We start from the raw sequence: 143243 nt of genomic DNA, 5'->3' as shown, positions 1-143243 counted from the left end.
TTGATGAAGGTGGGAAATTTCCAAGGGGCTCGCCAAATTCAAACAAGAAGTAACAAAAACATCAGGAATGGAAAAATACAGAACTCAATTCAGTGTCCTCTCCAGCCCTAACACACCAGCCTGTTTATGAAAACATCAACATGTACTGTGCAATCCGTGTTCGGCTCTCCAGATTATTTACAGTGAAAGGGCAGAAAGCACGGTGGTAGGTAGAGAGACATCTGTGATTTGTTGTGCTATAACGTTGGAAAGATACTTTTTAGAGATCAAGGGCAGGCAAAATTCAATATTTCTTGTTTTCAACATTCCCCCTTCAGGTTTGCAGATCCCAAACTTGAGGGTTTCATTGTATTAAGATGATAATTCTAGCTATGGGTCTAGGGAGTGTAGCTCTCTTGGTAGTGTGTTCACATAAGACACATGAAGCCCAGAGCTACATAAAGAGGTCATGGTGGTACACACCTTTCATCCCAACACTCTAGAAGTAGAAGGATCAGATGTTCAGGGCCATCCTCATCTAGATGGTTAGTTTAAGGCTAGCCTGAGACATATGAGGTTCTCTCAAAAGAGTAAAATAAAAAGAATGGTGATTCCATTATTGAACTAATAGCTGACTAGGTGGTCTGGCTGCCTGAAGATTCTTCATAGATGTGGCCTCAGCTTCCCAAATATGATGAGAGCATGGGGATGTAGACTAGTAGCCTGTGGCACATCACAGTAAAGAGAATTCTGTAGAACCAGGGAGGCTGGGGCTGGGGGTGTGATCTTGACTTTGGCTGTCTGCAGGCAGAGTTTGCCCTCTCTGATGCAACTCAAGTCTTGCTTCACTTCAGCCACGCAAAACATTGCCCTTCTCTGACCCCTTTTTCCAACCTCTTAGCTTGCAGCATCTGCCAACCGTCCATCCCCAAGATTGCCCTTTGTGAACTTGTCCATGGAAGATCTGATATGGCAGAGACTTAACGCCCTGAGTTCTCCCAGGCCCACCTTGTAGGAGAGGGAAGACAAGGATCAAATCACTTGTCCTGCCTCACACAGCTAGAGGGTGACAGAGCCTGGGTTAGAACTTAGGGCTGTGATGAATAGATGTCCCCACCACACACATATCCCATATTAAAGCAGAGGCACTAACTTCTGCTCTTCCAGAACTGTGATAGGAGTAGTGGCAAGATGGCAGATGGGCTGCCAGAGATGAGGCCAGGCCAGCCTTGGCTTGTGATTACAGAGCGGAGCAGAGACAGTCCCTCTTTTAGAGAAAGCCACTAGGGACTGAGGTTCCTTGTGAGGGCTGAGTGTGGACAGTGCCTGCATTCATCCTCCTCCTCCTCCTCTTTTTCCTCCTACTCCTCCTCTATGCATTTATTTTTATCTTAGGTGTATGAGTGTTCTGCCTCGTGTAGTGCCTAAGGAGGCCAGAGGAAGGCTACAGATGGCCTGAAACTAGTTCCAGATGGTTGTAACCTGTCATTGGAGGTCCTGGGAATCAACCGCAAGCCATTCTCTTCTAGAGCACCAAGTGTTCCTACCTACTATGCCATCTCTCCAGCTCATCTGGCTAGTTTTTCCCAACCTTAGACTTCTCTGTGTGCCCAAGTCACCAACATTTATCTCCTCTCCTGTAAGGATCACCACTATATCAACCTGCTCTCCCTGGGGACCAGAGGTAGCAGTAGCACCCTCCCATGGATTCTTCCAACTTAGAGTGATTGTTAATCCAGACAACAGCGTTCCTCTTATAATTACTGACAAGACCACTTCTCACCCGGTGCCTTGGTTTCTTCCCTACAAAATGGGTTGGGGACCTGTGCTTCAAGACCATTTCAGGTGGAACCTGAACGGTTGAGAGAATTGGTGAGGAACTGAATTACCCATCAGTGTAATGTCGGTCCGCTGTGCTGTCACTTGTTAACTTGGAGTGCATAGTTTATCATCTCCCTTCCCAGCAAACTGAAGGGCAATAACAGCTTCCCTGCAGGACCCTGGGAGTTCACACATGTGAGGGTTCAGGACAACACTGGACAGATGGAGAGCATCCTATCTGATCTTACTTTGTTTTCACACGTGCATTTGTGTGATGTGTGAACAAGTATGTGCAAACACACACCAGTGCATGTGTGTACAAAGGCTTCAAGTTGATGTTGGATGTTTTCCTCAGCCACTTTCCACCTCATTCATCAAAGTAGTGTCTCTCATTGAACTTCTCTCAGAGCTTCTTTGAGATTCTGGCTAGCAAAGCCAACCCACTTGTCTCATGGGTGTCCTGTCCCTTACTCCCCCCTTCCCTATGCTGGGATTGTAGGTGGCTACTATGTCCCTATCTTATGTGGGTTCTCAACAGCTAAACCCCAATGCTCACACATGCCTAACAAGTGCTTTAGCTACAAAACTGTCTCCATTTTTAAAACATTTTTTTCTTCAAAGATAGAAGTTCAGAACAATGCTTAATCTAGGCTGGGCACAGTGCCTGTTACTAGACCACCACAGTTACTTTGATATTGTGTCAAGTGATAGCTGATAGGGTCACCACAGCCCTGACCTTGCATCTCTTTCTGTGTCTTGCAGGAAAATGACTCCCTCCATCTCATGGGGTCTACTGCTTCTGGCAGGCCTGTGTTGCCTGGTCCCCAGCTTTCTGGCTGAGGATGTTCAGGAGACAGACACCTCCCAGAAGGATCAGTCCCCAGCCTCCCATGAGATCGCTACAAACCTGGGAGACTTTGCAATCAGCCTATACCGGGAGCTGGTCCATCAGTCCAACACTTCCAACATCTTCTTCTCCCCAGTGAGCATTGCCACAGCCTTTGCTATGCTCTCCCTAGGGAGCAAGGGTGACACTCACACGCAGATCCTAGAGGGCCTGCAGTTCAACCTCACACAAACATCGGAGGCTGACATCCACAAGTCCTTCCAACACCTCCTCCAAACCCTCAACAGACCAGACAGTGAGCTGCAGCTGAGCACAGGCAATGGCCTCTTTGTCAACAATGACCTGAAGCTGGTGGAGAAGTTTCTGGAAGAGGCCAAGAACCATTATCAGGCAGAAGTCTTCTCTGTCAACTTTGCAGAGTCAGAGGAGGCCAAGAAAGTGATTAATGATTTTGTGGAGAAGGGAACCCAAGGAAAGATAGCTGAGGCGGTGAAAAAACTGGACCAAGACACAGTTTTCGCCCTGGCAAATTACATTCTCTTTAAAGGTAAGTGGCAGAACCAGCTTGAGTTGGCGACCATGGAGACACCCATACATATTCTCAAGGACCAGTTTATGAGCTCTCATGCCAGGATGTGGTATTGCCCCATCACGTTCCCTACTCTATGATGTGTACTCTGACATCTTTCAAATTATCAATTAAGCTTAGGAATTGGCTTCAAACATCAAGTCCACTGACTTCTTTGAAGGACTGATTGGGGCCTTGGTTGTCCTAATGTTCATCTCCCCTACAAAGGAGAGTTGTAGAATGTGCAGTCCTTCCCCAGCTTCAAAACCAACTGTCCTGGTTGTGATGGTCTGAAGAGAGTACCATTCCATGGAGTGTACTTGATCAGCCCCTCTGTTGCATACCACCATTATGACCTCTGGAAACATTGGCTTGAATCTGGCCACTCTAATCTATTAGCCTTGATATTGGACCAGCCATTTTACCTGTTTGGGGTGTGACTGCCCATATTACAAGGGACAAAGCTAGCTGACTGCTGTGTGGGGAATGAAAGAATTAGGGAGGTTACCCAGTGCACTGACATAAGCACCTGATCAACTAACATCCCAAGCAGGGCCTACAGCCTGGAAGTCATTTGTTCAAGACTCTCCAGAAATTGGAGTCAAAAGCAGAAGCTGCTCTGGCCTTCATGACACCCTTGCCACCAACAGAGTCCTGTGGAGGACACTATCAGACCAGCACAGCTCAAGGCCCATCATTTCTGTGACAAGTGTAGGTGTCAACTCCACCCCAACCCATTCACCAATTCCTATCCAAAAGGAAGGTGAAGTTAGGATTCCTGCTGTCCTTCTCTTGCTGACAGCCTTGATCTTGGGTCCCTGAGAACTCAGCCCACACTGACAGCTTCAGAGATGGGTCCCTGAGACCTGTGTCCACTCCAATATCCTTGGTGACAGGTTCCCTGGAGCCTCTCCCACTCTAATGGCCTTGTTGATATGTCTCTGAGACTCTAAGGCATTCTGATGGGTTCTAGTTGGTGGTTCCCCAAAGTCCCAACCTACTCCAGTATTCTTGACTGTGGTGGTCTTATACAGCAGATAGACTTCTGCACTGAACCCTTGAATATAGAAAGGGGCTTGAGGTGCCAAAAAATATTTGTCCTGAGTTATGACTGAATTTCCAATGAGTGTGCCACTCCTGATAAGAAGCTAACAAATAGAATTGTCAGGAATTCCATTTATAACCCCAAGTCACCTTTCTATAAGTATATAACAATTATGTAAGATATTTTCTAGGCACCATGGGGATGGTAGCTCTCAGCTTCTGTGGTCTGGAAAGTCTAAGTACTCCTTGAGTCCTGAGTTACCCTCACCAAAGTGCCTGGGCAGCCTAGAAGGCTAGTAGTGTCCCCCCCCCCTGTACATGAAAAGTCAATGGGCTGTGTCACCACCTCATTGTATAAGGTCTGCTCTCACTCTCCCCTCTTCAGGCAAATGGAAGAAGCCATTCGATCCTGAGAACACTGAGGAAGCTGAGTTCCACGTGGACGAGTCCACCACGGTGAAGGTGCCCATGATGACCCTCTCGGGCATGCTTCATGTGCACCATTGCAGCACGCTGTCCAGCTGGGTGCTGCTGATGGATTATGCAGGCAATGCCACTGCTGTCTTCCTTCTGCCCGATGATGGGAAGATGCAGCATCTGGAGCAAACTCTCAGCAAGGAGCTCATCTCTAAGTTCCTGCTAAACAGGCGCAGAAGGTGACACCCAGACAGAGACCTTCCCTGAGTGTCCCAAAGGACAGAAAGTGCTTGCAGAGGGTGGACTCTAATTTAAGGCCACAGCTAAGTGTATAGGCCAGAAATAGAGCTCTCTGGGCAAGTTTGCAGGGCAAGGCTCTGTTCCTGTCAGTCCTCCATATTGCTGCTAGGTCTCCAGGACCCAGCTGTCCTAGAGTGTGCTCCACAGATCAGAGGACCTGTGCACTCTGAGTTCTGGGCTCTGCTGCCTGTGAGAAACCATGAGCTACATGGAACTTCTGGCAGTCCTGAGTCTAAGTGTGTTAAGTCCAGAGGTTGTATCCTTCCTTCCTGGCCAGGCCTCTGATTAGGTCTAAAACCAATAAAAGTGTAGAGAAGCAGATAAGGCTAAGACCAGAGTGGGTACCAGATCCTGAGGGCTGGTCAGACCCTATTGGGCCCTTCTCTTTCTCTGTAGTTTAGCTTTCAGCCCTATGAGGGTGAGGGGAATGTCACTCAGCTGCACTTACCCTAGCTCCCCTGAGAGAATCAGATCCAAGGGGGATCCCTTGCTCTAGAGGAGGGATTGACCAAACACAACAGGTCACAGTGAGGCTTGGCTCCCTGTAAAAAACCTGAATCTGCCTGGAGGTCTTCTTGAAGAAGGTGGAATATCAGGGGCTTCCAGGAGCTTGAGCTTTGAATACCCACTGATTTTTACCTTCTCTTCTGCTGGAAGGTGACCATGGAAAAGGGAAGCACGGGAAGGTGGTTTCATGTCCTGCTGGGTTAGTGGCACATTCAGTGTGAGAACCAGCCAGAAATAATTCCACAACTGGGTGGGTCTTGACAGAAACCAGAAATCCCATGAAACTCCTATAATTTTAACTCTTACCTGACCACCAGGTTAGCCCAGATCCACTTCCCCAGACTGTCCATCTCTGGAGAATATAACTTGAAGACACTCATGAGTCCACTGGGCATCACCCGGATCTTCAACAATGGGGCTGACCTCTCCGGAATCACAGAGGAAAATGCTCCCCTGAAGCTCAGCCAGGTGACCATGGCAATGTCGTGATGTCCTGTGTGACTGACTGTAGGGCAGCACAGGATGTGGAGATAGTTCAGAGCAAGGCTGGGGAAGACGAAAAGGATGAATACAGATTCCGGGCTAAGGTCTTTCTGAGGACTGTCAGGATTCACTTGGCTAGGGCGTGGTCAGATGTCAGCTGGGAGGGTCTTCTTATGCAGATGGAATTGTGGGCCCTTCCCTGAGCTGCTGTCCCAATCCTTGGTTTCATCATTATCTGGAGAATTTGACTTTTGGACTCAGATTACATATGTTCACATAGAGGTTTAGGCCTGGTGACCTCAAGAGGGTGCTCTGGAATCATCCATTCCTGATACTTAGAGCTATTAGTGAAACATCCATTTGAAAGTATGATTTCTGAGAATTTAAAGGCAGTTCAGAAAGGGCAGAATATTCTTAAGAGTTTGGACATCAAAGGTCATCCTCAAAACCGTGTCACAATGTGCTCACAGCCACACACTGAACAGGGACACTTGCATAGAGGACATGAAGTTCCTCTCTCTGAAGCTCTGAGCTGCATCCCAGGCCATGAGAGATGGAATCAGGAAGGGAGAACAGAGGGGAATGGATCAAGGCAGGCGAAGAGTGGGAGAGGAGGAGAGTTCTTAAGTGGTCACCGTGAAAGGGGTCTGGGGGAAGAGCAGAAAGAGATGGAGGGAGACACTCCCTAGTGAAGTCTTCCCTGGGTGAGTCCCATGTGAGACATAGCTCCAGCCAGGAATGGTAATCACCCTACCTGCAACTGGGCCTCTGCTTCTCTCTCCACAGGCTGTGCATAAGGCTGTGCTGACCATCGATGAGACAGGAACAGAAGCTGCAGCAGTTACAGTCTTACAAATGGTTCCTATGTCTATGCCCCCTATCCTGCGCTTCGACCACCCTTTCCTTTTCATAATATTTGAAGAACACACTCAGAGCCCCATCTTTTTGGGAAAAGTGGTAGATCCCACACATAAATGACCACCCTAAAATGTCATCCTTCCTTCTGAATTGGGTTCCTTCCATTAAACACAGGCTGGCCTGGCTCGTGCCTGATGCTACAGCAAGTCCTTGACTCTGTGGGTTGTGTGTGTGTGTGTGTGTGTGTGTGTGTGTGTGTGTGTGTGTGTGTGTGTGTGTGTGTGTGTGTCTGTGTGTGTGTGTGTCTTTATGCCCTGAGTTTGTTGTGGACTTGAGATCATAGTATGTCTTGATATCTCCTCCAGCCATGCAAATAGGTTGTGGGTAGAGGACTGTGGCTGAGACCACAGACTCTGGTCCAAGAACCATCTGCTCTAAAAAAAATAAATCTGTCATCTCTGGAAAATAAAGAGGACATGCTCAATGACTCAGGGTCCAGCAAAAGCCCATGTCCTCTAGTGATTCCTTTTCCTCTGCCTTCTGCCCCAGGCGGGTGTCCCTCCCACTGCCAGTGGGGCCTCAGTCCATGGTGATCACCACGGGCTTTCAGAGTTGCCAGTTCAGGGGCCAGCTGTCAGCTTTGCCATCTTCCTATTCCATCAAGGCTATGTCACTTCCCCTCTCATTCCAACATGTCACCTCACCATGGCTGGCCCCTCCATCTTACCTGCAATTTCCTGAGAATGGCTAGGGGAGATTGTTGGCCAAGGCTGCTGTATGACTTTTCCCAGAGAGATATGAACAAATGTCTGCTCGCCCCAGACATGGTGCCAATGGTATCACTGCATTCAAGTCTAGCATGGTGAACCAATGTGTTTATTGCATGTAATTTATATGGCTCAAGTGCAGCTGCATCACTGAAAATCCCACCCCTCGCATGAGTGACAGCTCATGATAGGTGCATCCTGGGAGCACCCTTGAACAACTTGGCAGAGAATCTGCAGAAGACGTTTCTTTCCTCAGCTATTGCTTATTGCTTTCCTGTAGTCAGGGAGGGTCTTGTACGTCAGGGAGGACCTATCACATACTTTTTATAGGCTTCCTGAACCTTTTTCTCTGCTATCGTATAGGGTCCTCCCATCTCCCTTCAGAGGAGAATGTTTCAGAACTAAGCAAGTCGCTACACAACCGAGCCCGTCTTCCATGGAGCAGGAGCGGGACCTCAATCTGCTCCTTGTTGTTTCTGTCTGCCAACGTGTTTAGGAGAGGGGTTCACACATTTCCTAGAAGCAACCCCTCTCCCAGTGATCAGGGTGGGCATCTCTGGGTCTCAAGTGCACAGGCATAGCAGGCCTGGTTCTATTTATTCCATGTCCCCCATCTTCATCTTCAGTTACAGGACCATGGTCTGTGGGTGGCTTCAAACGGCCATCACAAGGAGAACCCAGGGTTTCTCCATGATCACTTCTGTCTCTCAAATAACATCCATGCCCCAGCTCCTCCCTTCTCTGTCCTCCTCACTGCCTTTCAGAGATAGTCACATCTCTATAGCTGCAGCAGGAGTCTAACTTGAAATCCATCCTGGTCACCAGGCCAGACAACCCCAATGATTCCATCATCTGTAAGACCATTGGATGGAGCAGAGTGGACCTGCTGTCTGACTCAACTAGAATGCTCCTATTTTGGAAATATCCTTCCCATCCTAGGCTGATTTAGGAATCCTACTAGCTTCTCTCAGAACAAGAATAGACAAATAAGCAAAGCCTAAGTCTCAGAGCTCCCTGTTAGTGTAAGAGGTCGCATCTGTGCAGGTTCATATTGTTTAGCCTATGGCTGGGTCCTGACTTGTGTCTAAACAAAGGGCATATTCATATCAGGGGCTCCAACCTCCTCAGTTGCTTCTGATGACACAAACTCTAGCAATCACCTGCAGGAAGGATTTTAACCATGAAGGCCCTGTGATCTGTATTCTGAGGTCCCTGCTGTGTGTGTCCTAACTGAAGCTGGGAAATGTCTCAGAACATTTCCGAACATCACTGAGGATCAGAATTTGAACTGACAGGAGGTTCTGGTTCAGGAACTTCCCCCCCTAAGACCATGACAGCAGGCTGGGGGCAGGGGCAGCTTTGTTGTTCACCTTTCTGACTGGCTGCAAGTCAGGCTGACATCCCAGGTTTTTACTCAGGTGGTGTCCTGGGATGGCCACACCATGATGCTGGCTGCAGATGAGATGTGCTCCCATTCACCCCATCTGAAGATGAGGACAATGAGGTTCTAGGAGGTTGTTTCCCTCCTGCTAAGTCATGTGACTAGTAAGGAACAAAACCAGTTTCCTGGGAGGCACTGGCTCCTAGAAACCTCAAAAGCTCCGTTCACTGCTGACTACACAGGGATCTAATCCCTCCACACCCTGGGAGGCACGCCAGGGCATCTTCCTGCAATACCCACCCCAACTTCGAGGGAAACAGCACAGCTCCTATTCCTATCCATCTATGTTGCCAGGTATTTTCTGACCCCCCAGTGTTGCAGGTTAACTGAGTTGCTCTGTGTAGCCAGCCCAGGATGCAGGTCTTCTAGTTCCAGGTCTACCTGGCTGCTGTCCTCACACCCCATTCACCTAGAATCCAACCTACCAGCTACCTCAATTTCTCTGGCCCAATTGAAGCTACCAGCAGAGTGGCTGCAGGGACTAGGTATTCTAGTCTTGTTCCTCCACAGAAAGGGACATCCTCGGCTCTGTGACAGTTGAGATGGAAGCATAAAAGCAGAAGCAGTGTGTGTCGAAACAATAATGGCCTTACATGTTCTATCTCTGTGTGGTGTGGCCCAGTCTAACAGGCTGCTTCAGGACACTTTGAGGAGGAAGGAAGGGAGGCACCATTAGCTAAGTCAGAGGGGGATGCTTTTCCATGACAAGCCAGATGAACTGGAATTTCCAGTTTTCAGGAGAAGTGACCCTGACCCTCTGGACCCCTTATCTGCATGAAAAGAGTCTCTTGAGCAGATGGACAAAGAGTCAGATATAGTGACAAACAGATACACACACACAAGAGAGGTGTTGGATCTGAATGTAATGTTCCAGTTGAGCATCAGACTTTTTATAATACAGAGTAAATTGCATATCATAACAGAATAAGGTACATTGAAGTTTTCCAGGTGCAAGAGGAGTGACTTCAAAAGGAACCAGATAAATGTTTACCCTAGAGATTAACACCTCTGTCTTGGGTGGCCCTGTGTCAGGCAAGAGTTTTACACTTTAGTGTTAATAGCACCAGGGGGTTATTAACTCTTGACAGGCTTTAGTGTCACTGACCGGAAATTCTCTAGGCCTCCTTAAATATTATCTAGTCTGAAGAATCCTCATAATTAGGATAGTATAATAACTCACTCTTGGTATGGAATGTAGTCAGTAATAAAATTATTATCTCAGTGAGAATTTTAGTCTCTTGCTGTAGACAACTGAGTACATGTCTTTGATTTATTTAGTGCTTAATTAGTTGCTGAATAGGTTAAGATCCTTGCTGTTATCTGGGATCTAGGAACACTGGGAAAGGCTTTAGCTAACTCAGGATACAATCTTAAAAGGCATTTACAATAAAGTAATACTAAGTAGAGAGCACGTGGATCCATACACTAGACTAATGAGGATTTGGAAAATTAATTTTATGGGTTAGGGGGATGGCCAAAGCTCCAGGAGTAAGTTTCCTTGAAACTCTTTCCTCATGAGAAAGCTTTCAGACTTTCATCTGTCAAGCTGACTCCACCGGAGTGCTGTGGCAAAGAAGCCAGTGAGCTCTGAAATCCTTCCCTTCTGTTCAGTTTTCTTTTATTTATGGTAACCAATACCATGGATCTGCTCCAATGTGCCAGAGCTTATTGTAGGAGCTCAGGCCAAACCCATAATTTTTTCATTAGTTGTGTACAAAACTAGCGACGGACATTTGTCCAAAACTAAGCACAGACATATGTCCCATCTTGGGGTCAGTAGCCTGAGGATTGGCTCACTCTGAAGGAGTGATGCAACTATGGCCATGGGTCAGTACAGAACCTGGCATGGGGTCTGCATACAACTCACACTTTGAGAGCTCTGAGAAATAAGCTACAGCAGACATCTGCAGGATTTGGTAGCATAATTGAATTTGTTTCTTTTTTTCTTTTTTAATATTTTTATTAGGTATTTTATTCATTTACATTTCCAATGCTATCCCAAAAGTCCCCATACCCCCCCACTCCCTTACCCATCCACTCCCACTTTTTGGCCCTGGCATTCCCCTGTACTGAGGCATATAAAGGTTGCATGAACAATGGGCCTCTCTTTCCACTAAAGGCTGACTAGGCCATCTTCTGCTACATATGCAGCTAGAGACAAGAGCTCCGGGGTACTGGTTAGTTCATAATGTTGTTACACCTACAGGGTTGCAGATCTCTTTAGCTCCTTGGATACTTTCTCTAGCTCCTCCATTGGGGTCCCTGTGATCTATTCAATAGCTGACTGTGAGCATCCACTTCTGTGTTTGCTAGGCCCCGGCATAGTCTCATAAGAGACAGCTATAGAAGGGTCCTTTCAGCAAAATCTTGCTAGTGTATGCAGTGGTGTCAGCGTTTGGAAGCTGATTATGGGGTGGATCCCTGGATAAGGCAGTCTCTAGATGGTCCATTCTTTAGTTGCAGCTCCAAACTTTGTCTCTGTAATTCCTTCCATGGGTGTTTTGTTCCCAATTCTAAGAAGGGGCACAGTGTCCACACTTTGGTCTTCATTCTTCTAGAGTTTCATGCATTTGGCAAATTGTATCTTATATCTTGGGTATCCTAAGTTTTGGGCTATATCCACTTATCAGTGAGTACATATTGTGTGAGTTCCTTTGTGATTGGGTTACCTCGCTCAGGATGATGGCCTCCAGGTCCATCCATTTGCCTAGGAATTGCATAAATTCATTCTTTTTAATAGCTGAGTAGTACTCCATTGTGTAAATGTACCACATTTTCTGTATCCATTCCTCTGTTGAGGGGCATCTGGGTTCTTTCCAGCTTCTGGCTATTATAAATAAGGCTGCTATGAACATAGTGGAGCATGTGTCCTTCATACTGGTTGGGACATCTTCTGGATATATGCCCAGAAAATGTATTGCTGGATCCTCCGGTAGTACTATGTCCAATTTTCTAAGGAACCGCCAGACTGATTTCCAGAGTGGTTGTACAAGCTTGCAATCCCACCATCAATGGAGGAGTGTTCCTCTTTCTCCACATCCTCACCAGCATCTGTTGTCACCTGAATTTTTGATCTTAGCCATTCTGACTGGTGTGAGGTGGAATCTCAGGGTTTTTTTGATTTGCATTTCCCTGATAATCAAGGATGTTGAACATTTTTTCAGGTGCTTCTCTGCCATTCGGTATTCGTCGGGTGAGAATTCTTTTTTCAATTCTGAGCCCCATTTTTAATGGGGTTATTTGATTTTCTGGAGTCCACCCTCTTCAGTTCTTTATAATTATTGGGTATTAGTCCCCTACCTGATTTAGGATTGGTAAAGATCCTTTCCCAATCTGTTGGTGGTCTTTTTGTCTTATTGACAGTATCTTTTGCCTTGCAGAAGCTTTGTAGTTTCATGAGGTCCCATTTGTCGATTCTTGATCTTACAACACAAGCCATTGCTGTTCTATTCAGGAATTTTTCCCCTATGCCCATATCTTCGATGCTTTTCCCCACTTTCTCCTCTATACGTTTCAGTGTCTCGGGGTTATGTGAAGTTCCTTGATCCACTTAGATTTGACCTTAGTACAAGGAGATAGAAATGGATCGATTTGCATTCTTCTACATGATAACAACCAGTTGTGCCAGCACCATTTGTTGAAAATGCTGTCTTTCTTCCACTGGATGGTTTTAGCTCCCTTGTCGAAGATCAAGTGGCCATAGGTGTGTGGGTTCATTTCTGGGTCTTCAATTCTATTCCATTGGTCTACTTGTCTGTCACTATACCAGTACCATGCAGTTTTTATCACAATTGCTCTGTAGTAAAGCTTTAGGTCAGGGATGGTGATTCCACCAGAGGTTCTTTTATCCTTGAGAAGAATTTTTGCTATCCTAGGTTTTTTGTTATTCCAGATTAATTTGCAGATTGTTCTTTCTAATTCATTGAAGAATTGAGTTGGTATTTCATGGGGATTGCATTGAATCTGTAGATTGCTTTTGGCAAGATAGCCATTTTTACAATGTTGATCCTGCCAATCCATGAGCATGGTAGATCATTCCATCTTCTGAGATCTTCTTAAATTTCTTTCTTCAGACACTTGAAGTTCTTATCATACCACATATTTTTGTATCCAATCCTCTGTTGAGGGGCATCTGGGTTTTTTCCAGCTTCTGGCTATTATAAATAAGGCTGCTATGAACATAGTGGAGCATGTGTCTTTATTACCAGTTGAAACATCTTCTGGATATATGCCCAGCAGAGGTATTGCGGGATCGTCCGGTAGTACTATGTCCAATTTTTTGAGGAACCGCAAATAACACCATTTAAAAATGGGGCTCAGAGCTAAACAAAGAATTCTCACCTGAGGAATACCGAATGGCTGAGAAGCACCTGAAAAAATGTTCAGCATCCTTAATCATCAGGGAAATGCAAATCACAGCAACCCTGAGATTCCATCTCACACCAGTCAGAATGGGTAAGATCAGAAATTCAGATGACAGCAGATCCTGGCGAGGATGTAGAGAAAGAGGAACACTCCTCCATTGTTGGTGGGATTCCAAGCTTGTGTTTGTTTCTGATGCGTGACAGGTTTACTTTGTCAACTTAACAGGATCTAGAGTCACAGTTTCAGGGGGTGAGTGGATGGCCATTATTATTGTGGGAAGCATGGCAGCAAGCAGGAAGACATGTATGCATGTCACTGGACCAGGAACTAAGAGCTTATATCCCATGCACAAATGGAAGACAGAAACAGAGATGGAGATAGGGGAGTGGGGTGAACTGCAGTAGCTTGGACTTCTGACACCTCAGAGCCCACCTCCATTGACAAGTCTCCTCCAGTGAGGCCACACATCGTAATCCTTTCCAACCAGCTTTACCACCTGGGAACCAGAGCACTCAAATATTTCATTCAGGGTGAAAGTAAGGGAAAGTCGGCTCCTTTGAAAAGGGAGATCCAGAATGAGAATCCACCTTTTGTCCCATCCAAGGAATCAGTTAGTTATGGATCAGTTATAGTTGTTATAAAGAGCCCTTAGAGCCTTGCCTTAAATACACTAGGTTTCAAACTGACAAAGGGAAATGGACTTACTATAGTTTAATCAAACCAAGGAGAAAAAGAGTCCCAGTTGCTCATGGTCTTTTCCATAACAATGTTAAGAACTCAACAGGAGATATTTAGCTGTGCGGTGGTTTGAATGGGAATGGCTGTCATAGTCTCACAGATTGAAATGTCTGGTTATTAGGCAGTGGCACTACCTGAGGAGGATTAACACATGTGGTCTTCTCAGAGGAAACATGCTATTTGTGATGGACTTTGAGGTTTCAAGAGCCCAAGCAAGGCCCAGTGTTACCTGCAGATCCAGATGTAGAACTCCCAGTTCTTTCTCCGGCACCATGTCTGCCTGCGTGTCACAATACACCTTGCCATGATGACAATGGACTAAACTTCTGAAGTTGCAAGCCAGCATCAATTAAACGGTTTACTTTATAGGAGTGGCTGTGGCCATGGTGTTTCTTCACAGCAAAACTAAGTAAGACACTACACAACACAAGCCAGGAAATACACTATGTCAGCCCAAGTTATCAGAATTGTGTGAGATCTCTTCTGGGAAGGTAAGTCCCTGCCACTGAGGCTAGCCTCAAGGCTTCCAGCTTTCCCTTAACCCAACATGGAATTCCTGGGAAACTAATTATTTAGAGTCCATTGTTTCAATAATTTAATAACACAAGTCTTTTTCTTCTAAATTTCTTGTCTCCTGTCAGTTTGGGTACAATGTGTACCTACTGCCTTCTCTGAGCCACAGTTTCCATGACGATACCTTCCACTTTACTTTCAGGTCTTGTGGCGCTAATTGGTTGGTTGCAACGACAGCCAGGCCCTCAAGTTATAGCATTGCATGGCATAGTTCCATGGCCAGCCCCAAAATCAGCCCCAGGCTCTCCCCAAAAGTCCCTACCACATCCCCTCCCCTGAAATCCGCTTGTAAGTGTCCGGGGAAAGACCTCAAGGGACAGCCAGGGTTACACACCCAGCCTGTAACATTCCTGCTGGCCTCAGATAACTCTACGCAGTAGGTCCTTCACCTTCCTCCTCTCGAGTCCTCAGGGTGGGCATTGCCAGCCTCCATCTCCTGGGCTCAATATCCCATTCATACCAAGGCAGCCAGCTCAGCTACTATGGACAACAGTCAGGAGAACAAAGGTCTTGCTTTATGTATCAGCACACAGTAGGCCCACAGTGTGTGCTGGGAAGGTAACTGGCTTCTGGTCTTTGATCTCTTGCCTTTTCCTGTTCTCTGCTTAGAGAGACAAGAAGCTATCTTGGGCAAGCTTACCTCCTGCCAGGCACATGACCTGTTTCAGTGATTCTCCTTAGGGTTACCATTCTGAGCCAGAAAATCAGCCATGGGCTTGGTGACTCATTCTATGAACATGTACTCCTCCAACTACCTTACAGGAGATAGGAGACTTTCAGCTCTGGATTTTCAGAGGTAAATTACAGAGTAGAGTCTGCGTCCTTGTTCCTCTTCCTTTAAGCTCACTTTCCTCAACAGGGACACACACCTTGATCTCCTAGTGAGAACTCCTAAACCTCAAAGGAGCACTAACACTTAGAATAGCTGCCCCACTCTGCCCCCTCTTTTTCTTTTGGGTTCATCAGTCCTGGTTAGTCCTAATTGTTAACAGTTTGTTAAACTCACAACCCCACTTCCCCCATGAACTTCCCTGAGGTTGTATTTGAGTGTTCTTCATGACACGTTTGCAGTTATTACATTTAAACTACCAGGAAAAGTGGCCTGCTGTCCTCTGTGCCCAGCTTTGAGTAGCAGTCCAGGTCCTGGGCTCAAAAGAGGGAATTGGAGAGACTGGGGACAGAGGGAGCTGACTGTGGCCTAGAGTTTCCAGATTCTGGTCTCTACCAAAGGAAGGATTCAGAGATAAGATCAAATAGGGAGGAAAGATGGGAGGAAGTTTATTAGATTCCAATCACACATTCAGGAGCAGCATGGGCTTCTGAGGGAGGTAGCATCTCCTCACCAGGCCTTTAGAGAGCTCATTTGATGGATACCTCAGTGGAGTGTAGGATTGTTCAAGGGGGAGGTGCAGAATATGTGAGTTCTATAAATAGCTCTGAATTTTCCTGGAAAAAAAAGTTTGCTCTCCATTCTGTCCTTATATGGAAGCTACAGATGTGGCATGGCATCAGATGCATGATGGGAGAGGCAATCTTGCAAAGCTAGTGACACAGAGGTATTGTTAAAATAAAGCAAAAGATCAGTCTTGTGGGTCCACTTGGGTTGGGGTGGTGTCCTGTTATAATATGGCTTCACACTCTCCTCAGCTCTCAGCCGCTGTGGGATTTGCCCCCTTGGTTTATTATTCATGTCAATCCTACCTTGTCAGGTCCTGTAGTACACATCAGTACCCCGGGAGACTTCTCTTGCAGCACACAGAGCACATGATCAGAAGCTACAGGCCTGTCTGGCCCCAGTTCATCCTAATCTGCTTTGTGCCCTTAAGCAAGTTACTTACTTTTTCTGAACCATATTAAAGCCATTTTAAAAATGAAGAGAGCAAGATGGCCCAGAGGTAATGATTGTAAATGGCTAAATCCTCAGGGCTATGTTATAGAATCATGATCAGCAGTAATCCCCAAATAGCATTAAAGGAAGAAAGGAAGGAAAGGAAAGAGGGAGGGAAAGAAGGACGGAAGAAAGGAAGGTGAGAAGGAAGGAAAGAAGGAAGATAGATCTATGTGGTCTACCATATGATAGTTGGGAGAAAAGGAAGATGTCAGAAGTACATGCCATCTGAGAAGCCTGGCAGAGACTTTGACTAGATTTTTATCACAGCTGCTCTGAGCTCTGGCTGTGCATTGTGGGAACGATCTATCCTCTTTGACCAGTAAATTCTCTGCAAATTACATAATCGGGACAAAGTAAAGCCACTCTTGACTGCTATGAAGCACAGCGAGTGACTCTGATGATTTCTGCTAATTGTCAACTTGTGAAAACAACCTAAAATCACTTGGCAAATGAGTTTCAGTGAGGAATTGTCTAGACTGGGTTGACCCATGAACTTGCCTGTGGAGATTATTTTGATTACATTAATTGAGGCAGTCCATTGTGGATAGCACTATTCCATGGTGAGCTGCTCTTTGGGTATTATCTTGAGTGTGTTAATTGAGGTCATCCACTGTGGGTGGCAGCATTCCATAGGCTGGGAATTCTGGACTGGGCAAGGATGGAAAAACATGAGCTCTAACATGCATTCATTCATTGGTCCTTCCTTCTGATGGTTCATACAATATGACCAGCTCCTTCAAGTTCCTATAGCCTTGACTTTCCCACCATGTTTGACTGTACATTGAACTGTGATCTACAATAAACGGTTACAACATTAAGTGGCTTTTTTTTCAGAGTATTTTATCACAGTAACAGAAAAGTAACTAAGACATTGACCTTGAACATGAACCTTAATCTCTCTGGGCCTTGGATTCCTCATCAGTAATTGGTGGATAGTAGTCATCACCACACAGAACAGTGACAAGAAGGCCTGTGACAGTTCTAGACATTGCAAGTCAGGAGGTACATTTTCTTTCTTTTCTTTCTTTTTTTTAAGTATAGAATAGAGTTTATTCAGAGCATGTGGAGGGGAGTTAAGAGAGTAGTAGAGGCAGAGAGAGGGAGAAAGTAAAGAAGTAGAGAATAGCTATGGCCATGAGCACAAGGAGAGAGAGGGAAGGTAAGGGGAAGGGAGTGGGAGCAAGAGAGCAAGAGGCAACAGCGGGAGGTACATTTTTAGTTAACAATTAGATAAACTAGGTAAGGTTTATCTCTCATCATAGAGATAATATTGGCCTACAATTCTGCTTCATGATTAAGTGTCCTTGCAGGCATTCTTGTGGTGCAGGTCATCAAACAGCAAGAGATAAGGAATGTACCGGTATCTGCCTTGCTTGTTTCACTATACAGTCACTAATATTCAATAATGGTTTTGCTCTGATGACCTTATTTAATTCCAATATCCCTTCTGGCCCCCACTCCAAACACAATAATTAGATTAAGCCTGCCCCCCCTCCTAAGAACTCATACTACAGATTAGACTTTAAGGAGTGTTTGAAGGAGAAAACACATTCATTAAAGCAAATGGTGTTATATAGAATATTGGAACAGCTGTGCACATGGATGTCGCTGCTTTTATGTGTAGAAATCATCATGGACCCTGACTTAGGACTTGTGTCCCCATCTCTGTCATGCAGGGCAATGCCATCCTCTGTTTCACAGGGAGTCCTTTTATGGCAGGCCTGTGTTGCCTTTTCTCTGGCTCCCAGCCTCAAGATGCCCTGGAGATGGATGAGGAAGAACATGTCCATGAGCATAAGGACCATCTGCCCTACCACCGCGTCTCCTGCGTCATCATCCAGATAACCTTCAGCTTGTATCCAAAGTCTGATAGCTGGACGAAACATACCAACATCTTATTCTCCCCACTGAGTATTTTTGCTTCCTCCTTAATGCTCTCCCTGGGGGCAAAGAACAACAGCCATGACCAGACCCTGGAGGGACTGAACTTCAACCTGACAGAAACACCTGAGAATTTCATCCATGAATGCTTTCAGCAACTTACATTTATCCTCCAACAGCCAGACCACAGAGAGCAGATGACAATGGACAGCAGCCTATTCACTCCCCAGAACCTGAAGCTTATGGACAAGTTTGTGCAGGGTGTCAAGAGGCTGTACAATTCAAAGGTCATTGCTCTCAACTTCAGTGATACCCAAAGAGCCCAAAACCAGATCAATGAGTATATAGAGGGTGAAACCCATGGGAAAATAGCAGGATTAGTCAAGGAGATGGAGGAAGATACAGCTTTTGCCTTGATTAATTACATTGTCTTCCAAGGTAAGGTGGGACCACCAGGCTTAGAGAGTCTCAAGGAAGCCACCTGAATGTGTGTTCATGCCCCAGTACTAAATCCTTCTTTGACATACCAGAATTTAACAGGGTAGGGCATCTCAGTGTGGTTTTCAATTCCTCACTAAGAAACAATTCAGTAGCATCTATAAACCTAAGGGATGATGGGTTAAAGCCAGCCAGACCATTATCTTCTCTGAGTTAGAATCATCATTATCCTAATAATAATAATATCCACTCACAACTTTACTGGAACACTAAGAGATGGAAATTGATAAAAACAATTTTTTTAACAGTTTGGATCAGAACTAGGGGGAGAAAAACTTCTCTTTCTGCTTTGCCTGTAACAGGCTTAGGATTCATAGACTTGATGATACCAAGCCCCAAACAACAAATGTATAGCGTTAGCTGTGAGGTCACTGTGAACTGTGACATTGACCCTTTCCTAGAACATGGCTCCTTTCTTAGCCACCAGGGCTATGAGTTCATCTTCCTCCCAGAAATGGGTGTCCTAGAGATAATAAATTGCTTAGGGTCCCAGTTTCACAACAACAACTCTTCCTTCCCTCGGTCTTAAGGGTCTTGGGATGTTATCCTATCTGAGTGGAAACTCTCTAGATATACCTGTATTTTAAAAACAGTCTTTAGCAGACTACGACTAGGAACCAAAGTCCTAACATCTTTCAGAGGATTCTTTTCCTTAGACTCACTTGTTACACAAGTGATTCCATTTTATATGTTGGATTTGTTTGATTGTTTGTTTGTTTCCTTGTTTGGTTTGGTTTATGTTTAAACGGAGCCTTGCTGTATCATCCAGGCTGGCTTGAAAGCCATGATCATCTGGGTTGGTGTGCCATCAGGTCTGTCATGACTCCTTTTTTTCTCTAACAGTTTCTTTCCCTTTGTCTCCATACCATTTTCTTTGAGCACATGGCCTGTGGCTCATACTACGGTTTGGCCTCTGTTGTCTTACTTGTCACTGCCAAGGTGAGACCTGTCCTGATTGGTCTGATTTGACCCTGCAGTAGGAAGGACACAGAAGGAAATTAAGGAGTCGATTCCAGGTGATTTTTTTCTAGAAGGAGGATTGCTTAGGCTGAAATTTCCAGGAGTCCATTTTTAATTCAATTTGGTTTTATTCATCATTGAGCTGCTGTGACAGTCTCTCGGAGCACCTCCTGTTTAGGGCATTTTTACTACAAACTATTCTCCCACAGAATATCCACAGATTTATAAGGAATTACAAACTAACTCTAAAGAAACTTTAGCAGTTTCCAAAACAATCTATTCTTCATTGCATACAGTATCACATTAGGACTTTGAAAGCAACCATTGTCCAGTGGTTTTAATTACTAGTGTGGCTGCTGGGAATACAGTTCCCAGGTACAGCTGCTTGTCTGTGGTCCAAACAATATCAGGATAAGTCTGAAAAAGCAATCATTTGCAGAAGTTTTAGTTCAGATGATAGTAGATTAGGCAAGTGTTTTCCTAAGCTTTGAGTCTTTGGAGCCTTCTATGTTGGTAGAACAGAAATGCACAGAGACCAGTAGTAAATAGTGATTTTTAACACTAATTTATATTTAATAACTTTAAAGTTTCAGACTTTGGACAGGATTATGATGATGGACAGGATTAACAGTATGAGTGGTCTTGAGTAGATTTTCTATTTGAAATAGGAGAGCGTGTCTCATGTAAACAACATAAAAATTGCTGGCTGAGTTGAAGCAAATGGATCAGTAAAGGGTTTAAACAACAAATCTCGCAAACTATGGACCCTTCTATAAGAATGGTATTGAGTTCAGATGAAAGAAATAACCAAGAACTTTATTGACCATCTAGTGAGATTAAGATATAGGGGCAACACAATGTATAAAAGACAGTAGTGATTTATTATCTTGAATGTATCAACTTATGAACCTTTATGAATTTTCCACAGCATTTAGACAAAGCTTATATACATAATATATTAAGCCCTTAGACACAGATAGATAGATGGATGGATAGATAGGTGATAGATAGATAGGTAGATAGATAGATGGATGGATAGATAGGTGATAGATAGATAGATAGATAGATGATAGATAGATAGATAGATAGATAGATGATAGATAGATAGATAGATAGATAGATAGATAGATAGATAGATAGATAGATAGATAGATAGATAGATAAATATCTGATTACAGATATCTCTAAACCAAACATAATACAGTAACCTAAACAATAGGTGTTAATTTAACCATAATTATAAGGTAAGCATTTAAAAGACACTAAAACAGACACATTCTTTCTTAGGTCCTTGTTTTCCTCAATAATGAAAATCCAACATATGGTAGGAGCTGTGGCTCAGTGGGTGACGTGCCACAGTGAGGATTGAGTTTGGATCCTTAGCACTCACGTAAAAGCTGGGCATCACTGCACCCAACTGAACAGCAATAACCCCAGCAATGGAGAAAAGAGATAAAAGAATCTGGGGGGACTTGCAGGCCAGTTTGGATGAACCTGCAAACTCCAGGTTCAATTTCAGTTCTTGGAGAGAGGCAAAGATGGGGTCCCAGCTTTCACATTGGGCAGTTCACGGTCACTTGCTACTATCTCCCTCCCCCAGCAGATCTGACACCTTCTTGGTCCTCCATTTGCACATGCACCCCTATGCACAGAGATATTCATACATATGCCATCATAGACACATACACATAAGTGCAAAAATGAATATATACAGTGTTACAATTTAAATTAGGGTAGAGGGCATTAGAGGACATCCTGAACCTGTGTACCAGTGAGCTAGTGCATCTGAACACAGACATGCACATGCACAGAGTCATGCATGCCCTTGGGAGGCAAGGCCAGTGGGTCATTATGAGTTGGAGGCCAGCCTAGTTACATAGTAACCTTAAGGCTAGCCTGGGCCACATAATGAATTTCCGTCTAGCGTGGGCTACATAGTGAGACTCTGTCTCCACAAACACATGCCTATACATGAAATTCCTGATATATTTTTTATGTGACTCATTTTTCCTTTTTCTTGCTTTTTAATATATAATTTGAGACAGTTCTCATACATTTTCAAGTTCTTTCTTTTATAGCAAAATAAAAACATTTTCCAATTATCTACAATGAGTTTATTTAACTGATTTGTCAAAGGCTTAATGAAGTCATGTGCAGTAGAAGGCTTCTGGGAGACCTTAACGGCTTTACTTAATGTGAGAATTCACCTACCCACAAGCTTCTCTCATTGTCTGTGAACAACACACAAACATGTACATGTACGTAATTGCTTTCAGATCTAGTCACACACACATGAAAATAGATCCCCAGATCCAAAGACCATTCTGTTCATTATTTGTTGGGTTTTTTACAAATTAGACTGTTGGGCAGGCCTGTCTGAGGAGGTCCTTTTGATGTGACTTGATTCCCATGCAGACTAACTCCTTCACCAGATAAGGCAAGAACTGTTTTCTGTGGCTGTTCAGACTGAGAAAGCCCCCCAACCTCCACCATCAGAGAAGATAATCTACAGACTGTGAGAGAGAGTCCCAAAGGTCAAGTGAGACTTTACAAATCAAGGATCCCCCAAGCAAGACATGTACTGATGCCAGTGCTGAAGAAACTTCTCCTGGCTGACTTGCCAAAAGTATTATCAGAATCTGAAGGGGACTAAATGTCACTTTGCCAGGAAAATAGGAATCTGAGCTCGATTAAAGGAAACAGTTCCTACCCAGACTTGACTGGATCTGGAGGGAGGATAAATCTCTATAGCTTTCCTTTGCCTTATCTGTGCGGTGTCACAGCTTGTAGGGAAAAAAAACTGAAACAAAGCCCAAGAAATATGCATATTATGTGTTTAGCTTCAAAGTACATCATCAAAACTGAGGTCAATTCTCTAGAAGAGAGCCTTCTCCTCTGACACCAGGACTTGCAACTAGTAGTCTTGTTCCCTCCATGAGGTTTCCTAGGGAAATGTTAATTCCTTAAGGACTCTGGAAATCCCTAGGGGGGTTGAATACCGGATACATGGCATTTCTTCAGTTGCCAGCCATACAAGCAAACTGCTGCAGATGGCATGAATGCATAGTGATTTGAATAAAGTCTTAGTTTGGTAAAGTCTGGAGTAACAGAACAGAGCCAGCAAAGAAGTGTATGTCGGAGACTTGAGTTCAAATCTGGTCTTCACCACTCATTAGACATGATATAATGACAGCCAATTCACATGCTTGCAATGTGAATGGACTAGCTTATCACCAGGAAAGCAATACCACTGTTGTCAAATAGCACAAATGCTTGCCTTGACACCTACCTAATGAGGCTATTATTGTTTATTAAGATGACTCACTAGTCCAAGGAACCAGGTACTTCTAGCCAGCCTCTGAGCCATGACATGATAGGGACCCTTCAGGACGGGCTCCCATCCCTTAGCCAGAGCTATAGTGGATAGTCTTAAACTTGTAGACAGATACAGTGCCCATTAGCAGAGTATAGGCCAGGCTCAGGGCAGATAAAATGCTCAGAATAGAGAGGAATCTTCTCTTTGGTGAAGACACATTACACCCATCCACACATCCAGAACCCAGCACAGGATTTTCAACAGCAGCATGTGTAATTGCTGAAGCAAAAACAAGCTCATCTCATAACCTTGATTTTCAGTCTGGCTTGTTTGCTTTGAGCACTTGGCTGGTCAGGCCCTCATGAATCCATGTCTGAATCATTACTTCCAACTCCTCCAGGAAGTGTCCCATAGGAAGGTTGGTCAGGGGAGAGTCCATCCATGGCTACAGCATTCTATCATATTCCCTCACACTCCTCAGCAGAGCCATGCAGCCCAGAGCACCAAGGAAACGTCAGCACAAGGAGACCCAGCTCTGATCCGTGTAAGGGAGGCCTAGTGTCTTTCGAATGCTGCCAGGGAGGCTCGGGGTTCCCTGAGGACCCTGCTCACTCTGATAGCCTTGACAGGGGGGGTACTCTTGTACAGCAGAGGGGATCTTCCCAGCCACACACACTATCTGTGGGCTAGAGACAAAGATTTAAAGGTTCCTACTGGATTTTCCTAGTATGCTTACTTAAGTACCATTTTCAAGGTACAGAAGGGCACCAAAAAAGAGATACCCAGATTTGAGGGAGGAGACGTGATTATGCCCACTTGTCTCCATTTAGCATCCATGGGGCACTGCTAAACACACACACACACACACACACACACACACACACACACACACACACAAAATAAAACTGCTTCTTCATTGGAGTCAGGTTCTCAGAAAATAACCTACATATATCTTTCAGTCTCTTCCTACCACTGCAGACTATTTTTTAAGAACCACTGAACATCCCAATGGGTTTATCCTCATTCATTACAACTGATAAAGCTGAGGCCCAGAGGGAGTGTCTCACAAGGCTAAGCTTGTGTCTTGACCCCACTGCCGGCTGATATGCCCTTCTCTTCTCTTCAGGCAAATGGTATGATGATTTTGAGATGGAACACATTGTGGAACAGGACTTCCATGTGAACCCGGACATGACCGTGGTTCCATGGTCTGTGGGCACCATGATCCATCTGCGGGGTAGATTTTTCTTGTATCGAAAGTTAGATCTGTCCAGCTGGGTGATGGTACAGCATTATATGGGCGATGCTACTGCCTTCTTCATGCTGACCAAGGGAAGATGCAGGAGCTAGAGGAAACCTTGAATCAAAGACCCTTTGAAAATATCGTGAAGCAAGAGGAGGGAAGACTGTGACAGGCCCAGGCTGGTCTGTTCCCTTAGCATAGACCCTCCATGGACCTTGCCTTGTCTATGGAAACTGGAAACTCAGCCTCAGCCTGTGGAGTCACACAGAACAAGTCTCAGAACTCATTGAATCTCCCTGGAGGATTTCCTGGGTGAGGTGGGGGTGGGGTAGGGGGAAGCTGGCAAGACAGGATGATGCTGTTGATGATATCATGACATTAAATAACTTGCTCATATTTTTCTATTTATCAGAACTGCAGATTTGTACTTCCCCAGATTTTCTATAACCACATTCTATGATCTGAAGACCATCCTGAGCACACTGGGCATCACCAAGATCTTCAGCCATGATGCTGACCTCTCAGGGGTCACACAGGATGCTCCCCTGAAGCTTGTCAAGGTGAGATCGTGTTACCATGACAGTATCCTAGCTGTCAGGAGTCCCAAAGGGAGTGTGGGGACAAATGAGGAAGGAAGGGAGTGTGGGGACAAAGGATACCATGACAGAATCCTAGCTGTCAGGAGGCCCAAAGGGAGTGTGGGGACAAATGAGGCTGAGGAAGGGCAGAGGGACAGAGACACGGGTGTTCTCACAGACTCATCTCACAGATGCATCTTGGCGAATGCAGGATCAGGAATAGTATAAGGAATTATAGACACAGGATAAGGAATCGTATGCTCCCACAATGATCTCCCTGAGTGGGACCCAGTGACTTTTAATTTTATATTTGCCCAGAACTATTAATTCCCTGGAATCCAACTTACCTATAGTCATATAGAATCACTTCCAGAAACCTTTGTCCCCGAACACACGGGAAAGGGAACATGTTTACAGGAGATATGAAGTACAGCGGGCCCCTCTGAAGGGGCCATCTAATGCTACTGAGAGGTGCCATTCAGGAAAGGAGCTGAGCCAAGAGGCGAGCCACCTGTCTGTGTTGGGGAGGAACACAGAGGGAAAGGCTTCTATTGACCACTGGGGTTAAGGTTGAGGGGGGCATGGGAAGGACACGACCACAGTAAGGCTTTCCGGGGATGAGGCTCACACATGGGGCTTGGCTTCTGCCTGGGTTGGGTACAACCTCCCTCCAACCTACCTTGGCTTCTCCCCCTATAGGCTGTGCATAAGACTGTACTGACCTTCGAAGAGGAAGTGACAAAACCCACAAGGAACACCAGTTGGAGTAAGAGGGACTCGCCTCAAAACCTATCTATCCACTTCAACAGGCCCTTCCTATTTGTCATTAAAGATGAATACACCAATTGCCCCCTCTTTGTGGGGAAAGTGATCAATCCCACAACAAATGATTGATTTCAAGGTCCAGTCACCCTCAGCTTCCAGTTCCAGCTGTGTCTCCGTCTCGCTGACATTAAACATGGGGTAGTTTCGTCCATGCCTGAGTGCACCTCTCCTTGTGGTGTCTGTGTCCCCTGAGGTATGTGGGGTCTCCAGGCCACAGTGCATTGAGAGGTCTTCTGCATCTGTGTTTAGGAGACCCCCCCATGATGTCCCATCTCCAGCAATGAAGGGAGAGGGCCGTGTCCTCTTCTGGTTGAATTGTATCATCTCACTGGGCCTGGACTCTCCATCTCACCAGGACTTTCTTGAGAAAAGTGGGAGGAGTTAGTTGATAGAACTCTTCCTCCTCTGTGCTGGAGCAGGACTCCAGCCTCTGTCCCTGTCATTTCTTCTTTGCCAGAGGGGACTCATACACCCTCCAATTAACAGAAAAGTCTTGGGTCTTAGCCTTTGTGGGGAGCCGACCTCACATTTGCCATTATAAGATGGCGCTGACAGCTGTGTTCTAAGTGGTAAACATAATCTGCACACGTGTAGGGGCAGTTTTCCCGCCATGTGTTCTGCCTTTCTCGTGATGACAACTGGGCCGATGGGCTGCAGTCAATCAGGGAGCGACACGTCCTAGGCGGAGGATAATTCTCCTTAAAAGGGACGGGGCTTTGCCATTCTTTCTCTTGCTCTTGCTCTCTTGCTCCTGAAGATATAAGCAATAAAGCTTTTGCCCCAGAAGATTCCGGTTTCTTGCATCTTTCCTGGCCGGTCGCGAACGCGTGTAAGAAGCCTTTTTTTCCTTCTCAAGCCAATCAGGTCAGTGGGCCCAAAGTCATTTCCTCTGTCTTCTCTAATCACGTGTCTTTTGTATATGAATAAATCTAGAAGGTCCTTAGAAGGGGTAGGAAAAGCAGGTCCTCTCATGTTTTAGAATCACCTTGCCCACCCCTTACCTGGGCAGTGCAGAAGAGCTGGCCCTGCTGGCTTGGGTGCTAGAGAGCTGGCCCTGCACCTCTCTAGCTGTGCAGTGGTAAGTGCTGTCCCTGCGCTGACTGGCTGCGACAAGAGAAGGCTCCACACCTCACCTAGGCAGCACAGTAAAGCTGGCTCTATTGGCTTTGGCATAGGAAAGCAGGCCCTGAGGGTGTGAGAATAGGAGAGTGGGCCTATGTCTTAACTGGGTAGTGCAGTAGAGCTGGTCCTGGTAGAGTGGGCATGGAAGAGCTGACCTGGGGGGGGGATAAGAACAGGATATCTGTCCCTGCCCCTTGCTGGCTCTGTCACTCTGGTAAGCTGGACTCACCTGCACCTGGGCATAATAGGAGAGTTGGCCCTGGTGGTGCAGGTATAGGAGAGCTGGTGGACTGACCGATGCAGCAGCCACCCAGGCCCATATCCAGGTCTTGAGTTGACCCACCCCAACATCCACCTCATCTATGAACTGCTGGAGCATGTGAAGGGGCTGATCTTGCAGAACCAAAATTGCAGGATCTCTATGACACACCACCACAACAGGATGTCCTAGAGGAGTCCTGATGAGGATTCAGTATTGACTCACTGCAATTAGCATCTGTAAGTAAAGCTGTTTGGGCAAAAGGGTGCGCTATGGCACACACTGCAACCTGCTACTGCTTGGTTTTGTTTCTGTTTCTTTTCAGGAGGAGGATGTAAGGGTGGAGGACAGATATGGAGGGATTGAGGTGCATGATATGAAATCCACAAAAAAATGAATAAAAAGCTAAAAATAAATTAAATAAAATCCTCACAAATCATAGAAAAATTATGAAAGAATTGGAAAATAAAACTACAACAACTCTGAATAACCTATCTCCTTCTTTCTCTTCCTCCTCCCTCCCTTTCTCTTCCTCCTGCTCTTCCTCCTCCTCCTTGTTCATCTTATTGGGGAAGAAACTCAGGGTATCACAAATGTAGGGCAATTAATCTACCATTGTGTTGTACTCAGGACCTTTAATAGTGCATACAAATAAAGTTACCTTCGACCAAAACAAAAGAAAAAAAAACCAAAAAGTACTTTAAAAAACCAAACCAAACCAAACAACCAAACTACCTGACTAACTAAAAAAATACTTACTTGACAGATAGCTGTCTACTTGGGGCCATAGATGCCTCTTGACAGACCTAATTTTTATAGCAATTCTAACTTTAATCCTTGGTCCCTGCCCTTTCCAACAAAGTTTTTCTCCAACAAAGACGATAAGCTTTCACCTCCCAGAGTGTGAATTTTTCATGACTGAAGACTGCCAGCCCCTATCCAACCTAGAAGGGGCTGTAACATGCTCCTTCCAAGCAGAGACCATCACTGCCCCTCCCTCCCCTTGGAAGAAACCTCCTCCCAAACTATCTCCTCTCCCTTCCAAAGTTGGGAAGTGTTGGATGGTAGCCTCAGGTCATGAAGAGGTAAGTCAGGGTGTACAGGACAATAGTCCCTAGTCATACAAAAGTGGTTTAGCACCAGAGCGACCCGTGCCAGGCCTAGTATCTCTCTCTGCATGCAGATCAGGATATAGCTCCCAGCTACTTTCTCTAGCTCCATGCCTGCTGCCCACCATGCTCTGGCCATGATGACAACAAGCTAACCTCTGAAATTGTAAGCAAGCTTCAAAGTAAATGTTCCCTCTTTTAAAAGTTACCTTGGCTATAGTCTCTTCACAGCAATAGAACAGTAGCTAAGACAGTCATGACTGGATGTAGCACTTACCAAATGCTTTTTCTGCATATACCAAGATGGCTATATAACTTTTATCTTTATGTTGGTTAATGGATCATGTTCAGCGATATGTGTGTATTGAACCATCCTTGAAAAGCTCGTTAAAGTCCATTGTGGTCATGTTACCCAGCATCCCTTACCCATCATTCCTTTCCAAGTTCTCTTGCATCTGATTTGCTAATATTTTGTTGAGAATCTTTTTTTTTTCTTTTACTGTATTTGTTTGGGTACAGGGCTTAACTCTCATACGTGAGGCTTTCTAGGGAGTAGTCAGGATTCCAAGTTGTCCTTTAAGCATCATGAGAATGATGGAAAAGAAGAGAAGCAGTAGCTTTTGATGGTCATTGGTAGGGGTTGGGAGAGGGTTTCCAAACACAGTTTGTTCTGACACAATAGCACAGATCTCACCTCAGAGGGAACAGTTTACTCGGGAGTCAAGTATGAGTGTCTGTGACCTGGGAACACAAGTTAGCTTACCCCAAAGACATTTCACCATGGAAACAGTTTAATGTAGTGTGTGTGTGTGTGTGTGTGTGAGAGAGAGAGAGAGAGAGAGAGAGAGAGAGAGAGACAGAGACAGAGACAGAGACAGAGACAGAGACAGAGACAGAGACAAAGACAGAACAAATAATGCTATAAATCAGGAAATTTTTTAAAAGTTTGATTTCTGGACTTCAATACTTTGATAGCTGGACCTTGGAAGTCAGCTTCAGCAGGAGGAAGTGGCCAAATAAGGGAATAGACCTTGGTGGCTAGCTTTAGGAATGCATTTTTGTAAATTCAAACAAAAATATATCTATTAACCTATTTGTCACAAGAATGCTAGGTCAAATAAAGAGATTCGGGCAGGGGGAGGGCTACAGAAGAGGCTATAGAAAACCCTGGATTATGTTCCTCCTGACCTGTAAATGCAGCCACAAAAGCTCTAACCACATGATCAGCCTTGAGGAATCTCTAACACAGGACTCCCCATGCCCCTGAGAATTTTAGTTCACAGTGCTGTTGTTGAACAAGTTTTACCATGCTGCCTTGGGTGACCTGTGTTTTAAATCAGATTGAAGCACTCATTATGGGTAGAGCACAAACAATAAGACTCTAAGATCAGGTCCTCTCACTGGGTCTCAGGCAGGGACATTTGTGAGAATTTGAGGAGCCTCAAGGCACAGAGCTATCAAACCATTATGTGTTTGTACCCAACCCAACTGAGCCAATAAAGTTCTTTCCGACCCAGGAATTGGGTATGCTTTGTCAGCCATTCTTATGCTGTGGCTTTTACACCATGGGCTGTTCCCCCTGACACTTCTATGGAACAAGTGTCTTTCTGACCAGGCACCCCTGGAATCCCTAAACTAAGGGTGTGAGTTTGTAATAAAGAAGAGAGACCACGGAAAATCACAGCATTGGATAGGTTTGCTTGTCTTAGGACTTCATTTCTGTCCGCCATCTTTGAAGAGGCTGTAATATTCTCAGCTGTCTAGGACTTTTTGTTTAGCAGTGTGATAATGGCTTTTCATCCTCTAGGGAAGCGCAAGGTTCCCACTGAGCCTTCTGTTTTTAGTCTAAGGAAGACTCCCTTACAGGAAACATCCCCACTTGCTCTCTTGCTGCCTTTGTGACCCTTCACCTTTGACTTTTAACTTGTTTGGAATGCGCTTGTGGGTGCAGCTGGGAGTCCATGAGTTTCATAGATCAGGAGTCCATGTTTCTCTCCCAGGCCTGTACAGTGGGTGGCATCCATTATTTCTTAGGACAGGAAGGGTTAGTCTTAATGTGCTCCTAGCACAGTGCAAGGCCCCTTCCTGCCCTAGCTCTGCCCCTTCCAGATCTATGGCTGCCACCTAAAACTGATCTCCTCCCTGGAGACAGACACTGGAGACTCTTAGCAGACTGGCTCCCTGACACCCTTGGGAGTCAAGAATCTGATCCTGAGGAAGAGTGGGATTCAGCACCCACCAGAGGTGCAGGAGGCATGGCTACCCGGGATCTGGCCAGGATACTCAGGTACAGTGCTGGGATGTCCCACTGGCCTGCAGGCTGCTGCCTTCCTGAGGAGACAGTGTTTTAAGGGGCACAATAGAGACTACCTGGTGTGGTCCATCTAGTGCAAAGCTATGAGGGGAAGCAGGGTCACAGGAATGGCCACTGTATGGATGGGGAAACAGAGGCTCAGAGATGGGAGAACGTGCTCTGGGTGTGCAGATAGCATTGCACCACAACCGCAGTCTGGTTCCCCAAACTCGGAGTAGTTGTAAAATAGATACCCCACCCACAAGGGACCAGAAGGAAGGCAGGTGCTGGGGGAAAGGAACAAGACTTGTGGGAGGGAGAGCTGAGCTCTTTCCTGTGAGGGAGGCATACCTCCACTGGCTCCCCAGATATACAGAGGGTTCTGAGTGACATAATGTGGGTGGGGAGCACAGAATGCAACCAACCCTATAACTCCACCCCCACCCAGTGGGACAAGTGAGCCCCAGTATTGATAAGAGCATCACCCCAAATAGCTGTCTGGATACCTTGAGCCCTAGGCTCCGAGTTTCCCTTGCTGTATGTAGTTCTTGCAGCAGCTTTGTGCCATCATAATCTGCATCTTAGAGGTGGAGACAGGGCGTCACCAGGAGGTGAAAATATTTGTCTGATGGGTTGAGGTCTAATCTCAGGCGCTGTAGGACCCTGTGGAACATCTATTAGGCTGAGTCCTAAGGTGGATCACAGGGGAGCCAGTGACTGGCAGAAGGTGGAAATGTGACCATCACTCATCCACCTCATTCTTGCTGTGCTCGGCCAAGGGCCAGGAGAGCAGGAGAGCTGGAACCATGGAGGAGTGGGGATTGTGGGGGTGGGAATGTGAACTCACCACCTGTGCCCATCACAGGGCTGATGGGATATGATCGAGATTTTGAAGAGGATCAGAGTACAGAGCCCATTTGCCTCAACCCTGACCTCCTCCAACCAAACCAGACAGACCTTCAAGAGCTGTGACCACCCTCTCCGTGTCCCGGAGCAGAGAGACTGCCCCTTCCTAGTCTCCCCATCCCTAAGGAAAGTCCCCATCTAGAAAGAAAGTCCCCATACCAGCTTCCTGGAATCAATGTGGAACTTGCCCAGGTCAAAGGAGGGGAGGGTGGGAGATGGGAAGGCTGGAAAGAACTTCTTAGACTGAGACAAACGACTTACAATGCACATGTTTTACTCAAGCTTCCTGTACCCTTAGCAACCATGATGGCTACCAATCTGCCATTCTGGAAATGTCTCTGGTTCAGAGAGGTCAATTAACCTGTCTAAGGGCAGCCCAGCTCTTCCTTACAGAGCTATTCTTTGCCCCCTAGCCTGTCCCCTGGCCACTGTGCACCAGCCTGTCAGGAATTTCCTGTCAGTCAGAGTCCATTCTCCTGCACAGGAAACAAAGAATTCATATCTACACTCGCAGGGAGCAATCTCTTTGTTTTGGTCCTGTGTCTCCATTCGTCAGGTGGGCACATAACCTACTCTGAGCCCCTGGTGGAGGCAGTGAATCTTCAGCCCCAGGCATCTGGAAGCAGATGGCTCAGTAAATATTGACTTTGCTTACATGCAAGCAACCCAAGCATTCCCCAGGATAGTGCAGGACCAGCCAGCCATGTTGTGTCTTCCTAGAGGCCCTGTGACTCAGGACACCAGACGCACTTTGGACACAGGATGTTGTGTTTGTTGTGTTTATGAGGGATGGGTGTTCTGACTGCTTTGCTTAAGACTCCTTTGGTTTAGGCGCAGAGAGAGCTGAGCTCTGTCCTGAACAGTGTGGGTGGTACCTCAGTGCCCACTCGATGGACTTAGCCCCTCTCTGTTTGCTCTACCAATAACTGTGGTGACATTGGTTAATATTCACTAGCAAACTCCCCCATATCCCCCTTGCCTCCCACTGCTTAAATACAGACTACGACAGGGCTCTGTCTCCTCAGCCTCGGTCACCACCCAGCTCTGGGACAGCAAGCTGTGAGTATATTTTTCCCTGGGGAAATATTGGAGGGGCCCCTGAGTCTCTGCACTTCCCAAGCAGGCAGCCTGTCTGGGAGCAGGATAAAGTTAATTGTGCCTGTGGCACCTAGGCCTCTTGTTGCCATGGGAACATCAATCCCTAAGCTTTCTTCTTGAACCTCACTGCCCAGTAGATAGCTAGTATCTTCAGGTGAGAGGAGACAAAGACGTGGAGGGGCCAAGGTGCAGCCACAGCCATTTCCATGTAGACAGTGCCCACCCTTTGCTGGCCTTTCTTGTATGCCCTTTTCCAGCCCTGCTCTTACCCCCTGCATCGTGGATAATCAAGGTAAGACTAGAAGGACAGTGGGAGCTGTGGCACTCCAACTATACCCGAGATGCACATACTAGGACCTCAGCCTGTAGTTCACGGTGGCTGTTCCAAGCATAGTGGCCTGTGAGATCTGTGTGTGTGCATGTGTGTATGTGTGTGTGTGAGAGAGAGAGAGAGAGAAGAGAAGAGAGAGGAGAGAGGAGAGAGAGAAAGAGAGACTTGGCTTGAGACAACTTCCTGAGTGAGCGTGCTAAGGTGTGTGCATGTGTGTATGTGTGTGTGTGTGAGAGAGAGAGAGAAGAGAGAGGAGGGAGGAGAGAGAGAAAGAGAGACTTGGCTTGAGACAACATCCTGAGTGAGCGTGCTAAGGCCTGGGAGATCTGTTTGTGTGCGGGTGTGTGTGTGTGTGTGTTTGTGTGTGTGTGTGTGTGTGTGTGTGTGTGTGAGAGAGAGAGAGAGAGAGAGAGAGAGAGAGAGAGAGAGGAGAGAGAGAGAGAGAAAGAGTGACTTGGCTTGAGACAACATCCTGAGTGAGTGTGCTAAGGTGTCCCATCTCTAAACAAAGCACTCATGTAATATTTTAGCTCCATAGCCCCTCAAGGAGGAGACTACTGGCTTATTCCCATTTTACAGATGAGGAGATGAGGATAATAGTTTGTCCCTATCATACATAGCCTACCATTCAAACTGAGGCAGCTTCTCCAGACTTCAGGCTCCTGATTTTGCTGACTGAGACATCTTCCCCTCTGGGCTGTAGCCTTGGATAGCTTCTAACCTCGCTGCTCTATTAGGCAGAAGAGCTTCACCCCCTCTGGCCAGCCTTGCTCTATGGAGAATGGTTTGGTTTATCATCCTGCTGTTTTGTAATGTAAGCAAGAGCGAGGCGGCCAGATTCACAGGATACAAATATCCTGAAAAAGCCAGAAGCTAATGAGGGGTGCTTCTGGGAGCTCTGCACACTGGCTCTCTGAACCACTCACTTGATCTTCCTCAGGTAACTGATGTTCCAAAAGTAAGGGGTGTAGGGTCACACAGAGGAGCAGCAATCCAGCCTTAGACCTGTCATTTTAGCACTAGTATAGAGTGGAGCCTCAGTAGCCGCTCTCTGCTATCTATTTCAAGTGTTCTGGCTTCAATTTTGTACATAGAAAAGGGCTAGAACCTAGAACTATACTGTGTGAGATTGAACACCAGCTCTTTTTCCAGCTGGTTCTTTGGGGTTGAGAATGTGGCTTAGCCTGTCTGGACCTCAGTTTTTCTCCCTATAAAATAGAACTAATGTGAAGAGAAAGTTAGATGAACTGGGTATAAAACACATTTTGTGAGCATGTCCAAGAGGACTGCAGTTATTGCTTGTGTTTGCACAGTACATGACTGCTATCGATTGGGGGTACACATGGGGGTGATGGGACATGCAACTGACCCAGGGCTGGCATTGACTAGCAGGAGATCATATGTCTATGCTAGTTAATTGTGACTTTGTTCCTGCCACGCCCCGTTCTTTAGAAGACTCCTCTGTGCAAACAGGGGGCTTAAAGAGATGAGGTCATTTGTCCCGGGGCCACTGGCAATAAATGGCAGAGCTGGGCTTCCACAGATTGTGGCCTGCTACAGTTGATTCTCTGGGTCTGCTTGGGTTACCCTTAGTGGATTGTTCATTTTCTCTCTTAGCTACAATGGTACAGAATGAAAAAGGGGAGGTATTGCCTCTCTCTTGCCTCCCAGAGGCCACACCCACCAACCTCTGAATTCAGAATGTCACTATGTGTGATCTCCAGCTTTTTGGCTTCTGTCCCTACACCACAGGATTTTAAGCTTCATCCTCCTTTCCAGTTGTCTGTCTGTCTTCCCTATCTCAAGGACCTCAAGGTCTCAGAGAGTTAGCATGGAGAAAGCAGGGCTCAGGACCCTGGGATTTGAAGGAACAGGACGGGATGCAAAATGTACCTACCTGGATGCTTGAGACCAGAGTCAGGGCCTGTGACACTTCACATCCACTGGCATTGTGATCTGATTAAGAAATGCCTAGGACAGTAGCTGAACACTAAAGGCCTTTCACAAAGTGGATTATCTGAGACTGTAAACCTGCTCCAAATGTGGGTGCTCCATCCCATGGGTGGGAGTCCCAAAAAAAGGAGGCAGTGAGCTGAGCTCTGTCCCTCCCTATCCTGTTTCCTCACCCTCTGAGGGGAGAGCCAGCAGCTGCTTTGGGCTGGGGCCTCCAGCATGCCTTTCCACCAGGAAGCACCATATCCCCTCAAACTGTGGCCGAAATAAACCTCTCCCCACTTAAGTTAATTCTTCTCAACTATTTGACCCAGCCCTGGTTTTCTCAAGTCTGAGACCCAAGCATATTGCTGTGTCAGTCAGTGATGGGGGAAAGGAGGGTGTCTCTCCAGGCCTCAGCCCCTTCATCATCGAAGGAGGAAAAGGGAAAAATGGAAGAGAGTGTGACCACCCTAGCAGGGCCCCCTCTACTTCCCCATGCTGGCCTTCCCTCCTTGAGGCTCAGCAGCCCCCAAACAGAGCATGTCATCTCATCCCCCGTTCCCCCAACCCTGCTAAACAGAGATCCTTGGCACTAAGTCCAATGTCTGGGATGAGGAAATAGTTCAGTCAGTCCAATGCTTAACACCCAAGTCTGAGGACCAGAGTTTGCTCCTTAGAAGCCAAGGCACAAGCCGAGTAAGGAGGCGAGCTTTTGTAATCAACCCCAGCCCCCGGGGAGATGGACACAAGATCATCTCTGCCTTGCTGTCAGCCTCTGACCTGAGGTCACTTGGTATGTTTTCTTGTCACCCTGGAAGGCCCAGCCTCTTGATGAAGTTGAGAAATTTACAAGGGTCTCGCCAAATTAAAACAAGACGTAACAAAAACATCAGGAATGGAAAAATACAGAACTCAATTCAGTGTCTTCTCCAGCCCTAACACACCAGCCTATTTATGAAAATATCAACATGTACTGTACAATCCGTGTTCGGTCTCCAGATTATTTACAGTGAAAGGGCAGAAAGACGTCTGTGTTCTGTTGTGCTATAATGTTGGATAGATACTTTTTACAGGTCAAGGGCAGGCAAAATTCAATATTTCTTGTCTTCAACTTTCCCCCTTCAGGTTTGCAGATCCCAAACTTGAGGGTTTCATTGTATTAAGATGATAATTCTAGCTATATGTCTAGGGAGTGTAGCTCTCTGGGTAGAGTGTTCACATAAGACACATGAAGCCCAGAGCTACATAAACAGGTCATGGTGGTACACACCTTTCATCCCAACACTCTAGAAGTAGAAGGATCAGATGTTCAGGGCCATCCTCATCTAGATGGTTAGTTTAAGGCTAGCCTGAGACATATGAGGTTCTCTCAAAAGAGTAAAATAAAAAGGATGGTGATTTCATTATTGAACTAATAGCTGACTATGTGGTCTGGCTGCCCGAAGATTCTTCATAGACGTGGCCTCAACTTCCCCAATATGATGAGAGCATTGGGCTGTAGACTAGTAGCCTGTGGCATGTCAGAGTAAAGAGAATTCTGTAGACCAGGGAGGCTGGGGCTGGGGTGTGATCTTGACTTTGGCTGTCTGCAGGCAGAGTTTGCCCTCTCTGGTGCAACTCAAGTCTTGCTTCACTCAGCCACGCAACACATTGCCCTTCTCTGACCCCTTTTTCCAACCTCTGAGCTTGCAGCATCTGCCACCCGTCCATCCCCAAGATTGCCCTTTGTGAACTTGTCCATGGAAGATCTGATATGGCAGAGACTTAACGCCCTGAGTTCTCCCAGGCCCACCTTGTAGGACAGGGAAGACAAGGATGAAATCACTTGTCCTGGCTCACACAGCTAGAGGGTGACAGAGCCTGGGTTAGAACTTAGGGCTGTGATGAATAGATGTCCCCACCACACACAAATCCCATATTTAAGCTGAGGCACTAATTTCTGCTCTTCCAGAACTGTGATAGGAATAGTGGCAAGATGGCAGATGGGCTGCAAGAGATGAGGCCAGCACAGCCTTGGGTTGGGATTACAGAGCAGGTCAGAGACAGTCCCTCTTTTAGAGAAAGCCACTAGGGACTGAGGTTCCTTGTGAGGTCTGAGTGTGGACAGTGCCTGCATTCCTCCTCCTCCTCCTCCTCCTCCTCCTCCTCCTCCTCCTCCTCCTCCTCCTCCCCCTCCTCCTCCTCTTCCTCCTCCTCATCCTCCCCCTCCTCTATGCATTTATTTTTAATTTATGTGTATGAGTGTTCTGCTGTGTGTAGTGCCTAAGGAGGCCAGAGGAAGGCTACAGATGCCCTGAAACTATTTCCAGATGGTTGTAACCTGTCATTGGAGGTCCTGGGAATCAACCACAAGCCCTCTTCTAGAGGACCAAGTGTTCCTACCTACTAAGCCATCTCTCCAGCTCATCTGGCTAGTTCTTCCCAACCTTAGACTTCTCTGTGTGCCCAGGTCACCAACATTTATCTCCTCTCCTGTAAGGATCACCACTATATCAACATGCTCTCCCTGGGGACCAGAGGTAGCAGTAGCACCCCCCCATGGATTCTTCCACCTTTGAGTGATTGTTAATCCAGACCACAGCGTTCTTCTTATAATTACTGACAAGTCCACTTCTCACCCGGTGACTTGGTTTCTTCCCTACAAAATGGGTTGGGGACCTGTGCTTCAAGACCATTTCAGGTGGAAACTGAACTGTTGAAAGAAATGGTGAGGAACAGGATCACCCATCAGTACAATGTCTGTCTGTTGTGCTGTCACTTTTTAACTTTGAGTGCATAGTTTAACATCTCCCTTCCCAACAAACTGAAGGGCAATAACAGCTTCCCTGCAGGACCCTGGGAGTTCACACAAGTGAGGGCTCAGGACAACACTGGACAGATGGAGAGCATCCTATCTGATCTTACTTTGTTTTCACACGTGCATTTGTGTGATGTGTGAACAAGTATGTGCAAACACACACCAGTGCATGTGTGTACAAAGGCTTCAAGTTGATATTGGATGATTTCCTCAGCCACTTTCCACCTCATTCTTCAAAGTAGTGTCTCTCAATGAACTTCTCTCAGAGCTTCTTCGAGATTCTGGCTAGCAAAGCCAACCCACCTGTCTCATGGATGTCCGGTCCCTTACTCCCCCCTCCCCTATGCTGGGATTGTAGGTGGCTCCTATGTCCCTATCTTATGTGGGTTCTTGACAGCTAAACTCCTATCCTCACACTTGCCTAACAAGTGCTTTAGCTACAGAACTGTCTCCATTTTTAAAACATTTTTTCTTCAAAGATAGCAGATCAGAACAATGCTTAATCTAGGCTGGGCACAGTGCCTGTTACTAGACCACCACAGTTACTTTGATATTGTGTCAAGTGGTAGCTGATAGGAGTCACCACAGCCCTGACCTTGCATCTCTTTCTGTGTCTTGCAGGAAAATGACTCCCTCCATCTCATGGGGTCTACTGCTTCTGGCAGGCCTGTGTTGCATGGTCCCCAGCTTTCTGGCTGAGGATGTTCAGGAGACAGACACCTCCCAGAAGGATCAGTCCCCAGCCTCCCATGAGATCACTACAAACCTGGGAGACTTTGCCATCAGCCTATACCGGGAGCTGGTCCATCAGTCCAACACTTCCAACATCTTCTTCTCCCCAGTGAGCATTGCCACAGCCTTTGCTATGCTCTCCCTAGGGAGCAAGGGTGACACTCACACGTAGATCCTAGAGGGCCTGCAGTTCAACCTCACACAAACATCGGAGGCTGACATCCACAAGTCCTTCCAACACCTCCTCCAAACCCTCAACAGACCAGACAGTGAGTTGCAGCTGAGCACAGGCAATGGCCTCTTTGTCAACAATGACCTGAAGCTGGTGGAGAAGTTTCTGGAAGAGGCCAAGAACCATTATCAGGCAGAAGTCTTCTCTGTCAACTTTGCAGAGTCAGAGGAGGCCAAGAAAGTGATTAATGATTTTGTGGAGAAGGGAACCCAAGGAAAGATAGTTGAGGCGGTGAAAAAACTGGACCAAGACACAGTTTTCGCCCTGGCAAATTACATTCTCTTTAAAGGTAAGTGGCAGAACCAGCTTGAGTTGGCGTCCATGGAGACACCCATACATATTCTCTAGGACCAGTTTCTGATCTTTCATGACAAGCTGTGGTATTGTTCCATCACGTTCCCTACTCTATGATGTGTAAACTCTGACATCTTTCAAATTATCAATAAAGCTTAGGAATTGGCTTCAAACATCAAGTCCACTGACTTCTTTGAAGGACTGATTGGAGCCTTGGTTGTCCTAATGTTCATCTCCCCTACAAAGGAGAGTTGTAGAATGTGCACTCCTTTCCCAGCTTCAGAACCAACTGTCCTGGTTGTGATGGTCTGAAGAGAGTACCATTCCATGGAGTGTACTTGATCAGCCCCTCTGTTGCATACCACCATTATGACCTCTGGAAACATTGACTTGAATCTGGCCACTCTAATCTATTAGCCTTGATATTGGACCAGCCATTTTACCTGTTTGGGTGTGACTGTCCATATTACAAGGGACAAAGCTAGCCGACTGCTGTGTGGGGAATGAAAGAATTAGGGAGGTTACCCAGTGCACTGACATAAGCACCTGATCAACTAACATCCCAAGCAGGGCCTCCAGCCTGGAAGTCATTAGGTCAAGACTCTCCAGAAATTGGGGTCAAAAGCAGAAGCTGCTCTGGCCTTCATGATTCCCTTGCCACCAAAAGAGTCCTGTGGAGGACACTATCAGGCCAGCACAGCTCAAGACCCAGCACTTCTGTGACAAGTGTAGGTGTCAACTCCACCCCAACCCATTCACCAATTCCTATCCAAAAGGAAGGTGAAGTTAGGATTCCTGCTGTCCTTCTCTTGCTGACAGCCTTGATCTTGGGTCCCTGAGAACTCAGCCCACACTGACAGCTTCAGAGATGGGTCCATGAGACCTGTGTCCACTCCAATGTCCTTGGTGACAGGTTCCCTGGAGCCTCTCCCACTCTCATGGCCTTGTTGATATGTCTCTGAGACTCTAAGGCATTCTGATGGGTTCTTGTTGGTTGTTGCCCAAAGTCCCCACCTACTCCAGTATGCTTGACGGTGGTGGTCTTATACAGCAGATAGACTTCTGCACTGAACCCTTGAATGTAGAAAGGGGCTTGAGGTGCCAGAAAACATTTGTCCTGAGTTATGACTGAATTTCCAATGAGTGTGCCACTCCTGATAAGAAGCTAACAAATAGAATTGTCAGGAATTCCATTTAAAACCCCAAGTCTCCTTTCTATAAGTATATAACAATTATGTAAGATATTTTCTAGTCACCACGGGGATGGTAGCTCTCAGCTTCTGTGGTCTGGAAAGTCTAAGTACTCCTTGAGTCCTGAGTTACCCTCACCAAAGTGCCTGGGCAGCCTAGAAGGCTAGTAGTGTTCCCCCCACCCCCGCCCCGGGCACATGAAAAGTCAATGGGCTGTGTCACCACCTCATTGTCTAAGGTCTGCTCTCACTCTCCCCTCTTCAGGCAAATGGAAGAAGCCATTCGATCCTGAGAACACTGAGGAAGCTGAGTTCCACGTGGACGAGTCCACCACGGTGAAGGTGCCCATGATGACCCTCACGGGCATGCTTGACGTGCACCATTGCAGCACGCTGTCCAGCTGGGTGCTGCTGATGGATTATGCAGGCAACGCCACTGCTGTCTTCCTTCTGCCCGATGATGGGAAGATGCAGCATCTGGAGCAAACTCTCAGCAAGGAGCTCATCTCTAAGTTCCTGCTAAACAGGCACAGAAGGTGACACCCAGACAGAGACCTTCCCTGAGTGTCCCAAAGGACAGAAAGTGCTTGCAGAGGGTGGACTCTAATACAAGGGCACAGCTAAGTGTATAGGCCAGAAATAGAGCTCTCTGGGCAAGTTTGCAGGGCAAGGCTCTGTTCCTGTCAGTCCTCCACATTGCTGCTAGGTCTCCAGGACCCAGCTGTCCTAGAGCGTGCTCCACAGATCAGAGGACCTGTGCACTCTGAGTTCTGGGCTCTGCTGCCTGTGAGAAACCATGAGCTACATGGAACTTCTGGCAGTCCTGAGGTTAAGTGTGTTAAGTCCAGAGGTTGTATCCTTCCTTCCTGGCCAGGCCTCTGATTAGGTCTAAAACCAATAAAAGTGCAGAGAAGCAGATAAGGCTAAGACCAGAGTGGGTACCAGATCCTGAGGGCTGGTCAGACCCTATTGGGCACTTCTCTTTCCCTGTAGTTTACCTTTCAGCCCTATGAGGGTGAGGGGAATGTCACTCAGCTGCACTGGCCCTAGCTCCCCTGAGAGAATCAGATCCAAGGGGGATCCCTTGCTCTAGAGGAGGGATTGACCAAACACAACAGGTCACAGTGAGGCTTGGCTCCCTGTAAAAACCCTGAATCTGCCTGGAGGGCTTCTTGAAGAAGGTGGCATTTCAGGGGCTTCCAGGAGCTTGAGCTTTGAAATCCCACTGATTTTTACCTTCTCTTCTGCTGGAAGGTGACCATGGAAAAGGGAAGCACGGGAAGGTGGTTTCATGTCCTGCTGGGTTAGTGGCACATTCAGTTTGAGAACCAGCCAGAAATAATTCCACAACTGGGTGGATCTTGACAGAAACCAGAAATCCCATGAAACTCCTATAATTTTAACTCTTACCTGACCACCAGGTTAGCCCAGATCCACTTCCCCAGACTGTCCATTTCTGGAGAATATAACTTGAAGACACTCATGAGTCCACTGGGCATCACCCAGATCTTCAACAATGGGGCTGACCTCTCCGGAATCACAGAGGAGAATGCTCCCCTGAAGCTCAGCCAGGTGACCATGGCAATGTCATGATGTCCTGTGTGACTGACTGTAGGGCAGCACAGGATGTGGAGATAGTTCAGAGCAAGGCTGGGGAGGACGAAAAGGATGAATACAGATTCCGGGCTAAGGTCTTTCTGAGGACTGTCAGGATTCACTTGGCTAGGGTGTGGTCAGATGTCACCTGGGAGGGTCTTCTTATGCAGATGGAATTGTGGGCCCTTCCCTGAGCTGTAGTCCCAATCCTTGGTTTCATCATTATCTGGAGAATTTGACTTTTGGACTCAGATTACAAATGTTCACATAGAGGTTTAGGCCTGGTGACCTCAAGAGGGTGCTCTGGAATCATCCATTCCAGATACTTAGAGCTATTAGTGAAACATCCATTTATAAGTATGATTTCAGAGAATTTAAAGGCAGTTCAGAATGGGCAGAATATTCTTAAGAGTTTGGACATCAAAGGTCATCCTCAAAACCATGTCACAATGTGCTCACAGCTACACACTGAACAGGGACACTTGCATAGAGGACATAAAGTTCCTCTCTCTGAAGCTCTGAACTGCATCCCAGGCCATGAGAGATGGAATCAGGAAGGGAGAACAGAGGGGAATGGACCAAGGCAGGCGAAGAGTGGGAGAGGAGGAGCGTTCTTAAGTGGTCACCGTGAAAGGGGTCTGGGGGAAGAGCAGGAAGAGATGGAGGGAGACACTCCCTAGTGAAGTCTTCCCTGGGTGAGTCCCATGTGAGACATAGATCCAGCCAGGAATGGTAATCACCCTACCTGCAACTGGGCCTCTGCTTCTCTCTCCACAGGCTGTGCATAAGGCTGTGCTGACCATCGATGAGACAGGAACAGAAGCTGCAGCAGCTACAGTCTTACAAATGGTTCCTATGTCTATGCCCCCTATCCTGCGCTTCGACCACCCTTTCCTTTTCATAATATTTGAAGAACACACTCAGAGCCCCATCTTTTTGGGAAAAGTGGTAGATCCCACACATAAATGACCACCTAAGATGTCATCCTTCCTTCTGAATTGGGTTCCTTCCATTAAACACAGGCTGGCCTGGCTTGTGCCTGAAGCTACAGCAAGTCCTTGACTCTGTGGGTTTTTGTGTGTGTGTGTGTGTGTGTGTGTGTGTGTGTGTGTGTGTGTGTGTGTGTGTGTGTGTGTGTGTGTGTGTGTGTGTGTCTTAATGCCCTGAGTTTGTTGTGGACTTGAGATCATAGTATGTCTTGATATCTACTCCAGCCATGCAAATAGGTTGTGGGTAGAGGACTGTGGCTGAGACCACAGACTCTGGTCCTGGAACCATCTGCTCTAAAAAAAAATGAATCTGCCATCTCTGGAAAATGGAGAGGACATGCTCAATGACTCAGGGTCCAGCAAAAGCCCATGTCCTCTAGTGATTTCTTTTCCTCTGCCCTCTGCCACAGGCTGGTGTCCCTCCCACTGCTAGTGGGGCCACAGCCCATGGTGATCACCCCGGGCTCTCAGAGTTGCCAGTTCAGGGTCCAGCTGTCAGCTTTGCCATCTTCCTATTCCATCAAGGCTAGGTCACTTCCCCTCTCATTCCAACATGTCACCTCACCATGGCTAGCCCCTCCATCTTACCTGCAATTTCCTGAGAATGGCTAGGGGAGATTGTTGGCCAAGGCTGCTGTATGACTTTTCCCAGAGAGATATGAACAAATGTCTGGTCGCCCCAGACATGGTGCCAATGGTATCACTGCATTCAAGTCTAGCATGGTGAACCAATGTGTTTATTGCATGTAATTTATATGGCTCAAGTGCAGCTGCATCACTGAAAATCCCACCCCTAGCATGAGTGACAGCTCATGATAGGTGCATCCTGGGAGCACCCTTGAACAACTTGGCAGAGAACCTGCAGAAGTCATTTCTTTCCCCAGATATTGCTTACTGCTTTCCTGTAGTCAGGGAGGGGCTTGTAGGTCAGGGAGGACCTATCCCATACTTTTTATAGGCTTCCTGAACCTTTTTCTCTGCTATCGTATGGGGTCCTCCCATCTCCCTTCAGAGGAGAATGTTTCAGGACAAAGCAAGTCGCTACACAACTGAGCCCGTCTTCCATGGAGCAGGAGCAGGACCCTAATCTGCTCCTTGTTGTTTCTGTCTGCCAAGGTGTTTAGGAGAGGGGTTCACACATTTCCTAGAAGCAACCCCTCTCCCAGTGTGCAGGGTGGGCATCTCTGGGTCTCAAGTGCACAGGCATAGCAGGCCTGGTTCTATTTACTCCATGTCCCCCATCTTCATCTTCAGTTACAGGACCATGGTCTGTGGGTGGCTTCAAACGGCCATCACAAGGAGAACCCAGGGTTTCTCCATGATCACTTCTGTCTCTCAAATAACATCCATGCCCCAGCTCCTCCCATCTCTGTCCTCCTCACTGCCTTTCAGAGATAGTCACATCTCTATAGCTGCAGCAGGAGGCAAACTTGAAATCCATCCTGGTCACCAGGCCAGACAAACCCAATGATTCCAACATCTGTAAGTCCATTGGATGGTGCAGAGTGGACCTGCTGTCCGAATCTACCAGAATGCTCCTATTTTGGAAATATCCTTCCCATCCTAGGCTGATTTAGGAATCCTACCAGCTTCTCTCAGATCAAGAATAGACAAATAAGCAAAGCCTAAGTCTCAGAGCTCCCTGTTAGTGTAAGAGGTCGCATCTGTGCAGTTTCATATTGTTTAGCCTATTGCTGGGTCCTGACTTGTGTCTAAAAAAAGGGCATATTCATCTCAGGGGCTCCAACCTCCTCAGTTGCTTCTGATGACACAAACTCTAGCAATCACCTGCAGGAAGGATTTTAACCATGAAGGCCCTGTGATCTGTATTCTGAGGTCCCTGCTGTGTGTGTCCTAACTGAAGCTGGGAAATGTCTCAGAACATTTCAGAACATCACTGAGGATCAGAATTTGAACTGACAGGAGGTTCTGGTTCAGGAACTGCCCCCCTAAGACCATGACAGCAGGCTGGGGGCAGGAGTAGCTTTGTTGTTCACCTTTATGACTGGCTGCATGTCAGGCTGACACCCCAGGTTTTTACTAATGTGGTGTCCTGGGATGGCCACACCATGATGCTGGCTGCAGATGAGATGTGCTCCCATTCACCCCATCTGAAGATGAGGACAATGAGGTTCTAGGAGGTTGTTTCCCTCCTGCTAAGTCATGTGACTAGTAAGGAACAAAACCAGTTTCCTGGGAGGCACTGGCTCCTAGAAACCTCAAAAGCTCCGTTCACTGCTGACTGCATAGGGATCTAATCCCTCCACACCCTGGGAGGCAAGCCAGGGCATCTTCCTGCAATACCCACCCCAACTTCCAGGGAGACAGCAGAGCTCCTATTCCTATCCATCTATGTTGCCAGGTATTTTCTGACACCCCAGTGTTGCAGGTTAACTGAGTTGCTCTGTGTAGCCAGCCCCGGATGCAGGTCTTCTAGTTCCAGGTCTACCTGCCTGCTGTCCTCACACCCCATCCACCTAGCATCCGACCTACCAGCTACCTCAATTTCTCTGGCCCAATTGAAGCTACCAGCAGAGTGGCTGCAGGGACTAGGTATTCTAGTCTTGTTCCTCCACAGAAAGGGACATCTTCGGCTCCGGTACAGGTGAGATGGAAGCATAAAAACAGAAGCAGTATGTGTCGAAACAATAATGGCCTTACATGCTCTATCTCTGTGTGGTGTGGCCCAGTCTAACAGGCTGCTTCAGGACACTTTGAGGAGGAAGGAAGGGAGGCACCATTAGCTAAGTCAGAGGGGGATGCTTTTCCATGCCAAGCCAGATGAACTGGAATTTCCAGTTTTCAGGAGAAGTGACCCTGACCCTCTGGGCCCCTTATCTGCATGAAAAGAGTCTCTCCAGCAGATGGACAAAGAGTCAGCTATAGTGACAAACAGATACACACACACACAAGAGAGGTGTTGGATCTGAATGTAATGTTCCAGTCAAGCATCAGACTTTTTATAATACAGAGTAAATTGCATATCATAACAAAATAAGGTACATTGAAGTTTTCCAGGTGCAAGAGGAGTGACTTCAAAAGGAACCAGATAAATGTTTACCCTAGAGATTAACACCTCTGCCTTGGGTGGCCCTGTTTCAGGCAAGAGTTTTACACTTTAGTGTTAATAGCACCAGGGGGTTATTAACTCTTGACAGGCTTTAGTGTCACTGAACCCGAAATTCTCTAGGCCTCCTTAAATATTATCTAGTCTGAAGAATCCTCATAATTAGGATAGTATAATAACTCACTCTTGGTATGGAATGTAGTCAGTAAGAAAGTTATTATCTCAGTGAGAATTTTAGTCTCTTACTGTAGACAACTGAGTAAATGGCTTTGATTTATTTAGTGCTTAATTAGTTGCTGAATAGGTTAAGCTCCTTCCTGTTATCTGGGATCTAGGAACACTGGGAAAGGCTTTAGCTAACTCAGGATACAATCTTAAAAGGCATTTACAATAAAGTAATACTAAGTAGAGAGCACCTGGATCCATACACTAGACTAATGAGGGTTTAGAAAATTAATTTTATGGGTTAGGGGGATGGCCAAAGCTCCAGGAGTAAGTTTCCTTGAAACTCTTTCCTCATGAGAAAGCTTTCAGACTTTCATCTGTCAAGCTGACTCCACCGGAGTGCTGTGGCAAAGAAGCCAGTGAGCTCTGAAATCCTTCCCTTCTGTTCAGTTTTCTTTTATTTATGGTAACCAATACCATGGATCTGCTCCAATGTGCCAGAGCTTATTGTAGGAGCTCAGGCCAAACCCATAATTTTTTCATGAGTTGTGTACAAAACTAGCGACGGACATTTGTCCAAAACTAAGCACAGACATATGTCCCATCCTGGGGTCAGAAGCCTGAGGATTGGCTCACTCTGAAGGAGTGATGCAACTATGGCCATGGGTCAGTACAGAACCTGGCATGGGGTCTGCATACAACTCACACTTTGAGAGCTCTGAGAAATAAGCTACAGCAGACACCTGCAGGATTTGGTAGCATAATTGAATTTGTTTCTTTTTTTTCTTTTTTAATATTTTTTATTAGGTATTTTATTCATTTACATTTCCAATGCTATCCCAAAAGTCCCCATACCCCCCCACTCCCTTACCCATCCACTCCCATTTTTGGCCCTGGCATTCCCCTGTACTGAGGCATATAAAGGTTGCATGACCAATGGGCCTCTCTTTCCACTAAAGGCTGACTAGGCCATCTTCTGCTACATATGCAGCTAGAGACAAGAGCTCCAGGGTACTGGTTAGTTCATAATGTTGTTACACCTACAGGGTTGCAGATCTCTTTAGCTCCTTGGATACTTTCTCTAGCTCCTCCATTGGGGTCCCTGTGATCTATTCAATAGCTGACTGTGAGCATCCACTTCTGTGTTTGCTAGGCCCCGGCATAGTCTCATAAGAGACAGCTATAGAAGGGTCCTTTCAGCAAAATCTTGCTAGTGTATGCAGTGGTGTCAGCGTTTGGAAGCTGATTATGGGGTGGATCCCTCGATAAGGCAGTCTCTAGATGGTCCATTCTTTAGTTGCAGCTCCAAACTTTGTCTCTGTAATTCCTTCCATGGGTGTTTTGTTCCCAATTCTAAGAAGGGGCACAGTGTCCACACTTTGGTCTTCATTCTTCTAGAGTTTCATGCATTTGACAAATTGTATCTTATATCTTGGGTATCCTAAGTTTTGGGCTATATCCACTTATCAGTGAGTACATATTGTGTGAGTTCCTTTGTGATTGGGTTACCTCACTCAGGATGATGCCCTCCAGGTCCATCCATTTGCCTAGGAATTGCATAAATTCATTCTTTTTAATAGCTGAGTAGTACTCCATTGTGTAAATGTACCACATTTTCTGTATCCATTCCTCTGTTGAGGGGCATCTGGGTTCTTTCCAGCTTCTGGCTATTATAAATAAGGCTGCTATGAACATAGTGGAGCATGTGTCCTTCATACCGGTTGGGATATTTTCTGGATATATGCCCAGAAAAGGTATTGCTGGATCCTCCGGTAGTACTATGTCCAATTTTCTAAGGAACCGCCAGACTGATTTCCAGAGTGGTTGTACAAGCTTGCAATCCCACCAACAATGGAGGAGTGTTCCTCTTTCTCCACATCCTCACCAGCATCTGTTGTCACCTGAATTTTTGATCTTAGCCATTCTGACTGGTGTGAGGTGGAATCTCAGGGTTTTTTTGATTTGCATTTTCCTGATAATCAAGGATGTTGAACATTTTTTCAGGTCCTTCTCTGCCATTCGGTATTCGTCGGGTGAGAATTCTTTTTTCAATTCTGAGCCCCATTTTTTAATGGGGTTATTTGATTTTCTGGAGTCCACCCTCTTCAGTTCTTTTAATTATTGGATATTAGTCCCCTACCTGATTTAGGATTGGTAAAGATCCTTTCCCAATCTGTTGGTGGTCTTTTTGTCTTATTGCCAGTATCTTTTGCCTTACAGAAGCTTTGTAGTTTCATGAGTTCCCATTTGTCGATTCTCGATCTTACAGCACAAGCCATTGCTGTTCTATTCAGGAATTTTTCCCCTATGCCCATATCTTCGAGGCTTTTCCCCACTTTCTTCTCTATAAATTTCAGTGTCTCTGGTTTTATGTGAAGTTCCTTGATCCACTTAGATTTGACCTTAGTACAAGGAGATAGGAATGGATCGATTTGCATCCTTCTACATGATAACAACCAGTTGTGCCAGCACCATTTGTTGAAAGTGCTGTCTTTCTTCCACTGGATGGTTTTAGCTCCCTTGTCGAAGATCAAGTGGCCATAGGTGTGTGGGTTCATTTCTGGGTCTTCAATTCTATTCCATTGGTCTAATTGTCTGTCACTATACCAGTACCATGCAGTTTTTTATCACAATTGCTCTGTAGTAAAGCTTTAGGTCAGGGATGGTGATTCCACCAGAGGTTCTTTTATCCTTGAGAAGAGTTTTTGCTATCCTAGGTTTTTTGTTATTCCAGGTTAATTTGCAGATTGCTCTTTCTAATTCATTGAAGAATTTAGTTGGTATTTGATGGGGATTGCATTGAATCTGTAGATTGCTTTTGGCAAGATAGCCATTTTTATAATGTTGATCCTGCCAATCCATGAGCATGGGAGATCTTTCCATCTTCTGAGATCTTCTTAAATTTCTTTCTTCAGAGACTTGAAGTTCTTATCATACCACATTTTTTTGTATCCATTCCTCTGTTGAGGGGCATCTGTGTTCTTTTCAGTTTCTGGCTATTACGAATAAGGCTGCTATGAACATAGTGGAGAATGTGTCTTTATTACCAGTTTTAACATCTTCTGGATATATGCCCAGGAGAGGTATTGTGGGATCCTTCAGTAGTACTATGTCCAATTATTTGAGAAACCGCAAATAACACCATTTAAAAATGGGGCTCAGAGCTAAACAAAGAATTCTCACCTGAGGAATACCGAATGGCTGAGAAGCACCTGAAAAAATGTTCAGCATCCTTAATCATCAGGGAAATACAAATCACAGCAACCCTGAGATTCCATCTCACACCAGTCAGAATGGCTAAGATCAGAAATTCAGATGACAGCAGATCCTGGCGAAAATGTAGAGAAAGAGGAACACTCCTCCATTGTTGGTGGGATTCCAAGCTTTTGTTTGTTTCTGATGCGTGACAGGTTTACTTTGTCAACTTAACAGGATCTAGAGTCACCTTGGAGTGATCCTGAACCTGTCATTCAGGGAGGTCCTAGCTTAGGTTAGCTGAGATGGGAAGTCCTGTCTAAATGTAGGTGGAACTTTTCTATAAAAGGATGAGGGTAGCCACCTAGGAGACTGTAGAGTTCAGTCCTTACCATGAAAAAGGAATTGAACCACTGGGAAAGAGAGAAGACCTAACCACAGAGAAGGAGAAACAACAGCTATGTATATATTTGGTGTGGGAGAAACCTAAGTCTGGAGATCCACTAAACAGACAGTGACTTGGGGGTTTCATAGTGCCCCTGGGTCCTCCCTTCTCCCCTTCTGGTCCTGTTTAGATTCTTGCTCCTGTACCTCTTGCCGTTTGTTCTCGAAACATTTTTTGACGAGAGGGAACCATATTAGGAAGTCCACTTTCACTTTCCTTGTCTATCTATGTCTCTCTGACTCTCCTTTAACCCTGTGGGACTCTGGACTGTGTAAAAGGAGGGAGTAGGCTCAGTACCAGCATACATAGCTCTCTGCATCCTGATTATGTATGCAGTGTGACCAGGTACCTCAGGGTCCTGCAGTCACTCTATCCACACCAAGGGAGGATGTAGCTCCTCAAACTGCGCCAGAGTAAAGGCCTGTATCCCCCCTCCCTCCCTCCCTCTCTTCCTTCTTCCTTCCTTTCAGTAACTTTTGTTAACCTTTTGTTTCAGCAACAATGGAGAAACTTCCTGTATCAATCACTGCATGAACACCAGAAATGTGTAAGAACATAGGAGCCCAATAAATGTGCCTCCTGCTCAGCCACCAAGTTCATGGACCCTTGGGACAGTCACCTGAGTCTACTGGGTAGGACCTGATGCAATGGCTCCATTTCCAACACCATTTCCAGGTGTCAACCCAGGGTGATGTGTGATTGTCTTGGACTTAGTTCTCTCGCCTGGAAAATGAGACAAACCCTGGGCTCCAGGAAACTGGAATTTCCCCAGGAATTTCACCTGCTAGGGGAAGGAAAAGGTCACATCTGTCCTGGGAATAGATAGATGGGGGATAGAGGTAACCTCTCTCCTAGGAAAAGATTTTCTACAGCTCTGAGAATTTATTACATTGCCCTATTGGAGGGAGCTGAGACAAGGATAACAGGTGGGGCCATAGGATAATGGGTGGGACCATAGGGATAATGTGTGCAGCCATAGGGATAATGGGTGGGTCCATAGGTTGACCCAGGCTTCTTTGCTTAACCAAATCCTCATTTCAGGACCCTGGTGAGCTAGGGTCAGGAAGACTATCTCTGGGCTTCCATTCCCTTTTCTAGTGTGGATACCAAAGAAATAAATCTCTTGACTTTTCAATAGTACTCAACTGTTTAATTGGCCTATTGGGGATGAGTGGGCACACCAAGTTTGTTAGGATTTTCAGAGTCCCCGCTCTAAAGCTAAGGATTCCCAAGCTATTCAGGACAAGGCACACATTTTGGGTGCCAGCTGCTCAAAGCAGGTTTACTCCAGACGGTGCCACGCAGCTGCTGAAGTGATTGCACCTGAGGGGATCTTTCTTGACCTTCCACTTCAGCAGGCTTCCACAGTTTTCCCACCTCTATCCTAGGAAAATAGAGAAGTAAGAACCTAAACTTTCTTTTAGACTCTCAAGGTTTGACCCTTGGTAACTTCCTTCTTACTTCAGGCACCTCAGGTTTGTCATCCTTCCATTTACAGTCTCCTTTGAGCTACCTGAGATATTTTTAAACCATTTTGTAGACTTGTTAGAGTTTACCTAAGCTGCTTCCATTTTGCTGAACCCCTTACCTGTCTTGGCTCAGAGGAAGCCCCTTTGAGCAAGGTTGGCTTTCTGTTGTGTAACTTTGGCATCTGATACCTACTGGGGAAGGTTGATACATGTTAGTCTTTGCAGGAGGGTCTTTATGAAGCCATTGAGGGGTCTGGGGTGGACATTTGAGACAGAGAGACAAGGGTGACCAGGGGCTCTCTACTGTGATCTGTCAAACCATGGAAAATATCAAGTCTATCCTGATGCCATCTGGGACAGAGGCATAGGATCATTTTCTCAGATGATTAAATAATTAAAAGAAAGAAAGGGAGGTTTGAGAAGTTTCTTATTTCCATTTTTATTGCCAAGGCAACCTATAAAAGAAGGCATTTTAATTGTAGGCTTGCTTACAGTTTCAGGGGGTGAGTGGATGGCCATTATTATTGTGGGAAACATGGCAGCAGGCAGGGAGACATGTATGCATGGCACTGGACCAGGAACTAAGAGCTTATATCCGATGCACAAATGGAAGACAGAAACAGAGATGGAGATAGGGGAGTGGGGTGAACTGCAATAGCTTGGAATTCTGACACCTCAGAGCCCACCTCCATTGACAAGTCTCCTCCAGTGAAGCCGCACATCCTAATTCTTTCGAACCAGCTTTACCACCTGGGAACCAGAGCACTCAAATGTTTTATTCAGGGTGAAAGTAAGGGAAAGTCGGCTCCTTTGAAAAGAGAAATGCAGAATGAGAATCCACCTTTTGTCCCAGCCAAGGAATCAGTTAGTTATGGATCAGTTATAGTTGTTATAAAGAGCTCTTAGAGCCTTGCCTTAAAGACACTAGGTTTCAAACTGACAAAGGGAAATGGACTTACTATAGTTTAATCAAACCAAGGAGAAAAAGAGTCCCAGTTGCTCATGGTCTTTTCCATAACAATGTTAAGAACTGAACAGATGATATTTAGCTGTGTGGTGGTTTGAATGGGAATGGCTGCCATAGTCTCACAGATTGAAATGCCTGGTTATTAGGCAGTGGCACTACCTGAGGAGGATTAACAGATGTGGGCTTCTCAGAGGAAACAAGCTATTTGTGATGGACTTTGAGGTTTCAAGAGCCCAAACCAGGCCCAGTGTTACCTGCAGATCCAGATGTAGAACTCCCAGTTCTTTCTCCGGCACCATGTCTGCCTGTGTGTCACCATACACCCTGCCACGATGACAATGGACTAAACTTCTGAAACTGCAAGCCAGCACCAATTAAACGGTTTACTTTATAGGAGTGGCTGTGGCCATGGTGTTTCTTCACAGCAAAACTAAGTAAGACACTACACAACACAAGCCAGGAAATCCACTATGTCAGCCCAAGTTATCAGAATTGTGTGAGATCTCTTCTGGGAAGGTAAGTCCCTGCCACTAAGGCTAGCCTCAAGGCTTCCAGCTTTCCCTTAGCCCAACATGGAATTCCTGGGAAACTAATTATTTAGAGTCCATTGTTTCAATAATTTCATAACAGAAGTCTTTTTCTTCTAAATTTCTTTTCTCCTGTCAGTTTGGGTACAATGTGTACCTACTGCCTTCTCTGAGCCACAGTTTCCATGACGATATCTTCCACTTTACTCTCAGGTCATGTGGCTCTAATTGGTTGGCTGAAATGACAGCCAGGCCCTCAGGTTATAGCAGTGCATGGCACAGTCCCATGGCCAGCCCCAAAATAAGCCCCAGGCTCTCCCCAAAAGTCTCTACCACATCCCCTCCCCTGAAATCAACTTGTAAGTGTCCAGGGAAAGACCTCAAGGGACAGCCAGTGTTACACACCCAGCCTGTAACCTTCCTGCTGGCCTCAGCTAACTCTATGCAGTAAGTCCTTCACCTTCCTCATCTCGAGTCCTCAGGGTGGGCATTGCCAGCCTCCATCTCCTGGGCTCAATATCCCATTCATACCAAGGCAGCCAGCTCAGCTACAGTGGACAAAAGTCAGGAGAACAAAGGTCTTGCTTTATGTATCAGCACACAATACACCCACAGTGTGTGCTGGGAAGGTAACTGGCTTCTGGTCTTGGATCTCTTGCCTTTTTCTGTTCTCTACTTAGAGAGACAAGAAGCTATCTTGGGCAAGCTTACCTCCTGCCAGGCACATGACCTGTTTCAGGGATTCTCCTTAGGGTTACCATTCTGAGCCAGAAACCCAGCCATGGGCTCAGTGACTCACTCTATGAACATGTACTCCTCCAACTACCTTATAGGAGAAAGGAGACTTTCAGGTCTGGATTTTCAGAGGTAAATTACAGAGTACAGTCTGTGTCCTTGTTCCTCTTCCTTTAAGCTCACTTTCCTCCACAGGGACACACACCTTGATCTCCTAGTGAGAACTTCTAAACCTCAAAGGAGCACTAACTCTTAGAATAGCTGCCCCACTCTGTCCCCGCTTTTTCTTTTGGGTTCATCAGTCCTGGTTAGTCCTAGTTGTTAAGTTTGTTAAACACCCAACCCCACTTCCCCCATGAACTTCCCTGACGTTGTATTTGAGTGTTCTTCATGACACGTTTGCAGTTATTACATTTACACTACCAGGAAGAGTGGCCTGCTGTCCTCTGTGCCCAGCTTTGAGTAGCAGTCCAGGTCCTGGGCTCAAAAGAGGGAATTGGAGAGACTGGGGACAGAGGGAGCTGACTGTGGCCTAGAGTTTCCAGATTCTGGTCTCTATCAAAGGAAGGATTCAGAGATAAGATCAAATAGGGAGGAAAGATGGGAGGAAGTTTATTAGATTCCAATCACACATTCAGGAGCAGTATGGGCTTCTGAGGCAAGTAGCATCTCCTCACCAGGCCTTTAGAGAGCTCATTTGATGGATACCTCAGTGGAGGGTAGGATTGTTCAAGGGGGAGGTGCAGACTATGTGAGTTCTATAAATAGCTCTGAATTTTCTTGAAAAAAAAAGTTTGATCTCCATTCTGTCCTTATATGGAAGCTACAGATGTGGCATGGCATCAGATGCATGATGGGAGAGGCAATCTTGCAAAGCTAGTGACACAGAGGTATTGTTAAAATAAAGCAAAAGATCAGTCTTGTTGGTCCACTTGGGTTGGGGTGGTGTGCTGTTATAATATGGCTTCACACTCTCCTCAGCTCTCAGCCACTGTGGGATTTGCCCCCTTGGTTTATTATTCATGTCAATCCTACCTTGTCAGGTCCTGTAGTACACATCAGTACCCCGGGGGACTTCTCTAGCAGCACACAGAGCACATGATCAGAAGCTACAGGCCTGTCTGGCCCCACTTCATCCTAATCTGCTTTGTGCCCTTAAGCAAGTTACTTACTTGTTCTGAACCATATTAAAGCCATTTTAAAAATGAAGAGAGCAAGATGGCCCAGAGGTAATGATTGTAAATGGCTAAAGCCCCAGAGCTATGTCATAGGCTCCTGATCAGCAGTAATCCCCAAATAGCATTAAAGGAAGAAAGGAAGGAAAGGAAAGAGGGAGGGAAAGAAGGACGGAAGAAAGGAAGGTGAGAAGGAAGGAAAGAAGGAAGATAGATCTATGTGGTCTACCATATGATAGTTGGGAGAAAAGGAAGATGTCAGAAGTACATGCCATCTGAGAAACCTGGCAGAGACTTTGACTAGATTTTATCACAGCTGCTCTGTGCTCTGGCTGTGCATTGTGGGAATGATCTATCCTCTTTGGCCAGTAACTTCTCTGCAAATTACATAATGGGGACAAAGTAAAGCCACTCTTGACTGCTATGAAGCACAGCGAGTGACTCTGATGATTTCTGCTAATTGTCAACTTGTGAAAACAATCTAAAATCACTTGGCAAATGAGTTTCAGTGAGGAATTATCTAGACTGGGTTGACCCATGAACTTGCCTGTGGAGATTATTTTGATTACATTAATTGAGGCAGTCCATTGTGGATAGCACTATTCCATGGTGAGCTTGTCTTTGGGTATTATTTTGAGTGTGTTAATTGAGGTCATCCACTGTGGGTGGTACCATTCCATAGGCTGGGAATTCTGGACTGGGCAAGGATGGAAAAACATGAGCTCTAACATGCATGCATTCATTGGTCCTTCCTTCTATGGTTCATGCAATATGACCAGCTGCTTCAAGTTCCTATAGCCTTGACTTCCCCACCATGATTGACTGTACATTGAACTGTGATCTACAATAAACCTTTACAAAATTAAGTTGCTTTTTTTTCAGAGTATTTTATCACAGTAACAGAAACGTAACTAAGACATTGACCTTGAACATAAATCTTAATCTCTCTGGGCCTTGGTTTCCTCATCAGTAATTGGTGGATAGTAGTCATCACCACACAGAACAGTGACAAGAAGGCCTGTGACAGTTCTAGACATTGAAAGTCAGGAGGTACATTTTCTTTCTTTTCTTTCTTTTTTTTAAGTATAGAATAGAGTTTATTCAGGGCATGTGGAGGGGAGTTAAGAGAGTAGTAGAGGCAGAGAGAGGGAGAAAGTAAAGAAGTAGAGACTAGCTATGGCCATGAGCACAAGGAGAGAGAGGGAAGGTAAGGGGAAGGGAGTGGGAGCAAGAGAGCAAGAGGCAACAGCGGGAGGTACATTTTTAGTTAACAATTAGATAAACTAGGTAAGGTTTATCTCTTATCATAGAAATAATATTGGCCTACAATTCTGCTTCAGGATTAAGTGTCCTTGCAGGCATTCTTGTGGTGCAGGTCATCAAACAGCAAGAGATAAGGAATGTACCGGTATCTGCCTTGCTTGTTTCACTACACAATCACTAATATTCAATAATGGTTTTGCTCTGATGACCTTATTTAATTCCAATATCCCTTCTGGCCCCCACTCCAAACACAATAATTAGATTAAGCCTGCCCCCCTCCTAAGAACTCATACTACAGATTAGACTTTAAGGAGTTTTTGAAGGAGAAAACACATTCAGTAAAGCAAATGGTGTTATATAGAATAGTTGGAACATCTGTGCACATGGATGTTGCTGCTTTTATGTGTAGAAATCATCATGGATCCTGATCTAGGACTTGTGTCCCCATCTCTGTCATGCAGGACAATGCCATCCTCTGTCTCACAGGGAGTCCTTTTATGGCAGGCCTTTGTTGCCTTTTCTCTGGCTCCCAGCCTCAAGATCCCCTGGAGATAGATGTGGAAGAACATGACCATGAACATAAGGAGCATCTGCCCTACCACCGCGTCTCCTACGTCATCATTCAAATAACCTTCAGCTTGTATCAAAAGTCTGAAAGCTGGACAAAACATATCAACATCTTATTCTCCCCACTGAGCATTTTTGCTTCCTCCTTAATGCTCTCCCTGGGGGCAAAGAACAACAGCCATGACCAGACCCTGGAGGGACTGAACTTCAACCAGACAGAAACACCTGAGAATTTCATCCATGAATGCTTTCAGCAACTTACATTTATCCTCCAACAGCCAGACCACAGAGAGCAGATGACAATGGACAGCAGCCTATTCACTCCCAGAACCTGAAGCTTATGGACAAGTTTGTGCAGGATGTCAAGAGGCTGTACAATTCAAAGGTCATTGCCCTCAACTTCAGTGATACCCAAAGAGGCCAAAACCAGATCAATGAGTATATAGAGGGTGAAATGCAATGGAAAAATAGTAGGATTAGTCAAGGAGATGGAGGAAGATACAGCTTTTGCCTTGATTAATTACATTGTCTTCCAAGGTATGGTGGGACCACCAGGCTTAGAGAGTCTCTGTGGGGAGCCACCCTCACATTCGCCATTACAAGATGGCGCTGACATCCTGTGTTTTAAGTAGTAAACAAATAATCTGCGCATGTGCCAGGGTAGTTCTTCACTCCATGTGCTCTGCCTTCCCCGTGACAACAACTCGGCCAATGGGCTGTGGCCAATCAGGGAGGAACACGTCCTAGGTGGAGGATAATTCTCCTTAAAAGGGCCGGGGTTTTGCCATTCTCTCTCTTGCTCCTGAAGAAGTAAGCAATAAAGCCTTTGCTGCATAAGATTCCGGTTGTCCTGAGCATGTTCTTGCCGGTGGGAACAAAAGCTCGGGCAAGATGTGGCAACGAGAAACCCGGGAACTACCATCACACAGGCCCAAGGAAGATCCCTCATTCTGGAACCAGAACTGCAAGTCACAGTCACGTTACAGCTTTACAAGGTATGTCTGGCCTTGAACTTTCTAACGAAATTCAAGACAGTCTATCAGAAGTAAAGCGGGGAACAGCTTTACAAGGTATGTCTGGCCTTGAACTTTCTCCAGTGTTAGGAGCCTTTTTGTTCCTTTTCACATGTTATCAAGTGGTTAAGGCCGGGTGGAGAATTCTGAACGAAATTCAAGACAGTCTATCAGAAGTAAAGCAGGGAGAGAGAGTAAGAGCAAAGAGGAAACATGGTGCACCAATTAAGTATACAGGCCTTTCCACGGGTCTTGAACCCGAGGAAAAGTTAAGGTCAGGTAAGAATACCTGGGGAGCGATTAGAAGGAAAGAGGAGAAAAAACAAAAGAAAAAAGATCAATCAGCGGAGGTTTCTAGGAGAAGGAGCCTATACCCGAGTAGCTCTGAATCAGATGAAAAATTTAGCTCCTCTGAAGAAACAGACTTGGAGGAGGAAGCAGCTTGTTATGAGAGAGAAAAGTACCAGGCAGATAAAATGCTAGCTAATCAGTCAAGAAAAAAGCCAAAAGCGGCTGTCGAAGGCCAGCATGCTGCTCGGCCTCCGGGCAGTTGGCTTCAAGGTCATAGTGCACCTCTGCCCTATGCGGAGCCCCCGCCCTGTGTAATGCGTCAGCCCTGCGCAGAGAGGCAATGGACAGAGAGGCAATGCGCAGACTCGTTCATTCCCAGAGAGGAACAAAGAAAAACGCAACAGGCATTTCCGGTCTTTGAAGGAGCCGAGCAGTGGTGGCACATGCCGTTAATCCCAGCACTTGGGAGACAGAGGCAGGCTCTTGCAGCCTACAAGGTCTTATTGTCCACCCTGGAGTTGTAGATCAGGATTATAAAGGGGAACTTCAGGTTCTCTGTTCTTGTCCTCAAGTTGTCTTTTCTATATCACAAGGGGACAGAATAGCTCAACTAATAATTTTGCCAAGCCTACATGGCTGTTTTCCTTCCTCTGGTATTCCTCGAGCTGCCAGATGGATTGGTTCTACTGGAAATGATTCTGATTACTTAATGCCTTTAGATTGTTGTCAAATTTTATCACTCCTCATGTAGGGGTAAACCCCCATGGCGTCAGGCCATTACAGGTCTGGCAAATGGATGTCACCCATATTTCCTCCTTTGGATGAAATCAATATTTACATGTCTCTATTGACACTGCTCTGGCATCATGTTTGCCTCTCCTTTAACCGGAGAAAAAGCCTCACATGTGATTGAACATTGCCTTGAGGCATGGAGTGCTTGGGGGAAACCCAAACTCCTTAAGACTGATAATGGACCAGCTTATACATCTCAAAAATTCCAGCAGTTCTGCCGTCAGATAGACATGACCCACCTGACTGGACTTCCATACAACCCTCAAGGACAGGGTATTGTTGAATGTGTGCATCCCACCCTCAAATCCTATCTATTAAAACAGAAAGGGGGAGTCGAGAAGGCTCTACCCCGAGTACAAGAGTGTCTGCATCTATGGCACTCTTTACACTCAATTTTTTAAATCTTGATGCTCATGGCCATACTGCGGCTGAACGTCATTGTTCAGAGCCAGATAGGCCCAATGAGATGGTTAAAAGGAAAGATGTTTTATGTAACAAATGGAAAGGACCGGATCCTATTTTGATAAGATCCAGGGGAGCTGTTTGTGTTTTTCCACAGAATGAAGACAACCCATTTTGCATACCAGAAAGACTGACCCGAAAAATCCAGACTGACCAAGGGAATACTGGTGTCCCTCGTCTTGGTGATGTCCAGGGTGACAATAAAAGAGAGCAGCATTGGGGGATAATGTCGACATTTCCACTCCCAATGCCGGTGATTTATAATGCTCAAGTATTCCCCCGCTTTTTTTTCCATTTTTTATTAGGTATTTAGCTCATTTACATTTCCAATGCTATACCAAAAGTCCCCCATACCCACCCACCGCCACTCCCCTACCCACCCACTCCCACTTTTTGGCCCTGGCGTTCCCCTGTACTGGGGCATATAAAGTTTGCAAGTCCAATGGGCCTCTCTTTGCAGTGATGGCCGACTAGGCCATCTTTTGATACATATGCAGCTAGAGACAAGAGCTCCGGGGTACTGGTTAGTTCATATTGTTGTTCCACCTATAGGGTTGCAGTTCCCTTTAGTTCCTTGGGTGCTTTCCCTAGTTCCTCCATTGGGGGCCCTGTGGTCCATTCAATAGCTGACTGTGAGCATCCACTTCTGTGTTTGCTAGGCCCTGGCATAGTCTCACAAGAGGCAGCTATATCTGGGTCCTTTCAGCAAAATCTTGCTAGTGTATGCAATGGTGTCAGCGTTTGGAAGCTGATCATGGGATGGATCTCTGGATATGGCAATCACTAGATGGTCCATCCTTTCGTCACACTTCCAAATTTTGTCTCTGTAACTCCTTCCATGGGTGTTTTGTTTCCTATTCTAAGAAGGGGCACAGTGTCCACACTTTGGTCTTCATTCTTCTAGAGTTTCATGCATTTGGCAAATTGTATCTTATATCTTGGGTATCCTAAGTTTTGGGCTAGTATCCACTTATCAGTGAGTACATATTGTGTGAGTTCCTTTGTGAATGGGTTACTTCGCTCAGGATTATGCCCTCCAGGTCCATCCATTTGCCTAGGAATTTCATAAATTCATTCTTTTTAATAGCTGAGTAGTACTCCATTGTGTAAATGTACCACATTTTCTGTATCCATTCCTCTGTTGAGGGGCATCTGAGTTCTTTCCAGCTTCTGGCTATTATAAATAAGGCTGCTATGAACATAGTGGAGCATGTGTCCTTCTTACCGGTTGGGGCATCTTCTGGGTATATGCCCAGAAGAGGTATTGCTGGATCTTCCGGTAGTACTATGTCCAATTTTCTGAGGAACCGCCAGACTAATTTCCAGAGTGGTTGTACAAGCTTGTAATCCCACCAACAATGGAGGACTGTTCCTCTTTCTCCACATCCTCGCCAGCATCTGCTGTCATCTGAATTTTTCATCTTAGCCATTCTGACTGGTGTGAGGTGGAATCTCAGGGTTGTTTTGATTTGCATTTCCCTGATGATTAAGGATGTTGAACATTTTTTTCAGGTGCTTCTCTGCCATTCGGTATTCGTCGGGTGAGGAATCTTTGTTCAGTTCTGAGCCCCATTTTTTAATGGGGTTATTTGAATTTATGGAGTCTACCTTCTTAAGTTCTTTATATATATTGGATATTAGTCCCCTGTCCAATTTGGGATACATAAAGATCCTTTCCCAATCTGTTGGTGGTCTTTTTGTCTTATTGACGGTGTCTTTTGCCTTGCAGAAGCTTTGCAATTTTATGAGGTCCCATTTATCGATTCTTGATCTTACAGCACAATCCATTGATGTTCTATTCAGGATTTTTCCCCCTGTACCCATATCTTCGAGGCTTTTCCCTACTTTCCCCTCTATAAGTTTCAGTGTCTCTGGTTTTATGTGGAGATCCTTAATCCACTTATATTTGACCTTAGTACAAGGAGATAGTAATGGATCAATTCGCAATCTTCTACATGATAACAGCCAGTTGTGCCAGCACCATTTGTTGAAAATGCTGTCTTTTTTCCACTGGATGGTTTTAGCTCCCTTGTCAAAGATCAAGTGACCATATGTGTGTGGGTTCATCTCTGGGTCTTCAATTCTGTTCCATTGGTCTACTTGTCTGTCGCTATACCAGTACCATGCAGTTTTTATCACAATTGCTCTGTAGTACAGCTTTAGGTCCGGCATGGTGATTCCACCAGAGGTTCTTTTATCCTTGAGAAGAGTTTTTGCTATCCTAGGTTTTTTGTTATTCCAGATGAATCTGCCAATTGCCCTTTCTAATTCGTTGAAGAATTGAGTTGGAATTTTGATGGGGATTGCATTGAATCTGTAGATTGCTTTTGGCAAGATAGCCATTTTTACTATATTGATCCTGCCGATCCATGAGCATGGGAGATCTTTCCATCTTCTGAGATCTTCTTTAATTTCTTTCTACAGAGACTTGAAGTTCTTGTCATACAGATCTTTCACTTCCTTAGTTAGAGTCATGCCTAGGTATTTTATATTATTTGTGGCTATTGAGAAGGGTGTTGTTTCCCTAATTTCTTTCTCAGCCTGTTTGTCCTTTGTGTAGAGAAAGGCCATTGACTTGTTTGAGTTAATTTTATATCCAGCTACTTCACCGAAGCTGTTTATCAGGCTTAGGAGTTCTCTGGTGGAATTTTTAGGGTCACATATATATACTATCATATCATCTGCAAAAAGTGATATTTTGACTTCTTCCTTTCCGATTTGTATCCCCTTGATCTCCTTTTGTTGTCTAATTGCTCTGGCTAGGACTTCAAGTACAATGTTGAATAGGTAGGGAGAGAGTGGACAGCCTTGTCTAGTCCCTGATTTTAGTGGGATTGCTTCAAGCTTCTCACCATTTACTTTGATGCTGGCAACTGGTTTGCTGTAGATTGCTTTTATCATGTTTAGGTATGGGCCTTGAATTCCTGACCTTTCTAAGACTTTTATCATGAATGGGTGTTGGATTTTGTCAAATGCTTTCTCAGCATCTAACGAGATGATCATGTGGTTTTTGTCTTTGAGTTTGTTTATATACTGGATTACGTTGATGGATTTCCGTATATTGAACCATCCCTGCATCCCTGGGATGAAACCTACTTGGTCAGGATGGATGATTGTTTTGATGTGTTCTTGGATTCGGTTGGCAAGAACTTTATTGAGGATTTTTGCATCAGTATTCATAAGGGATATTGGTTTGAAGTTCTCTATCTTTGTGGGGTCTTTTTGTGGTTTAGGTATCAGAGTAATTGTGGCTTCATAGAAAGAGTTGGGTAGAGTACCTTCTCTTTCTATTTTGTGGAATAGTTTGTGAAGAACTGGGATTAGATCTTCTTTGAAGGTCTGATAGAACTCTGCACTAAACCCATCTGGTCCTGGGCTTTTTTTGGTTGGGAGACTATTAATGACTGCTTCTATTTCTTTGGGGGATATCGGGCTGTTTAGATCATTAACCTGATCTTGATTCAACTTTGGTACCTGGTATCTGTCTAGAAACTTCTCCATTTCATCCAGGTTCTCCAGTTTTGTTGAGAATAGCCTTTTGTAGAAGGATCTGATGGTGTTTTGAATTTCTTCAGGATCTGTTGATATGTCTCCCTTTTCATTTCTGATTTTGTTAATTAGAATGCTTTCCCTGTGCCCTCTAGTGAGTCTGGCTAAGGGTTTGTCTATCTTGTTGATTTTCTCAAAGAACCAGCTCCTTTATTGGTTGATTCTCTGAATAGTTCTTCTTGTTTCCACTTGGTTGATTTCACCCCTGAGTTTGATTATTTCCTGCCGTCTACTCCTCTTGGGTGAATTTGCTTCCTTTTATTCTAGAGCTTTTAGGTGTGTTGTCAAGCTGCTAATGTATGCTCTCTCTAGTTTCTTTTTGGAGGCACTCAGAGCTATGAGTTTTCCTCTTAGAAGTGCTTTCATTGTGTCCCATAAGTGTGGGTATGAAGTGGCTTCATTTTCATTGAACTCTAAGAAGTCTTTAATTTCTTTCTTTATTCCTTCCTTGACCAAGGTATCATTGAGAAGAGTGTTGTTCAGTTTCCACGTGAATGTTGGCTTTCTATTATTTATTTTGTTATTGAAGATCAGCCTTAGTGCATGGTGATCTGATAGCATGCATGGGACAATTTCAATATTTTTGAATCTGTTGAGGCCTGTTTTGTGACCTATTATGTGGTCAATTTTGGAGAAGGTACCATGACGTGCTGAGAAGAAGGTATATCCTTTTGTTTTAGGATAAAATGTTCTGTAGATATCTGTCAGATCCATTTGTTTCATAACTTCTGTTAGTTTCACTGTGTCCCTGTTTAATTTCTGTTTCAATGATCTGTCCATTGGTGAAAGTGGTGTGTTGAAGTCTCCCACTATTATTGTGTGAGGTGCAATGTGTGCTTTGAGATTTACTAAAGTTTCTTTAATGAATGTGGCTGTCCTTGTATTTGGAGCATAGATATTCAGAACTGATAGTTCCTCTTGGAGGATTTTACCTTTGATGAGAATGAAGTGCCCCTCCTTGTCTTTTTTGATGACTTTGGGTTGGAAGTCAATCTTATCAGATATTAGGATGGCTACTCCAGCTTGTTTCTTCATACCATTTGCTTGGAAAATTTTTTCCAACCTTTCATTCTGAGGTAGTGTCTGTCTTTTTCTTTGAGATGAGTTTCCTGTAAGCAGCAAAATGTTGGGTCTTGTTTGTGTAGCCAGTTTGTTAGTCTATGTCTTTTTATTGGGGAGTTGAGACCATTGATATTAAGAGATATTAAGGAAAAGTAATTGTTGCTTCCTGTTATTTTTGTTGTTAAAGTTGGCATTCTGTTCTTGTGGCTGTCTTCTTTTAGTTTTGTTGAGGGATTACCTTCTTGTTTTTTCTAGGGCATTGTTCCCGTTCTTGTATTGGTTTTTTTCTGTTATTATCCTTTGAAGGGCTGGATTCATGGAGAGATAATGGGTGAATTTAGTTTTGTCATGGAATACTTTGGTTTCTCCATCTATGGTAATTGAGAGTTTGGCTGGTATAGTAGCCTGGGCTGGAATTTGTGTTCTCTTAGTGTCTGTATAACATCTGTCCAGGCTCTTCTGGCTTTCATAGTCTCTGGTGAAAACTCTGGTGTAATTCTGATAGGCTTGCCTTTATATGTTACTTGATCTATTTCCCTTACTGCTTTTAGTATTCTATCTTTATTGAGTGCATTTGTTATTCTGATTATTTGTGGGGAGCCGCCCTCACATTCGCCGTTAAAAGATGGCGCTGACATCCTGTGTTCTAAGTGGTAAACAAATAATCTGCGCATGTGCCAAGGGTAGTTTTCCACTACATGTGCTCTGCCTTCCCCGTGACGACAACTCGGCCGATGGGCTGCAGCCAATCAGGGAGTAATACGTCCTAGGCGGAGAATAATTCTCCTTAAAGGGGACGGGGTTTCGCCTCTTGCTCTCTTGCTCTCTCTTGCTTTTGCTCTTGCACTCTTGCGCTCTGGCTCCTGAAGATGTAAGCAATAAAGCTCTTGCTCTCTTGCTCTTGCACTCTTGCTCTCTTGCGCTCTGGCTCCTAAAGATGTAAGCAATAGAGCTCTTGCTCTGGCTCTTGCACTCTTGCTCCTGAAGATGTAAGCAATAAAGCTTTGCTGCAGAAGATTCCGGTTTGTTGCGTTCTTCCTGGCCGGTCGCGAGAACGCGTGTAAGAATTATTGTGTGGGGAGGGATTTCTTTTCTGGTCCAGTCTATTTGGAGTTCTGTAGGCTTCTTGTATGTTCATGGGCATCTCTTTCTTTAGATTTGGGAAGTTTTCTTAAATAATTTTGTTGAAGATGTTTGCTGGTCCTTTGAGTTGAAAATCTTCATTCTCATCCACTCCTATTATCCGTAGGTTTGGTCTTCTCATTGTGTCCTGGATTTCCTGGATATTTTGAGTTAGGATCTTTTTGCATTTTCCATTTTCTTTGATTGTTGTGCCGATGTTCTCTATGGAGTCTTCTGCACCTGAGATTCTCTCTTCCATCTCTTGTATTCTGTTGCTGATGCTCGAATCTATGGTTCCAGATTTCTTTCCTAGGGTTTCTATCTCCAGTGTTGCCTCACTTTGAGTTTTCTTTATTGTGTCTACTTCCATTTTTAGGTCTAGTATGGTTTTGTTCATTTCCATCACCTGTTTGTATGTTTTTTCCTCTTTTTCTGTAAGGACTTCTACTTGTTTGATTGTGTTTTCCTGTTTTTCTTTAAGGACTTGTAACTCTTTAGCAGTGTTCTCCTGTATTTTTTTAAGTGAGTTATAAAAGTCCTTCTTGATGTCCTCTACCATCATCATGAGATATGCTTTTAAATCTGGGTCTAGGTTTTCAGTTGTGTTGGGATGCCCTGGACTGGGCAAAGTGGGAGTGCTGGGATCTGATGATGGTGAGTGGTCTTGGTTCCTGTTAGGAAGATTCCTACATTTACCTTTCACCATCTGGTAATCTCTGGAGTTAGTTGTTATAGTTGACTCTGTTTAGAGATTGCTCTTCTGGTGATTATGTTACTGTCTATGAGCAGACTTGGGAGACAGATTCTCTCCTCTGAGTTTCAGTGCTCACAGCACTCTCTGCTGGCAAGCTCTCTTACAGGTAAGGTGCGCAGATATCTTGTGTTTGGACCTCCTCCTGGCCGAAGAAGAAGGCCCAAAACAAGACCTTTCTCAGAAGCTGTGTTGCTTTGGCAGGTCCCAGAAGCTGTCAGCTTCTGTGGTGCAGACTCTCACCTGTGCAGACTAAATTCCTAAGTTCGGCGGCGTCCCGGAACCAAGGTGGCACCCGCTGCTCCTGAGGCTGAGGCCGCCTTCTGAGCCAGGCGGATACCTGTCCTCTGGTCGGGATGGTGGCCGGCTGTCTGCGGCCTGCAAAGGGTGCTGCCTCAGCGGTTCTGTGGCTCCGCCAGTCCCAGAAGCTGTCCGGTTCTGTGGTGCACCCTCTTACCTGTTCAGACTAATTTCCTAAGTTCGGCGGAGTCCCGGAACCAAGATGACTCCCGCTGCTCCCGAGGCTGAGGCTGCCTTCTGAGCCAGGCAGGCACCTGTCCTCTGGTCAGGACAGTGGCGAGTGTCTGTGGCCCGCAAAGTGTGCTGCCTCAGCAGCTCTGTCGTTCCGCCTGTCCCAGAAGCTGTCTGGTTCTGTGGTGCAGACTCTCACCTGTGCAGACTAAGTTCCTAAGTTCAGCGGAGTCCCAGAACCAGGATGGCACCCACTGCTCCTGAGGCTGAGCCCGCTTTTTTACCACTAACAAGGAACTGGGGTTGGCCTTGTTCAAAAAAAAAAAAAACAGGGGGGGATTTTGGGATATAGGCCATTATTGTTAGCACTGTCGCTACAGTGGTCGTTTCCGCCTACCTTACGGCCTCAATCTTGGTTCTGTCTGGACAGGTCCAGACGACTAACACCATTAACACATTGTCAGCCTTGGTGACCACAGCCATGGATAAACAGGCCTCAGCTAATGTCAAGATACAGGGAGGTCTCATGCTGGTTAATCAACGCATAGATCTTGTCCAGGAACAACTAGATGTATTATGGCAAATAGCTCAGCTGGGATGTGAACAAAAGTTTCCGAGATTGTGCATTACTTCCATTCAGTATGAGAAATTTACTAGGGCAGCTAATTTGTCAAAAAGTCTTTCTCAGTATATGTTACAGAATTGGATGGCTGAATTTAAACAGACCCTTCGGGAATTGAGACTTGCCATCATTCAGGTCAACTCCACGCGCTTGGACCTGTCCCTGACCAAAGGATTACCCAATTGGATCTCCTCAGCATTTTCCTTCTTTAAAGAATGGGTGGGGGTGGGATTATTTGGAGATACACTTTGCTGTGGATTAGTATTGCTTCTCTGGTTGGTCTGTAAGCTTACGGCCCAAACTAGGAGAGACAAGGTGGTTATTGCCCAGGCGCTTGCAGCACTAGAACATGGTGCTTCCCCTGATATATGGTTATCTATGCTTAAGCAATAGGTCACTGGCCATTCAGCTCTTGCACCCCACGAGGCTAGTCTCATTGCACGGGATAGAGTGAGTGTGCTTCAGCAGCCCAAGAGAGTTGCACGGATAAGCACTGCAGGAGAAGGGCTCTGCAGCATGTATGAGCCTATTTTAGGGAGACATGTCATCTTTCAAGAAGGTTGAGTGTTCAAGTGTCCTTCCCCCAGGAAAAACAACACGGAACCAGACCAGGACCCCTCTGGGTGATGAGCCTGGGAGGTGGTTTTGTGTACGGCTCCTTTACCTGCACACTGGGGATTTAACCTCTATCTCCACTCTCATTAGAATGGGTGGCCTATTGCTCCTAAATAAAAGAAAAGGGGGAGATGTGGGGAGCCGCCCTCACATTCGCCATTACAAGATGGCACTGACATCCTGTGTTCTAAGTAGTAAACAAGTAATCTGCGCATGTGCCAGGGTAGTTCTTTACTCCATGTGCTCTGCCTTCCCCGTGACGACAACTCCGCCAATGGGCTGCAGCCAATCAGGGAGCAACACGTCCTAGGCGGAGGATAATTCTCCTTAAAAGGGCCGGGGTTTTGCCATTCTCTCTCTTGCTCCTGAAGAAGTAAGCAATAAAGCTTTTGCCGCAAAAGATTCCGGTTGTCCTGAGCGTGTTCTTGCCAGTGGAACAACAGCTCGGGCAATACGTCTCAAGGAAGCCACCTGAATGTGTGTTCATGCCCCAGTACTAAATCCTTCTTTGACATACCAGAATTTAACAGGGTAGGGCATCTCAGTGTGGTTTTCAATTCCTCACTCAGAAACAATTCAGTAGCATCTATGAACCTAGGGGATGATGGGTTAAAGCCAGCCAGACCATTATCTTCTCTGAGTTAGAATCATCATTATCCTTTTATAATAATAATATCCACTCAAAACATTACTGGAACAATAAGAGATGGGAATTGATAAAAATAATTTTTTTAAACAGTTTGGATCAGAACTAGGGGGAGAAAAACTTCTCTTTCTGCTTTGCCTGTAACAGTCTTAGGATTCATAGAAAGATACTAAGCCCCAAACAACAAATGTGTAGCATTAGATGTGAAGTCACTGTGAACAGTGACAATGAATCTTTCCTGGAATATGGATCCTTTCTTAGCCACCAGGGCTGAGATCATCTTCCTCCCAGAAATGGGTGTCCTAGAGATATTTAAATGCTTAGGGTAGCACTCTTCCTTCCCTCAGTCTTAAGGGTCTTGGGATGTTATCCTATCTGAGTGGAAACTTTCTAGATATACCTGTATTTTAAAAACAGTCTTTAGCAGACTATGACTAGGAACCAAAATCCTAACATCTTTCAGAGGACCCTTTTCCTTAGACTCACTTGTTACACAAGTGATTCCATTTTATATGTTGGATTTGTTTGTTTGTTTCCTTGTTTGTTTTGGTTTATGTTTAAACAGGGTCTTGCTGTATCATCCAGGCTGGCTTGAAAGCCATGATCATCTGGGTTGGTGTGCCATCAGGTCCGTCATGACTCCATTTTTCCTCTAACAGTTTCTTTCCCTTTGTCTCCATACCATATTCTTTGAGCACATGGCCTGTGGCTCATACTACGGTCTGGCCTCAGTTGTCTTAGCTGTCACTGCCAATGTGAGACCTGTCCTGATTGGGCTGATCTGATCCTGCAGTGGAAAGGACACAGAAGGAAATTAAGGAGTCGATTCCAAGTGTTCTTTGTTTTTGTTTTTTTTGTTGTTGTTGTTGTTTTTTTTTTCTAGAAGGAGGATTGCTTAGTCTGAATTTGCCAGGAGTCCATTTTTAATTCAATTTATTTTTACTCATCATTGAGCTGCTGTGACAGTCTCTCAGAGCACCTCCTGTTTAGGGCCTTTTTACTACAAACTATTCTCCCACAGAATATCCACAGATTTATAAGGAATTACAAACTAACTCTAAAGAAAGTTTAGCAGTTTCCAAAACAATCTATTCTTCGTTGCATATAGTATCACATTAGGACTTTGAAAGCAACCAGTGTCCAGTGGTTTTAATTATTAGTGTGGCTGCTGGAAATACAGTTCCCAAGTACAGCTGCTTGTCTGTGGTCCAAACAATATCAGTATAAGTCTGAAAAAGCTATCATTCGCAGAAGTTTTAGTTCAGATGATAGTAGATTAGGCAAGTGTTTTCCTAAGCTTTGAGTCTTTGGAGCCTTCTATGTTGGTAGAACAGAAATGCACAGAGACCAGTAGTAATTAGTGATTTTTAACACTAATTTATATTTAATAACTTTAAAGTTTCAGACTTTGGACGGGATTATGATGATGGACAGGATTAACAGTATGAGTAGCTTTGAGTAGATATTCTGTTTGAAATAGGAGAGCATGTCTCATGTCAACAACAGAAAATTTGCTGGCTGAGTTGAAGCAAATGGATCAGTAAAGGGTTTAAACAACAAATCTCGCAAACTCTGGAGCCTTCCATAAGAATGGTATTGAGTTCATATGAAAGAAATTACCAAGAACTTTATTGACCATCTAGTGAGATTAAGATACAGGGGCAACACAATGTATAAAAGATAGTAGTGATTTATTATCTTGAATGTATCAACTTATGAACCTTTATGAATTTTCCACAGCATTTAGACAGAGCTTATCTACAGAGCATTTAAGCCCTTAGACACAGATAGATAGATGGATGGATAGATAGGTAATAGATAAATAGGTAGGTAGGTAGGTAGGTAGATAGATAGATAGATAGATAGATAGATAGATAGATAGATAGATAGATAGAGAATTATCCGATTACAGATATCTCTAAACCAAACATAATACAGTAACCTAAGCAATAGATGTTAATTTAACCATAATTATAAGGTAAGCATTTAAAAGACACTAAAACAGATACATTCTTTTTTAGGTCCTTGTTTTTCTCAATAATGAAAATCCAATATATGATAGGAGCCGTGGCTCAGTGGGTGACGTGCCACAGTGAGGATTGAGTTTGGATCCTTAGCACTCACGTAAAAGCTGGGCATCACTGCACCCAATTGACCAGCAATAACCCCAGCAATGGAGGACAGAGATAAAAGAATCTGTGGGGACTTGCTGGCCAGTCTGGATGAACCTGTAAACTCCAGGTTCAACTTCAGTTCTTGCAGAGAGGCAAAGATGGGGTCCCAGCTTTCACATTGGGCAGTTCACGGTCACTTGCTACTATCCCCCTCCCCCAGCAGATCTGACACCTTCTTCGGTCCTCCATTTGCACATGTACCCCTATGCACAGAGATATGCATACATTTGCCATCACAGACAGATACACATAAGTGCAAACTTAAATGTATACAGTGTTACAATTTAAATTAGGGTGGAGGGCAATAGAGGACATCCTGAACCTGTGTACCATTGGGCTAGTGAATCTGAACACAGACATGCACATGCACAGAGTCGTGCATGCCCTTGGGAGGCAAGGCCAGTGGGTCATTATGAGTTGGAGGACAGCCTAGCTACATAGTAAGCTTCAGGCTAGCCTGGGCCACATAATGAATTTCAGTCTAGCCTGGGCTACATAGTGAGACTCTGTCTCCACAAACACATGCCTATACATGAAATTCCCGATATCTTTTTTCTTATGTGACTCATTTTTCCTTTTTCTTGCTTTTTAATACATAATTTAAGACAGTTCTCATACATTTTTGAGTTCTTTCTTTTATAGCAGAATAAAAACATTTTCCATTTATCTACAATGAGTTTATTTAACCGATTTGTCAAAGGCTTACTGAAGTCATGTGCAGTAGAAGGCTTCTGGGAGAACTTAACGGCTTTACTTAATGTGAGAACTCACCTACCCACAAGCTTCTCTAGTCGTCTTTGAACAACACACAAACATGTACATGTATGTAATTGCTTTCAAATCTAGTCACACACACATGAAAATAGATCCCCAGATCCAAAGACCATTTTGTTCATTATTTGTTGGGTCTTTTACAAATTAGACTGTCCGGGAGGTCAGAGGTCCTTTTGATGTGACTTGATTCCCATTCAGACTAACTCCTTCACCAGATAAGGCAAGAAGTGTTTTCTGTGGCTGTTCAGCCTGAGAAAGCCCCCCAACCTCCACTATCAGAGAAGATAACCTACAGACTATGAGAGAGAGTCCCAAAGGTCAAGTGAGACTTTACAAATCAAGGATCCACCAAGCAAGACATGTACTGATACCAGGGCTGAAGAAACTCCTCCCATGTCTTTCTTCTGGCTGGCTTGCCAAAAGTGTTATCAGAATCTGAAGGGGACTGAACGTCACTTTGCCAGGAAAATAGGAAACCGAGCTCTATTAAAGGAAACAGTTCCTATCCAGTCTTGACTGGATCTGGAGGGAGGATAAATCTCTATAGCTTTCCTTTGCCTTATCTGTGCGGTGTCACAGCTTGTAGGGGAAAAAAAACTGAAACAAAGCCCAAGAAGTATGCATATTATGTGTTTAGCTTCAAAGTACATCATCAAAACTGAGGTCAATTCTCTAGAAGAGAGCCTTCTCCTCTGACACCAGGACTTGCAACTAGTAGTCTTGTTCCCTCCGTGAGGTTTCCTAGGGAAATGTTAATTTCTTAAGGACTCTGGAAATCCCTAGGGGGGTTGAATACCGGATACATGGCATGGCTTCAGTTGCCAGCCATACAAGCAAACTGCGGCAGATGGCATGAATGCATAGTGATTTGAATAAAGTCTTAGTTTGGTAAAGTCTGGAGTAACAGAACAGAGCCAGCAATGAAGTGTATGTATGAGACCTGAGTTCAAATCCGGTCTTCACCACTCACTAGTCATGATATAATGATATAATGATATAATGACTAGTCATGATATAATGACTAGTCATGATATAATGACAGCCAATTCACATGCTTGCAATGTGAATGGACTAGCTTATCACCAGGAAAGCAATACCACTGTTGTCAAATAGCACAAATGCTTGCCTTGACACCTACCTAATGAGGCTATTATTGTTTATTAAGATGACTCACTAGTCCAAGGAACCAGGTACTTCTAGCCAGCCTCTGAGCCACGACATGATAGGGACCCTTCAGGACTGGCTCCCATCACTTAGCCAGAGCTATAGTGGATAGCCTTAAACTTGTAGACAGATACAGTGCCCATTAGCAGAGTATAGGCCAGGCTCAGGGCAGAGAAAAATGCTCAGAATAGAGAGGAATCTTCCCTTTGGTGAAGACACACTCCACCCATCCACACATCGAGAGCCCAGCACAGGATTTTCAACAGCAGCATGTGTAATTGCTGAAGCAAAAACAAGCTCATCTCATATCCTTGATTTTCAGTCTGGCTTGTTTGCTTTCATCACTTGGCTGATCAGGCCCTCATGAATCCATGTCCCAATCCTTACTTCCACCTCCTCCAGGAAGTGTCCTGTAAGAAGGTTGGTCGGGGGAGAGTCCATCCATGGCTACAGCTTTCTATCATATTCCCTCACACTCCCCAGCAGAGCCATGCTTCCCAGAGCACCGAGGAAACATCAGCACAAGGAGACCCAGCTCTGATCCGGGTAAGGGAGGCCTAGTGTCTGTCCAATGCTGCCAGGGAGGCCCGTGGTTCCCTGAGAACCCTGCCCACTTTGATAGCCTTGATGGGGGGGTGTACTCTTGTACAGCAGAGGGGGTCATTCCAGGCACATACACTATCTGTGGGCCAGAGACAAAGATTTAAAGGTTCCTACTGGATTTTCCTAGGATGATTACTTAAGTACCACTTTCAAGGTAGAGAAGGGCACCAAAAAAGAGATACCCAGATTTGAGGGAGGAGATGTGATTATGCCCACTTGTCTCCATTTAGCATCTGTGGGGCACTGCTAAACACACACACACACACACACACACACACACACACACACACACACACACACACAAAATAAAACTGCTTCTTCATTGGAGTCAGGTTCTCAGAAATTAACCTACATATATCTTTCGGTCTCTTCCTACCACTGCAGACTATTTTTTAAGAACCACTGAACATCCCAATGGGTTTATCCTCATTCCTTATTACAACCGATAATGCTGAGGCCCAGATGGAGTGTCTCACAAGCCTAAGCTTGTGTCTTGACCCAACTGCCGGCTAATATGCCCTTCTCTTCTCTTCAGGCAAATGGTTGATTTCGAGATTTTGAGATGGAACACATTTTGGAACAGGACTTCCATGTGAACCCAGACATTTCTGTGGTTCCATGGTCTGTGGGCACCATGATCCATCTGCGGGGTAGATTTTTCTCGTAAAGAAAGTTAGATCTGTCCAGCTGGGTGATGGTACAGCTTTATATGGGCGATGCTACTGCCTTCTTCATGCTGACCAAGGGAAGATGCAGGAGCTAGAGGAAACCTTGAATCAAAGACACTTTGAAAATATCATAAAGCAAGAGGAGGGCAGACTGTGACAGGCCCAGGCTAGTCTGTTCCATTAGCATAGACCCTCCATGGACCTTGCCTTGTCTATGGAAACTGGAAGCTCAGTCTCAGCCTGTGGAGTCACACAGAACAAGTCTCAGAACTCACTGAATCTCCCTGGAGGATTTCTTGGGTGAGGTGGGGGTGGGGTAGGGGGAAGCTGGCAAGACAGAATGATGCTGTTGATGACATCATGACATTAAATAACTTGTTCATATTTTCCTATTTATCAGAACTGCAGATTTACTTCCCCAGATTTTCTATAACCACATCCTATGATCTGAAGACCATCCTGAGCACACTGGGCATCACCAAGATCTTCAGCCATGATGCTGACCTCTCAGGAGTCACACAGGATGCTCCCCTGAAGCTCGGCAAGGTGAGATCGTGTTACCATGACAGTATCCTACCTGTCAGGAGGCCCAAAGGGAGTGTGGGGACAGATGAGACATGAGGCTGTGGAAGGGGCAGAGTAACAGAGACACGGGTGGTCTCACAGACTCATCTCACAGATGCATCTTGGCAAATGCAGGATCAGGGAGCAGACGCAGAATAAGGAATCATATGCTCCCATAATGATCTCCTTGAGTGGGACCCAGTGACTCTTAATTTTATATGTGCCCAGGGCTATTAATTCCCTGGAATCCAACTTACCTATATTCATATAGAATCACTTCCAGAAACCTTTGTCCCCGAACACACGGGAAAGGGAACATGTTTACAGGAGATATGAAGAACAGCGGGCCCCTCTGAAGGGGCCATCTAAGGCTACTGAGAGGTGCCATTCAGGAAAGGAGCTGAGCCGAGAGGCGAGCCACCTGTCTGTGTTGGGGAGGAACACAGAGGGAAAGGCTTCTTATTGACCACTGGGGTTAAGGTTGAGGGGGGCATGGGAAGGACACGACCACAGTGAGGCTTTCCGGGGATGAGGCTCACACATGGGGCTTGGCTTCGGCCTGGGTTGGGTACAACCTACCTCCAACCTACCTTGGCTTCTCCCCCTATGGGCTGTGCACAAGACTGTACTGACCTTCGAAAAGGAAGTGACAAAACCCACAAGGAACACCAGTTGGAGTAAGAGGGACTCGCCTCAAAATCTATCTATCCACTTCAAAAGGCCCTTCCTATTTGTCATTAAAGATGAATACACCAATTGCCCCCTCTTTGTGGGGAAAGTGATCAATCCCACAACAAATGATTGATTTCAAGGTCCAGTCACCCTCACCTTCCTGTTCCAGCTGTGTCTCCCTCTCGCTGACATTAAACATGAGGTAGTTTCGCCCATGCCTGAGTGCACCTCTCCTTGTGGTGGTGTCCCCTGAATTATGTGGGGTCTCCAGGCCACAGTGCATTGAGATGTCTCCTGCATCTGTGTTTAGGAGACCCCCCATGATGTCCCATCTCCAGCACTCAAGGGAGAGGGCCGTGTCCTCTTCTGGTTGAATTGTATCATCTCACCAGGCATGGACTCTCCATCTCACCAAGACTTTCTTGAGAAAAGTTGGAGGAGTTAGTTGATAGAATTTTTCCTCATCTGTGCTGGAGCAGATCTCCAGCCTCTGTCCCTGTCATTTCTTCTTTGCCAGAGGGGACTCATACACTCTCCAATGAACAGAAAAGTCTTGGGACTTAGCCTTTTTTCCTTCTCAAGCCAATCAGGTCAGTTTGCCCAAAGTCATTTCCTCTGTCTTCTCTAGTGACAGATAAGAACAGGATATCTGTCCCTGCCCCTTGCTGGCTCTGTTACTCTGGTAAGCTGGACTCACCTTCACCTGGGCATAATAGGAGAGTTGGCCCTGGTGGTGCAGGTACAGGAGAGCTGGTGGACTGACCGATGCAGCAGCCACCCAGACCCTTATCCAGGTCTTGAGTTGACCCACCCCAACATCCACCTCATCTATGAACTGCTGGAGCATGGAAGGGGCTGATCTTGCAGAACCAAAATTGCAGGATCTCTATGACACACCCCCACCACCACAACAGGATGTCCTAGAGGAGTCCTGATGAGGATTCAGTATTGACTCACTGCAATTAGCATCTGTAAGTAAAGCTGTTTGGCCAAAAGGGTGCACTATGGCACACACTGCAACCTGATACAGCTTGGTTTTGTTTCTGTTTCTTTACAGGAGGAGGGTGTAAGGGTGGAGGACAGATATGGAGGGATTGAGGTGCATGATATGAAATCCACAAAAAAATGAATAGAAAGCTAAAAATAAATTAAATAAAATCCTCACAAGTCATAGAAAAATTATGAAAGAATTGGAAAATAAAACTACAACAACTCTGAATAACCTATCTCCTTCTGTTTCTTCCTCCTCCCTCCCTTTCTCTTCCTCCTGCCCTTCCTCCTCCTCCTTGTTCATGTTATTGGGGAAGAAACTCAGGGTATCACAAATGTAGGGCAAGGAATCTACCATTGTGTTGTACTCAGGCCCTTTAATAGTGCATACAAATTAAGTTACCTTCAACCAAAACAAAAGAAAAAAAAAGTACTTAAAAAAACCAAACCAAACCAAACAACCAAACTAACTAACTAACTAAAAAAATACTTACTTGACAGATAACTGTCTACTTGGGGCCATAGATGCCTCTTGACAGACCTAATTATTATACCAATTCTAACTTTAGTCCTTGGTCCCTGCCCTTTCCAACAAAGTTCTTCTCCAACAAAGACTATAAGCTTTCACCTCCCAGAGTGTGAATTTTTCATGGCTGAAGACTGCCAGCCCCTATCCAACCTAGAAGGGGCTGTAACATGCTCCTTCCAAGCAGAGACCATCAGTGCCCCTCCCTCCCCTTGGAAGAAACCTCCTCCCAAACTATCTCCTCTCCCTTCCAATGTTGGAAAGTGTTGGATGGTAGCCGCAGGTCATGAAGAGTTAAGTCAGGGTGTACAGGACAATAGTCCCTAGCCATAAAAAAGTGGCTTAGCACCAGAGTGACCCGTGCCAGGCCTAGTATCTCTCTCTGCATGCAGATCAGGATATAGCTCCCAGCTACTTTGTCTAGGTCCATGCCTGCTGCCCACCATGCTCTGGCCATGATGACAACAAGCTAACCTCTGAAACTGTAAGCAAGCTCCAAAGTAAATGTTCTCTCTTTTAAAAGTTACCTTGGCTATAGTCTCTTCACAGCAATAGAACAGTAGCTAAGACAGTCATGACTGAATGTAGCACTTACCAAATGCTTTTTCTGCATATACCAAGATGGTTATATAACTTTTATCCTTATGTTGGTTAATGGATCATGTTCAGCGACATGTGTGTATTGAACCATCCTTGAAAAGCTCGTTAAAGTCCATTGTGGTCATGTTACCCAGCATCCCTTACCCATCATTCCTTTCCAATTCTCTTGGATCTGATTTGCTAATATTTTGTTGAGAATCTTTTTTTTCTTTTACTGTATTTGTTAGGGTACAGGGGTTAACTCTCATATGTGAGGCTTTCTAGGGAGTAGTCAGGATTCCAAGTTGTCCTTTAAGCATCATGAGAATGATGGAAAAGAAGAGAAGCAGTAGCTTTTGATGGTCATTGGTAGGGGTTGGGCGAGGGTTTCCAAACACAGTTTGTTCTGACACAATAGCACAGATCTCACCTCAGAGGGAACAGTTTACTCGGGAGTCAAGTATGAGTGTCTGTGACCTGGGAACACAAGTTAGCTTACCCCAAAGACATTTCACCAGGGAAACAGTTTCATGTAGTGTGTGTGTGTGTGTGTGTGTGTGTGTGAGAGAGAGAGAGAGAGAGAGAGAGAGAGAGAGAGAGAGAGAGAGAGAGAGAGATAACAAATAATGCTATAAATCAGGAAAATTTTTAAAAGTTTGATTTCTGGACTTCAATACTTTGATAGCTGGACCTTGGAAGTCAGCCTCAGGAGGAGGAAGTGGCCAAATAAGGGAATAGACCTTGGTGGCTAGCTTTAGGAATGCATTTTTGTAAATTCAAACAAAAATATATCTATTTACCTATTTGTCACAAGAATGCTAGGTCAAATAAAGAGATGTGGGGGGAGGGCTACAGAAGAGGCTAAAGAAAACCCTGGATTATGTCCCTCCTGACCTGTAAATGCAGCCACAAAAGCTCTAACCACGTGATCAGCCTTGAGGAATCTCTAACACAGGACTCCCCCTGCCCCTGAGAATTTTAGTTCACAGTCCTCTTGTTGAACAAGTTTAACCATGCTGCCTTGGGTGAGCTGTGCTTTAAATCAGATTGAAGCACTCATTATGGGTAGAGCACAAACAATAAGACTCTAAGGTCAGGTCCTCTCACTGGGTCTCAGGCTGGGACATTTGTGAGAATTTGAGGAGCCTCAAGGCACATAGCGATCAAACCATTATGTGTTTGTACCCAACCCAACTGAGCCAATAATGTTCTTTCCGACCCAGGAATTGGGTATGCTTTGTCGGCCATTCTTATGCTGTGGCTTTTACACCATGGCCTGTTCCCCCTGACACTTCTATGGAACAAGTGTCTTTCTGACCAGGCACCCCTGGAACCCCTAAACTAAGGGTGGTGAGGTTTTAATAAAGAATAGAGAGAGAACTTAGGAAATTAGTCTGAACAGGTTAGAGGGTGGGCCAGAGAACCGGACAGCTTCTGGGACGGGCAGAAGCACAGAGCCGCTGAGGCAGCACCCTTGGCGGGCCGCAGACAGCCGGCCACCGTCCGGACCAGAGGACAGGTGTCCTCCTGGCTTGGGAGGCGGGCTCAGCCTCAGCAGCAGCGGTCGCCACCTGGGTTCCGGGACTCCGCGGGACCTAGGAAATTAGTCTGAACAGGTTAGAGCGTGCGCCAGAGAACCGGACAGCTTCTGGGACGGGCAGAAGCACAGAGCCGCTGAGGCAGCACCCTTGGCGGGCCGCAGACAGCAGGCCACCATCCGGACCAGAGGACAGGTGTCCGCCTGGCTTGGGAGGCGGCCTCAGCCTCAGCAGCAGTGGTCGCCATCTTGGTTCCGGGACTCAGCAGAACTTAGGAAATTAGTCTGAACAGGTTAGAGGGTGCGCCAGAGAACTGGACAGCTTCGGGGACAGGCGGAAGCACAGAGCCACTGAGGCAGTACCCTTTGCAGGCTGCAGACAGCCGGCCATCGTCCAGACCAGAGGACAGGTGTCCGCCTGGCTCGGGAGGCGGCCTCAGCCTCAGGAGCAGCGGTCGCCATCTTGGTTCCAGGACTCCGTGGAACTTAGGAATTTAGTCTGCACAGGTGAGAGTCTGCACCACAGAAGCTGACAGCTTCTGGGAACTGCCAAAGCAACACAGCTTCTGAGAGAGGCCCTGTTTTGGGCCTTCTTCTTCGACCAGGAGGAGGTCCAAAAACAAGATATCTGCGCACCTTCCCTGTAAGAGAGCTTGCCAGCAGAGAGTGCTCTGAGCACTGAAACTCAGAGGAGAGAAACTGTCTCCCAGGTCTGCTGAGAGACGGTAACAGAATCACCAGAAGAACAATCTCTAAACAGAGTCAACTATAACAACTAACTCCAGAGATTACCAGATGGCGAAAGGTAAACGTAGGAATCCTACTAACAGGAACCAAGACCACTCACCATCATCAGAACCCAGCACTCCCACTTCGCCCAGTCCAGGGCACCCCAACACACCCGAAAACCTAGACCTAGATATAAAAGCATATCTCATGATGATGGTAGAGGACATCAAGAAGGACTTTAATAAATCACTTAAAGAAATACAGCAGAACACTGCTAAAGAGTTACAAGTCCTTAAAGAAAAACAGGAAAACACAAACAGGTAGAAGTCCTTACAGAAAAAGAGGAAAAAACATACAAACAGGTGATGGAAATGAACAAAACCATACTAGACCTAAGAAGGGAAGTAGACACAATAAAGAAAACTCAAAGTGAGGCAACACTGGAGATAGAAACCCTAGGAAAGAAATCTGGAACCATAGATTTGAGCATCAGCAACAGAATACAAGAGATGGAAGAGAGAATCTCAGGTGCAGAAGACTCCATAGAGAACATCGGCACAACAATCAAAGAAAATGGAAAATGCAAAAAGATCCTAACTCAAAATATCCAGGAAATCCAGGACACAATGAGAAGACCAAACCTACGGATAATAGGAGTGGATGAGAATGAAGATTTTCAACTCAAAGGACCAGCAAACATCTTCAACAAAATTATTGAAGAAAACTTCCCAAATATAAAGAAAGAGATACCTATGAACATACAAGAAGCCTACAGAACTCCAAATAGACTGGACCAGAAAAGAAATTCCTCCCGACACATAATAATCAGAACAACAAATGCACTAAATAAAGATAGAATACTAAAAGCAGTAAGGGAAAAAGGTCAAGTAACATACAAAGGCAAGCCTATCAGAATTACACCAGATTTTTCACCAGAGACTATGAAAGCCAGAAGAGCCTGGACAGATGTTATACAGACACTAAGAGAACACAAATTCCAGCCCAGGCTACTATACCCAGCCAAACTCTCAATTACCATAGATGGAGAAACCAAAGTATTCCATGACAAAACCAAATTCACACATTATCTCTCCACGAATCCAGCCCTTCAAAGGTTAATAACAGAAAAAAACCAATACAAGAACGGGAACAATGCCCTAGAAAAAACAAGAAGGTAATCCCTCAACAAACCTAAAAGAAGACAGCCACAAGAGCAGAATGCCAACTTTAACAACAAAAATAACAGGAAGCAACAATTACTTTTCCTTAATATCTCTTAACATCAATGGTCTCAACTCCCCAATAAAAAGACATAGACTAACAAACTGGCTACACAAACAAGACCCAACATTTTGCTGCTTACAGGAGACACATCTCAGAGAAAAAGATAGACACTACCTCAGAATAAAAGGCTGGAAAACAATTTTCCAAGCAAATGGTATGAAGAAACAAGCTGGAGTAGCCATCCTAATATCTGATAAGATTGACTTCCAACCCAAAGTCATCAAAAAAGACAAGGAGGGGCACTTCGTTCTCATCAAAGGTAAAATCCTCCAAGAGAACCTCTCAGTTCTGAATATCTATGCTCCAAATACAAGGACAGCCACATTCATTAAAGAAATTTTAGTAAAGCTCAAAGCACACATTGCACCTCACACAATAATAGTGGGAGACTTCAACACACCACTTTCACCAATGGACAGATCATGAAAACAGAAACTAAACAGAGACACACTGAAACTAACAGAAGTGATGAAACAAATGGATCTGACAGATATCTACAGAACATTTTATCCTAAAACAAAAGGATATACCTTCTTCTCAGCACCTCATGGTACCTTCTCCAAAATTGACCACATAATAGGTCACAAAACAGGCCTCAACAGATTCAAAAATATTGAAATTGTCCCATGTATTCTATCAGATCACCATGCACTAAGGCTGATCTTCAATAACAAAAAAAAATAACAGAAAGCCAACACTCACGTGGAAACTGAACAACACTCTTCTCAATGATACCTTGGTCAAGGAAGGAATAAAGAAAGAAATTAAAGACTTTTTAGAGTTTAATGAAAATGAAGCCACAACGTACCCAAACATTTGGGACACAATGAAAGCATTTCTAAGAGGGAAATTCATAGCTCTGAGTGCCTCCATGAAGAAACGGGAGAGAGCACATACTAGCAGCTTGACAACACATCTAAAAGCTCTAGAAAAAAAGGAAGCAAATTCACCCAAGAGGAGTAGACGGCAGGAAATAATCAAACTCAGGGGTGAAATCAACCAAGTGGAAACAAGAAGAACTATTCAAAGAATTAACCAAACGAGGAGTTGGTTCTTTGAGAAAATCAACAAGATAGATAAACCCTTAGCTAGACTCACTAGAGGGCACAGAGACAAAATCCTAATTAACAAAATCAGAACTGAAAAGGGAGACATAACAACAGATCCTGAAGAAATCCAAAACACCATCAGATCCTTCTACAAAAGGCTATATTCAACAAAACTGGAAAACCTGGACGAAATGGACAAATTTCTGGACAGATACCAGGTACCAAATTTGAATCAGGATCAAGTTGACCTTCTAAACAGTCCCACATCCCCTAAAGAAATAGAAGCAGTTATAAATAGTCTCCCAGCCAAAAAAAGCCCAGGACCAGACGGGTTTAGTGCAGAGTTCTATCAGACCTTCAAAGAAGATCTAATTCCAGTTCTGCACAAACTTTTTCACAAGATAGAAGTAGAAAGTACTCTACCCAACTCATTTTATGAAGCCACTATTACTCTGATACCTAAACCACAGAAAGATCCAACAAAGATAGAGAACTTCAGACCAATTTCTCTTATGAATATCAATGCAAAAATCCTCAATAAAATTCTTGCTAACCGAATCCAAGAACACATTAAAGCAATCATCCATCCTGACCAAGTAGGTTTTATTCCAGGGATGCAGGGATGGTTTAATATACGAAAATCCATCAATGTAATCCACTATATAAACAAACTCAAAGACAAAAACCACATGATCATCTCGTTAGATGCAGAAAAAGCATTTGACAAGATCCAACACCCATTCATGATAAAAGTTCTGGAAAGATCAGGAATTCAAGGCACATACCTAAACATGATAAAAGCAATCTACAGCAAACCAGGAGCCAACATCAAAGTAAATGGAGAGAAGCTGGAAGCAATCCCACTAAAATCAGGGACTAGACAAGGCTGCCCACTTTCTCCCTACCTTTTCAACATAGTACTTGAAGTATTAGCCAGAGCAATTCGACAACAAAAGGAGATCAAGGGGATACAAATTGGAAAGGAGGAAGTCAAAATATCACTTTTTGCAGATGATATGATAGTATATATAAGTGACCCTAAAAATTCCACCAGAGAACTCCTAAGCTTGATAAACAGCTTCGGTGAAGTAGCTGGATATAAAATTAACTCAAACAAGTCAATGGCCTTTCTCTACACAAAGAATAAACAGGCTGAGAAAGAAATTAGGGAAACAACACCCTTCTCAATAGTCACAAATAATATAAAATATCTCGGAGTGACTCTAACTAAGGAAGTGAAAGATCTGTATGATAAAAACTTCAAGTCTCTGAAGAAAGAAATTAAAGAAGATCTCAGAAGATGGAAAGATCTCCCATGCTCATGGATTGGCAGGATCAACATTGTAAAAATGGCTATCTTGCCAAAAGCAATCTACAGATTCAATGCAATCCCCATCAAAATTCCAACTCAATTCTTCAACGAATTAGAAGGAGCAATTTGCAAATTCATCTGGAATAACAAAAAACCTAGGATAGCAAAAACTCTTCTCAAGGATAAAAGAACCTCTGGTGGAATCACCATGCCGGACCTAAAGCTTTACTACAGAGCAATTGTGGTAAAAACTGCATGGTACTGGTATAGTGACAGACAAGTAGACCAATGGAATAGAATTGAAGACCCAGAAATGAACCCACACACCTATGGTCACTTGATCTTCGACAAGGGAGCTAAAACCATCCAGTGGAAGAAAGACAGCATTTTCAACATTTGGTGCTGGCACAACTGGTTGTTATCATGTAGAAGAATGCAAATCGATCCATACTTATCTCCTTGTACTAAGGTCAAATCTAAATGGATCAAAGAACTTCACATAAAACCAGAGACACTGAAACTTATAGAGGAGAAAGTGGGGAAAAGCCTTGAAGATATGGGCACAGGGGAAAAATTCCTGAACAGAACAGCAATGGCTTGTGCTGTAAGATCGAGAATTGACAAATGGGACCTAATGAAACTCCAAAGTTTCTGCAAGGCAAAAGACACCGTCAATAAGACAAAGAGACCACCAACAGATTGGGAAAGGATCTTTACCTATCCTAAATCAGATAGGGGACTAATATCCAACATATATAAAGAACTCAAGAAGGTGGACTTCAGAAAATCAAATAACCCCATTAAAAAATGGGGCTCAGAACTGAACAAAGAATTCTCACCTGACGAATACCGAATGGCAGAGAAGCACCTGAAAAAATGTTCAACATCCTTAATCATCAGGGAAATGCAAATCAAAACAACCCTGAGATTCCACCTCACACCAGTCAGAATGTCTAAGATCAAAAATTCAGTTGACAGCAGATGCTGGCGAGGATGTGGAGAAAGAGGAACACTCCTCCATTGTTGGTGGGATTGCAGGCTTGTACAACCATTCTGGAAATCCGTCTGGTGGTTCCTCAGAAAATTGGACATAGTACTACCGGAGGATCCAGCAATACCTCTCCTGGGCATATATCCAGAAGATGCCCCAACTGGTAAGAAGGACACATGCTCCACTATGTTCATAGCAGCCTTATTTATAATAGCCAGAAGCTGGAAAGAACCCAGATGCCCCTCAACAGAGGAATGGATACAGAAAATGTGGTACATCTACACAATGGAGTACTACTCAGCTATTAAAAAGAATGAATTTATGAAATTCCTAGCCAAACGGATGGACCTGGAGGGCATCATCCTGAGTGAGGTAAAACATTCACAAAGGAACTCACAAAATATGTACTCACTGATAAGTGGATATTAGCCCAAAACCTAGAACACCCAAGATATAAGATACAATTTCCTAAACACATGAAACTCAAGAAAAATGAAGACTGAAGTGTGGACACTATACCCCTCTTTAGAAGTGGGAACAAAACACCCTTGGAAGGAGTTACAGAGACAAAGTTTGGAGCTGAGATGAAAGGATGGACCATGTAGAGACTGCCTTATCCAGGGATCCACCCCATAATCAGCATCCAAACGCTGACACCATTGCATACACTAGCAAGATTTTATCGAAAGGACCCAGATGTAGCTGTCTCTTGTGAGACTATGCCGGGGCCTAGCAAACACAGAAGTGGATGCCCACAGTCAGCTAATGGATGGATCACAGGGCTCCCAATGGAGGAGCTAGAGAAAGTACCCAAGGAGCTAAAGGGAACTGCAACCCTATAGGTGGATCAACATTATGAACTAACCAGTACCCCGGAGCTCTTGACTCTAGCTGCATATGTATCAAAGGATGGCCTAGTCGGCCATCACCGGAAAGAGAGGCCCATTGGACACACAAACTTTATATGCCCCAGAACAGGGGAACGCCAGGGCCAAAAAGGAGGAGTGGGCGGGTAGGGGAGTGGGGGTGGGTGGGTATGGGGGACTTTTGGTATAGCATTGGAAATGTAAATGAGCTAAATACCTAATAAAAATGGAAAGAAAAAAAAAGAATAGAGACCACGGAAAATCACAGCATTGGATAGGTTTGCTTGTCTTAGGACTTCATTTCTGTCCACCATCTTTGAAGAGGCTGTAATGTTCTCAGCTGTCTAGGACTTTTTGTTTAGCAGTTTGAGAATGGCTTTTCATCCTCTAGGGAAGCGCATGGTTCCCACTAGGCTTCTGTTTTTAGTCTAAGGAAGACTCCCTTACAGGAAACATCCCCACTTGCTCTCTTGCTGCCTTCGTGATCCTTCACCTTTGACTTTTAACTTGTTTGAAATGCGCTTGTGGGTGCAGCTGGGAGTCTATGAGTTTCATAGATCAGGATTCCATGTTTCTCTCCCAGGCCAGTACAGTGGGTGGCACCCAGTATTGCTTGGGACAGGAAGGGTTAGTCTTAATGTGCTCCTAGCACAGGGCGAGGCCCCTTCCTGCCCTAGCTCTGCCCCTCCCAGATCTATGGCTGCCACCTAAAGCTGATCTCCTCCCTGGAGACAGACAATGGAGACTCTTAGCAGACTGGCTCCCTGATACCCTCAGGAGTCAAGAATCTGATCCTGAGGAAGAGTGGGAATCAGCACCCACCAGAGGTGCAGGAGGCGTGGCTACCCTGGATCTGGCCAGGATTCAGGTACAGTGCTGGGATGTCCCACTTGCCTGCAGGCTGCTGCCTGCCTGAGGGGGCAGTGTTTGCAGGGGCACAATAGAGAATACCTCTACCTGGTGTGGTCCATCTAGTGCAAAGCTATGAGGGGCAGCTGGGTCACAGGAATGGCCATTGTATGGATGGGAAACAGAGGCTCAGAGATGGGAGAACATGCTCTGGGTGTGCAGATAGCATTGCACCACAACCGCAGTCTGGTTCCCCAAAGTCGGAGTAGTTGTAAAATAGATACCCCACCCAGAAGGGACCAGAAGGAAGGCAGGTGCTGGGGGAAAGGAACAAGACCTGTGGGAGGGAGAGCTGAGCTGTTTCCTGTGAGGGAGGCATACCTCCACTGGCTCCCCAGATATACAGAGGGTACTGAGTGACATAATGTGGGTGGGGGCACAGAATGCAACCCACCCTATATTTCCACCCCCACCCAGTGGGACAAAGGAGCCCCAGTATTGATAAGAGCATCATTCCAAATGGCTGTCTGGATACCTTGAGCCCTAGGCTCTGAGTTTCCCTTGCTGTATGTAGTTCTTGCAGCAGCTTTGTGCCATCATAATCTGCATCTTAGAGGTGGAGACAGGGAGGCACCAGGAGGTGAAAAGGATTGTCTGATGGGTTGAGGTCTAACCTCAGGCGCTGTAGGATCCTGTGGAACATCTATTAGGCTGAGTCCTAAGGTGGATCACAGGGGAGCCAGTGACTGGCAGAAGGTGGAAATGTGACCATCACTTATCCACCTCATTCTTGCTGTGCCCGGCCAAGGGCCAGGAGAGCAGGAGAGTTGTAACCATGGGGGAGTGGGGGTTGTGGGGGTTGTGGGGGTGGGAATGTGAACTCACCATCGGTGCCCATCACAGGGCTGATGGGATATGATCAAGATTTTGAAGAGGATCAGAGTACAGAGCCCATTTGCCTCAACCCTAACCTCCTCCAACCAAACCAGACAGACCTTCAAGAGCTGTGACCACCCTCTCCGTGTCCCGGAGCAGAGGGACTGCTCCTTCCTAGTCTCCCCATCCCTAAGGAAAGTCCCCATATAGAAGGAAAATCCACATACTAGCTTCCTGGAATAAATGTGGAACAGGCCCAGCTCAGAGGAGGGGAGGGTGGGAGATGGGAAGGCTGGAAAGAACTTCTTAGACTGAAACAAACGACTTAAAATGCACATGTTTTACTCAATCTTCCTGTCCCTTAGCAACCATGATGGCTACCAATCTGCCATTCTGGAAATGTCTCTGGTTCAGAGAGGTCAATTAACCTGTCTAAGGGCAGCCCAACTCTTCCTTACAGAGCTATCCTCTGCCCCCTAGCCTGTCCCCTGGCCACTGTGCACCAGCCTGTCAGGAATTTCCTGTCAGTCAGAGTCCATTCTCCTGCAAAGGAAACAAAGAATTCATATCTACACTCGCAAGGAGCAATCTCTTTGTTTTGGTCCTGTGTCTCCATTCGTCAGGTGGGCACATAACCTACTCTGAGCCCCTGGTGGAGGCAGTGAATCTTCAGCCCCAGGCATCTGGAAGCAGATGGCTCAGTAAATATTGACTTTGCTTACATGCAAGCAACCCAAGCATTCCCCAGGAGAGTGCAGGACCAGCCAGCCATGTTGTGTCTTCCTAGAGGCCATGTGACTCAGGACACCAGACACACTTTGGACATCGGATGTTGTGTTCGGTTGTGTTTATGAGGGATGGGTGTTCTAACTGCTTTGCTTAAGACTCCATTGATTTAGGACCAGAGAGAGCTGAGCTCTGTCCCGAACAGTGTGGGTGGTACCTCAGTGCCCAATGGATGGACTCTCTCCCTCTCTGTTTGCTCTACCAATAACTGTGGTGACATTGGTTAATATTCACTAGCAAACTCCCGCATATCCCCCTTGGCTCCCACTGCTTAAATTCAGACTAGGACAGGGCTCTGTCTCCTCAGCCTCGGTCACCACCCAGTTCTGGGACAGCAAGCTGTGAGTATATTTTTCCCTGGGGAAATATTCGAGGGGCCCCTGAGTCTCTGTACTTCCCAAGCAGGCAGCCTGTCTGGGAGCAGGATAAAGTTAATTGTGCCTGTGGCACCTAGGCCTCTTGTTGCCATGGGAACATCAATCCCTAAGCTCCCTTCTTGAACCTCACTGCCCAGTAGATAGCTAGTATCTTCAGGTGAGAGGAGACAAAGACATGGAGGGGCCAAGGTGCAGCCACAGCCATTTCCATGTAGACAGTGCCCACCCTTTGCTGGCCTTTCTTGTATGCCCTTTTCCAGCCCTGCTCCTACCCCCTGCATCGTGGATAAGCAAGGTAAGACTAGAAGGACAGTGGGAGCTGTGGCACTCCAGCTATACAGGAGACGCACATACTAGGACATCAGCCTGTAGTTCATGGTAGCTGTTCCAAGCATAGTGGCCTGGGAGATCTGTGTGTGTGCGTGCGTGCGTGTGTGTGTGTGTGTGTGTGTGTGTGTGTGTGTGTGTGTGTGTGTGTGTGTGTGTGAGAGAGAGAGAGAGAGAGAGAGAGAGAGAGAGAGAGAGAGAGAGAGAGAGGGAGAGGGAGAGAAGAGAGGAGAGAGAGAAAGAGAGACTTGGCTTGAGAAAACTTCCTGAGTGAGGGTGCTAATGTGTCCCATCTCTAAACAAAGCACTCATGTAATATTTTAGCTCCATAGCCCCTCAAGGAGGAGGCTACTGGCTTATTCCCATTTTACAGATGAGGAGATGAGGATAATAGTTTGTCCCTATCATACATAGCCTACCATTCAAACTGAGGCAGCTTCTCCAGACTTCAGGCTCCTGATTTTGCTGACTGAGACATCTTCCCCTCTGGGCTGTAGCCTTGGATAGATTCTAACCTCGCTGCTCTATTAGGCAGAAGAGCTTCACCCCCTCCCTCTGGCCAGCCTTGCTCTATGGAGATTGGTTTGGTTTATCATCCTGCTGTTTTGTAATGTAAGCAAGAGCGAGGTGGCCAGATTCACAGGATACAAATATCCTGAAAAAGCCAGAGGCTAATGAGGGGTGCTTCTGGGAGCTCTGCACACTGGATTTCTGAACCACTCACTTAATATTCTTCCTGTAACTGACGTTCCAAAAGTAAGGGGTGTAGGGTCACACAGAGGAGCAGCAATCCAGCCTTAGACCTGTCATTTTACCACTAGTATAGAGTGGAGCCTCAGTAGCCGCCCTCTGCTATCTATTTCAAGTGTTCTGGCTTCAATTTTGTACATAGAAAAGGGCTAGAATCTAGAACTAAACTGTGTGAGATTGAACACCAGCTCTTTTTCCAGCTGGTTCTGTGGGGTTGAGAATGTGGCTTAGCCTGTCTGGACCTCAGTTTTTCTCCCTATAAAATAGAACTAATGTGAAGGGAAAGTTAGATGAACTGGGTATAAAACACATTTTGTGAGCATGTCCAAAAGGACTGCAGTTATTGCTTGTGTTTGCACAGTACATGACTGCTATCAATAGGGCGGTGCACATGGGGGTGATGGGACATGCACCTGACCCAGGGCTGGCATTGCCTAGCAGGAGACCATCTGTCTATGCTAGTTAATTGTGACTTTGTTCCTGCCATGCCCCATTCATTAGAAGACTCCTCTGTGCAAACAGGGGGCTTAAAGAGTTGAGGTCATTTGCCCGGGGGCCACTGGCAATAAATGGCAGAGCTGGGCTTCCACAGATTGTGGCCTGCTACAGTTGATTCTCTGGGTCTCCTTGGGTTACCCTTAGTGGATTGTTCATTTTCTCTCTTAGCTACAATGGTACAGAATGAAAAAGGGGAGGTATCCCCTCTCTCTTGCCTCCCAGAGGCCACATCCACCAACCTCTGAAGTCAGAATGTCACCATGTGTGTTCTCCAGCTTTTTGGCTTCTGTCCCTACACCACAGGATTTTAAGCTTCTTCCTCCTTTCCAGTTGTCTGTCTGTCTTCCCTATCTCAGGGACCTCAAGGTCATAGGGGGTCAGCAGGGAGAAAGCAGGGCTCAGGACCCTGAGATTTGAAGGAACAGGACAGGATGCAAAATGTACCTACCTGGATGCTTGAGACCAGAGTCAGGGCCTGTGACACTTCACATCCACTGGCATTGTGATCTGATTAAGAAATGCCTAGGACAATAGCTGAACACTAAAGGCCTGTCCCAAAGAGGATTATCTGAGATTGTAAACCTGCTCCAAATGTGGGTGCTCCATCCCATGGGTGGGAGTCCCAACAAAAGGAGGCAGTGAGCTGAGCTCTGGCCCTCCCTATCCTGTTTCCTCACCCTCTGAGGGGAGAGCCAGCAGCTGCTTTGGGCTGGGGCCTCCAGCATGCCTTTCCACCAGGAAGCACCATATCCCCTCAAACTGTGGCCGAAATAAACCTCTCCCCACTTAAGTTATTTCTTCTCAACAATTTGACCCAGCCCTGGTTTCCTCAAGTCTGAGACTCAAGCATATTGTTGTGTCAGTCAGGGATGGGGGCAAGGAGAGTGTCTCTCCAGGCCTCAGCCCCTTCACCATCGAAGGAGGAAAAGTGAAAGATGGAAGAGAGTGTGACCACCCTAGCAGGGCCCCCTCTCCTTCCCCATGCTGGCCTTCACTCCTTGAGGCTCAGCAGCCCCCAAACAGAGCATGTCATTTCATCCCCCCCTCCCCCCAACCCTGCTAAACAGAGATCCTTGGCACTAAGTCCAATGTCTGGGATGAGGAAATAGTTCAGTCAGTCCAATGCTTAACACCCAAGTCTGAGGGCCAGAGTTTGCTCCTTAGAAGCCAAGGCACAAGCCAAGTAAGGAGGCATGCTTTTGTAATCAACCCCAGCCCCCGGGGAGATGGACACAAGAAGATCTCTGCCTTGCTGTCAGCCTCTGACTTGAGGTCACTTGGTATGTTTTCTTGTCACCCTGTGAAGGCCCAGCTTCTTGATGAAGGTGGGAAATTTCCAAGGGGCTCGCCAAATTCAAACAAGAAGTAACAAAAACATCAGGAATGGAAAAATACAGAACTCAATTCAGTGTCCTCTCCAGCCCTAACACACCAGCCTGTTTATGAAAACATCAACATGTACTGTGCAATCCGTGTTCGGCTCTCCAGATTATTTACAGTGAAAGGGCAGAAAGCACGGTGGTAGGTAGAGAGACATCTGTGATTTGTTGTGCTATAACGTTGGAAAGATACTTTTTACAGGTCAAGGGCAGGCAAAATTCAATATTTCTTGTCTTCAACTTTCCCCCTTCAGGTTTGCAGATCCCAAACTTGAGGGTTTCATTGTATTAAGATGATAATTCTAGCTATGGGTCTAGGGAGTGTAGCTCTCTTGGTAGTGTGTTCACATAAGACACATGAAGCCCAGAGCTACATAAAGAGGTCATGGTGGTACACACCTGTCATCCCAACACTCTAGAAGTAGAAGGATCAGATGTTCAGGGCCATCCTCATCTAGATGGTGAGTTTAAGGCTAGCCTGAGACATATGAGGTTCTCTCAAAAGAGTAAAATAAAAAGGATGGTGATTTCATTATTGAACTAATAGCTGACTATGTGGTCTGGCTGCCTGAAGATTCTTCATAGATATGGCCTCAGCTTCCCCAATATGATGAGAGCATGGGGCTGTAGACTAGTAACCTGTGGCACGTCAGAGTAAAGAGAATTCTGTAGAACCAGGGAGGCTGGGGCTGGGGGTGTGATCTTGACTTTGGCTGTCTGCAGGCAGAGTTTGCCCTCTCTGGTGCAACTCAAGTCTTGCTTCACTTCAGCCACGCAACACATTGCCCTTCTCTGACCCCTTTTCCAACCTCTGAGCTTGCAGCATCTGCCACCCGTCCATCCCCAAGATTGCCCTTTATGATCTTGTCCATGGAAGATCAGATATGGCAGAGACATAACGCCCTGAGTTCTCCCAGGCCCACCTTGTAGGAGAGGGAAGACAAGGATGAAATCACTTGTCCTGGCTCACACAGCTAGAGGGTGACAGAGCCTGGGTTAGAACTTAGGCTGTGATGAATAGATGTCCCCACCACACACATATCCCATATTAAAGCAGAGGCACTAACTTCTGCTCTTCCAGAACTGTGATAGGAGTAGTGGCAAGATGGCAGATGGGCTGCCAGAGTTGAGGCCAGCCCAGCCTTGAGTTGGGATTACAGAGCAGAGCAGAGACAGTCCCTCTTTTAGAGAAAGCCACTAGGGACTGAGGATCCTTGTGAGGGCTGAGTGTGGGCAGTGCCTGCATTCCTCCTCCTCCTCCTCCTCCTCCTCCTCCTCCTCCTCCTCCTCCTCCTCTTCCTCCTCTATGCATTTATTTTTAATTTATGTGTATGAGTGTTCTGCCTGCATGCAGTGCCTAAGGAGGCCAGAGGAAATATACAGATGCCCTGAAACTAGTTCCAGATGGTTGTAACCTGTCATTGGAGGTCCTGGGAATCAACCACAAGCCCTCTTCTAGAGGACCAAGTGTTCCTACCTACTAAGCTATCTCTCCAGCTCATCTGGCTAGTTCTTCCCAACCTTAGACTTCTCTGTGTGCCCAGGTCACCAACATTTATCTCCTCTCCTGTAAGGATCACCACTATATCAACATGCTCTCCCTGGGGACCAGAGGTAGCAGTAGCACCCTCCCATGGATTCTTCCACCTTCGAGTGATTGTTAATCCAGACCACAGTGTTCCTCTTACAATTACTGACAAGACCACTTCTCACCCGGTGCCTTGGTTTCTTCCCTACAAAATGGGTTGGGGACCTGTGCTTCAAGACCATTTCAGGTGGAAACTGAACTGTTGAAAGAAATGGTGAGGAACTGGATCACCCATCAGTGCAATGTCAGTCTGCTGTGCTGTCACTTGTTAACTTTGAGTGCATAGTTTAACATCTCCCTTCCCAGCAAACTGAAGGGCAATAACAGCTTCCCTGCAGGACCCTGGGAGTTCACACAAGTGGGGGTTCAGGACAACACTGGACAGATGGAGAGCATCCTATCTGATCTTACTTTGTTTTCACACTTGCATTTGTGCAAACACACACCAGTGCATGTGTGTACAAAGGCTTCAAGTTGATGTTGGATGTTTTCCTCAGCCACTTTCCACCTCATTCATCAAAGTAGTGTCTCTCATTGAACTTCTCTCAGAGCTTCTTCGAGATTCTGGCTAGCAAAGCCAACCCACTTGTCTCATGGATGTCCTGTCCATTACTCCCCCCTCCCCTATGCTGGGATTGTAGGTGGCTACTATGTCCCTATCTTATGTGGGTTCTCGACAGCTAAACTCCTATCCTCACACTTGCCTAACAAGTACTTTAGCTACAGAAGTGTCTCCATTTTTAAAACATTTTTTTCTTCAAAGATAGAAGTTCAGAACAATGCTTAATCTAGGCTGGGCACAGTGCCTGTTACTAGACCACCACAGTTACTTTGATATTGTGTCAAGTGGTAGCTGATAGGAGTCACCACAGCCCTGACCTTGCATCTCTTTCTGTGTCTTGCAGGAAAATGACTCCCTCCATCTCATGGAGTCTGCTGCTTCTGGCAGGCCTGTGTTGCCTGGTCCCCAGCTTTCTGGCTGAGGATGTTCAGGAGACAGACACCTCCCAGAAGGATCAGTCCCCAGCCTCCCATGAGATCGCTACAAACCTGGGAGACTTTGCCCTCAGACTATACAGGGAGCTGGTCCATCAGTCCAACACTTCCAACATCTTCTTCTCCCCAGTGAGCATTGCCACAGCCTTTGCTATGCTCTCCCTAGGGAGCAAGGGTGACACTCACACGCAGATCCTAGAGGGCCTGCAGTTCAACCTCACACAAACATCGGAGGCTGACATCCACAAGTCCTTCCAACACCTCCTCCAAACCCTCAACAGACCAGACAGTGAGCTGCAGCTGAGCACAGGCAATGGCCTCTTTGTCAACAATGACCTGAAGCTGGTGGAGAAGTTTCTGGAAGAGGCCAAGAACCATTATCAGGCAGAAGTCTTCTCTGTCAACTTTGCAGAGTCAGAGGAGGCCAAGAAAGTGATTAATGATTTTGTGGAGAAGGGAACCCAAGGAAAGATAGTTGAGGCGGTGAAAAAACTGGACCAAGACACAGTTTTCGCCCTGGCGAATTACATTCTCTTTAAAGGTAAGTGGCGGAACCAGCTTGAGTTGGCGTCCATGGAGACACCCATACATATTCTTGAGAACCAGTTTCTGAGCTCTCATGCCATGCTGTGGTATTGCTCCATCACGTTCCCTACTCTATGATGTGTAAACTCTAACATCTTTCAAATTATCAATTAAGCTTAGTAATTGGCTTCAAACATCAAGTCCACTGACTTCTATGAAGGACTGATTGGGGCCTTGGTTTTCCTAATGTTCATCTCCCCTACAAAGAAGAGTTGTAGAATGTGCACTCCTTCCCCAGCTTCAGAACCAACTGTCCTGGTTGTGATGGTCTGAAGAGAGTACCATTCCATGGAGTGTACTTGATCAGCCCCTCTGTTGCATACCACCATTATGACCTCTGGAAACATTGGCTTGAATCTGGCCACTCTAATCTATTAGCCTTGATATTGGACCAGCCATTTTACCTGTTTGGGGTGTGACTGTCCATATTACAAGGGACAAAGCTAGCTGACTGCTGTGTGAGAATGAAAGAATTAGGAAGGTTACCCAGTGCACAGGACATAAGCACCTGATCAACTAACATCCCAAGCAGGGCCTCCAGCCTGGAAGTCATTAGTTCAAGACTCTCCAGAAATTGGAGTCAAAAGCAGAAGCTGCTCTGGCCTTCATGACTCCCTTGCCACCAACAGAGTCCTGTGGAGGAGACTATCAGGCCAGCACAGCTCAAGTCCCAGCACTTCTGTGACAAGTGTAGGTGTCAACTCCACCCCAAACCCATTCACCAATTCCTATCCAAAAGGAAGGTGAAGTTAGGATTCCTGCTGTCCTTCTCTTGCTAACAACTTTGATCTTGGGTCCCTGAGAACCCAGCCCACTCTGACAGCTTCAGAGATGTGTCCCTGAGACCTGTGTCCACTCCAATGACCTTGGTGACAGGTTCCCTGGAGCCTCTCAAACTCTAATGGCCTTGTTGATATGTCTCTGAGACTCTAAGGCATTCTGATGGGTTCTTGTTGATGGTTCCCCAAAGTCCACACCTACTCCAGTATTCTTATACAGCAGATAGGCTTCTGTACTGAAACCTTGAATGTAGAAAGGGGCTTGAGGTGCCAAAAAACATTTGTCCTCTGTAATGACTGAATTGCCAATGAGTGTGTCACACCTGATAAGAAGCTAACAAATAGAATTGTCAGGAATTCCATTGATAACCCCAAGTCACCTTTCTATAAGTATATAACAATTATGTAAGATATTTTCTAAGCACAATGGGGATGGTAGCTCTCAGCTTCTGTGGTCTGGAAAATCTAAGTCCTCCTTGAGTCCTGAGATACCCTAACCAAAGTGCCTGGGCAGCCTAGAAGGGTAGTAGTGCCGCCCCCCCCACCCCCGTGCACATGAAAAGTCAACGGTCTGTGTCACCACCTCATTGTCTAAGGTCTGCTCTCACTCTCCCCTCTTCAGGCAAATGGAAACAGCCATTCGATCCTGAGAACACTGAGGAAGCTGAGTTCCATGTGGACGAGTCCACCACAGTGAAGGTGCCCATGATGACCCTCTCGGGCATGCTTGATGTGCATCATTGCAGCATGCTGTCCAGCTGGGTGCTGCTGATGGATTACGCAGGCAACACCACTGCTGTCTTCCTCCTGCCCGATGATGGGAAGATGCAGCATCTGGAGCAAACTCTCAACAAGGAGCTCATCTCTCAGTTCCTGCTAAACAGGCGCAGAAGGTGACGCCCAGACAGAGACCTTCCCTGAGTGTCCCAAAGGACAGAAAGTGCTTGCAGAGGGTGGACTCTAATCCAAGACCACAGCTAAGTGTAGAGGCCAGAAATAGAGCTCTCTGGGCAAGTTTGCAGGGCAAGGCTCTGTTCCTGTCAGTCCTCAGTGGAGCTGCTAGGTCTCCAGGACCCAGCTGTCCTAGAGTGTGCTCCACAGAATAGAGGACCTGTGCACTCTTAGTCCCCGGCTCTGCTGCCTGTGAGAAACCATGAGCTACATGGAACTTCTGGCAGTCCTGAGGTTAAATGTGTTAAGTCCAGAGGTTGTATCCTTCCTTCCCGGCCAGGCTTCTGATTAGGTCTAAAACCAATAAAAGTGCAGAGAAGCAGATAAGGCTAAGACCAGAGTGGGTACCAGATCGTGAAAGCTGTCAGACCCTATTGGGCCCTTCTCTTTCCCTGTAGTTTTGCTTTCAACCCTATGAGGGTGAGGGGAATGTCACTCAGCTGCACTGACCCTAGCTCCCCTGAGAGAATCAGATCCAAGGGGGATCCCTTGCTCTAGAGGAGGGATTGACCAAACATCAGGGCATAGTGAGGCTTGGCTCCCAGTAAACACCCTGAATCTGCCTGGAGGGCTTCTTGAAGAAGGTGGCATTTCAGGGGCTTCCAAGAGGTTGAGCTTTGAAATCCCACTGATTTCACCTTCTCTTCTGCTGGAAGGTTACAATAGAAAAGGGAAGCACGTGAAGGTGGTTTCATGTCCTGCTGGGTTAGCGGCACGTTCAGTGTGAGAACCAGCCAGAAATAATTCCACAACTGGGTGGGTCTTGACAGAACCCAGAAATCCCATGAAACTCCTATAATTTTAACTCTTACCTGCCCACCAGCGATGCTCAGATCCATATCCCCAGACTGTCCATCTCTGGAAACTATAACTTGAAGACACTCATGAGTCCACTGGGCATCACCCGGATCTTCAACAATGGGGCTGACCTCTCCGGAATCACAGAGGAGAATGCTCCCCTGAAGCTCAGCAAGGTGACCATGGCAATGTCCTGATGTCCTGTGTGACTGCAGGGCAGCACAGGATGTGGAGGTAGTTCAGAGCAAGGCTGGGGAAAACGAAAAGGATGAATACAGATTACCGGCTAAGGTCTTTCTGAGGACTGTCAGGATTCACTTGGCTAGGGTGTGGTCAGATGTCAGCTGGGAGGGTCTTCTTATGCAGATGGAATTATGGGCCCTTCCCTGAGCTGCTGCCCCCATCCTTGGTTTCATCATTATCTGGAGAATTTGACTTTTGGACTCAGATTACATATGTTCACATAGAGGTTTAGGCCTGGTGACCTCAAGAGGGAGCTCTGGAATAATCCATTCCTGATACTTAGAGCTATTAGTGAAACATCCATTTGAAAGTATGATTTCAGAGAATTTAAAGGCAGTTCAGAATGGGCAGAATATTCTTAAGAGTTTGGACATCAAAGGTCATCCTCAAAACCATGTCACAATGTGCTCACAGCTACACACTGAACAGGGACACTTGCATACAGGACATCCATTCCTCTCTCTGAAGCTATGAGCTGCACCCCAGGCCATGAGAGATGGAATCAGGAAGGGAGAACAGAGGGGAATGGACCAAGGCAGGCAAAGAGTGGGAGAGGAGGAGAGTTCTTAGGTGGTCACTGTGAAAGGGGTCTGGGGGAAGAGCAGGAAGAGATGGAGGGAGACACTCCCTAGTGAAGTCTTCCCTGGGTGAGTCCCATGTGAGATCTAGCTCCAGCCAGGAATGGTAATCACTCTACCTGCAACTGGACCTCTGCTTCTCTCTCCACAGGCTGTGCATAAGGCTGTGCTGACCATCGATGAGACAGGAACAGAAGCTGCAGCAGCTACAGTCTTACAAGTCGCTACTTATTCTATGCCCCCTATCGTGCGCTTCGACCACCCTTTCCTTTTCATAATATTTGAAGAACACACTCAGAGCCCCATCTTTGTGGGAAAAGTGGTAGATCCCACACATAAATGACCACCCTAAGAAGTCATCCTTCCTTCTGAATTGGGTTCCCTTCATTAAACACAGGCTAGCCTGGCTCGTGCCTGATGCTACTGCAAGTCCTTGAATCTGTGGAGTTTTTTTGTGTGTGTGTGTGTGTGTGTGTGTGTGTGTGTGTGTGTCTGTGTGTGTCTGTGTGTGTCTTTATGCCGTGAGTTTGTTGTGGACTTGAGATCATAGTATGTCTTGATATCTCCTCCAGCCATGCAAATAGGTTGTGGGTAGATGACTGTGGCTGAGACCACAGACTCTGGTCCAGGAACCATCTGCTCTAAAAAAATAAATCTGTCATATCTGGAAAATGGAGAGAACATGCTCAACAACTCAGGGTCCAGCAAAATCCCATATCCTCTATTGATTTCTTTTCCTCTGCCCTCTGCCCCAAGCTGGTGTCCCTCTCATGCCAGTGGGGCCGCAGCCCATGTTGACCAGCACCAGCTCTCAGAGCTGCCAGTTCAGGGGCCAGCTGTCAGCTTTGCCATCTTCCTATTCCATCAAGGCTAGGTCACGTCCCCTCTCATTCCAACATGTCACCTCACCATGGCTAGCCCCGCCATCTTACCTGCAATTTCCTGAGAATGGCTAGGGGAGATTGTTGGCCAAGGCTGCTGTATGACTTTTCCAAGAGAGATATGAACAAATGTCTGCTTGCCCCAGAAATGGTGCCAATGGTATCACTGCATTCAAGTCTAGCATGGTGAACCAATGTGTTTATTGCATGTAATTTATATGGCTCAAGTGCAGCTGCATCACTGAAAAGCCCACCCCTAGCATGAGTGACAGCTCATGATAGGTGCATCCTGGGAGCACCCTTGAACAACTTGGCAGAGAACCTGCAGAAGATGTTTCTTTCCCCAGCAATTGCTTACAGCTTTCATGTGGTCAGGGAGGACCTACCCCATTCTTTTTAGAGGCTTCCTGGGCCTTATTCTCTGCTGTCGTATAGGATCCTCCCATCTCCCTTCAGAGGAGAATGTTTCAGGACAAAGCAAGTCACTACACAACCGAGCCCGACTTCCATGGAGCAGGAGCAGGACCCCAACCTGCTCCTTGTTGTTTCTGTCTGCCAAGGTGTTTAGGAGAGGGGTTCACACATTTCCTAGATGCAACCCTCTCCCAGTGAGCAGGGTGGGCATCTCTGGGTCTCAAGTGCACAGGCATAGCAAGCCTGGTTCTATTTACTCCATGTCTCCCATCTTCATCTTCAGTTACAGGACCATGGTCTGTGGGTGGCTTCAAATGGCCATCACAAGGAGAACCCAGGGTTTCTCCATGATCACTTCTGTCTCTCAAATAACATCCATGCCCCAGCTCCTCCCTTCTCTGTCCTCCTCACTGCCTTTCAGAGATAGTCACATCTCTATAGCTGCAGCAGGAGGCTAACTTGAAAGCCATCCTGGTCACCAGGCCAGACAAACCCAATGATTCCAAAATCTGTAAGTCCATTGGATGGAGCAGAGTGAACTTGCTGTCCGAATCTACCAGAATGCTCCTATTTTGGAAATATCCTGCCCATCCTAGGCTGATTTAGGAATCCTACCAGCTACTCTCAGATCAAGAATAGACAAATAAACAAAGCCTAAGTCTCAGAGCTCCCTGTGAGTATAAGAGGTTGCATCTGTGCAGTTTCATATGGTTTAGCCTATTGCTGGGTCCTGACTGTTGTCTAAACAAAGGGCATATTCGTCTCAGGGGCTCCAACCTCCTCAGTTGCTTCTGATGACACAAACTCTAGCAATCACCTCCAGGAAGGACTTGAACCCTGAAGGCCCGGTGATCTGTATTCTGAGGTCCCTGCTGTGTGTGTCATGACTGAAGCTGGGAAATGTCTCAGAACATTTCAGAACATCACTGATCAGAATTTGAACTGACAGGAGGTTCTGGTTCAGGAACTGCCCCCCTAAGACCATGACAGCAGGCTGGGGGCAGGCATGGCTTTGTTGTTCACCTTTCTGACTGGCTGCAAGTCAGGCTGACACCCCAGCTTTTTACTCAGGTGGGGTCCTGTGATGGCCACACCATGATGCTGGCTGCAGACGGGATGTGCTCCCATTCACCCCATCTGAAGATGAGGACAATGAGGTTCTAGGAGGTTGTTTCCCTCCTGCTAGGTCATGTGATTAGTAAGGAGCAAAACCAGTTTCCTGGGAGGCACTGGCTCCTAGAAACCTCAACAGCTCCGTTCACTGCTGACTGCACAGGGATCTAGTCCCTCCACACCATGGGAGGCACGCCAGGGCATCTTCCTGCAATACCCACCCCAACTTCCAGGGAAACAGCACAATCCATCTATATTGCCAGGTATTTTCGACCCCCCAGTGTTGCAGGTTAACTGAGCTGCTCTGTGTAGCCAGCCCAGGATGCAGGTCTTCTAGTCCCAGGTCTACCTACCTGCTGTCCTCACACCCCATCCACCCAGCATCAGACCTGAAAGCTACCTCAATTTCTGTGGCCCAATTGAAGCTACCAGCAGAGTGGCTACGGGGACTAGGTATTCTAGTCTTGTTACTCCACAGGAAGGGACATCCTCAGCTCCGGGACAGGTGAGAGGGAAGCATAGAAGCAGACAAGGTGTGTGGCGACACAATAATGGCCTTACATGCTCTATCTCTGTGTGTGGTGTGGCCCTGTATAACAGGCTGCTTCAGGACACTTTTCGGGGGAAGGGAGGGAGGCACTGTTAGCTAAGGCAGAGGGGGATGCTTTTCCATGACAAGCCAGATGAACTGGAATTTCCAGTTTTCAGGAGAAGTGACCATGACCCTCTGGGCCCCTTATCTGCATGAAAAGATTCTCTCGAGCAGATGGACAAAGAGTCGGATGTAGTGACAAACAGATACACACACACACAAGAGAGGTGTTGGATCTGAATGTAATGTTCCAGTCGAGCATCAGACTTTTTATAATACAGAGTAAATTGCAAATCATAATAGAATAAGGTACATTGAAGTTTTCAAGGTGCAAGAGTAGTGACTTCAAAAGGAACCAGATAAATGTTTACCCTAGAGATTAGCACAGATGCAAGAGGTGTGACTTAAAAAGGAACCAGATAAATGTTTACCCAATAGATTAACACCTTTGCCTTGGGTGGCCCTGTGTAAGGCAAGAGTTTTACACTTTAGTGTTAATAGCACCCGGGGGTTATTAACTCTTGACAGGCTTTAGTGTCACTGACCCCGAAATTCTCTAGGCCTCGTTAAATATTATCTAGTCTGAAGAATCCTCATAATTAGGATAGTATAATAACTCACTCTTGGTATGGAATGTAGTCAGTAATAAAATTATTATCTCAGTGAGAATTTTAGTCTCTTACTGTAGACAACTGAGTAAATGGCTTTGATTTATTTAGTGCTTAATTAGTTGCTGAATAGGTTAAGCTCTTTGCTGTTATCTGGGATCTAGGAACACTGGGAAAGGCTTTACCTAACTCAGGATACAATCTTAAAAGGCGTTTACAATAAGGTAATACTAAATAGAGAGCACGTGGATCCATACACAAGACTAATGCGAATTTGGAAAATTAATTTTATGGGTTAGGGGGATGGCCAAAGCTCCAGGAGTAAGTTTCCTTGAAACTCTTTCCTCATGAGAAAGCTTTCAGACTTTCATCTGTCAAGCTGACTCCACCGGACTGCTGTGGCAGAGAAGCCAGTGAGCTCTGAAATCCTTCCCTTCTGTTTAGTTTTCTCTTATTTATGGTAACCAATATCATGGATCTGCTCCACTGTGCCAGAGATTATTGTAGGAGCTCAGGCCAAACCCATAATTTTTTCATGAGTTGTGTACAAAACTAGCGAGGGACATTTGTCCAAAAATAAGCACAGACATATGTCCCAACCTAGGGTCAGAAACCTGAGGAATGGCTCACCCTGAAGGAGAGATGCACTATGGCCATGGATCAGTAAGAACCTGGCATGGGGTCTGCATAAAACTCACACTTTGAGAGCTCTGAGAAATAAGCTACAGCAGACACCTGCAGGATTTAGTAGCATAATTGAATTTGTTTCTTTTTTTTTAGTATTTTTATTAGGTATTTTATTCATTTACATTTCCAATGCTATCCCAAAAGTCCCACATACCCTCCCCCCCACTCCCTTACCCTTGATCCACTTAGATTTGACCTTAGTACAAGGAGATAGGGATGGATCGATTTGCATTCTTCTACATGATAACAACCTGTTGTGCCAGCACCATTTGTTGAAAATGCTGTCTTTCTTCCACTGGATGGTTTTAGCTCCCTTGTCGAAGATCAAGTGGCCATAGGTGTGTGGGTTCATTTCTGGGTCTTCAATTCTATTCCATTGGTCTACTTGTCTGTCACTATACCAGTACCATACAGTTTTTATCACAATTGCTCTGTAATAAAGCATTAGATCAGGGATGGTGATTCCACCAGAGGTTCTTTTATCCTTGAGAAGAGTTTTTGCTATCCTAGGTTTTTTGGTATTCCAGATGAATTTGCAGATTGCTCTTTCTAATTCATTGAAGAACTGAGTTGGTGTTTGTTAGGGATTGCATTGAATCTGTTGATTGCTTTTGGCAAGATAGCCATTTTTACAATGTTGATCCTGCCAATCCTTGAGCATGGGAGATCTTTCCATCTTCTGAGATCTTCTTAAATTTCTTTCTTCAGAGACTTGAAGTTCTTATCATACCACATTTTTTTGTATCCTTTCCTCTGTTGAGGGGCATCTGTGTTCTTTCCAGCTTCTGGCTATTATGAATAAGGCTGCTTTGAACATAGTGGAGCATGTGTCTTTATTACCAGTTGGAACATCTTCTGGATATATGCCCAGGAGAGGTATTGCGGGATCGTCCGGTAGTACTATGTCCAATTTTTTGAGGAACCGCAAATAGCACCATTTAAAAATGGGCCTCAGAGCTAAACAAAGAATTCTCACCTGAGGAATACCAAGTGACTGAGAAGCACCTGAAAAAATGTTCAGCATCCTTAATCATCAGGGAAATGCAAATCACAGCAACCCTGAGATTTCATCTCACACCAGTCAGAATGGCTAAGATCAAAAATTCAGATGACAGCCGATCCTGACAAGGATGTGGAGAAAAAGGAACACTCCTCCATTGTTGGTGGGATTACAAGCTTGTGTTTATTTCTGATGCGTGACAGGTGTACTTTGTCAACTGGACAGGATCTAGAGTCACCTTGGAGTGATCCTGAGCCTGCCATTCAGGGAGGTCCTAGCTTAGGTTAGTTGAGATGGGAAGTCCTGCCTAAATGTAGGTGGCTCTTTTCTCTTCTGGGAAGGTAAGTCCCTGCCACTGTGGCTAGCCTCATAGCTTCCATCTTTCCCTTAGCCCAACATGGAATCCCTGGGAAACTAATTATTTAGAGTCCATTCTTTCAATAGTTTAATAACAGAAATCTTTTTCTTCTAAATTTCTTGTTTCCTGTGAGTTTGGGTACAATGTGTACCTACTGCCTTCTCTGAGCCACAGTTTCCATGACGATACCTTCCATATTACTTTCAGGTCTTGTGGCTCTAATTGGTTGGCTGCAATGACAGCCAGGCCCTCAGGTTATAGCAGTGCATGGCACAGTCCCATGGCCAGCCCCAAAATAAGCCCCAGGCTCTCCCCAAAAGTCTCTACCATATCTCCTCCCATAAAATCAGCTTGTAAGTGTCCAGGGAAAGACCTCAAGGGACAGCCAGTGTTACACACCCAGCCTGTAACATTCCTGCTGGCCTCAGCTAACTCTATGCAGTAAGTCCTTCACCTTCCTCATCTCGAGTCCTCAGAGTGGGCATTGCCAGCCTCCATCTCATGGGCTCAATATCCCATTCATACCAAGGCAGCCAGCTCAGCTACTATGAACAAAAGTCAGGAGAACAAAGGTCTTGTTTTATGGATCAGCACACAGTACACCCACAGTGTGTGCTGGGAAGGTAACTGGCTTCTGGTCTTGTATCTCTTGCCTTTTTCTTTTCTCTGCTTAGAGAGACAAGAAGCTATCTTGGGCAAGCTTACCTCCTGCCAGGCACATGACCTGTTTTGGGGATTCTCCTTAGGGTTACCATTCTGAGCCAGAAACCCAGTCATGGGCTCTGTGACTCGTTCTATGAACATGTACTCCTCCAACTACCTTACAGGAGAAAGGAGACTTTCAGCTCTGGATTTTCAGAGGTAAATTACAGAGTACAGTCTGTGTCCTTGTTCCTCTTCCTTTAAGCTCACTTTCCTCCACAGGGACACATACCTTGATCTCCTAGTGAGAACTCCTAAACCTCAAAGGATTACTAACTCTTAGAATAGCTGCCCCACTCTGCCCCCTCTTTTTCTTTTGGGTTCATCAGTCCTGGTTAGTCCTAATTGTTAACAGTTTGTTAAACTCACAACCCCACTTCCCCCATGAACTTCCCTGAGGTTGTATTTGAGTGTTCTTCATGACACGTTTGCATTTATTATATTTACACTACCAGGAAGAGTGGCCTGCTGTCATCTGTGCCCAGCTTTGAGTAGCAGTCCAAGTCCTGGGCTCAAAAGAGGGAATTGGAGAGACTGGGGACAGAGGGAGCTGACTGTGGCCTACAGTTTCCAGATTCTGGTCTCTATCAAAGGAAGGATTCAGAGATAAGATCAAATAGGGAGGAAAGATGGGAGGAAGTTTATTAGATTCCAGTCACACATTCAGGAGCAGTATGGGCTTCTGAGGCAAGTAGCATCTCCTCACCAGGCCTTTAGAGAGCTCATTTGATGGATACCTCAGTGGAGGGTAGGATTGTTCAAGAGGGAGGTGCAGAATATGTGAGTTCTATAAATAGCTCTGAATTTTCCTGGAAAAAAAAGTTTGCTCTCCATTCTGTCCTTATATGGAAGCTACAGATGTGGCATGGCATCAGATGCATGATGGGAGAGGCAATCTTGCAAAGCTAGTGACACAGAGGTATTGTTAAAATAAAGCGAAAGATCAGTCTTGTTGGTCCACTTGGGTTGGGGTGGTGTGCTGTTATAATATGGCTTCACACTCTCCTCAGCTCTCAGCCACTGTGGGATTTGCCCCCTTGGTTTATTATTCATGTCAATCCTACCTTGTCAGGTCCTGTAGTACACATCAGTACCCCGGGGGACTTCTCTAGCAGCACACAGAGCACATGATCAGAAGCTACAGGCCTGTCTGGCCCCACTTCATCCTAATCTGCTTTGTGCCCTTAAGCAAGTTACTTACTTGTTCTGAACCATATTAAAGCCATTTTAAAAATGAAGAGAGCAAGATGGCCCAGAGGTAATGATTGTAAATGGCTAAAGCCCCAGAGCTATGTCATAGGCTCCTGATCAGCAGTAATCCCCAAATAGCATTAAAGGAAGAAAGGAAGGAAAGGAAAGAGGGAGGGAAAGAAGGACGGAAGAAAGGAAGGTGAGAAGGAAGGAAAGAAGGAAGATAGATCTATGTGGTCTACCATATGATAGTTGGGAGAAAAGGAAGATGTCAGAAGTACATGCCATCTGAGAAACCTGGCAGAGACTTTGACTAGATTTTATCACAGTTGCTCTGAGCTCTGGCTGTGCATTGTGGGAATGATCTATCCTCTTTGGCCAGTAACTTCTCTGCAAATTACATAATGGGGACAAAGTAAAGCCACTCTTGACTGCTATGAAGCACAGCGAGTGACTCTGATGATTTCTGCTAATTGTCAACTTGTGAAAACAATCTAAAATCACTTGGCAAATGAGTTTCAGTGAGGAATTATCTAGACTGGGTTGACCCATGAACTTGCCTGTGGAGATTATTTTGATTACATTAATTGAGGCAGTCCATTGTGGATAGCACTATTCCATGGTGAGCTTGTCTTTGGGTATTATTTTGAGTGTGTTAATTGAGGTCATCCACTGTGGGTGGTACCATTCCATAGGCTGGGAATTCTGGACTGGGCAAGGATGGAAAAACATGAGCTCTAACATGCATGCATTCATTGGTCCTTCCTTCTGATGGTTCATGCAATATGACCAGCTGCTTCAAGTTCCTATAGCCTTGACTTCCCCACCATGATTGACTGTACATTGAACTGTGATCTACAATAAACCTTTACAAAATTAAGTTGCTTTTTTTTCAGAGTATTTTATCACAGTAACAGAAACGTAACTAAGACATTGACCTTGAACATAAACCTTAATCTCTCTGGGCCTTGGTTTCCTCATCAGTAATTGGTGGATAGTAGTCATCACCACACAGAACAGTGACAAGAAGGCCTGTGACAGTTCTAGACATTGAAAGTCAGGAGGTACATTTTCTTTCTTTTCTTTCTTTTTTTTTAAGTATAGAATAGAGTTTATTCAGGGCATGTGGAGGGGAGTTAAGAGAGTAGTAGAGGCAGAGAGAGGGAGAAAGTAAAGAAGTAGAGACTAGCTATGGCCATGAGCACAAGGAGAGAGAGGGAAGGGAAGGGGAAGTGAGTGGGAACAAGAGAGCAAGAGGCAACAGCGGGAGGTACATTTTTAGTTAACAATTAGATAAACTAGGTAAGGTTTATCTCTTATCATAGAAATAATATTGGCCTACAATTCTGCTTCAGGATTAAGTGTCCTTGCAGGCATTCTTGTGGTGCAGGTCATCAAACAGCAAGAGATAAGGAATGTACCGGTATCTGCCTTGCTTGTTTCACTACACAGTCACTAATATTCAATAATGGTTTTGCTCTGATGACCTTATTTAATCCCAATATCCCTTCAGGCCCCCACTCCAAACAAAATAATTAGATTAAGCCTGCCCCCCTCCTAAGAACTCATACTACAGATTAGACTTTAAGGAGTGTTTGAAGGGGAAAACACATTCATTAAAGCAAATGGTGTTATATAGAATAGTTGGAACATCTGTGCACATGGATGTTGCTGCTTTTATGTGTAGAAATCATCATGGATCCTGATCTAGGACTTGTGTCCCCATCTCTGTCATGCAGGACAATGCCATCCTCTGTCTCACAGGGAGTCCTTTTATGGCAGGCCTTTGTTGCCTTTTCTCTGGCTCCCAGCCTCAAGATCCCCTGGAGATAGATGTGGAAGAACATGACCATGAACATAAGGAGCATCTGCCCTACCACCGCGTCTCCTACGTCATCATTCAAATAACCTTCAGCTTGTATCAAAAGTCTGAAAGCTGGACAAAACATATCAACATCTTATTCTCCCCACTGAGCATTTTTGCTTCCTCCTTAATGCTCTCCCTGGGGGCAAAGAACAACAGCCATGACCAGACCCTGGAGGGACTGAACTTCAACCAGACAGAAACACCTGAGAATTTCATCCATGAATGCTTTCAGCAACTTACATTTATCCTCCAACAGCCAGACCACAGAGAGCAGATGACAATGGACAGCAGCCTATTCACTCCCAGAACCTGAGGCTTATGGACAAGTTTGTGCAGGATGTCAAGAGGCTGTACAATTCAAAGGTCATTGCCCTCAACTTCAGTGATACCCAAAGAGGCCAAAACCAGATCAATGAGTATATAGAGGGTGAAACGCAATGGAAAAATAGTAGGATTAGTCAAGGAGATGGAGGAAGATACAGCTTTTGCCTTGATTAATTACATTGTCTTCCAAGGTATGGTGGGACCACCAGGCTTAGAGAGTCTCTGTGGGGAGCCACCCTCACATTCGCCATTACAAGATGGCGCTGACATCCTGTGTTTTAAGTAGTAAACAAATAATCTGCGCATGTGCCAGGGTAGTTCTTCACTCCATGTGCTCTGCCTTCCCCGTGACAACAACTCGGCCAATGGGCTGCGGCCAATCAGGGAGGAACACGTCCTAGGTGGAGGATAATTCTCCTTAAAAGGGCCGGGGTTTTGCCGTTCTCTCTCTTGCTCCTGAAGAAGTAAGCAATAAAGCCTTTGCTGCATAAGATTCCGGTTGTCCTGAGAGTGTTCTTGCCGGTGGGAACAAAAGCTCGGGCAAGAAGTGGCAACGAGAAACCCGGGAACTACCATCACACAGGCCCAAGGAAGATCCCTCATTTAGGAACCAGAACTGCGGGTCACGGTCACGTTACAGCTTTACAAGGTATGTCTGGCCTTGAACTTTCTAACGAAATTCAAGACAGTCTATCAGAAGTAAAGCGGGGAACAGCTTTACAAGGTATGTCTGGCCTTGAACTTTTTCCAGTGTTATGAGCCTTTTTGTTCCTTTTCACATGTTATCAAGTGGTTAAGGCAGGGTGGAGAATTCTGAACGAAATTCAAGACAGTCTATCAGAAGTAAAGCGGGGAGAGAGAGTAAGAGCAAAAAGGAAACATGGTGCACCAATTAAGTATACAGGCCTTTCCATGGGTCTTGAACCCGAGGAAAAGTTAAGGTCAGGTAAGAATACCTGGGGAGCGATTAGAAGGAAAGAGGAGAAAAAAACAAAAGAAAAAAGATCAATCAGCGGAGGTTTCTAGGAGAAGGAGCCTATACCCGAGTAGCTCTGAATCAGATGAAAATTTTAGCTCCTCTGAAGAAACAGACTTGGAGGAGGAATCAGCTTGTTATGAGAGAGAAAAGTACCAGCCAGATAAAATGCTAGCTAATCAGTCAAGAAAAAAGGCAAAGCGGCTGTCGAAGGTCAGCGTGCTGCTCGGCCTCCGGGCAGTTGGCTTCAAGGTCATAGTGCACCTCCGCCCAGTGGGAGTGCTGGGTTCTGATGATGGTGAGTGGTCTTGGTTCCTGTTAGTAAGATTCCTACGTTTACCTTTCACCATCTGGTAATCTCTGGAGTTAGTTGTTATAGTTGAATCTGTTTAGAGATTGTTCTTCTGGTGATTCTGTTACCGTCTATCAGCAGACCTGGGAGAAAGATTCTCTCCTCTAAGTTTCAGTGCTCAGAGCACTCGCTGCTGGCAAGCTCTCTTACAGGGAAGGTGCGCAGATATCTTGTGTTTGGACATCCTCCTGGCCGAAGAAGAAGGCCCAAAACAGGACCTTTCCCAGAAGCTGTGTTGCGTTGGCAGGTCCCAGAAGCTGTCAACTTCTGTGGTGCAGACTCTCACCTGTGCAGACTAAGTTCCTATGTTCAGCGGAGTCCTGGAACCAAGGTGGTGCCCACTGCTCCTGAGGCTGAGGCCGCCTTCCGAGCCAGGCAGACACCTGTCCTCTGGTCGGGATGGTGGCCAGCTATCTGTGGCCCGAAAAGGGTGCTGCCTGCCTCAGATTCTCTGTGGCTCCCCCTGTCCCAGAAGCTGTCATCTTCTGTGGTGCAGACTCTCACCTGTGCAGACTAAGTTCCTAAGTTCGGTGGAGTCCCGGAACCAGGGTGGACCCCACTGCTCCTGAGGCTGAGCACGCTTTTTTACCACTAACAAGGAACTGGAGTTGGCCTTGTTCAAAAAAAAAAAAAGGGGGGGGGGACTTTGGGATATCGGCCATTATTGTTAGCATTGTCCCTAAGTGGCCGTTTCTGCCTCCCTTACGGCCTCAAACTTGCCTCTGTCTGGACAGGTCCAGATGACTGACACCATTAACACATTGTCAGCCTCGGTGACCACAGCCATGGATAAACAGGCCTCAGCTAATGTCAAGATACAGGGAGGTCTCATGCTGGTTAATCAACGCATAGATCTTGTCCAGGAACAACTAGATGTAGTATGGCAAATGGCTCAGCTGGGATGTGAACAAAATTTTCCGAGATTGTGCATTACTTCCATTCAGTATGAGAAATTTACTAGGGCAGCTAATTTGTCAAAAAGTCTTTCTTAGTATATGTTACAGAATTGGACGGCTGAATTTAAACAGACCCTTCGGGAATTGAGACTTGCCATCATTCAGGTCAACTCCACGCGCTTGGACCTGTCCCTGACCAAAGGATTACCCAATTGGATCTCCTCAGCATTTTCCTTCTTTAAAGAATGGGTGGGGGTGGGATTATTTGGAGATACACTTTGCTGTGGATTAGTGTTGCTTCTCTGGTTGGTCTGTAAGCTTAAAGCCCAAACTAGGAGAAACAAGGTGGTTATTGCCCAGGCGCTTGCAGGACTAGAACATGGTGCTTCCCCTGATATATGGTTATCTATGCTTAAGCAATAGGTCGCTGGCCATTCAGCTCTTGCACCCCACGAGGCTAGTCTCATTGCACGGGATAGAGTGAGTGTGCTTCAGCAGCCCGAGAGAGTTGCATGGCTAAGCACTGCAGTAGAAGGGCTCTGCGGCATGTATGAGCCTATTCTAGGGAGACATATCATCTTTCAAGAAGGTTGAGTGTTCAAGTGTCCTTCCCCCAGGAAAAACAACACGGGACCAGACCAGGCCCCCGTGGGTGATGAGCCTGGGAGAAGGTTTTGTGTACAGCTCCTTTACCTACATACTGGGGATTTGACCTCTATCTGCACTCTCATTAGAATGGGTGGCCTATTGCTCCTAAATAAAAGAAAAGGGGAGATGTGGGGAGCTGCCCTCACATTCGCCATTACAAGATGGCGCTGACATCCTGTGTTCTAAGTAGTAAACAAGTAATCTGCGCGTGTGCCAGGATAGTTCTTCACTCCATGTGCTCTGCCTTCCCTGTGATGACAACTCGGCCAATGGGCTGCAGCCAATCAGGGAGGAACACGTCCTAGGTGGAGGATAATTCTCCTTAAAAGGGCCGGGGTTTTGCCATTCTCTCTCTTGCTCCTGAAGAAGTAAGCAATAAAGATTTTGCCGCAGAAGGTTCCAGTTGATCTGAGCGTGTTCTTGCCGGTGGAACAAAAGCTCGGGCAATAAGTCTCAAGGAAGCCACCTGAATGTGTGTTCATGTCCCAGTACTAAATCCTTCTTTGACATACCAGAATTTAACAGGGTAGGGCATCTCAGTGTGGTTTTCAATTCCTCACTCAGAAACAATTCAGTAGCATCTATAAACCTAGGGGATGATGGGTTAAATCCAGCCAGACCATTATCTTCTCTGAGTTAGAATCATCATTATCCTTTAAAATAATAATATCCACTCACAACTTTACTGAAACACTAAGAGATGGGAATTGATAAAAATAATTTTTTTAACAGTTTGGATCAGAACTAGGGGGAGAAAAACTTCTCTTTCTGCTTTGCCTGTAACAGTCTTAGGATTCATAGAAAGGATGATACTAAGCCCCAAACAACAAATGTGTAGCATTAGATGTGAAGTCACTGTGAACAGTGACATTGACCCTTTCCTGGAATATGGATCCTTTCTTAGCCACCAGGGCTGAGTTCATCTTCCTCCCAGAAATGGGTGTCCTAGAGATAATAAATTGCTTAGGGTCCCAGTTTCACAACAACTCTTCCTTCCCTCGGTCTTAAGGGTCTTGGGATGTTATCCTATCTGAGTGGAAACTCTCTAGATATACCTGTATTTTAAAAACAGTCTTTAACAGACTACGACTAGGAACCAAAGTCCTAACATCTTTCAGAGGACCCTTTTCCTTAGACTCACTTGTTACACAAGTGATTCCATTTTATATGTTGGATTTGTTTGTTTGTTTCCTTGTTTGTTTTGGTTTATGTTTAAACAGGGTCTTGCTGTATCATCCAGGCTGGCTTGAAAGCCATGATCATCTGGGTTGGTGTGCCATCAGGTCCATCATGACTCCATTTTTTTCTCTAACAATTTCTCTCCCTTTGTCTACATACCATTTTCTTTGAGCACATGGCCTGTGGCTCATACTACGGTTTGGCCTCAGTTGTCTTAGCTGTCACTGCCAATGTGAGACCTGTCCTGATTGGTCTGATCTGATCCTGCAGTGGAAAGGACACAGAAGGAAATTAAGGAGTCGATTCCAAGTGTTTTTTGTTTTTGTTTTTTTGTTGTTGTTTTTTTTGTTTTTTGTTTGTTTGTTTGTTTGTTTTTCTAGAAGGAGGATTGCTTAGTCTGAATTTGCCAGAAGTCCATTTTTAATTCAATTTATTTTTACTCATCATTGAGCTGCTGTGACAGTCTCTCAGAGCACCTCCTGTTTAGGGCCTTTTTCCTACGAATTATTCTCCCACAGAATATCCACAGATTTATAAGGAATTACAAACTAACTCTAAAGAAAGTTTAGCAGTTTCCAAAACAATCTATTCTTCGTTGCATATAGTATCACATTAGGACTTTGAAAGCAACCAGTGTCCAGTGGTTTTAATTATTAGTGTGGCTGCTGGAAATACAGTTCCCAAGTACAGCTGCTTGTCTCTGGTCCAAACAATATCAGTATAAGTCTGAAAAAGCTATCATTCGCAGAAGTTTTAGTTCAGATGATAGTAGATTAGGCAAGTGTTTTCCTAAGCTTTGAGTCTTTGGAGCCTTCTATGTTGGTAGAGCAGAAATGCACAGAGACCAGTAGTAATTAGTGATTTTTAACACTAATTTATATTTAATAACTTTAAAGTTACAGACTTTGGACAGGATTATGATGATGGACAGGATTAACAGTATGAGTAGCTTTGAGTAGATTTTCTGTTTGAAATAGGAGAGCGTGTCTCATGTCAACAACAGAAAATTTGCGGGCTGAGTTGAAGCAAATGAATCAGTAAAGGGTTTAAACAACAAATCTCTCAGACTATGGAGCCTTCCATAAGAATGGTATTGAGTTCAGATGAAAGAAATAACCAAGAACTTTATAGGCCATCTAGTGAGATTAAGATACAGGGGCAACACAATGTATAAAAAACAGTAGTGATTTATTATCTTGAATGTATCAACTTATGAACCTTTATGAATTTTCCACAGCATTTAGACAAAGCTTATATACATAGCATATTAAGCCCTTAGACACAGATAGATAGATGGATGGATAGATAGGTAGGTAGGTAGGTAGATAGATAGATAGATAGATAGATAGATAGATAGATAGATAGATAGATAGATAGAGAAATATCTGATTACAAATATCTCTAAACCAAATATAATACAGTAACCTAAACAATAGGTGTTAATTTAACCATAATTATAAGGTAAGCATTTAAAAGACACTAAAACAGATACATTGTTTTTTAGGTACTTGTTTTTCTCAATAATGAAAATCCAATATATGATAGGAGCCGTGGCTCAGTGGGTGACGTGCCACAGTGAGGATTGAGTTTGGATCCTTAGCACTCACTTAAAAGCTGGGCATCACTGCACCCAATTGACCAGCAATAACCCCAGCAATGGAGGACAGAGAAAAAAGAATCAGGGGGGACTTGCTGGCCAGTCTGGGTGAACCTGTAAACTCCATGTTCAACTTCAGTTCTTGCAGAGAGGCAAAGATGGGGTCCCAGCTTTCACATTGGGCAGTTCACGGTCACTTGCTACTACCCCCTCCCCCAGCAGATCTGACACCTTCTTCGGTCCTCCATTTGCACATGTACCCCTATTCACAGAGATATTCATATATATGCCATCACAGACACAGACACATAATTGCAAACTTAAATGTATACAGTGTTACAATTTAAATTAGGGTGGAGGGCAATAGAGGACATCCTGAACCTGTGTACCAGTGGGCTAGTGCATCTGAACACAGACATGCACATGCACAGAGTCGTGCATGCCCTTGGGAGGCAAGGCCAGTGGGTCATTATGAGTTGGAGGACAGCCTAGCTACATAGTAAGCTTCAGGCTAGCCTGGGCCACATAATGAATTTCAGTCTAGCCTTGGCTACATAGTGAGACTTTGTCTCCACAAACACATGCCTATACATGAAATTCCCGATATCTTTTTTCTTATGCGACTCATTTTTCCTTTTTCTTGCTTTTTAACATATAATTTGAGACAGTTCTCATACATTTTCGAGTTCTTTCTTTTATAGCAAAATAAAAACATTTTCCCTTTATCTACAATGAGTTTATTAAACCGATTTGTCAAAGGCTTAATGAAGTCATGTGCAGTAGAAGGCTTCTGGAAGACCTTAAAGGCTTTACTTAATGTGAGAACTCACCTTCCCACAAGCTTCTCTAGTCGTCTGTGAACAACACACAAACATGTACATTTATGTAGATGGACTATGTAATTGCTTTCAAATCTAGTCACACACACATGAAAATAGATCCCCAGATCCAAAGACCATTCTGTTCATTATTTGTTGGGATTTTTACAAATTTGACTGTCAGGCAGGCCTGTCTGGGGAGGTCCTTTTGATGTGACTTGATTCCCATTCAGACTAACTCCTTCACCAGATAAGGCAAGAAGTGTTTTCTGTGGCTGTTCAGACTGAGAAAGCCCCCCAACCTCCACTATCAGAGAAGATAACCTACAGACTGTGAGAGAGAGTCCCAAAGGTCAAGTGAGACTTTACAAATCAAGGATCCCCCAAGCAAGACATGTACTGATGCCAGGGCTGAAGAAACTCCTCCTGGCTGACTTGCCAAAAGTATTATCAGAATCTGAAGGGGACTGAACCTCACTTTGCCAGGAAAATAGGAAACCGAGCTTGATTGAAGGAAACAGTTCCTGTCCAGTCTTGACTGGATCTGGAGGGAGGATAAATCTCTATACTTTTCCTTTGCTTTATCTGTGTGGTGTCAAAGCTTGTAGGGAAAAAAAAACTGAAACAAAGCCCAAGAAATATGCATATTATGTGTTTAGCTTCAAAGTACATCATCAAAACTGAGGTCAATTCTCTAGAAGAGAGCCTTCTCCTCTGACACCAGGACTTGCAACTAGTAGTCTTGTTCCCTCTGTGAGGTTTCCTAGGGAAATGTTAATTTCTTAAGGACTCTGGAAATCCCTAGGGGGGTTGAATATCGGATACATGGCATTTCTTCAGTTGCCAGCCATACAAGCAAACTGCGGCAGATGGCATGAATGCATAGTGATTTGAATAAAGTCTTAGTTTGGTAAAGTCTGGAGTAACAGAACAGAGCCAGCAATGAAGTGTATGTATGAGACTTGAGTTCAAATCTGGTCTTCACCACTCATTAGTCATGATATAATGACAGCCAACTCACATGCTTGCAATGTGAATGGACTAGCTTATCACCAGGAAAGCAATACCACTGTTGTCAAATAGCACAAATGCTTGCCTTGACACCAACCTAATGAGGCTATTATTGGTTATTAAGTTGACTCCCTAGTCCAAGGAACCAGGTACTTCTAGCCAGCCTCTGAGCCATGACATGATAGGGGCCCTTCAGGACTGGCTCCCATCCCTTAGCCAGAGCTATAGTTGATAGTCTTAAACTTGTAGACAGATACAGTGCCCATTAGCAGAGTATAAGCCAGGCTCAGGGCAGATAAAATGCTCAGAATAGAGAGGAATCTTCTCTTTGGTGAAGACACACTACACCCATCCACACATCCAGAACCCAGCACAGGATTTTCAACAGCAGCATGTGTAATTGCTGAAGCAAAAACAAGCTCATCTCATATCCTTGATTTTCAGTCTGGCTTGTTTGCTTTGAGCACTTGGCTGATCAGGCCCTCATGAATCCATGTCCCAATCCTTACTTCCACCTCCTCCAGGAAGTGTGCCATAGGAAGGTTGGTCAGGGGAGAGTCCATCCATGGCTACAGCTTTCTATCATATTCCCTCACACTCCCCAGCACAGCCGTGCAGCCCAGAGCACCGAGGAAATGTCAGCACAAGGAGACCCAGCTATGATCCGTGTAAGGGAGGCCTAGTGTCTTTCCAATGCTGCCAGGGAGGCTCGGGGTTCCCCGAGGACCCTGCTCACTCTGATAGCCTTGAAAGGGGGGGTACTCTTGTACAGCAGAGGGGATCTTCCCAGCCACACACACTATCTGTGGGCTAGAGACAAAGATTTAAAGGTTGCTACTGCATTTTCCTAGGATGCTTACTTAAGTACCACTTTCAAGGTACAGAAGGGCACCAAAAAAGAGATACCCAGATTTGAGGGAGGAGACGTGATTATGCCCACTTGTCTCCATTTAGCATCCATGGGGCACTGCTAAACACACACACACACACACACAACAACAACAACACACACACACAGAGAGAGAGAGAGAGAGAGAAAATAAAACTACTTCTTCATTGGAGTCAGGTTCTCAGAAAATAACCTACATATATCTTTCAGTCTCTTCCTACCACTGCAGACTATTTTTTAAGAACCACTGAACATCCCAATGGGTTTATCCTCATTCATTACAACTGATTAAGCTGAGGCCCAGAGGGAGTGTCTCACAAGCCTAAGCTTGTGTCTTGACCCCACTGCCGGCTGATATGCCCTTCTCTTCTCTTCAGGCAAATGGTATGATGATTTTGAGATGGAACACATTGTGGAACAGGACTTCCATGTGAACCCGGACATGACCGTGGTTCCATGGTCTGTGGGCACCATGATCCATCTGCGGGGTAGATTTTTCTTGTATCGAAAGTTAGATCTGTCCAGCTGGGTGATGGTACAGCATTATATGGGCGATGCTACTGCCTTCTTCATGCTGACCAAGGGAAGACGCAGGAGCTAGAGGAAACCTTGAATCAAAGACCCTTTGAAAATATCGTGAAGCAAGAGGAGGGAAGACTGTGACAGGCCCAGGCTGGTCTGTTCCCTTAGCATAGACCCTCCATGGACCTTGCCTTGTCTATGGAAACTGGAAGCTCAGCCTCAGCCTGTGGAGTCACACAGAACAAGTCTCAGAACTCACTGAATCTCCCTGGAGGATTTCCTGGGTGAGGTGGGGGTGGGGTAGGGGGAAGCTGGCAAGACGGGATGATGCTGGTGATGATATCATGACATTAAATAACTTGTTCATATTTTCCTATACATCAGGACTGCAGATTTGTACTTCCCCAGATTTTCTATAACCACATCCTATGATCTGAAGACCATCCTGAGCACACTGGGCATCACCAAGATCTTCAGCCATGATGCTGACATCTCAGGGGTCACACAGGATGCTCCCCTGAAGCTAGGCAAGGTGAGATCGTGTTACCATGACAGTATCCTAGCTGTCAGGAGGCCCAAAGGGAGTGTGGGGACAGATGAGACATGAGGCTGAGGAAGGGGCAGAGGGACAGAGACACAGGTGTTCTCACAGACTCATCTCACAGATGCATCTTGGCGAATGCAGGATCAGGAATAGTATAAGGAATTATAGACACAGCATAAGGAATCGTATGCTCCCATAATGATCTCCCTGAGTGGGACCCAGTGACTCTTAATTTTATATTTGCCCAGGGCTATTAATTCCCTGGAATCCAACTTACCTATATTCATATAGAATCACTTCCAGAAACCTTTCTCCCCTCACACACGGGAAAGGGAACATGTTTACAGGAGATATGAAGTACAGCTGGCCCCTCTGAAGGGGCCATCTAAGGTACTGAGTGGTGCCATTCAGGAAAGGAGCTGAGCCGAGAGGCGAGCCACCTGTCTGTGTTGGGGAGGAACACAGAGGGAAAGGCTTCTTATTGACCACTGGGGTTAAGGTTGAGGGGGGCATGGGAAGGACACGACCACAGTAAGGCTTTCCGAAGATGAGGCTCACACATGGGGCTTGGCTTCGGCCTGGGTTGGGTACAACCTACCTCCAACCTACCTTGGCTTCTTCCCCTATAGGCTGTGCACAAGACTGTACTGACCTTCGAAGAGGAAGTGACAAAACCTACAAGGAACACCAGTTGGAGTAAGAGGGACTCGCCTCAAAATCTATCTATCCACTTCAACAGGCCCTTCCTATTTGTCATTAAAGATGAATACACCAATTGCCCCCTCTTTGTGGGGAAAGTGATCAATGCCACAACAAATGATTGATTTCAAGGTTCAGTCACCCTCACCTTCCTGTTCCAGCTGGGTCTCCATCTCGCTGACATTAAACATGGGGTAGTTTCGCCCATGCCTGAGTGCACCTCTCCTTGTGGTGTCTGTGTCCCCTGAGGTATGTGGGGTCTCCAGGCCACAGTGCATTGAGATGTCTTCTGCATCTGTGTTTAGGAGACCCCCCATGATGTCCCATCTCCAGCACTGAAGGGAGAGGGTCGTGTCCTCTTCTGGTTGAATTGTATCATCTCACTGGGCATGGACTCTCCATCTCACCAGGACTTTCTTGAGAAAAGTTGGAGGAGTTAGTTGATAGAAGTCTTCCTCGTCTGTGCTGGAGCAGGACTCCAGCCTCTGTCCCTGTCATTTCTTCTTTGCCAGAGGGGACTCATACACTCTCCAATGAACAGAAAAGTCTTGGGACTTAGCCTTTTTTCCTTCTCAAGCCAATCAGGTCAGTTTGCCCAAAGTCATTTCCTCTGTCTTCTCTAGTGACAGATAAGAACAGGATATCTGTCCCTGCCCCTTGCTGGCTCTGTCACTCTGGTAAGCTGGACTCACCTTCACCTGGGCATAATAGGAGAGTTGGCCCTGGTGGTGCAGGTACAGGAGAGCTGGTGGACTGACCGATGCAGCAGCCACCCAGGCCCATGCCCAGGTCTTGAGTTGACCCACCCCAACATCCACCTCATCTATGAACTGCTGGAGCATGTGAAGGGGCTGATCTTGCAGAACCAAAATTGCAGGATCTCTATGACACACCACCACAACAGGATGTCCTAGAGGAGTCCTGATGAGGATTCAGTATTGACTCACTGCAATTAGCATCTGTAAGTAAAGCTGTTTGGGCAAAAGGGTGCGCTATGGCACACACTGCAACCTGCTACAGCTTGGTTTTGTTTCTGTTTCTTTACAGGAGGAGGGTGTAAGGGTGGAGGACAGATATGGAGGGATTGAGGTGCATGATATGAAATCCACAAAAAATGAATAAAAAGCCAAAAATAAATTAAATAAAATCCTCACAAGTCATAGAAAAATTATGAAAGAATTGGAAAATAAAACTACAACAACTCTGAATAACCTATCTCCTTCTGTTTCTTCCTCCGCCCTCCCTTTCTCTTCCTCCTGCCCTTCCTCCTCCTCCTTGTTCATCTTATTGGGGAAGAAACTCAGGGTATCACAAATGTAGGGCAAGTAATCTACCATTGTGTTGTACTCAGGCCCTTTAATAGTGCATACAAATTAAGTTACCTTCGACCAAAACAAAAGAAAAAAAAAACAAAAAGTACTTTAAAAAACCAAACCAAACCAAACAACCAAACTAACTAACTAAAAAAATACTTACTTGACAGATAACTGTCTACTTGGGGCCATAGATGCCTCTTGAGAGACCTAATTTTTATACCAATTCTAACTTTAGTCCTTGGTCCCTGCCCTTTCCAACAAAGTTCTTCTCCAACAAAGACTATAAGCTTTCACCTCCCAGAGTGTGAATTATTCATGGCTGAAGACTGCCAGCCCCTATCCAACCTAGAAGGGGCTGTAACATGCTCCTTCCAAGCAGAGACCATCAGTGCCCCTCCCTCCCCTTGGAAGAAACCTCCTCCCAAACTATCTCCTCTCCCTTCCAAAGTTGGGAAGTGTTGGATGGTAGCCTCAGGTCATGAAGAGTTAAGTCAGGGTGTACAGGACAATAGTCCCTAGCCATAAAAAAGTGGCTTAGCACCAGAGTGACCCGTGCCAGGCCTAGTATCTCTCTCTGCATGCAGATCAAGATATAGCTCCCAGCTACTTTCTCTAGCTCCATGCCTGCTGCCCACCATGCTCTGGCCATGATGACAACAAGCTAACCTCTGAAACTGTAAGCAAGCTCCAAAGTAAATGTTCTCTCTTTTAAAAGTTACCTTGGCTATAGTCTCTTCACAGCAATAGAACAGTAGCTAAGACAGTCATGACTGGATGTAGCACTTACCGAATGCTTTTTCTGCATATACCAAGATGGCTATATAACTTTTATCCTTATGTTGGTTAATGGATCATGTTCAGCGACATGTGTGTATTGAACCATCCCTGAAAAGCTCGTTAAAGTCCATTGTGGTCATGTTACCCAGCATCCCTTACCCATCATTCCTTTCCAAGTTCTCTTGCATCTGATTTGCTAATATTTTGTTGAGAATCTTTATTTTTTCTTTTACTGTATTTGTTAGGGTACAGGGGTTATCTCTCATATGTGGGGCTTTCTAGGGAGTAGTCAGGATTCCAAGTTGTCATTTAAGCATCATGAGAATGATGGAAAAGAAGAGAAGCAGTAGCTTTTGATGGTCATTGGTAGGGGTTGGGCGAGGGTTTCCAAACACAGTTTGTTCTGACACAATAGCACAGATCTCACCTCAGAGGGAACAGTTTACTCGGGAGTCAAGTATGAGTGTCTGTGACCTGGGAACACAAGTTAGCTTACCCCAAAGATATTTCACCAGGGAAACAGTTTCATGTAGTGTGTGTGTGTGTGTGTGTGTGTGTGAGAGAGAGAGAGAGAGAGAGAGAGAGAAAGAGAGAGAGAGAGATAACAAATAATGCTATAAATCAGGAAAATTTTTAAAAGTTTGATTTCTGGACTTCAATACTTTGATAGCTGGACCTTGGAAGTCAGCCTCAGGAGGAGGAAGTGGCCAAATAAGGGAATAGACCTTGGTGGCTAGCTTTAGGAATGCATTTTTGTAAATTCAAACAAAAATATATCTATTTACCTATTTGTCACAAGAATGCTAGGTCAAATAAAGAGATGTGGGGGGAGGGCTACAGAAGAGGCTAAAGAAAACCCTGTATTATGTCCCTCCTGACCTGTAAATGCAGCCACAAAAGCTCTAACTACATGATCAGCCTTGAGGAATCTCTAACACAGGACTCCCCCTGCCCCTGAGAATTTTAGTTCACAGTCCTCTTGTTGAACAAGTTTAACCATGCTGCCTTGGGTGAGCTGTGCTTTAAATCAGATTGAAGCACTCATTATGGGTAGAGCACAAACAATAAGACTCTAAGGTCAGGTCCTCTCACTGGGTCTCAGGCTGGGACATTTGTGAGAATTTGAGGAGCCTCAAGGCACATAGCGATCAAACCATTATGTGTTTGTACCCAACCCAACTGAGCCAATAAAGTTCTTTCCAACCCAGGAATTGGGTATGCTTTGTCGGCCATTCTTATGCTGTGGCTTTTACACCATGGGCTGTTCCCCCTAACACTTCTATGGAACAAGTGTCTTTCTGACCAGGCACCCTGGAACCCCTAAACTAAGGGTGGTGAGGTTGTAATAAAGAATAGAGACCACGGAAAATCACAGCATTGGATAGGTTTGCTTGTCTTAGGACTTCATTTCTGTCCACCATCTTTGAAGAGGCTGTGATGTTCTCAGCTGTCTAGGACTTTTTGTTTAGCAGTTTGAGAATGGCTTTTCATCCTCTAGGGAAGCGCAAGGTTCCCACTGAGGCTTCTGTTTTTAGTCTAAGGAAGACTCCCTTACAGGAAACATCCCCACTTGCTCTCTTGCTGCCTTTGTGATCCTTCACCTTTGACTTTTAACTTGTTTGAAACGCGCTTGTGGGTGCAGCTGGGAGTCTATGAGTTTCATAGATCAGGAGTCCATGTTTCTCTCCCAGGCCAGTACAGTGGGTGGCACCCAGTATTGCTTGGGACAGGAAGGGTTAGTTTTAATGTGCTCCTAGCACAGGGCGAGGCCCCTTCCTGCACTAGCTCTGCCCCTCCCAGATCTATGGCTGCCACCTAAAGCTGATCTCCTCCCTGGAGACAGACAATAGAGACTCTTAGCAGACTGGCTCCCTGACACCCTCAGGAGTCAAGAATCTGATCCTGGGGAAGAGTGGGAATCAGCACCCACCAGAGGTGCAGGAGGCGTGGCTACCCTGGATCTGGCCAGGATTCAGGTACAGTGCTGGGATGTCCCACTTGCCTGCAGGCTGCTGCCTGCCTGAGGGGGCAGTGTTTGCAGGGGCACAATAGAGACTACCTCTACCTGGTGTGGTCCATCTAGTGCAAAGCTATGAGGGGCAGCTGGGTCACAGGAATGGCCATTGTATGGATGGGGAAACAGAGGCTCAGAGATGGGAGAACGTGCTCTGGGTGTGCAGATAGCATTGCACCACAACCGCAATCTGGTTCCCCAAACTCGGAGTAGTTGTAAAATAGATACCCCACCCACAAGGGACCAGAAGGAAGGCAGGTGCTGGGGGAAAGGAACAAGACCTGTGGGAGGGAGAGCTGAGCTGTTTCCTGTGAGGGAGGCATACCTCCACTGGCTCCCCAGATATACAGAGGGTACTGAGTGACATAATGTGGGTGGGGGGGCACAGGAATGCAACCCACCCTATATCTCCACCCCCACCCAGTGGGACAAAGGAGCCCCAGTATTGATAAGAGCATCATCCCAAATAGCTGTCTGGATACCTTGAGCCCTAGGCTCCGAGTTTCCCTTGCTGTATGTAGTTCTTGCAGCAGCTTTGTGCCATCATAATCTGCATCTTAGAGGTGGAGACAGGGAGGCACCAGGAGGTGAAAAGGATTGTCTGATGGGTTGAGGTCTAACCTCAGGCGCTGTAGGATCCTGTGGAACATCTATTAGGCTGAGTCCTAAGGTGGATCAGAGGGGAGCCAGTGACTGGCAGAAGGTGGAAATGTGACCATCACTTATCCACCTCATTCTTGCTGTGCCCGGCCAAGGGCCAGGAGAGCAGGAGAGCTGGAACCATGGGGGGGGTGGGGGTTGTGGGGGTTGTGGGGGTGGGAATGTGAACTCACCATCGGTGCCCATCACAGGGCTGATGGGATATGATCGAGATTTTGAAGAGGATCAGAGTACAGAGCCCATTTGCCTCAATCCTAACCTCCTCCAACCAAACCAGACAGACCTTCAAGAGCTGTGACCACCCTCTCCGTGTCCCGGAGAAGAGGGACTGCTCCTTCCTAGTCTCCCCATCCCTAAGGAAAGTCCCCATCTAGAAGGAAAGTCCCCATAGCAGCTTCCCGGAATCAATGTGGAACAGGGCCAGCTCAGAGGAGTGGAGGGTGGGAGATGGGAAGGCTGGAAAGAACTTCTTAGACTGAAACAAACGACTTACAATGCGCATGTTTTACTCAAGCTTCCTGTACCCTTAGCAACCATGATGGCTACCAATCTGCCATTCCGGAAATGTCTCTGGTAGAGAGGTCAATTAACCTTTCTAAGGGCATCCCAGCTCTTCCTTACAGAGCTATTCTCTGCCCCCTAGCCTATCCCATGGCCACTGTGCACCAGCCTGTCAGGAATTTCCTGTCAGTCACAGTCCATTCTCCTGCAAAGGAAACAAAGAATTCATATCTACACGCGCAAGGAGCAATCTCTTTGTTTTGGTCCTGTGTCTCCATTCGTCAGGTGGGCACATAACCTACTCTGAGCCCCTGGTGGAGGCAGTGAATCTTCTGCCCCAGGCATCTGGAGGCAGATGGCTCAGTAAATATTGACTTTGCTTACATGTAAGCAACCCAAGCATTCCCCAGGAGAGTGCAGGACCAGCCAGCCATGTTGTGTCTTCCTAGAGGCCGTGTGACTCATTACACCAGACGCACTTTGGACATCCGGTGTTGTGTTTGTTGTTTTTATGAGGGATGGGTGTTCTAACTGCTTTGCTTAAGACTCCATTGATTTAGGACCAGAGAGAGAGCTGAGCTCTGTCCCGAACAGTGTGGGTGGTACCTCAGTGTCCAACCGATGGACTTAGCCCCTCTCTGTTTGCTCTACCAATAACTGTGGTGACATTGGTTAATATTCACTAGCAAACTCCCCCATATCCCCCTTGGCTCCCACTGCTTAAATACAGACTAGGACAGGGCTCTGTCTCCTCAGCCTCGGTCACCACCCAGCTCTGGGACAGCAAGCTGTGAGTATATTTTTCCCAGGGGAAATATTGGAGGGGCCCCTGAGTCTCTGCACTTCCCAAGCAGGCAGCCTATCTGGGAGCAGGATAAAGTTAATTGCACCTGTGGCACCTAGGCCTCTTGTTGCCATGGGAACATCAATACCTAAGCTCCCTTCTTGAACCAAGCTGCCCAGTAGATAGCTAGTATCTTCAGGTGAGAGAAGACAAAGATGTGGAGGGGCCAAAATGCAGGCACAGCCATTTCCATGTAGACAGTGCCCACCCTTTGCTGGCCTTTCCTTTATGCCCTTTTCCAGCCCTGCTCCCACCCCCTGCATCGTGGATAAGCAAGGTAAGACTAGAAGGACAGTGGGACGTGTGGCTCTCCAGCTATACCCGAGATGCACACACTAGGACCTCAGCCTGTAGTTCACGGTGGCTGTCCCAAACATAGTGGCCTGGGAGATCTGTGTGTGTGTGTGTGTGTGTGTGTGTGTGTGTGTGTGTGTGTGTGAGAGAGAGAGAGAGAGAGAGAGAGAGAGAGAGAGAGAGAGAGAGAGAGAGAGAGAGAGAGAGAGAGAAGAGAGAGAGAGAAGAGAGAGGAAAGAGAGAAAGAGAGACTTGGCTTGAGCCAACTTCCTTAGTGAGCGTGCTAAGGTGTCCCATCTCTAAACAAAGCACTCATGTAATATTTTAGCTCCATAGCCCCTCAAGGAGGAGGCTACTGGCTTATTCCCGTTTTACAGATGAGGAGATGAGGATAATAGTTTGTTCCAATCATACATAGCCTACCATTCAAACTGAGGCAGCTTCTCCAGACTTCAGGCTCCTGATTTTGCTGACTGAGACATCTTCCCCTCTGGGCTGTAGCCTTGGATAGCTGCTAACCTCGATACTCCTTTAGGCAGAAGAGCTTCACCCCCTCCCTCTGGCCAGCCTTGCTCTATGGAGATTGGTTTGGTTTATCATCCTGCTGTTTTGTAATGTAAGAAGAGCAAGGCGGCCAGATTCCCAGGACACAAATATCCTGAAAAAGCCAGAGGCTAATGAGGGATGCTTCTGGGAGCTCTGCACATTGGTTCTCTGAACCACTCACTTAATCTTCCTCCGGTAACTGACGTTCCAAAAGTAAGGGGTGTAGGGTCACACAGAGGAGCAGCAATCCAGCCTTAGACCTGTCACTTTAGCACTAGTATAGAGTGGAGCCTCAGTAGCCGCCCTCTGCTATCTATTTCAAGTCTTCTGGCTTCAATTTTGTACATAGAAAAGGGCTAGAACCTAGAACTAAACTGTGTGAGATTGAACACCAGCTCTTTTTCCAGCTGGTTCTGTGGGGTTGAGAATGTGGCTTAGCCTGTCTGGACCTCAGTTTTTCTCCCTATAAAATAGAACTAATGTGAAGGGAAAGTTAGATGAACTGGGTATAAAACACATTTTGTGAGCATGTCCAAAAGGACTGCAGTTATTGCTTGTGTTTGCACAGTACATGACTTCTATGGATCAGGCAGTGCACATGTGGGTGATGGGACATGCACCTGACCCAGGGCAGGCATTGCCTAGCAAGGAGACCATCTGTCTATGCTAGTTAATTGTGACTTTGTTCCTGCCACGCCCCGTTCTTTAAAAGACTCCTCTGTGCAAACAGGGGGTTTAAAGAGTTGAGGACATTTGTCCGGGGGCCACTGGCAATAAATGGCAGAGCTGGGCTTCCACAGATTGTGGCCTGCTACAGTTGATTCTTTGGGTCTGCTTGAGTTACCCTTAGTGGATTGTTCATTTTCTCTCTTAGCTACAATGGTATAGAATGAAAAAGGGGAGGTATCACCTCTCTCTTACTTCCCAGAGGCCACACCCACCAACATCTGAAGTCAGAATGTCACCATGTGTGATCTCCAGCTTTTTGGCTTCTGTCCCTACACCACAGGATTTTAAGCTTCTTCCTCCTCTCCAGTTGTCTGTCTGTCTTCCCTGGCTCAGGGACCTGAAGGTCATAGGGGTTAAGCAGGGAGAAAGCAGGGCTCAGGACCCTGAGATTTGAAGGAACAGGATGGGATGCAAAACGTACCTACCTGGATGCTTGAGACCAGAGTCAGGGCCTGTGACACTTCACATCCACTGGCATTGTGATCTGATTAAGAAATGCCTAGGACAGTAGCTGAACACTAAAGGCCTGTCCCAAAGAGGATTATCTGAGATTGTAAACCTGCTCCAAATGTGGGTACTCCATCCCATGGGTGGGATTCCCAACAAAAGGAGGCAGTGAGCTGAGCTCTGGCCCTCCCTATCCTGTTTCCTCACCCTCTGAGGAGAGAGCCAGCAGCTGCTTTGGGCTGGGGCCGCCAGCATGCCTTTCCACCAGGAAGCACCATATCCCCTCAAACTGTGGCCGAAACAAACCTCTCCCCACTTAAGTTATTTCTTCTCAACAATTTGACCCAGCCCTGGTTTTCTCAAGTCTGAGACCCAAGTATATTATTGTGTCAGTCAGGGATGGGGGTGAGGAGAGTGTCTCTCCAGGCCTCAGCCCCTTCACCATCGAAGGACGAAAAGGGAAAGATGGAAGAGAGTGTGACCACCCTAGCAGGGCCCCCTCTCTTTCCCCATGCTGGCCTTCCCTGCTTGAGGCTCAGCAGCCCCCAAACAGAGCATGTCATTTCATCTCCCCCTTCCCTCCAACCCTGCTAAACAGAGATCCTTGGCACTAAGTCAAATGTCTGGGATGAGGAAATAGTTCAGTCAGTCCAATGCTTAACACCCAAGTCTGAGGACCAGAGTTTGCTCCTTAGAAGCCAAGGCACAAGCTGAGTAAGGAGGCATGCTTTTGTAATCAACCCCAGCCCCCGGGGAGATGGACACAAGAAGATCTCTGCCTTGCTGTCAGCCTCTGACTTGAGGTCACTTGGTATGTTTTCTTGCCACCCTGTGAAGGCCCAGCTTCTTGACGAAGGTGAGAAATTTCCACGGGGCTCGCCAAAATCTAAACAAGAATTAACAAAATCATCAGGAATGGAAATATACAGAGCTCAATTCAGTGTCCTCTCCAGCCCTAACACACCAGCCTGTTTATGAAAACATCAACATGTACTGTGCAATCCGTGTTCTGCTCTCCAGATTATTTACAGTGAAAGAGCAGAAAGCACGGTGGTAGCTAGAGAGACTTCTGTGCTCTGTTGTGCTATAACGTTGGAAAGATAATTTTTACAGGTCAAGGGCAGGCAAAATTCAATATTTCTTGTCTTCAACTTTCCCCCTTCAGGTTTGCATATCCCCAACATGAGGGTTTCATTGTATTAAGATGATAATTCTAGCTATGGGTCTAGGGAGTGTAGCTCTCTTGGTAGAGTGTTCACATAAGACACATGAAGCCCAGAGCTACATAAAGAGGTCATGTTGGTACACACCTTTCATCCCAACACTCTAGAAGTAGAAAGATCAGATGTTCAGGGCCATCCTCATCTAGATGGTGAGTTTAAGGCTGGCCTGAGACATAAGAGGTTCTATCAAAAGAGTAAAATAAAAAGGATGGTGATTTCATTATGAACTAATAGCTAACTATGTGGTCTGGCTGCCTGATGATTCTTCATAGATGTGGCCTCAGCTTCCCCAATATGATGAGAGCATGGGGCTGTAGACTAGTAGCCTGTGGCATGTCAGAGTAAAGAGAATTCTGTACAACCAGGGAGGCTGGGGCTGGGGGTGTGATCTTGACTTTGGCTGTCTGCAGGCAGAGTTTGCCCTCTCTGGTGCAACTCAAGTCTTGCTTCACTTCAGCCACGCAACACATTGCCCTTCTCTGACCCCTTTTTCCAACCTCTGAGCTTGCAGCATCTGCCACCCGTCCATCCCCAAGATTGCCCTTTGTGAACTTGTCCATGGAAGATCTGATATGGCAGAGACTTAATGCCCTGAGTTCTCCCAGGCCCACCTTGTAGGAGAGGGAAGACAAGGATCAAATCACTTGTCCTGGCTCACACAGCTAGAGGGTGACAGAGCCTGGGTTAGAACTTAGGGCTGTGATGAATAGATGTCCCCACCACACACATATCCCATATTAAAGCAGAGGCACTAACTTCTGCTCTTCCAGAACTGTGATAGGAGTAGTGGCAAGATGGCAGATGGGCTGCCAGAGATGAGGCCAGCCCAGCCTTGAGTTGTGATTACAGGGCAGAGCAGAGACAGTCCCTCTTTTAGAGAAAGCCACTAGGGACTGAGGTTCCTTGTGAGGGCTGAGTGTGGAGAGTGCCTGCATTCCTCTTCCTCCTCCTCCTCCTCCTCCTCCTCCTCCTCCTCCTCCTCCTCCTCCGCCTCCTCCTCCTCTATGCATTTATTTTTATCTTACGTGTATGAGTGTTCTGCCTGCGTGTAGTGCCTAAGGAGGCCAGAGGAAGGCTACAGATGCCCTGAAACTAGTTCCAGATTGTTGTAACCTGTCATTGGAGGTCCTGGGAATCAACTGCAAGCCCTCTTCTAGAGCACCAAGTGTTCCTACCTACTAAGCTATCTCTCCAGCTCATCTGGCTAGTTTTTCCCAACCTTAGACTTCTCTGTGTGCCCAGGTCACCAACATTTATCTCCTCTCCTGTAAGGATCACCACTATATCAACATGCTCTCCCTGGGGACCAGAGGTAGCAGTAGCACCCTCCCATGGATTCTTCCACCTTCCAGTGATTGTTAATCCAGACCAGAGTGTTCCTCTTATAATTACAGACAAGACCACTTCTCACCCGGTGCCTTGGTTTCTTCCCTACAAAATGGGTTGGGAACCTGTGCTTCAAGACCATTTCAGGTGGAAACTGAACTATTGAAAGAAATTGTGAAAAACTGGATCACCCATCAGTGCAATGTCGGTCTGCTGTGCTGTCACTTGATAACTTCGAGTGCATAGTTTATCATCTCCCTTCCCAGCAAACTGAAGGGCAATAACAACTTCCCTGCAGGACCCTGGGTGTTCACACAAGTGAGGGCTCAGGACAACACTGGACAGATGGAGAGCATCCTATCTGATCTTACTTTGTTTTCACACGTGCATTTGTGTGATGTGTGAACAAGTATGTGCAAACACACACCAGTGCATGTGTGTACAAAGGCTTCAAGTTGATGTTGGGTGATTTCCTCACCCACTTTCCACCTCATTCATCAAAGTAGTGTCTCTCATTGAACTTCTCTCAGAGCTTCTTCGAGATTCTGGCAAGCAAAGCCAACCCACTTGTCTCATGGATGTCCTGTCCCTTACTCCCCCCTCCCCTATGCTGGGATTGTAGGTGGCTACTATGTCCCTATCTTATGTGGGTTCTCGACAGCTAAACTCCTATCCTCACACTTGCCTAACAAGTGCTTTAGCTACAGAACTGTCTCCATTTTTAAAACATTTTTTCTTCAAAGAAAACAGTTCAGAACAATGCTTAATCTAGGCTGGGCACAGTGCCTGTTACTAGACCACCACAGTTACTTTGATATTGTGTCAAGTGGTAGCTGATAGGAGTCACCACAGCCCTGACCTTGCATCTCTTTCTGTGTCTTGCAGGAAAATGACTCCCTCCATCTCATGGGGTCTACTGCTTCTGGCAGGCCTGTGTTGCATGGTTCCCAGCTTTCTGGCTGAGGATGTTCAGGAGACAGACACCTCCCAGAAGGATCAGTCCCCAGCCTCCCATGAGATCGCTACAAACCTGGGAGACTTTGCCATCAGCCTATACCGGGAGCTGGTCCATCAGTCCAACACTTCCAACATCTTCTTCTCCCCAGTGAGCATTGCCACAGCCTTTGCTATGCTCTCCCTAGGGAGCAAGGGTGACACTCACACGCAGATCCTAGAGGGCCTGCAGTTCAACCTCACACAAACATCGGAGGCTGACATCCACAAGTCCTTCCAACACCTCCTCCAAACCCTCAACAGACCAGACAGTGAGCTGCAGCTGAGCACAGGCAATGGCCTCTTTGTCAACAATGACCTGAAGCTGGTGGAGAAGTTTCTGGAAGAGGCCAAGAACCATTATCAGGCAGAAGTCTTCTCTGTCAACTTTGCAGAGTCAGAGGAGGCCAAGAAAGTGATTAATGATTTTGTGGAGAAGGGAACCCAAGGAAAGATAGTTGAGGCAGTGAAAGAACTGGACCAAGACACAGTTTTCGCCCTGGCGAATTACATTCTTTTTAAAGGTAAGTGGCAGAACCAGCATGAGTTGGCGTCCATGGAGACACCCATACATATTCTTGAGGACCAGTTTCTGAGCTCTCACGCCAGGCTGTGGTATTGCTCCATCACGTTCCCTACTCTATGATGTGTAAACTCTGACATCTTTCAAATTATCAATTAAGCTTAGTAATTGGCTTCAAACATCAAGTCCACTGACTTCTTTGAAGGACTGATTGGGGCCTTGATTGTCCTAATGTTCATCTCCCCTACAAAGGAGAGTTGTAGAATGTGCACTCCTTCCCCAGCTTCAGAACCAACGGTCCTGGTTGTGATGGTCTGAAGAGAGTACCATTCCATGGAGTGTACTTGATCAGCCCCTCTGTTGCAAACCACCATTTTGACCTCGGGAAACATTGGCTCGAATCTGGCCACTCTAATCTATTAGCCTTGATATTGGACCAGCCATTTTACCTGTTTGGGGTGTGACTGTCCATATTACAAGGGACAAAGCTAGCTGACTGCTGTGTGGGAAATTAAAGAATTAGGGAGGTTACCCAGTGCACTGATATAAGCACCTGATCAACTAACACCCCAAGCAGGGCCTCCAGCCTGGAAGTCATTAGGTCAAGACTCTTCAGAGATTGGAGTCAAAAGCAGAAGCCGCTCTGGCCTTCATGACTCCCTTGCCACCAACAGAGTCCTGTGGAGGAGACTATCAGGCCAGCACAGCTCAAGTCCCAGCACTTCTGTGACAAGTGTAGGTGTCAACTCCACCCCAACCCATTCACCAATTCCTATCCAAAAGGAAGGTGAAGTTAGGATTCCTGTTATCCTTCTCTTGCCAACAGCCTTGATCTTGGGTCCCTGAGAACCCTGCCCACTCTGACAGCTTCAGAGATGGGTCCCTGAGACCTGTGTCCACTCCAATGACCTTGGTGACAGGTTCCCTGGAGCCTCTCCCACTCTAGTGGCCTTGTTGATATGTCTCTGAGACTCTAAGCCATTCTGATGGGTTCTTGTTGATGGTTCCCCAAAGTCCCCACCTACTCCAGTATTCTTATACAGCAGATAGGCTTCTGCACTGAACCCTTGAATGTTGAAAGGGGCTTGAGGTGCCAGAAAACATTTGTCCTGAGTGATGACTGAATTGCCAATGAGTGTGCCACTCCTGATAAGAAGCTAACAAATAGAATTGTCAGGAATTCCATTGATAACCCCAAGTCACCTTTCTATAAGTATATAACAATTATGTAAGATATTTTCTAGGCACAACGGGGATGGTAGCTCTCAGGTTCTGTGGTCTGGAAAGTCTAAGTCCTCCTTGAGTCCTGAGTTACCCTCACCAAAGTGCCTGGGCAGCCTAGAAGGCTAGTAGTGCCACCCCCCCCCCGGGCACATGAAAAGTCAATGGGCTGTGTCATCACCTCATTGGCTAAGGTCTGCTCTCACTCTCCCCTCTTCAGGCAAATGGAAGAAGCCATTCGATCCTGAGAACACTGAGGAAGCTGAGTTCCACGTGGACAAGTCCACCACGGTGAAGGTGCCCATGATGATGCTCTCGGGCATGCTTGATGTGCACCATTGCAGCATACTGTCCAGCTGGGTGCTGCTGATGGATTACGCGGGCAACGCCAGTGCTGTCTTCCTCCTGCCCGAAGATGGGAAGATGCAGCATCTGGAGCAAACTCTCAACAAGGAGCTCATCTCTAAGATCCTGCTAAACAGGCGCAGAAGGTGACGCCCAGACAGAGACCTTCCCTGAGTGTCCCAAAGGACAGAAAGTGCTTGCAGAGGGTGGACTATAATCCAAGACCATATCTAAGTGTATAGGCCAGAAATAGAGCTCTCTGGGCAAGTTTGCAGAGAAAGGCTCTGTTCCTATCAGTCCTCTGAGGAGCTGCTAGGTCTCCAGGACCCAGCTTTCCTAGAGCATGCTCCACAGATCAGAGGACCTGTGCACTCTGAGTTCCGGGCTCTGCTGCCTGTGAGAAACCATGAGCTACATGGAACTTCTGGCAGTCCTGAGGTTAAGTGTGTTAAGTCCAGAGGTTGTATCCTTCCTTCCTGGCCAAGCCTCTGATTAGGTCTAAAACCAATAAAAGTGCAGAGAAGCAGATAAGGCTAAGACCAGAGTGGGTACCAGATCCTGAGGGCTGGTCAGACCCTATTGGGCCCTTCTCTTTCCCTGTAGTTTAGCTTTCATCCCTATGAGGGTGAGGGGAATGTCACTCAGCTGCACTGACCCTAGCTCCCCTGAGAGAATCAGATACAAGGGGGATCCCTTGCTCTAGAGGAGGGATTGACCAAACATCAGGGCATAGTGAGGCTTGGCTGAATCTGCCTGGGGGGCTTCTTGAAGAAGGTGGCATTTCAGGGGCTTCCAGGAGCTTGAGCTTTGAAATCCCACTGATTTTTACCTTCTCTTCTGCTGGAAGGTGACCATGGAAAAGGAAAGCACGTGAAGGTGGTTTCATGTCCTGCTGGGTTAGTGGCACATTCAGTGTGAGAACCAGCCAGAAATAATTCCACAACTGGGTGGGTCTTGAAAGAACCCAGAAATCCCATGAAACTCCTATAATTTTAACTCTTACCTGCCCACCAGGTTAGTCCAGATCCATATCCCCAGACTGTCCATCTCTGGAGACTATAACTTGAAGACACTCATGAGTCCACTGGGCATCACCCGGATCTTCAACAATGGGGCTGACCTCTCTGGAATCACAGAGGAGAATGCTCCCCTGAAGCTCAGCAAGGTGACCATGGCAATGTCATGATGTCCTGTGTGACTGTAGGGCAGCACAGGATGTGGAGGTAGTTCAGAGCAAGGCTGGGGAAGAGGAAAAGGATGCAGATCGATCCCAGGCTAAGCTCTTTCAGAGGACTATCAGGATTCACTTGGCTAGGGTGTGGTCAGATGTCAGCTGGGAGGGTCTTCTTATGCAGATGGAATTGTGGGCCCTTCCCTGAGCTGCTGCCCCAATCCTTGGTTTCATCATTATCTGGAGAATTTGACTTTTGGACTCAGATTACATATGTTCACATAGAGGTTTAGGCCTGGTGACCTCAAGAGGGTGCTCTGGAATCATCCATTCCTGATACTTAGAGCTATTAGTGAAACATCCATTTGAAAGTATGATTTCAGAGAATTTAAAGGCAGTTCAGAATGGGCAGAATATTCTTAAGAGTTTGGACATCAAAGGTCATCCTCAAAACCGTGTCACAATGTGCTCACAGCCACACACTGAACAGGGACACTTACATAGAGGACATGAAGTTCCTCTCTCTGAAGCTCTGAGCTGCATCCCAGGCCATGAGAGATGGAATCAGGAAGGGAGAACAGAGGGGAATGGACCAAGGCAGGCAAAGAGTGGGAGAGGAGGAGAGTTCTTAAGTGGTCACCGTGAAATGGGTCTGGGGGATGAGCAGGAAGAGATGGAGGGAGACACTCCCTAGTGAAGTCCTCCCTGGGTGAGTCCCATGTGAGATCTAGCTCCAGCCAGGAGTGGTAATCACTCTACCTGCAACTGGGCCTCTGCTTCTCTCTCCACAGGCTGTGCATAAGGCTGTGCTGACCATCGATGAGACAGGAACAGAAGCTGCAGCAGCTACAGTCTTTGAAGCCGTTCCTATGTCTATGCCCCCTATCCTGCGCTTCGACCACCCTTTCCTTTTTATAATATTTGAAGAACACACTCAGAGCCCCATCTTTGTGGGAAAAGTGGTAGATCCCACACATAAATGACCACCCTACGATGTCATCCTTCCTTCTGAATTGGGTTCCTTCCATTAAACACAGGCTGGCCTGGCTCGTGCCTGATGCTACAGCAAGTCCTTGACTCTGTGGGTTTGTGTGTGTGTGTGTGTGTGTGTGTGTGTGTGTGTGTGTGTGTGTGTGTGTGTGTGTGTGTGTCTTTATGCCCTGAGTTTGTTGTGGACCTGAGATCATAGTATGTCTTGATATCTCCTCCAGCCATGCAAATAGGTTGTGGGTAGAGGACTGTGGCTGAGACCACAGACTCTGGTCCTGGAACCATCTGCTCTAAAAAAAAATGAATCTGCCATCTCTGGAAAATGGAGAGGACATGCTCAATGACTCAGGGTCCAGCAAAAGCCCATGTCCTCTAGTGATTTCTTTTCCTCTGCCCTCTGCCACAGGCTGGTGTCCCTCCCACTGCCAGTGGGGCCACAGCCCATGGTGATCGCCACGGGCTCTCAGTGCTGCCAGGTCAGGGGCCAGCTGTCAGCTTTGCCATCTTCCTATTCCATCAAGGCTAGGTCACGTCCCCTCTCATTCCAACATGTCACCTCACCATGGCTGGCCCCTCCATCTTACCTGCAATTTCCTGAGAATGGCTAGGGGAGATTGTTGGCCAAGGCCTCTGTATGACTTTTCCCAGAGAGATATGAACAAATGTCTGCTTGCCCCAGACATGGTGCCAATGGTATCACTGCATTCAAGTCTAGCATGGTGAACCAATGTGTTTATTGCATGTAATTTATATGACTCAAGTGCAGCTGCATCACTGAAAATCCCACCCCTAGCATGAGTGACAGCTCATGATAGGTGCATCCTGGGAGCACCCTTGAACAACTTGGCAGAGAACCTGCAGAAGATGTTTCTTTCCCCAGCTATTGCTTACTGCTTTCATGTGGTCAGGGGGGGGCTTGTAGGTCAGGGAGGACCTATCCCATACTTTTTATAGGCTTCCTGAGCCTTTTTCTCTGCTATCGTATAGGGTCCTCCCATCTCCCTTCAGAGGAGAATGTTTCAGGACAAAGCAAGTCACTACACAACCGAGCCCGTCTTCCATGAAGCAGGAGCGGGACCCCAACCTGCTCCTTGTTATTTCTGTCTGCCAAGGTGTTTAGGAGAGGGGCTCACACATTTCCTAGAAGCAACCCTCTCCCAGTGAGCAGGGTGGGCATCTCTGGGTCTCAAGTGCACAGGCATAGCAGGCCTGGTTCTATTTACTCCATGTCCCCCATCTTCATCTTCAGTTACAGGACCATGGTTGTGGGTGGCTTCAAACAGCCATCACAAGGAGAACCCAGGGTTTCTCCATGATCACTTCTGTCTCTCAAATAACATCCATGCCCCAGCTCCTCCCTTCTCTGTCCTCCTCACTGCCTCTCAGAGATAGTCACATCTCTATAGCTGCAGCAGGAGGCTAACTTGAAAGCCATCCTGGTCACCAGGCCAGACAAACCCAATGATTCCAACATCTGTAAGTCCATTGGATGGAGCAGAGTGGACCTGCTGTCTGACTCTACCAGAATGCTCCTATTTTGGAAATATCCTACCCATCCTAGGCTGATTTAGGAATCCTACCAGCTACTCTCAGATCAAGAATAGACAAATAAGCAAAGCCTAAGTCTCAGAGCTCCCTGTGAGTGTAAGAGGTCGCATCTGTGCAGTTTCATATGGTTTAGCCTATTGCTGGGTCCTGACTGTTGTCTAAACAAAGGGCATATTCGTCTCAGGGGCTCCAACCTCCTCAGTTGCTTCTGATGACACAAACTCTAGCAATCACCTCCAGGAAGGATTTGAACCATGAAGGCCCCGTGATCTGTATTCTGAAGTCCCTGCTGTGTGTGTCCTAACTGAAGCTGGGAAATGTCTCAGAACATTTCAGAACATCACTGAGGATCAGAATTTGAACTGACAGGAGGTTCTGGTTCAGGAACTGCCCCCCTAAGACCATGACAGCAGGCTGGGGGCAGGGGCAGCTTTGTTTTTCACCTTTCTGACTGGCTGCAAGTCAGGCTGACACCCCAGGTTTTTACTCAGGTGGTGTCCTGGGATGGCCACACCATGATGCTGGCTGCAGACGAGATGTGCTCCCATTCACCCCATCTGAAGATGAGGACAATGAGGTTCTAGGAGGTTGTTTCCCTCCTGCTAAGTCATGTGACTAGTAAGGAGCAAAACCAGTTTCCTGGGAGGCACTGGCTCCTAGAAACCTCAAAGGTTCCATTCACTGCTGACTACACAGGGATCTAATCCCTCCACACCCTGGGAGGCACACCAGGGCATCTTCCTGCAATACCCACCCCAACTTCCAGGGAGAGAGCACAGCTCCTATTCCTATCCATCTATGTTGCCAGGTATTTTCTGACCCCCCCAGTGTTGCAGGTTAACTGAGTTGCTCTGTGTAGCCAGCCCCGGATGCAGGTCTTCTAGTTCCAGACCTACCTGCCTGCTGTCCTCATACCCCATCCACCTAGCATCCGACCTACCAGCTACCTCAATTTCTCTGGCCCAATTGAAGCTACCAGCAAAGTGGCTGCAGGGACTAGGAATTCTAGTCTTGTTCCTCCACAGAAAGGGACATCCTCAGCTCCAGGACAGGTGAGATGGAAGCATAGAAGCAGACGCGGTGTGTGGCGACACAATAATGGCCTTACATGCTCTATCTCTGTGTGGTGTGGCCCAGTCTAACAGGCTGCTTCAGGACACTTTGAGGAGGAAGGAAGGGAGGCACCATTCGCTAAGTCAGAGGGGGATGCTTTTCCATGCCAAGCCAGATGAACTGGAATTTCCAGTTTTCAGGGGAAGTGACCCTGACTCTCTGGGCCCCTTATCTGCATGAAAAGAGTCTCTCGAGCAGATGGACAAAGAGTCAGATGTAGTGACAAACAGATACACACACACACAAGAGAGGTGTTGGATCTGAATGTAATGTTCCAGTCGAGCATCAGACTTTTTATAATACAGAGTAAATTGCAAATCATAACAGAATAAGGTACATTGAAGTTTTCCAGGTGCAAGAGGAGTGACTTCAAAAGGAACCAGATAAATGTTTACCCTAGAGATTAACACCTCTGCCTTGGGTGGCCCTGTGTCAGGCAAGAGTTTTACACTTCAGTGTTAATTGCACCAGGGGGTTATTAACTCTTAACAGGCTTTAGTGTCACTGACCCCGAAATTCTCTAGGCCTCCTTAAATATTATCTAGTCTGAAGAATCCTCATAATTAGGATAGTATAATAACTCACTCTTGGTATGGAATGTAGTCAGTAATAAAATTATTATCTCAGTGAGAATTTTAGTCTCTTACTGTAGACAACTGAGTAAATGGCTTTGATTTATTTAGTGCTTAATTAGTTGCTGAATAGGTTAAGCTCCTTGCTGTTACCTGGGAAATAAGGAACACTGGGAAAGGCTTTAGCTAACTCAGGATACAATCTTAAAAGGCATTTACGATACGGTAAAACTAAGTAGAGAGCACGTGGATCCATACACTAGACTAATGCGAATTTGGAAAATTAATTTTATGGGTTAGGGGAATGGCCAAAGCTCCAGGAGTAAGTTTCCTTGAAACTCTTTCCTCATGAGAAAGCTTTCAGACTTTCATCTGTCAAGCTGACTCCACCGGACTGCTGTGGCAGAGAAGCCAGTGAGCTCTGAAATCCTTCCCTTCTGTTCAGTTTTCTTTTATTTATGGTAACCAATACCATGGATCTGCTCCACTGTGCCAGAGCTTATTGTAGGAGCTCAGGCCAAACCCATAATTTTTTCATGAGTTGTGTACAAAACTAGCGACGGACATTTGTCCAAAAATAAGCACAGACATATGTCCCAACCTGGGGTCAGAAACCTGAGGATTGGCTCACCCTGAAGGAGTGATGCACTATGGCCATGGGTCAGTACAGAATCTGGCATGGGGTCTGCATAAAACTCACACTTTGAGAGCTCTGAGAAATAAGCTACAGCAGACACCTGCAGGATTTAGTAGCATAATTGAATTTGTTTCCTATTTTAAATATTTTTATTAGGTATTTTATTCATTTACATTTCCAATGCTATCCCAAAAGTCCCACATACCCCCCCCCACTCCCTTACCCATCCACTCCCACTTTTTGGCACTGGCATTCCCCTGTACTGAGGCATATAAAGGTTGCATGACCAATGGGCCTCTCTTTCCACTGATAGCTGACTAGGCCATCTTCTGCTACATATGCAGCTAGAGACAAGAGCTCCAGGGTACTGGTTAGTTCATAATGTTGTTGCACCTACAGGGTTGCAGATCTCTTTAGCTCCTTGGATACTTTCTCTAACTCCTACATTGGGGGCCCTGTGATATATCCAATAGCTGACTGTGAGTATCCACTTCTGTGTTGAGGGGCATCTGGGTCCTTTCCAGCTTCTGGCTATTATAAATAAGGCTGCAATGAACATATTGGAACATGTGTCTTTATTACCAGTTGGAACATCTTCTGGATATATGCCCAGGAGAGGTATTGCGGGATCCTCTGGTAGTACTATGTCCAATTTTTTGAGGAACCGCAAATAACACCATTTAAAAATGGGGCTCAGAGCTAAACAAAGAATTCTCACCTGAGGAATACCGAATGGCTGAGAAGCATCTGAAAAAATGTTCGGCATCCTTAATCATCAGGGAAATGCAAATAACAGCAACCCTGAGATTACATCTCACACCAGTCAGACTGGCTAAGATCAGAAATTCAGATGACAGCAGATCCTGGCGAGGATGTAGAGAAAGAGGAACACTCCTCCATTGTTGGTGGGATTGCAAGCTTGTGTTTGTTTCTGATGTGTGACAGGTTTACTTTGTCAACTTAACGGGATCTAGAGTCACCTTGGAGTGATCCTGAGCCTGTCATTCAGGGAGGTCCTAGATTAGGTTAGCTGAGATGGGAAGTCCTACCTAAATGTAGGTGGCACTTTTCTATAAAACGGTGAGGGTGGTCACCTAGGAGACTGCAGAGTTCAGTCTTTACCATGAAAAAGGAATTGAACCACTGGGAAAGACAGAAGACCAAACCACAGAGAAGGAGAAACAACAGCTATGTATATATTTGGTGTGGGAGAAACCTAAGTCTGGAGATCCACTAAACAGACAGTGACTTGGGGGTTTCATAGTGCCCCTGGGTCCTCCCTTCTCCCCTTCTGGTCCTGTTTAGATTCTTGCTCCTGTACCTCTTGCCGTTTCTTCTCAAAACATTTTTTGTTGAGAGGGAACCATATTAGGAAGTCCACTTTCACTTTCCTCAGGGTGGGCATTGCCAGCCTCCATCTCCTGGGCTCAATATCCCATTCATACATGGAAAACCAAGGCAGCCAGCTCAGCTACTATGGACAAAAGTCAGGAGAACAAAGGTCTTGCTTTATGTATCAGCACACAGTAGGCCCACAGTGTGTGCTGGGAAGGTAACTGGCTTCTGGTCTTGGATCTCTTGCCTTTTTCTATTTTCTGCTTAGAGAGACAAGAAGCTATCTTGGGCAAGCTTACCTCCTGCCAGGCACATGACCTGTTTCAGGGATTCTCCTTAGGGTTACCATTCTGAGCCAGAAACCCAGTCATGGGCTCCGTGACTCGTTCTATGAACATGTACTCTCCCAACTACCTTACAGGAGAAAGGAGACTTTCACCTCTGGATTTTCAGAGGTAAATTATAGAGTAGAGCCTGTATCCTTGTTCCTCTTCCTTTAAGCTCACTTTCCTCCACAGGGACACACACCTTGATCTCCTAGTTGAGAACTCCTAAACCTCAAAGGAACACTAACTCTTGGGATAGCTGCCCCACTCTGCTCTCTCTTTTTCTTTTGGGAGAAAAAGCCTCACATGTGATTCAACATTGCCTTGAGGCATGGAGTCTTTGGGGGAAACCCAAACTCCTTAAGACTGATAATGGACCAGCTTATACATCTCATAAATTCCACCAGTTCTGCTGTCAGATAGACGTGACCCACCTGACTGGACTTCCATACAACCCTCAAGGACAGGGTATTGTTGATTGTGTGCATCGCACCCTCAAATCCTATCTATTAAAACAGAAAGGGGGAGTCGAGAAGGCTCTACCCCGAGTACCAAGAGTGTCTGTGTGTATGGCACTCTTTACACTCAATTTTTTAAATCTTGATGCTCATGGCCATACTGCGGCTGAACGTCATTGTTCAGAGCCAGATAGGCCCAATGAGATGGTTAAATGGAAAGATGTTTTATGTAACAAATGGAAAGGACCGGATCCTATTTTGATAAGATCCAGGGGAGCTGTTTGTGTTTTTCCACAGAATGAAGACAACCCATTTTGGATACCAGAAAGACTCACCCGAAAAATCCAGACTGACCAAGGGAATACTGATGTCCCTCATCTTGGTGATGTCCAAGGCGACAATAACAAAGAGAGAGCAGCGTTGGGGGATAATGTCGAGATTTCCACTCCCAATGCTGGTGATGTATAATGCTCAAGTATTCCCCCGCTTTTTTACCACTAACAAGGAACTGGGGTTGGCCTTGTTCAAAAAAAAGGGGGGGGGGATTTTGGGATATTGGCCATTATTGTTAGCATTGTCGCTACAGTGGCCGTTTCCGCCTCCTTTAAGGCCTCAACCTTGGCTCTGTCTGGACAGGTCCATACGACTGACACCATTAACACATTGTCAGCCTCGGGTGACCACAGCCATGGATAAACAGGCCTCAGCTAATGTCAAGATACAGGGAGGTTTCATGCTCGTTAATCAATGCATAGATCTTGTCCAGGAACAACTAGATGTATTATGGCAAATAGCTCAGATGGGATGTGAACAAAAGTTTCCAAGATTGTGGGTTACTTCCATTCAGTATGAGAAATTTACTAGGGCAGCTTATTTGTCAAAAAGTCTTTCTCAGTATATGTTACAAAATTGGACTGCTGAATTTAAACAGACCGTTCGGGAATTGAGACTTGCCATCATTCAGGTCAACTCCACGCACTTGGACCTGTCGCTGACCAAAGGATTACCCAATTGGATCTCCTCAGCATTTTCCTTCTTTAAAGAATGGGTGGGGGTTGGGATTATTTGGAGATACACTTTGCTGTGAATTAGTGTTGCTTCTCTGGTTGGTCTGTAAGCTTAAGGCCCAAACTAGGAGAGACAAGGTGGTTATTGCCCAGGCGCTTGCAGCACTAGAACATGGTGCTTCCCCTGATATATGGTTATCTATGCTTAAGCAATAGGTCGCTGGCCATTCAGCTCTTGCACCCCACGAGGCTAGTCTCATTGCACGGGATAGAGTGAGTGTGCTTCAGCAGCCCGAGAGAGTTGCATGGCTAAGCACTGCAGTAGAAGGGCTCTGCGGCATGTATGAGCCTATTTTAGGGAGACATGTCATCTTTCAAGAAGGTTGAGTGTTCAAGTGTCCTTCCCCCAGGAAAAACAACACGGGACCAGACCAGGACCCCTCTGGGTGATGAGCCTGGGAGGTGGTTTTGTGTACGGCTCCTTTACCTGCACACTGGGGATTTGGCCTCTATCTCCACTCTCATTAGAATGGGTGGCCTATTGCTCCTAAATAAAAGAAAAGGGGGAGATGTGGGGAGCCGCCCTCACATTCGCCATTACAAGATGGCACTGACATCCTGTGTTCTAAGTAGTAAACAAATAATCTGCGCATGTGCCAGGGTAGTTCTTCACTCCATGTGCTCTGCCTTCCCCGTGACGACAACTCCGCTAATGGGCTGCAGCCAATCAGGGAGCAACACGTCCTAGGCGGAGGATAATTCTCCTTAAAAGGGCCGGGGTTTTGCCATTCTCTCTCTTGCTCCTGAAGAAGTAAGCAATAAAGCTTTTGTCGCAGAAGATTCCGGTTGTCCTGAGCGTGTTCTTGCCGGTGGAACAAAAGCTTGGGCAATAAGTCTCAAGGAAGCCACCTGAATGTGTGTTCATGTCCCAGTACTAAATCCTTCTTTGACATACCAGAATTTAACAGGGTAGGGCATCTCAGTGTGGTTTTCAATTCCTCACTCAGAAACAATTCAGTAGCATCTATGAACCTAAGGGATGATGGGTTAAAGCCAGCCAGACCATTATCTTCTCTGAGTTAGAATCATCATTATCCTTTTATAATTATAATATCCACTCACAACTTTACTGGAACACTAAGAGATGGAAATTGATAAAAATAATTTTTTTAACAGTTTGGATCAGAACTAGGGGGTGAAAAACTTCTCTTTCTGCTTTGCCTGTAACAGTCTTAGGATTCATAGAAAGGATGATACTAAGCCCCAAACAACAAATGTGTAGCATTAGATGTGAAGTCACTGTGAACAGTGACATTGACCCTTTCCTGGAATATGGATCCTTTCTTAGCCACCAGAGCTGAGTTCATCTTCCTCCCAGAAATGGGTGTCCTAGAGATATTTAAATGCTTAGGGTCCCAGTTTCACAACAACAACTCTTCCTTCCCTCGGTCTTAAGGGTCTTGGGATGTTATCCTATCTGAGTGGAAACTCTCTAGATATACCTGTATTTTAAAAACAGTCTTTAACAGACTACGACTAGGAACCAAAGTCCTAACATCTTTCATAGGACCCTTTTCCTTAGACTCACTTGTTACACAAGTGATTCCATTTTATATGTTTGATTTGTTTGTTTGTTTCCTTGTTTGTTTTGGTTTATGTTTAAACAGGGTCTTGCTATATCATCCAGGCTGGCTTGAAAGCCATGATCATCTTGGTTGGTGTGCCATCAGGTCCGTCATGACTCCATTTTTCCTCTAACAGTTTCTTTCCCTTTGTCTCCATACCATATTCTTTGAGCACATGGCCTGTGGCTCATACTACGGTTTGGCCTCAGTTGTCTTAGCTGTCACTGCCAATATGAGACCTGTCCTGATTGGGCTGATCTGATCCTGCAGTGGAAAGGACACAGAAGGAAATTAAGGAGTCGATTCCAAGTGTTTTTGGGGTTTTTTTTTTGTTGTTGTTGTTGGTTTTTTTTTTTTCTAGAAGGAGGATTGCTTAGTCTGAATTTGCCAGGAGTCCATTTTAAATTCAATTTATTTTTACTCATCATTGAGCTGCTGTGACAGTCTCTCAGAGCACCTCCTGTTTAGTGCCTTTTTACTACAAACTATTCTCCCACAGAATATCCACAGATTTATAAGGAATTGCAAACTAACTCTAAAGAAAGTTTAGCACTTTCCAAAACAGTCTATTCTTCGTTGCATATAGTATCACAATAGGACTTTGAAAGCAACCAGTGTCCAGTGGTTTTAATTACTAGTGTGGCTGCTGGAAATACTGTTCCCAGGTACAACTGCTTCTCTAGTCGTCTGTGAACAACACACAAACATGTACATATATGTAATTGCTTTCAAATCTAGTCACACACACATGAAAATAGATCCCCATATCCTAAGACCATTTTGTTCATTATTTGTTGGTTTTTTTACAAATTAGACTGTCCGGGAGGTCAGAGGTTCTTTTGATGTGACTTGATTCCCATTCAGACTAACTCCTTCACCAGATAAGGCAAGAAGTGTTTTCTGTGGCTGTTCAGCCTGAGAAAGCCCCCCCAACCTCCATCATCAGAGAAGATAACCTACAGGCTGAGAGAGAGAGTCCCAAAGGTCAAGTCAGACTTTACAAATCAAGAATCCCCCAAGCAAGACATGTACTGATGCCAGGGCTGAAGAAACTCCTCCCATGTCTTTCTTCTGGCTGGCTTGCCAAAAGTGTTATCAGAATCTGAAGGGGACTGAACCTCACTTTGCCAGGAAAATAGGAAACCGAGCTTGATTGAAGGAAACAGTTCCTGTCCAGTCTTGACTGGATCTGGAGGGAGGATAAATCTATATTTTTCCTTTGCCTTATCTGTGTGGTGTCACAGCTTATAGGGAAAAAAACTGAAACAAAGCCCAAGAAATATGCATATTATGTGTTTAGCTTCAAAGTACATCATCAAAACTGAGGTCAATTCTCTAGAAGAGAGCCTTCTCCTCTGACACCAGGACTTGCAACTAGTAGTCTTGTTCCCTCCGTGAGGCTTCCTAGGGAAATGTTAATTCCTTAAGGACTCTGGAAATCCCTAGGGGGGTTGAATACCGGATACATGGCATTTCATCAGTTGCTAGCCATACAAGCAAAGTGCTGCAGATGGCATGAATGCATAGTGATTTGAATAAAGTCTTAGTTTGGTAAAGTCTGGAGTAACAGAACAGAGCCAGCAATGAAGTGTATGTATGAGACCTGAGTTCAAATCTGGTCTTCACCACTCATTAGTCATGATATAAAGACAGCCAACTCACATGCTTGCAATGTGAATGGACTAGCTTATCACCAGGAAAGAAATACCACTGTTGTCAAATAGCACAAATGCTTGCCTTGACACCTACATAATGAGGCTATTATTGTTTATTAAGATGACTCCCTAGTCCAAGGAACCAGGTACTTCTAGCCAGCCTCTGAGCCATGACATGATAGAGACCCTTCAGGACTGGCTCCCATCCCTTAGCCAGAGCTATAGTGGATAGCCCTAAACTTGTAGACAGATACAGTGCCCATTAGCAGAGTATAGGCCAGGCTCAGGGCAGAGAAAAATGCTCAGAATGGAGAGGAATCTTCCCTTTGGTGAAGACACACTCCACCCATCCACACATCCAGAGCCCAGCACAGGATTTTCAACAGCAGCATGTGTAATTGCTGAAGCAAAAACAAGCTCATCTCATATCCTTGATTTTCAGTCTGGCTTGTTTGCTTTGAGCACTTGGCTGATCAGGCCCTCATGAATCCATGTCCCGATCATTACTTCCACCTCTTCCAGGAAGTGTCCTGTAGGAAGGTTGGTCGGGGGAGAGTCCATCCATGGCTACAGCTTTCTATCA

At 45.8% G+C, this 143243-nt stretch overlaps 3 protein-coding genes and 4 pseudogenes across 4 annotated transcripts in view; all 7 read left to right on the top strand.

The window, feature by feature from the left end:
- The window catches only part of Serpina1a (serine (or cysteine) peptidase inhibitor, clade A, member 1A), a 10325-nt gene extending 3001 nt beyond the window's left edge, over positions 1 to 7324 (top strand). Inside the window, exons 2-6 of one of the 2 annotated variants that reach the window (NM_001252569.1) lie at positions 1 to 205; positions 2563 to 3194; positions 4645 to 4915; positions 5801 to 5951; positions 6753 to 7324. The exon at positions 1 to 205 is cut by the window's left edge and continues 10 nt beyond it. In NM_001252569.1, the coding sequence (NP_001239498.1) occupies positions 141 to 205; positions 2563 to 3194; positions 4645 to 4915; positions 5801 to 5951; positions 6753 to 6944 (1311 nt within the window). In that variant the 5' untranslated portion in view covers positions 1 to 140 and the 3' untranslated portion in view covers positions 6945 to 7324. The remainder of the gene's footprint in view (positions 206 to 2562; positions 3195 to 4644; positions 4916 to 5800; positions 5952 to 6752) is intronic. The other variant, NM_009243.4, reaches the window with a different exon arrangement.
- Gm6918 (predicted gene 6918) lies at positions 18280 to 18935 on the top strand (annotated as a pseudogene).
- Positions 38358 to 42848, top strand: Gm8893 (predicted gene 8893; annotated as a pseudogene).
- Gm17043 (predicted gene 17043) lies at positions 56257 to 73689 on the top strand (annotated as a pseudogene).
- On the top strand, positions 86986 to 97032 carry Serpina1d (serine (or cysteine) peptidase inhibitor, clade A, member 1D). Its single transcript, NM_009246.3, has 5 exons — positions 86986 to 87088; positions 92572 to 93203; positions 94649 to 94919; positions 95801 to 95951; positions 96748 to 97032. The coding sequence occupies exons 2-5, from the start codon at positions 92576 to 92578 to the stop codon at positions 96937 to 96939; spliced, it is 1242 nt and encodes a 413-aa protein (NP_033272.1). The 5' UTR covers positions 86986 to 87088; positions 92572 to 92575; the 3' UTR covers positions 96940 to 97032.
- On the top strand, positions 105886 to 115759 carry Gm17042 (predicted gene 17042; annotated as a pseudogene).
- Positions 122430 to 132463, top strand: Serpina1b (serine (or cysteine) preptidase inhibitor, clade A, member 1B). The gene is made up of 5 exons (NM_009244.4): positions 122430 to 122522; positions 128027 to 128658; positions 130099 to 130369; positions 131238 to 131388; positions 132186 to 132463. Exons 2-5 carry the CDS (start codon positions 128031 to 128033, stop codon positions 132375 to 132377), a joined length of 1242 nt encoding a protein of 413 aa, NP_033270.3. The 5' UTR covers positions 122430 to 122522; positions 128027 to 128030; the 3' UTR covers positions 132378 to 132463.
- Positions 132464 to 143243: the final 10780 nt, after the last annotated feature.

This window comes from Mus musculus, chromosome 12 (genome assembly GCF_000001635.26).
Source record: "Mus musculus strain C57BL/6J chromosome 12, GRCm38.p6 C57BL/6J".
NCBI lineage: Eukaryota > Metazoa > Chordata > Mammalia > Rodentia > Muridae > Mus > Mus musculus.
This window is presented reverse-complemented; position numbering and strand designations above follow the sequence as displayed.

Excerpts from the sequence above, each read along its gene's own strand:
- Serpina1b (NM_009244.4), top strand. The coding sequence starts at position 128,031 with ATGACTCCCTCCATCTCATGGGGTCTACTGCTTCTGGCAGGCCTGTGT. Across the intron at positions 128,659-130,098 it reads GAATTACATTCTTTTTAAAG|GCAAATGGAAGAAGCCATTC; the intron begins GTAAGTGGCAGA and ends TCCCCTCTTCAG. Across the intron at positions 130,370-131,237 it reads CTGCTAAACAGGCGCAGAAG|GTTAGTCCAGATCCATATCC; the intron begins GTGACGCCCAGA and ends CCTGCCCACCAG.
- Serpina1d (NM_009246.3), top strand. The coding sequence starts at position 92,576 with ATGACTCCCTCCATCTCATGGAGTCTGCTGCTTCTGGCAGGCCTGTGT. Across the intron at positions 94,920-95,800 it reads CTGCTAAACAGGCGCAGAAG|CGATGCTCAGATCCATATCC; the intron begins GTGACGCCCAGA and ends CCTGCCCACCAG. Across the intron at positions 95,952-96,747 it reads CTCCCCTGAAGCTCAGCAAG|GCTGTGCATAAGGCTGTGCT; the intron begins GTGACCATGGCA and ends CTCTCTCCACAG.